The 144,179-nt window shown below is 42.1% G+C and overlaps 1 protein-coding gene and 1 long non-coding RNA gene across 10 annotated transcripts; both read right to left on the bottom strand.

Annotated features, from left to right (window-relative positions):
* Positions 1-25,489: 25,489 nt before the first annotated feature.
* On the bottom strand, positions 25,490-36,977 carry LOC109268428 (uncharacterized). The gene is made up of 2 exons (XR_002080658.2): positions 36,012-36,977; positions 25,490-30,468 (listed from the first exon to the last, which is right to left on the bottom strand). It is a non-coding gene; the product is annotated as an uncharacterized LOC109268428 (long non-coding RNA).
* A 41-nt stretch (positions 36,978-37,018) lies between these two features.
* TMEM260 (transmembrane protein 260) lies at positions 37,019-136,477 on the bottom strand. 9 transcript variants are annotated; one of them, XR_002080659.2, is made up of 19 exons: positions 136,177-136,471; positions 130,328-130,359; positions 129,453-129,604; positions 111,240-111,417; positions 109,580-109,693; positions 100,440-100,619; positions 98,750-98,790; positions 94,959-95,042; positions 93,654-93,768; positions 92,497-92,666; positions 89,684-89,855; positions 86,554-86,702; positions 79,020-79,196; positions 77,002-77,055; positions 75,375-75,465; positions 49,176-49,283; positions 47,264-47,429; positions 40,030-40,454; positions 37,019-37,231 (listed from the first exon to the last, which is right to left on the bottom strand). XR_002080659.2 is itself a non-coding variant. In XM_053889443.1 (16 exons), the coding sequence occupies exons 1-16, from the start codon at positions 136,334-136,336 to the stop codon at positions 64,940-64,942; spliced, it is 1,920 nt and encodes a 639-aa protein (XP_053745418.1). In that variant the 5' UTR covers positions 136,337-136,471; the 3' UTR covers positions 64,811-64,939. The 9 variants fall into 9 exon arrangements, 7 of the variants coding, with proteins under 7 accessions (XP_053745418.1, XP_019307257.2, XP_019307260.2 ...); XR_008417205.1 differs by having other exon boundaries at positions 37,019-37,228; XM_053889443.1 differs by lacking the exons at positions 37,019-37,231; positions 40,030-40,454; positions 47,264-47,429; positions 49,176-49,283 and adding an exon at positions 64,811-64,990.
* Positions 136,478-144,179: the final 7,702 nt, after the last annotated feature.

Genomic DNA, 144,179 nt, shown 5'->3' with positions numbered 1-144,179 from the left:
CACAAGCGCTGAAAGGGTACAGAATGCCCAGCCCTTTAAAAAAAAAGTCTGAATATGTGCTTTACCACCTCCCTTCTCATCCATACGGCCATCTCATTTCTAACAAAGCCACTGTTCTAGAACTGTTGAAGGAAAATCAAACAGCAGTTTGGGAAGCATTTTCATATATGTTCATACGCATTAGCATGTCGGCTCCTGGTTGGCAGAACCAGTATTTTGATTAGTTCCATTCTATCCAGGAGGACCCTGAAGTCCCCAGGGATTAGGGACATGCCCAAAGGACCCACAGACACAAGGAGTCTGAACTTAACCTGAAACCCATTTGATCATGTTACTCCTTTATGCTATTCTGAGGTCATAAAGCTCACTCATTTAAATATGTTAATTAGTTATTTCAATAAATGTTTATTAGTATCAACTATGTGTCAGCACCAGTTAAGATACTAACAATATAGCACCGAACAAAACACATAAGCTTCCTGCTGTCATGGAGCTGACATTCTAGTGGGTGAGATAAACGATAAACAAACACAAAAGATATGCCAGGTGATGATCTGCCGTGTAGTTTTTATTTTCCAAATCCTTTTCCTTTTGAGTGTGAAAAGGAGTTTTTATAGTTACTTTCGGACGATCATCAAGTAGGACTGTCTTGAGCAAACGTGGACATCTGTTCACCTTAGCTACGAGGAAAAATAAAGCTAATAAGGTCACAGAGTCCGGTGACACGTAAGCAAGAGCCGAGAAACCTAGATTCTTGGTTTGAATCATCCTTGGAGCTTGCAGCGCATTACCTTTGCTTAGTCACCCTGGTTGCTGGGGACCAGTTTTCTCCCACCCTGGAACCGTCATCGGCAATCAGCCACCTGTATCACCTGGGGGGATTCAAGGAGTTCTCTCCGCAAAGTAACGTCTCTCCATAGAGGAGTGATACACGGTCTAGAAACCTAGGTCCCACTCCCATCTTTTCCAGAAAGTAGCAGCATGTCCTCAGCACATTTATTCCTGTGGCTGAATTCCAGTCTTTCTACCCATCACCCTTTCACTCACCATTTACTAAACAACTGTATGTCCTCTCAACCGGGATGTGTTTCCCCATATTTGTAGAATGGGGATAGAAACACCTCCCCTACCTGCCTTGTCCATTTTCTAGGATTATAAATCACAGCTTAAAAAAAAAAAATTTTTTTTTAACGTTTTATTTATTTTTGAGAGAGAGAGAGCAAGATCAGGGGAGGCACAGAGAGAGAGAGGGAGACACAAAATCCAAAGCAGGCTCCAGGCTCTGAGCTGTCAGCACAGAGCCCGACGCAGGGCTCGAACCCAGGAACTGTGAGATCATGACCTGAGCGGAAGGCACTTAACTGACCGAGCCACCCAGGCGCCCCTCAATCACAGTTCTGAATGCTAAAGGATCCTGCGAGATACTCAGGGAAGCTTGGACTTCTCTGGGGAGTGGGGAAGAGTGAAAACAGTATTTCTTCAACATTACAGATGAGGTCAGAGGCCCTGGGTTCCACAGCCCGTGTGCAGGAGAGGGCACACACCTCCAGCTGGCAGTGCTGAGCTTTGCCAGCTATTCGCACAGCTTCCAAAACAGGGTTTCGCTGGAAGAATACTTTCACTGAAGTCATTTGTATTACACCCTTCTCCCAGACCTTAGGGTTGCTTTGCCTTTCCAAGTTGGAAAAGACTGACGTAGTCATCGATCCTCAAATGTAAACATCTCCGACAATCGAGGAAGATATTTTTGTCTTGCCTTGTTATGTCCACCGTTGCTTCTTTTTAAGTTTCTTTTTGAAATTTTATTATTTTATTTTATTTTATTTTATTTTATTTTAATTCTAGTATAGTTACCATACAGCGTTATAGTAGTTTCAGGTGAATCATGCAATGATTTAACCCTTCCATATGTTACCCCATCACAAGTGCCCTCCTTCAATCCCCATCACCTATTTCTGGTTGCTTCTTTCTGAAAACATGAACACCACGCAGGTTCCATCTTCTGGCACATCTACACTAAATTCCAAAGGCACCCGGATTACCACAAAGGAAATGCAAGAGCAGAAAGGCATTTTCACAGCAGGAAAGGGCTACACGTAAATGAACGTGTGACCAGGAGGTGAGTGTGTAGAGTGTGAGCGGGGTCTGCTCTCCGGGTTGAGTGAGGGTGAGCTCGCTGACCCAGCCTTCCCCTGAGGTCCTGTTTACCCAACAGGTTGATATTTTTCTCAGTTATTGGGAGGTGATAATGTGCTCCACATATGAAATTCATATCATTTGTGTTTGTCCTCCTTTGCCATTCGAAGGGTTGTGAGGGGCACCATTTTAAAATTAATTTGCTGGGTGTTCTGTCTATCTGTTAGGAACAGGAGGAAGCAAGCCTGGTCCGAGTATTTATCAGACACATGCCGCCCATCTGCCAGAGCTAGGTCGAGGAGGATTTGCTGTTAATCCTTCAGACCCATCTGTAGGGGGTTCAAAATGCTGACCAGGAAGCTAGACAAGATGAGGTTTATTTAATTAGAAAAACGGCTCTGGAGGTTACTGGAAATCACTCTGAAGAAGGAAGGGCTTTTGCTCACGTCACTCCTGCAGGGATGGGAATGGGCCGAAAGTGGGGAGAGCACAGAGATTGTTCTGTGTTGGGCTTGGGGTGGCTTGCTTTGTTTTTGAAATGGTGTGGCCCGGACAGGGGAGAAAGCTTCCTCCCTGTCGTGTCTGAGCCGGAACCAGCTTCAGCGTGGACAGTCGCACAGGAAGATCCCGTGTGGGACGCGATGCTGAGCGACGCAAGAGCAGCATTTGGTCTGCGAGTTTGGATACAGTTGAGAAAGGACTAAGGAGTCAGGCAGGACTAGGTGGGCGGCTGAATTCCTGGCACTTAGGCTAACCCTGCTAGAGGCTGAAAGCAGCTTGGGGCAAAAACTGTTACCTACACTTTAGTCTTCAAAATTCACTAGAAGGTTCTTGTAACTGAGGTTTATTGCCATTTGAGATGCATTTTTGAGGCAAGGGAAACGACAAAATTGCGTTTAAATTTTCCCCAATGGAAAAAAAATGACATCCGTTCAAAACAAAATAACCAGCAAGCGCACATTTCCTTTTTAGTATGAAAATATTATTAGCATAATTGGTTTCTGCAGGGCTGCCATTTGGGACAACTGGGCAGGGAAAATTGTGTGCCTTCCCCCCGCTTCTGATTGTTATTTCGTGGCAATATAAAACATGGCCATTTTCATCGAAGTGGGTCGAGATAAACGGTCCCCTCTCCGCTTAGGGCTTTTTGAAATGGTGTCCCTGTTGCTACCCAGATTCCTGGACACTGGTCTCCCAGGGAATCACATTTTTGAGGCTGAGTTTTTTTTTAAGGTTATCATCCAGGGACCAGAAACCAAAAGCTCACCTGGGGGTAGGTGTCCAATAAAAGCCACTGTTAGCTAGAAAGAACAAAACATTGATTTTAGCCATTGTCCACCAGAGGAGCATGAAGTTCTAGCCTATTCTCTGCACACCCTCTGCTTCTCCCGCACACTAGGGGAAGTGTGGTGTGCCCAGCGGAGTGGCCCGTCTTTGCAATTCACCTTCTACCTTCGAATTTCCCCGGGAATCCTTTTCTCTCCCACTTTGGGAACTCTGGCTGATAGGGGATGCCAGGAGTCCTGGGAACATTAGGAGGCAAATTCTCAGTTGTCCAAACGCAGCAACATAAAGATGACCAGAGCATGACCAGGAGGAAGGAGAGAGCCAAGCAATCCTTCTCCCCTAAACAGACCTGTCCAATGCATACTACACCTGCAGCATTTCAGCATTTTGATGTGGTGAACTGACCAGCAACTTCAGGGGAAAAACAGTCAATCAAGTTTGGGGAGTCATGTAGCCACTTAATTGCTCAAATTTCCCATTTCCTGCCATCTAACCAGTTATACTGGAATGTTTAAAAAAAAAAAAAAAGGCAGTAAAACTCAAAGGCTCTTCTGGTTGTTGACAATAAAATTAATTCTGCTGTAAAAGAGAAACTCTTTCCTCAGGTACAGGCTTTCTGCTTTCCCCGTTGAAATAGACTTCACTTCTTTTCATATCTGTAGGAAGGCATATTATATTGGTGTGTAAAAAAACTGAATGTTTTATCCCGAAGTATTGATGACTTATTGTATCGTTTAAGGAGGAACCCAAAATGTCTCTGAACAGCTGGCTGTGAGAAATATGATCTTCAATATCAGGTGAATACATGTTTGGAAACATGGCTTACGCTTAGTTTGTTAGATTGAATATCTCTCCTTTCATATAAGTTGAACAAAGTGAACTTGAGTGAGTGAAATATTTAGTATGGGCAATTCCTCACAGTAGCAGAGACTGTAGAAGATGGATTCGAATTTTTTTTTTCACCCAGAATTTCTCACTAATCTTCCTCTGCATAGATGTTTATTGAATATTGGGTAATTCTATGCATTCCTATTTTCTGGAGTTGTTTTAAACTTTCCCTATGATTGTAACTAGGTTGAAGGTATCACCAATAAGCTGAGAAGTATCAACTCAGCTATTTATCTTGGTGCTGGCCATACAGATCATGTAAATGATATTTTTTGGAGGCGGGGTGGGGTGCCTGGCTGGCTCAGTCAGTGGAGCATGAGACTCTTGATCTTGGGGTTGTGGGTTTGAGCCCCACATTGGGGATAGAGATTACTTAAAAATAAAATCTTTAAGGGGCACCTGGGTGCCTCAGTCGGTTAAGTGTCCAACTCTTGATTTTGGCTCAGGTCATGATCCCAGTGTCATGAGATCAAGCTCTGAGTTGGGCTCCGTGCTGAATGTGGAGCCTGCTTAAATCTCTCTCTCTCTCTCTCTCTCTCTCTCTCTCACTCCCTCTGTCCCTCTCCCTGACTCTCTCTAAAATAAAAAAGAAAAAATTAAAAAACTAAAAAGAAAGATTAAAAAAATAAAATCTTTAAAAATAAAAGATATTCTTTTTTAAAATGCCAAATCAATCATGAACCTTGCAAAGTCACAAAAATCACCATCTTACCACCAGAGAACACTTTCCATGAGGTGACTTTCCTTTTTGTTCCTGATCTTCAGGGCCTTCCACTGAGTTCTCTCGATCTCATGAAAGCCTAGAGCTTAAGGACAACACATTCTTTTTTTTCTTTTTTTAATGTTTATTTATTCTTGAGGGAGACAGAGTATGAGCAGGGGAGAGGCAGAGAGAGCGGGAGAGACAGAATCCAAAGCAGGCTCCAGACTCTGAGCTGTCAGCACAGAGTCTGATGCTGGGCTCAAACCCACAAATCGTGAGATCATGACCTGAGCCGAAGTCGGACCCTTAACCAACTGAACCACTCAGGCACCCCTTAAGGACAACACATTCTAACCAGCCTGGAGAAAATGGGAACTCTGGCCCACTGGGTGGGTGGGGCTTGTTGAGATGCAGTGAGGTCTGGCTGTCAGTGACTCTGCATTGGTAGGATGGTTCCTCTTGGCAATACTTTACTCGGACATTAACTAGTGAGCTTGGTGGCATCTGGAGGTTGCCAAAGTTTGAATTTAGACCAGGAGTACTCTTAATCTGGGCCCATGGTGGGCTTCAGAAGGCTCAGGGACTCCTAGGAATGTTAACCCTTGTGCATGCCTGCACATGTATATGTGTGTTTCTCAAGAGACGGATCATAGTTTCCATCAGATTCTCACAGCAGTCTCCAAAAATTAAAACAAATTTCAGTGCAAGAGGCAGTTCCCTGCACCATGCCCTCAGGTAAAGAACACTTGAGAAACCCAGGTGTGGTCTTCCCCCGCAAAGCCCAAGAGACCTTATTTTATCTGACTTCCAGGCCCTTATCACTGGTACCTGTATTCTCATATTTGCGTCTAAATAAGTTCTTTGTCTTCATTATCTTACCCCCTAAGACCTTTCTTTTACCAAGGTAATACCTTTGTATTTCCCCACCTTTGGCTATTTCTGATTCTTTCTGTTGATAATACACAAACTCTTTATTCACTGATCAATCATTCTGGAATCAGCCATTTGTATTCAAATTTAGATCTGCCACTTACTGACTGTGGGCCCTTGGGTAAATTAGCCTTCTTAAACCTCCTCTGAAAAGCCAAGATGATGATGGTAGGTAACCTCATAGGAGTATTGTGAGGGTTAAGTATGAGCATGACTGTGAAGTACCTGGTTCAATGCTGAGAATATTATGCCTTATCAATAACTGGTAAAAAAACAAAACAAAACAAAACAACCCTCATGCATTCTACAACTATTTAAGGACCACTGATGCCAGGCTAATTGTGCTACTTGAAATAATAGTGACTGAATAACAGATTGAGCACGTTGTTCTACTGGGCTTCTGGGCTTCCCAGTAAAAAAAACCTATGATCTGCAGCAGGATGCCACAAATTTGCAGCATTTGATGAACACTTCTTTAAAAAAAAAAAAAGAAATTTTTAATGTTTATTTATTTTTGAGACAGAGAGAGACAGAGCGCGAGCGGGGGAGGGGCAGAGAGAGAGGGAGACACAGAATCCGAGGCAGGCTCCAGGCTCTGAGCTGTCAGCACAGAGCCCGATGCGGGGCTCGAACCCACCAACCATGAGATCATGACCTGAGCCGAAGTCGGACGCTGAACCGACTGAGCCACCCAGGCGCCCCATGATGAACACTTCTTTGCCACTGTCCTGGCCTTCCTTCAACCGATAATCATAGTAGGACACCAGCCACAAAAATGGCAGCAGACACAGTGTTACTACATGGGGGGACCACGTAGTAAGCACTTTCCATGCATGGACTGGCTTAATCTTCACAGTATCCCTTTGAGATAGGAACTGTTAATCTCTTCATTTTGCAGGTGAGGAAATCAAGAGAGAGGAAAAATAACTGGTCCAAGTTCACACAGCCAGTAAGCGGTCGAGTCAGGTTTGAATCCAGCAATGTGGCTCCAGAGGTGGTGACCCGGCCTGTAGCATACCTAACAGTAGCCGAGTGAGAAGACTGAATAAGAATGTGCCCCCTCTCTCCTTTCGGCCATTCCTCCTTTAAAACCTGCTTCAAAACTCCTTTCCCCCATAGAGCCCTGCCTGACGTTATTTGTAGAATTTTGCAAGTCCTGACCCCTTGTTTGTACACCCCTGATTTATCCCCTTAATATGTCGTTTGCAAACGTTCAACTGTTTCTCTCCAGCTAGACTCAAATTCCTCAAGGACAATTCCTCAAGCAAATTCCTTGCTTACCCAGGGACTTTCTTGGTGTCTAGCTGAGGACTCTGCCCTTGGCAGATAAACATCTGTGGTGATACGCAGTTATTTGGAGACTCTGTTTTTCATTCGGTGAGTGTTTGTGAGCCAGGCCATCCCCAGCACTGGAGAAAGAGCAGTGGGAAAGGCTGGTGCTCAGGATGACTGTGACCTGCTGGGGAAAAGAAACACGGAGCAAGTGCTCCAAAGAAGGGCACACAGTTCTAGGATGGTCTACAGGAGATGCAATTCGACTTGGTCTAGGAGGTCAGGGAAGACTTCCTGGAGGAAGAGATGTTTTAGCTGAGACCTGAAGGATGGTAGTACTTACTCAGGTGAAGGAGCAGTGAGGAGTGCTGCCTGCAAAGGCTCTGTGGTTGGAGGGAGAAGCTGGGCGTGAGGAACGGGATGACCAGAGAGTAACCGGAGCCTGGCGTGAGTTGAGGTTGCAGTGGTCAGCAGGACCATGCAAACTGTGTCAGAGTTTGTGTTATGGAAAGTGCAAGAGAAACTACTGAAGGATTTTCAGCTGGGGGGGGAGATAATGGTACCTTGGACTCGGGCAGTGTGGTTAAAGGAGAGAAGTGAGCGTATTTGGCAGACGTTTGGAAGTGAGATGCAAAAGCTTTTGGGGATTGATTGTTTATGGGGAGTGGCAAGAACCATTTTTTTTAAAGGGAGACTTTTTTGTTTTTGAGTTTATTTATTTTGAGATAGAGCACAAGCAGTTGAGGGGCAGAGAGAGGGAGAGACAGAATCCCAAGCAGGCTTTGCGCCATCAGCACAGAGCCCAATGTGGGGCTCAAACTCATAAACTGTGATATCATGACCTGAACCGAAATCAAGAATCGGACACTTAACCTACTGAGCCACCCAGGTGCCCCTAGGAAGAACCATTTCTTTAAAAAAAGGCTTATTCATTTTTGAGGGAGAGCGTGTGAACGGGAGAGGGGCAGAGAGAGGGGAGGACAGAGGATCCGAAGCGAGCCTCATGCTGACAGCAGAGAGCCCTGTGCAGGGTTCAAAGTCAACAAACCTCAAGATCATATCCTGAGCCAAAGTCGGACGCTTAACCGGACTGAGCCATCCAGGTGCGCTGGGAAGAACCATTTTTCATTGAACGCTTTTATGTCCTGGCACCATTCTAAGAACTAATTCGTCTAATGTACACTGTAGCCCTGTGCAGTAAATGTATTATCTCCAATGCGTATATGGGAAAACTGAGGCACACGCCAGGTGCTTGGGGTCTAAGCCCTTCCTCTTGACCACTGTGCTTGAGTGCCCTCCATGTCTCAGTGGCTCCATGTATGAATGGAAACATCATTCAGTGAGATCTAAACAGTAGTAGAGGGCCTGCTGCAGGAGGCGGGCAGGGAAACTGGGGGTTTGGATTAGGACTTGTTGAATTTGAGTTCAAACGCATTGTAAACATCGAATTCATCTGACAGTCTTTCGCACCTTTTTCACCTGCTCCTCAGTCCCCAGATCCTTTTCTCAGATGTTACCTTCTCAACAAAGTTTACCCTACCCACTCTGTTTAAAATTATATCCTGCCCTATCTCCTTACACTGTGTCCCCACCTCCTATTTTCCACCCTTCAACATTTATCACCTGCTAATGTTTTACATATGTTACTTGTCAAATGTGTTGTTATTGTCTGTCTGTCCTTTGAGAATGTCAGCCGCTGCAGGGGAGAGAGCTTTGAAATTTGTCTAGAAGACTAAGGCTTATGTTTCTTTGTCAAAATCATGGAGATCATTTGTTGGAATAGGTCCATGAGCAACTTTGACTGATGTTACCTTAGTGGCTAATATTAAATTAGTTGATGAGGTCCATTTTGACACTTTGCCTTTTAGTTTTATGAGGAATGGCTACTGTCTCATGATAGGTAGTATTTGTTGAGCTTGTTAAGATGAAAAATTGGGCTTGTGTTTTCTCTTTTGCTCCCATTTTTCTTCCTTTATTCACATTGTATTGATGTGCTAACATCTTTAATATATTTAATACATTTAATATAAATAAGTAAAGCAAAGCTGGATCGGTGGTCTCTTCCTTTCTGCCCTGGTATCTGATGGATAAAATGAATGGTTCTCAGTTTAACCAAATATTGTCACGATTGGCACTTATTGGGGATTTTTGTCATGAACTGATGATGGTGATTCAATACCAGCCGGAGAATTTTAGTGGGATAGCAAAAGCACACGTTCATTATTCATTCTCCCAGATCCTCCAAGTTCTCTCACTATATTAAGTAAACCAGGAGAAAGTAAAATATTTAGCACTACGTTCTCGCAGCCCCTACTCCCCTTCTCCAAAGCCGCAATTAAACTATGGGCATTATGACCTTACAGTGAACAGGGTGGGTGCAACAGTTCTCTTTGAATATGTAAAGCCATAGTGGAGAGCATTATCCTGTTACCCAATATACTACATTCATGAAATCACATCATACATTTCTGCTGGAAATTAGTTCCTAGGAAAGAATTTCTCTTTAGTCAAGCGTGTGTGTGTGTGTGTGTGTGTGTGTGTGTGTGTGTTGTGTGTTGTGTGCACGTGCACAGGTTCGGTGAGGAAGGACATTCATGGAACCCAACATACTTTCCTCTTTGTTTTCGTTGCCTAGAGACTTAAAGCCCAAATCAATTTTCGGCAACACTAATTAACTCCTCTTACAGAGTTCCTGGAAGACCCATTTCCCTGCTTCCCCAGATGGTCTCCGTTCTGTTTCTATCTTTAATTGTTCCGTTTGATATGATGTTGCACACTGTAAGTCACCTGAAACCCTTTGTGGAAGATGTGAGACGCAATCTGAATTGTGGTCAGTTCTTCTGGTTTAGGCTCACATTTCTTGGAAGGGAATCGGAGAAATCTCTGGAAGCAATACTAACAGTGAAGGTAGACTTCTACTTTCCACTCTGGAAAATAAAGTGCTGAACACTTCCAATCCTTCACAACAGCCCTAACTTTCTGAATGTAGCTTTCTGCTCACAGCAAGCAAGTGCAAAGTCAGGGTTCTAACTGCAAGCTGCCACATTCGAATCCTGGGTACCGGAGGATAAGACGATGGTGTGTAGAGAGCCCCATGTTTTCCCAGGTGTACTAACTCAAGAAAGGGAGAACCCCAAGCTCCAGGCCCCTCCCTGGGGAGAGGACAGGGTGACATGAGCCCTGAGGCAAGGGCTCAACAAGGCACCCTCCACTGAACCCCTACTCTTGGTTCTCCCCTTCCATACCCTTATGAAAGGAAATAAAAAATAACCCTCCCTCCTCAAGTTAAGGAATAAAAGACCTCCCGATGACCCTTACCCCACAGGCTGGGGCCAGCATGGGGACTGTCCCCTAACCTCTCTCCAGCTTTGCTGGGTCCTAAGGAAGATAAGAGTTATCACGGAACTCTTAGGGGGTAGGGTTGGGATTTCCCTTTGAGATTCTCTACCCCATCTCCAAACGGTCTCCTTGTCCTCTGTGAATTACAAAAAGCAGATTTCCAGTAGAACCAGGCCCTGGGACCAGCCTCCATCCTCCTTGGGTCTCGACCTTCCTTCCCCCCCAAGCATCCCATCTCCCTACTTGGTTTGAATTTTCCCTTCACTGGATTTTAAATCTCAAACTCCAGTTCTCCCCCATCCCCCTTCATTTTTCTGTTTTTCTTTCTTTTTCCCTATATAGCATGGTATCATGTCGAGCCCACCATCCTGTACTTCAGCTATTAAGTTGTTGGCCATATTACACAGTGGATTTTGATTCGGATCAGTTAGAGCTAATAGCAATTTTCAGTAAAATATTAACCAAACACACACAAAAGTCACTCGTGTGGCTCCATCCTCCCCTTCAATAGGATTAATCGAGTTAGCTATTTACTCTCGCCACCACTCCAGTGTTTTCCCACCTTCCACTCCAAACAAGAAAATGACGCTAAATTCATTTAATACAAATTTATATTATTGTCTGAGGCATTTTAAGCAATGCTTAATTTAATTTCCTTGTTTGGAGTGTGGTATTGGAGAACAGGACCACAGTGTAATATAAAAATAGGATTCATGCATCCACCAGGCACCCGGCTATATTCTCCAGTGATTCACGAGAGCTCTGTTTACATTCAATTGCAATTCAAATGTGCCACATCATCTCTCTGTCCTGCAATTAAAAAAAAAAAAAAAAAAAAAAAAAAAGTCAGCCTCTGAAAGCAGATCATCCCGCTCCAGGCTGACAAAGTCCGAGGGCTTGACCTTCGGGCTGTGGTACAAGTCCTCTGATTTGATTAGACTTCTGACAGGTCAAATATCTTGACTGTTCACATCTCTTGGCCTAATAATCAGTTAGCTAGAATTCTAGTCCTTTATGCTCGGGGAGATGGAAATAACCTTTATTGAGCATCTATAATGTGCCAGGCATTAAAAAAAACCAACAGTGTCTCATTTTTAATCTCTTCGAAGTCCTGTGGGTAAATGGGGTTACCTACCTCCATTTTACATCTAAGAACAACGCGAGGAGAGAGGATATGTAATTTGTCCAAGGCCACATGGCCAGTAAGCGGACACTGTGTATACAGCCATATGCCCCCCAGTGCTGGCACTTTGCACTGTCTCCCAGGCCCAACTGCACAGGGTCACCCATTGTGGGGCAGAGTTTCTTAGCGAGGGGTTAGGAATGATGAGCTTCCGTCGGATCACTAATTCCCTGAAATGTTATATAAAATTTGTATGCTTGTGTACCTTTTGGAAGAGGACCCCCATAGCTTTTTTTTTTTTTTTTTTTTAATTCTGAAAGGCTACATGGTTTGAAAAATAAGTACCATTGCCTTGGGTTTTCCTTGAGGCCCAGTGACTGAGGGCTTGGGGGCAACCGATATACATGCTCCTCATTCTGCACTTGGATTTGCCCGGATACTTGAGGAACAATAATACATCAACAACCACCATTTGTTGAGGACCTACCATGAGCCAGCTGTCATCCATTGGAAGGGTTGGGGCAAGGCGGGGTAAGGGGACAGAGCATCCCTTTTAGAGACTTTCAATCCTACCTGGGTGGTAATAAGACCACAATGCCCTGCAGCTGCTGATTGAAGAAAATCTCCAGGCAGCTTAGATTTCTAATATGATGTTCTCTTCTTTGACCCCAGTGTTCCTGGCCCCTGACTGGAATAACCCCATCAAGCTTAATGGCTCTGTCACACACAGAGCAGGACAGTGGGAAGGAGAGAGGCAGGTGGGAGAATCAACAAGCTGGGCTTCCAGCTCCTTTTCTGCCATCAACTCCAAATGGCTTTAAGGAGAATACTCTTGTTACTATTAAAATACTCATCTCAGGGCACCTGGATGGCTCAGTTGGCTAAGCATCCTACTCTTGGTTTCGGCTAAGGTCATGATCTCATGGTTCATGGGCTTGAGCCCTGTGCTGGGTTCTGCAATGGTGGTGCAGAGCCTGCCTGGGATTCCCCTTCTCCTTCTCTCTCTTCCCCTCCCCTGCTTGTGTTCTTTCTCTCTCTCTCTCTCAAAATAAATAAATAAACCTAAAATAATGAAATTAATACCTACTTCCAACTCCACATCTTAAAAATCAACAAAACAAAACACAAAACAAACTTTAAAAATATGTGGGCATGAGTTAGGATGATCAAACTAATGAGATCCTAATTATTAAGATCAGGGAAGGCATCGGTAGGAGGTGACATTTGAAGATCTGAAAGGATTTCAATAGGCAGAAGACATTTTTGAAGCATGAAGAGCAGAGGGTTCTACAAAGGCATGGGAAGTCTGGGGTATACTTAGGTGATCAGCTGCTAAGGTCGCCTGGCTGGTAAGATTCCGCTGGGCCTACTGCTCCATTGGCACAAGGGCCAGATGGATTTACACGTCACCCCTCCTCAAGAGTCTGATTTATTTATTTATTTATTTATTTTAAAACTTTTTAATGTTTTATTTATTTTTGAGACAGAGAGAGAGCATGAACAGAGGAGGGGCAGAGAGAGAGGGAGACAGAGAATCCGAAGCCGGCTCCAGGCTCTGAGCTGTCAGCACAGAGCCCGATGCACGGCTCGAACTCACAAACTTTGAGATCGTGACCTGAGCCAAAGTCAGGCACTTAACCGACTGAGCCACCCAGGCGCCCCACAAGAGTCTGATTTAAAGACCTCAGATGAAGTTCGTGCTTTGAAACTTTTTAACCCCCCCCACCCCCACTGGAATTCTAATTTGTAGCCAAGGTGGGGGAACCACTGGGCTAGATGGTCTTCAGGTCCTCTCCAGCGCCTGAGAGATTTGTGCCCTTTCTTTCTTTCTTTCTTTTTTTTTTTAACATTTTATTTATTTTTGAGACAGGGAGAGACAGAGCATGAACAGGGGAGGGTCAGAGAGAGGGAGACACAGAATCTGAAACAGGCTCCAGGCTCCGAGCGGTCAGCACAGAGCCCGACGCGGGGCTCGAACTCACGGACCGTGAGATCATGACCTGAGCCGAAGTTGGCCGCTTAACTGACTGAGCCACCCAGGCGCCCCAGATTTGTGCCCTTTCTGATAAAGGTGACTTGGTTTGGAAACGTCGGGGGCTGGTTGTAATTGCTGAAAAGCTGATTTGAAGCCATTTGTCCTCAGGCAATGGGTCCCTGAATAACCCTGAAGGACTGCTGTAAGAGCAAGGCCCAAAGTCTAGATCCATCCATAACGTCGTCAATGAGTTAAGTGGGACTGGTAGGGACTGCCAGTGGGTAGTCCCACCCCATCCACATGGGGCAGCCTCTGTTTGACTGCCAACAGCTGCTGTTAAGTAGGGACATAGGCCTGGGTTTGTCAAATCTTGTGACCTTTCTTTTCTTTTTTTTTTTTTTTTTAATTTGAGAAAGAGAGAGAGTGAGAGTGAGTAGGGGAGAGACAGACAGAGAGGGGGACAGAGGATCCGAAGGTGGCTCTGCACTGACAGCAGTGAGCCCGATGTGGGGCTTGAACTCACAAACCTTGAGATCATGACCTGAGCTAAAGTTGGAGTCTCAACCGACTGAACCACCCAGGTGCCCCAGATCTTGTGACTTTTCTTTTTTTTTTTTTTTTTTTACTTTTTTTTTTCTTGGTTTTTTTTTTTTCTTTTTCTTGTGACTTTTCAAGAGAAGCCAGGAATCTGACAGGAGATCTTGATTTATGTTAGTAAAGAATTTATTATGTTAGTAAACAATTCAGATTTTGATAAAACACGACGGCAAGCCCGATTCAATCAGTAGGTCTTTGGTTTAATCACTCTGGTTTAGAGTTGTCATCATTAGAACTGGCTTTAAATTTTATTAAGCGATTGCTACTGGACAAATAATCTTTAGAGAGACAATGCTTTTGTTGACTTCATATATTTTGGGGTTTTTTTTTACTGTAATATTGGGCTGAGAAGACATTAAAAAGCTTCCATGTGCATTTATCAATTAATGATCAATATTGTTTTATCTATGCTCACCCCATCCCATATTATTTTGAAGCAAATCTCAGATATCATATTATCTCATCCATAAATATTTAAACATAACCACAATACAATTATCACACCTAAAAATTAACAAGTATTTCTGAACAATATCCAGTCAATGTTCAATTTCCAATCATCTCAAAATGTCGTAACTAAAAAAAAAAAAAAATCCAGTTTGTTTGAATCAGAATCCAAATAAAGGCCACACATGGCAGTTGGTTGATATGCTTATGTTTGCTTTTGATATTGTTTTTTGCATGTTGATTTTGCTGAATTGGCTATTATTAATGTGTTTGTGTGGAACCTTCCGCTAAAGGATTTGTAAAAATGTAATGAAGGTTTGCAAGGCCATGCTCTGTGATTATATTAGAAGTTAGTTTGATATAGTAAGTCTTACAAACAGCTAAATTCTGTCAAAGAAAAATCCATTTTTAATGCATGATTGAATATTGATAATTAATGGGAACTATGAGGAAGTCATATGCAAAGATTAATTACCAACTGAGCTCTGAGAACATTTTTCTTCCTTTGTAATCTCACCTCCTGAGAGAAATAGTCTATATTGGTCCTAGAGTGAATTGACAGATATGTCCAGAAAGAAAAGCCACAGACTTTAATCTTTATTGGTCATGCTTAATTGGATGTACTATTATTTTTTATTTGCAGAGACAATATTTTTCTGTTAATTCTTTTTGTAATGCTGGAATGGGAAGGTGGGGGTCCTGAGGCTTTCTCACCATACTGGATGTATGAGGTTAGGAGTATTGGGCTTCTGAATATTGAGCTGTGTTGGAAGTTGTTGGAACTCAACTCTTTACAATGGAAAATCTAATTGTCCCAACCACGGTCATCTTCTATAGGCCAGCTTTCGCCGTAGCGGTCACTGAAGTCTGACCAAAAGTGATGCCCTGGGCTTTCCTCTTCAAAAAGTAACTTGAGTAGAACTTACCCCTGAAATCCGAGTGCATTAAAAGGAGGGAAAATACTGTGAGCCCGTCAAGTAAAAAGCCAGACAGGCATGGCTGTTTGCCCCTAGCGGTGGGCATTCCATTTGTACAGCTACCTAGACTTCTGTTCAGTGGCGTCCACAGGCCAGTCTATGACTGGCAGCAGCTCAGATTCAGTTTACAAAGGTGGCTGGTGGCCGGTGGCTAATTACACGTTTGATGAACTTGTTGTTAAGACAATGCCGCATGTGTCCTCCCCCGGCTGCAAACTGCCAGGTTACTGGAGCGTTTCCTGTGTGGATACTAATTACGCCTAATTTGGTCCTGAGCTTTCCTCATTTGTCTTTCTGTCACAAAGTTTGTGGTTACAAATCGCTCATGTTGACTGGGAGTGAGGCTAAATTTCTGATGGTTCACACATGTAATAAAGCCATTCACACAACCAGCGGTGTTCAGCTGACTTTACAAAACACAGAACATCCATGGTTATTTACATCCCTGAGAAAAGTTTGCTCTCTCCAGGTACTTGTTTTCACAATGGACTAATCACCTGAAAAACAGACAGAGAGCTTCCAAATGTGACACCGTGTAGCAAGGACAGCCACACGCTACCTGAGAAGGGACAGACATTAAGTTCTTTGGGGGGTGTGCATTAGCCCCACACAGGTGGGGTGGAGGGTGACCTTGCTTCCCAGGGGGTGGGGGAGATGCCCCCCCCGTTGTTCTCTCCAGGGTCACCCCTGCCTGAGAGACCCTGGAGAAGAGGGACTCGCTTGTCTATAGAAAATGGCAGGCAGCCCCTTAGCAGCAACTTCCTGAGCCAGAAAGTTCTTCCAGGCTGGGAGCCCCACGACCAGCTGGGTTCCTGTCTCCGGCTGCTGGGCACACAGGCAAGAACTGAGGCCCTCAGGCCCTTAGGTTGGGGGCCTCTTGATCTTCTTCACATGTACCTGAAGGTTTTTGCCAGGAGCCTGATTAAGACCCCGACTCTCAAATATTTTTCTCCGACGACAACTCTAATATAGTATTTCCTCTTCCCAGAAAAGAGACTGTGAGCACCCCGCAGCAGGAGGAAGGCCCCGGTTCCAAGCCTGAGACTAAGGGTCCTGTGTGATGAAGAAGGGGAGGGACGGAGATGAGGAAGCGGCAGGCGAGGACAGAGGTGAAGACGGATGTCCTTGCCGGTGTGGCTGTGGGGATGGGGTGGGAGGGCGTGAAACAGACGGATTGAGGTGAAAGGGTCCCTCCAGAGCTGACCTGGCTGCAGGGAGCATGAGCAGTATTGGGCAGGTGCCGCAAGGCCTGATCCTGCCGAGGGAAGGAATAGGCAGTTGAGGACCGCCCCACATCCACTGCTCTGTCCTTGCCAGGTCTCCGAGCTGGGCCCCAGGTTGCCATCTTTCTCTGTCTTTAAGGAACTGTAAGTATCTGGGAGCTTAGCCATGGACTGGAGAACTCCCTTTGAGAAGGGCCTTTGGTGCTGTCTTCCCATCGGCTAAATCCCTAGATGTTTTCGCGAGATATGTTGAGTCAGTAATGTACAAACTCTTAAGTGGCTCTGAACTGATTTTATTTGGACTCGTGGGGTGGTCTGTTTCCCCAAGAGATGGAGGTGATCTTTGCTGCTCTATCAAAAAGCCTTCTGTGCGACCACAAAAGTCAGAAATCAGAGGGGTCTAAGGTTTCCCCAGCTGCCCTCGTTAGCATAACCAGGAAAAGACAGTTCCCTTGCTGCATAGAGGTAGCCCGTCTCTCAATAGGTGGTCACGATCCATACAAAGCAACTAGAGTCATCCACATTACACTAGAAATAAGAAAACTAATCCTGTTAACTAATAACCCGGATAAAGTCAACATCCCTGGCCGTAAAGATTAGCCAAGTGGCCACTCACAAGGTCGTGGAGGAAAGCTCAGACGGTCTTGTTTTCCCTTAAGAATGGCAAAGGCCAGGTGACATTAAGGTCTGTGATTGTCCCTCTCAGGTCTTTATCTGATTCCACTGAAATATGGATCATAACTAGATATAACATCAAGCAAGTTCAAGCCACAATGGCTCTTTGTATCAAGTGTTTTTCTCCAGGCTAATTTTGGTGAGGACTACCACTTATCTTGGAATTGGAATTGAATCAGCAAAGATCAACCTTGCTTTCTTTAAAAAGCACGATGCAAAGTTGCTGTGGTGTTTTCCTTTGGGTTTAATCCATCTTGAGATGGTGCAGGGGTGACTGGATGACCTCCCAAGGCTTTCTCTGTTTGTGGCCCTGCTAGATCCATTCTGTTTCCTCATCTGCTAGATGGGGAGAGAACAATCTCCTTTATACTGCAGAAAATGCATTGCGAGCCTGAATTTGACATTGCCTTTCAATTCCAGGATTTTCTGCCACTTCCTAACTGCTTGAGTGTGGACAGTACCCCAAAGTCTCTATGAGTTTGGTTTCTTCCTCCATGTAAAAGTCAATTCTTGCCTCACAGATGTGTTGTGCGGATCAAATGATAATGGGTAGAATAAAGCTCTTAGCAGGCGTGCCTGGGTGGCTCAGTCGGTTAAGTGTCCAACTTTGGCTCAGGTCATGATCTCATGGTTCTAGGTTCGAGCCCCGCGTCGGACCCTGTGCTGACAGCTCAGAGCCTGGTGCCTGCTTCAGATTCTGTGTGTGTGTGTCTCTCTCTCTGCCCCTCCCCTGCTTATGCTGTCTCTCAAAAATAAATAAACATTTAAAAAATTAACAAAAAATAAAAAGCTGTTAGCAGCCTGTAGCCCTCAAAACACAGCCACCAGAACTTTGTCAGTGACTGAGCCAGACGCAGTGCTCCAGCCCTGCTTCCCAGAAGGGATCCCTTGTTGAGACATTCAGATTCGTTCTGCCCACTGAGAAGCCTCCGGGGTGCCCTGGTTCCTTGTCCTCACTGAGGCAGAAGAGAGAATCCAACCCAATGCCCATAAAATTGGATGCTCCTCAAAAACACTGTTATTGTTCTCGCTCCACCCTCTCCAGCCCTGTTCCACATAAAAACTTCAGTTCCCAGGTTGTTTCAAGTTCTCCCGAGTGTCGGAGGCAAGGCCTGCAGCTTGCGGACCCTCTCGGCAAACAGGTTACTATTTTTCCTGGAAAGCCTGTCCTGGTGTGGAGCAGACTCAAAGCCCAAGGGGTGAAGGCAGGGGTATGAATGGATGGATGGCAGTGGGGTTGGCGGGACGATGGTCAGCCTGGGCACTCGTTTGCTGGATGGGCCCCCCCAGCCGATTCTCGGTTGCAGCTGCCTTGGGAGTACCTCCCACAGGCTGTCATCTTCAATAGCACACCCCATATGTTCATTGTCGCCTGGCTTTTCCATGAAAATGTGCTGCAGGCGGAAATCTGGCATGGTTGTCTCAAGCCAAGAAGAAGCTTTTATTTTTCCCTTTTGACAAAATTTTTAAATCATCGTCATTCAGTCGATTTGACCCAGGAAAGTTATCTCAAAGTAGAGCTCCACCCCAAAGTAGAGCCCCGCCCCACCCAATCTTCTGGGGGTGCAGGCGCCAGGAACAACTTCTCTAAGATGACCTCAGACTACCCTTCTGGGACGGAGCCTTTAGGAGCTCCGCCCACAGCCTGTCCCGAGCACACTGGTATTCTCTCCTTGGTGGCAAACATCATAACCTTCCTCTTGGCATCATTTTATTTTATTTATTCTGTGCCCAGAACTTCCCTGGGCTCTCATGAGAATCTTACAAGCAGAGAGAAAACAACCTCTGTATGGTGTAGACAGCATAAAAAAGGACCGGGGAGAATGAGGGATGTCTGAAGCCCTTAAATCTCATGCCAAATTGCTAAGAAGTTACCATTTTTGCTGGGAAAATTACAGACACGGAGAACCAAATAGAAAAATTTTTCTTCAGTGCAGAAAGGTAAAGTTTGCGTTTTTGTGTTTGATCAAAGGAAATTCCACTGCCAAACGAGAGCCCTTGAAAATGCCCTGTAGGCTACTTTCATTAGAAAGAAATTTATTGATAATTAAGAGCAAATTTTAGGAGAGCCTTTACTCTTAGGTTAAATTTTAATTAATCTTACTGTCCATTCATTGATTCATTCATCAGATATTATCGAGTGTCCTATATGCCAAGTTCTCACTGAGAAAATTTATATGGTTCTTTTCTGATGTTCTCCTTGGTAATCTTATAATTTTATATTTTGAGAGCATCTTACAAAATGCAGTTCTTATCATGAAAATTCATTCTCTGATGCTTAGAACTTTCCTTAGGAAGCTGAGATGCCAGAGAGAACCCATCACGCTGGAGCCTAGTTCGCATTGCTGAGATCAGAGTTGGAACTCTCTACCTTGACTCTCTTGGGACCGAAGTGGAAGACAGGTAGGGAAAACACTTTTCTTGTGTACCCATTATAGATCAGATGCTTCACAAAAATAATCTTATTTAATTTTAATTTTCACAACCGATAGGTAGATAAGATTTCCATTTTGTAGTTCAGAACACTGAGGCTGGGATGGCTGATGAAATTTGTACAGTCAATTAACTGTACAATTAATTTGCTAACCTTTACTGCCTTTCAGCCACATCACCCATTTCATGAGTCCATATTTATTGAGTGCCTATTGTTTACTAGGCGCAGTTCCAGGCACTAAGGATAAGTCACCGTCCTCATGGGGTTCCCAAGCCTGTGGTTGCAAAGACAGTAAACAAACTTGGTGAGATGCTTGGGGTGGCCACAGGGAGATGAAGAAAGAGGAAGCAAGTGAAGGGATGGGGAACGAGAGGCTGGGGCGACCCTGCCACGAACGAGCATCTCTGTGGCAGAGCACAGAGTCTCCAATCTGTTCCCGGATGAGAAGAAGGGAATGAGCACACACGTTGGCACCTGCAGTGAGTGGAAGGCTGCCCGTGAGGGTGGTGAGAAGGGAGGAGGAACAAGGAACTGAAGGAAAATTTGTAAAGAGGTGTTTTTCCTTGGGCTTTGGTCCATTTCTCTCTGTATGTCCTCTTTCAACTCTGTAATGACCACCTGGCCCAGTTAGTCTTTTCTCATCTGCACCCGTGAGCTTTGCTGTATACCCTGTACCTCCTGGGCGAGTCTGCTCTGAAGGTTGTAGATATCACCCCCTGTCCCACCCATCCCTCCCAGTCCCTTGGATGTCACCATTTCCTAGTGACCTTGACTTGTCTCCTTGATAGTGTACCCATTCTGTGTTTCAATCCTCCAGGGCCCATGAAGGAATGAGAGAGTTAATTTTTTTCTATACAGTTAGCTTATTTTGCATTTGCAATTACATTTTGATAAACTGCAAATATGCCTAATGTCGACGTGCCCCAGGACCTCTTCTTATCTTCACCTTCCCCTCCTTGGTGATCTCATCCAGTTTCAAGGCTTTAAAGACATCTCTATATAGATGACTCTTGAATTGACAACCATGCCCTCTGCCTGTCTGATTTTTCCACTGGGATGTCCAATAGACATCTCAAAATGAAGACTGTATGCCCAAGCCCCAGTTTCCATCTACAGTCTTCTCCGTGCAAGTATATGGTAACTTTATTGTCCCAGCTGCTCAGAACAGCAAATTGGGGCCATCCTTTACTCTTCCTTTGTCCTCACATCTGAAAAGGATTGGTTCTCCTTCAAATAGATCCAGAATTCAACCTTCCCTCAGCTACCACTCTAGCCTAAGCCACCATCCACCCTATCCTGCTTTGGCTGTTCCAATAAGCTTCCAATAAGTTCCAATTCTCCTTGTGATCTACTCTTAACAGCCAGAGTGATCTTGTTAAAAAAGCAAATCACATCATCTGGCTCCTCGGTTTATACCCTCCCACGGCTCCTACTTTACTGGAGGAGTCAAGCGGGAAACTGTTCTCTTCACCTCTGCTTCTCTGGATAAAACAGAAACAAGCCCTGCTTGCTCTAGGCCCCTTCTCTTGCGTTTTCCCTCCAGCTCCTGTGGGGGGGGGGGGGGGTGGGTGCAGGGGCTCCTAATGTTTACAAGGCCACACCCAGCTGCAAAGTTATCCTCACATGCTAATCAGTTGGTCATTTTAAATTTGGTCAAGGTTAGATTTGTTAAGAAAGGTCTTCCCCAGATCCTAGAACTCTCCTCACTAGCCCTGGAAGATAAGACCTTGTAGTGGCTTTATCTAAGGAGAGATTGTCCCCTTTGTCCCCACCCCCCGACCCCCACCGGTGGCTGTTCTGTCGCCACAGGGCAGGTCAGGGCCCACACCCACAGGAAATGCCTATTTGTTTCAAGTAACATTTAACTCAGCAGCTTTCTTCTACTTGGGCCTGCAACTCCTTTTTCTCCCTTTTTTTCCCCCTTTAAGAAAACTAAGTCCATTTTAATTTTATGGGCTTGACAGAACTAGGACAATAGGACAATGTTTCCTCGGATCAAAATTTTTTGTGAGAATTTTTTTGGCAGAATCAGTGTTTGCAAGAAGCAGATAAAACTTGACTGTTGGAGAACCTCGCCGTAGCAAGCAGCTGCCTGCCAGCAAATCTTCAGTTAACAACAGAGCTGGAGTCATTGTTAGCCAGGTAGGAGAGATGGGGGGTGGGGGGGCGGGGAGAGAAAGCCCTAGAGCTTCCTTGTTAGGCTCTAAATGAATTGGTTGTTTAGCAATTACCGTAAGACAGCAGATCTGGGTACATGAGCTCTCTAAAGATAACATCTCAACTTGGTTTGCCTTCCTTACACAACATGGGTGCATATGCATCAAGGAAGCCCCACAGCCCCGAGATATTTTATTCACCTCACACTCGGAGGAGTTCACTGACTGGAATTCAATAGAAACTGTTCTCTGTGTGAAAGTAATTTCAGAAAGTAATCTAGTTTATGGAAATGAAAGGCATCAAAACACAAAAAAACACTGTTTCTCTACAAGTGCTTTGCCTCAAATATTTGACATGGAAATTTGTATAATCCCTCTGGGGGCACGTGGGTTTCACCAGTGTTAACATCTTTTGAAATGAATTTCACAAATGTTTATTTGCCGTGCCAGGCTGACAAATAATTTAGAATATCGAGGCATCTGACCGGAATCAACCTTGATACGGATCTCAGATGATTGTGGAGGTTAAAAGGTGTGAATTGTAATTGGGCATTGGGGTGACATCACTTTCAAACACTGCCCCGGGGAGCAAAGGTGTCACTTAACTCCTCTGGGTCCCCAGGTCTCCCTGTCAGGTGATGCCCTTCAGTAATGACAATGGATCATCCGCTGACATGTTCTGTTTTATTTTTCACGTAGGAAACCAGTCTTTTTGCACCTGTCTGGAGGGAGGGCAGAGGAAGAAACTGAAGCAGTGGGCAGGCTCAGGTCTGATGTGGGCAAAATCAGAAATGGGGTGAAATGGGGTGGTCCTTAAGAAATGAGTAGGCACAAGATGAGCCCGAGGAAGACAGGGTTTGGGTTTGAAGAGACTCAGGGAAGAGCAAGAGAGAGGGAAGGTTATGTGTTCCATCGTCTGAACCTGGAATGCTCTTTTCTTCCTTTGGGAGAGCACTGGCTTGTCATTTTAGAGGATCTCCTGTGGTCCCATGAGAACCCTTTTTCCTCACGAAGGCCCTTCCTTGGAGCCATGGGTCCAAGGCTCTTTGGCCCAGCCTCCTTGCCTCACGGTTGACCTTCTCAGTCTCAATGATCACTAAATGCTGATGCCTGGACCCGGGCCAGAGCAGGGTCTGCTGGACCAGGGAGACCTCAAGCAGGGGTCTGCGGACCCTACAGAGTGGTGGACACCACAGGTGGGACAGCGAGCTTCTGGTTTTACAACACCTCCGTCCTGTGACCTCTCTTTCCAAGTGTGCCCTGACACCCAGCCTGCTGCCTGTAAGACACCTCCAGGGGGAGGCCCCATGAGCCCCTCAAACTCTGTGGCTTCCATGCAAGCCTGTTCCTCCTCTTCCTGAATTTCCATCTCTGTTGATGATACCAGTCATCAAGTCTAGAAACCTCAGCAAGGCCAGTGATTCGTACCTTCCCCTCTGCTCCTCCTCTATCCGGTCACTTGCTGAGTTCTGTTGACTCAGCCTCTAGTATTGCATTCTATCTACAGTACTATTCAACAGGGCACAGTGGATGAGACAGTCCTTCATTTTGTGGGACTGTCCTATGGACTGCAGGTCATTTAACATTTCTGACCCTGCCCACCAAATGCTAGCAGTGCCTGCCTGTCACTGTGGCAGAAACAGCCCTAGACATTCCCAAGTGTCCCCCAGGCTCAGTGTCATCCCAGTTGAGAAACACGGGAACTTCTCTTCTGTCACTACCTGGGATTCTGACAGTTTTGCTTTTCATCTGAGATGCTGGATGTGGGATGATCTAATTGGCCTCCTCACTCTTAATCTCTCCCTTCCCCAAGCCGTTTTGCACGAAGCCGTTGAATAATGTTTCTAAAGCGCAGCTCTGATCACATTACTCCCTGTTCAGATCATTTAGTGGCGCTCTATGCCTGTGAATGAAATCTAACGCCTGAGCCTTGAATTCAAAACTCTGAATTTCCAGACTCTAATTAAGGCCCAGTCGGCCTTAATATCCCTCTCTACTGCTTCCTTTTCCAGACCCTTATGTTCCCAAAGGAATGGTGAGCGACTAAATGCATATTTGACCAGAGCGCCAGTGTCTTTTTGCAAACACAGCCAACAGTGGAGGATTTGCAGGGCGGCCTGTTTAATGCCGCATCATAAACCACTAACAACTCAGTGACTTAAAACATCGACCAACTTTATTTTTATTGTAAGTCTTTGGATCAGGAGTCTGGGCAGGGTTCTGCTGGGTGATTTGTTTGTTCTAGTGGTATCAGCTGGGATACTTGGCGGGTTAGTGCCTGGTTTGAAGAACACAAGACGGCATCACTTGGCACGTCCTGGTACCTCAGTGTCGACATCTGGCAGGATGGACTCAGCTGGATCCCTCTCTTCCATGGAGTCCCACTCTCCAGAAAGGGAGTGGGATTTTTTTTTTCCATGGTGGCTCAAAGCTCTAGAGGAAGGAAGCAGAAACTGCAGTCCTCTTAAAGGCTGGACCCAGCATTGGCCGAGCAGTCATCGAGCCTGCCCGGACTCAAAGGGTGGGGTGCCCGGAGGGCCAGGGGTGCAGACAACCTGGCGGGAGAAGTCTTGAGGATTTGCAGCTCACTCTAATCCTTCACGACAGGGTCGATTAAACTGTACGGGTATAACAGCACAGATGTCAATCTGTGGCTTCCACTTTTACGATTCTGTAAATTTCTTTCGGACACTGTTGTCAGCCTAGCCCTGAAGCGGAACACATCCGCCCTTCTGTCCCTATTTAACCTCTGTCCTCTGGCGAGGCTCCCTGATTCTGGCCTACTCTCATCTTTGGCTTTGGAAAACCTTTCATCAGTGAGGCGTCATGGCCTCGCCCAGGACCACCGCTGGACAGCAGGGTCCAGAGCAGCTCTGCCCGGTAGAAATATAACGTAAGCCACTTGAATTACTTTACGTTTCTCTTTTTTTTTTTAATGTTTATTTTTATTTCTGAGAGAGAGAGAGAGAGAGATGGAGCATGAACAGGGGAGAGGCAAAGAGAGAGAGGGGGACACCGAATCCAAAGCAGGCTCCAGGTTCTGAGCGGTCAGCACAGAGCCGGACGCGGGGCTCGAACTCGTGAACGGAGAGATCATGACCTGAGTGGAAGTTGGATGCCCAACCGACTGAGCCACCCAGGCATCCCTAATTACTTTACATTTCTTACTAGCCACATTACAAAGTAAAAAGAGAGGTGCCTGGTGGGCTTAGTCGGGAGAATGTGACTCTTGATGTCTTGGGTTACCCCGAGTTGGGTGTAGAGATTACTTAAAAATAAAATCTTAAAAATAAATAAATAAACAAATAAATCGTAATAAGAAACAGGTTAAATCAATCATACATTTTATTGAGGTCCCTGGGTGACTCGGTTGGTTAAGCGTCCAACTCTTGTTTTTAGCTCAGGTCATGATCTCACGGCTGGTGAGCTCGAGCCCCAAGTTGGGCTCCACGCTGCCAGGGCAGAGCCTGCTTGGGCTTCTCTCTCCTTCCGTCTCTCTGTGTCCCTCCTTCCCCAAAATAAATAAATAAAACTTAAAAAAAGTAGAATACAATTTATTTGCCCTGTTATATGAAGAAGTGATCATTTCAACATGTAATCACTAAATAATAAAATTATTGAGATATTTTACATTCTTTTTTCATATGGTGTCTTCCAGTGGGTATACACATACAGACCATCCTGATTCAGTCTGGTTCAGTCCTGCCTCGTCTCGAGTGCTCAACAGCTACAGGTGGCTGGTGGCTACCACAGTGGACAGCACTGGTCTAAAGCTCTGTCACTCTGATTTGTCCCCTCCTCATCCTGTTAGGGAAAAATCTGTTATATGATGGCAGACGGGACTGATAAGGGAATTTCAGTCCCTGCCTAAAGACCTCCCTTCCGGTTCTTCCCACCCTGCTTGCCTCAGGCGCCAAATTACTACTCTTGAGGGATGCAGAAGTAACAGACTATAAATTGTCCCCTCTGTTGATGCTCTGGGCTCAGACCTCCGGAGAATGATCTCCTCTGAGCCTGCCAGTGTAAAATAAACCTCCTGCCTTCCAAGATCTCCGAGTGCCGCTTGGTTCTTCTGCCGGGTGATCCAGACCAGTTTCCGTAACAATCCTACCAAAAAAATAACAACAAAAACCCCTACCCTACAAGTGGACTCATGCTAGAATAAACACTCAGGCATCCTTAAAGGGGACAAGCCACCCAAAGGGTCCAGATGAAGGAAAATTCTCCACTGACATCTAGGTGGGAGTGGGATAGACTGAGGGCTGTTATACCTTTTTCTGCAAGCTGCAGACCCATCACCTTCTCAGTGGTTGTCTTTCCAAGCCAGATCCTCAGTCTCTCTATCTTAAGCAAAGCACTCTACATAAAAATTCAGATTTGCTAAGGAGCTAAGTGGCTATTCAATTTAAATAAGAGTCTGCTTTACCAAAGGATTCACTTCAGAATTGCTTAAGCTAGAGCATTTCTCTCGTGTATTCCAAATACATCCATTTAATTTTAAAAGATTTAATCACATTTCACCGACATCTATTGAATGAAATAAATTATCCCTACACATGAAGGCTTCCTGAAAGTTGATTTTGGGGATGAGCAGGAGCAGAGAGGAAATACTCTAGAATGTGAGGGCTGTAACTTTGAGCTCACAGAATCTTGTCCACAGTTGGCACGTGCATGCACCTGGGCCGACCCTCCTCATGGGAGACAGCATGATGGCCTGCTTTGGAGATAGTCCAGTGTGGCCCCAGGCACCTTGTCTACCCCGCTGTCTAGGCAGCTGCTAACCAATAGACCTGCGGCAGCAGTGAGGTGAAATCTGCTATCTTTGTTCTTACATAACACCAAGGGCAGCTGTGGGATTACCTGCTGGACCTCTCCTCTGGTAAATTTCTACTCTGAAATTTACCTGGGCCCCCATTCAGGGTTGATTGGTCTACAGTGGGCACCTCACTTAATCCAGGAGACCACGAGAGCAAGTCAGCGAGTCTCTCTGGTGGCTGAAGCTATGGCACAGAAAACTCAGGTGCCTGGGCTCTGCTTTTCCACCAGGCTGGGGGATGACCCCTCATTTGTTCAACTCTCCTTTGGTTTCCACGACACCACGGTAACCATCTGTTATCTTTCTGAGGAATGAGTGTGACTTGACTTCTCTCATTTGTGAGCCTGAAGTCATAACTGATACATAGGGCCAACTTCATGGGTCTGAGACCTGGGCCTTCACACGAGGCCTGTCCTTACAAAGGCACTGTGCTTGGTTTAATGTTCTGCTGTCGCCATCTTGAAATCCTTAATTTTTGAATAGGGGGCCGTGCATTTTTACCTTGTATTGAGCCCCACAAATTGTGTAGCAGGTCTTAAGAATATACCTTTGTTTCATAAGACGAGGTAATTGAGACTGCAATGAGGTCAGTAATTCATCTAAAGTCACAGACCTGGGTACAGCATCCACGTTCAGTCCGGTGGCGTCCAAGTTGGGACCGAGAAACTGACATAAACAGGTGATGAGGGGGAGAGGGAAATAATTTTTATTTCTGTCACTTTTTCCATGACGCAGAAGCTCCCTAACCCCAAATCTTAATGACCAGTTTTGCTTCTCAGTTTCCCACAAATAAGCAGGAGAAAGGGTAGGTAGAAAAAGGCTGGCTGGTGTCACAGACCAATTGTTCTGAGAGAAGGAAACATTTGCCATGTTGCCAAAGCCGACCTCATTTCCCAATTTCCCAAAGACCCAATTTCCCCAGCTGCTTTGTTGACATAGCAACAGTGAATTCTGAAAGGGTTGTTATAATATTAATATGTATTTCATGGTGGGCTTGCCCTGTGTTCTTCGCTAACCTTGTGAGCCAGGCCTGAAAAGAGGGGCTGTTGGCATCTGGCCACTGAAAATAAGAAACCTGAGGCCCAATTCTCTGAGTGGGGTGAGAAGTAAGTGAGGAGCAGGTGTCTCCCTCAGCGCATTCAGACAACTGGAGGAAAGGTGGGGTACCCCAGCCCCCAGGCTCCTCAGCCTTCCCGAGTGGAGGTGCTGACTCTGGAGATATTTTAAGTTAAAGCTGCACCTTGGGATACATTTCCTTCCTCCTACTACTCAGGGTGTTAAATGTAGCACCTGTGAGCCATTGTGTAGAAAATCAATTATACCTTGGGCCCAGTGATAAGAATTCATCCCCCCCTGAGCTCAATTTTCAAAAGGCTTCAAAAGGCCTCCCACCTCTTTCCTTTTTTCCAATGCAAATGAGCAACACTCAGGAAATTTGCATGCCAAATTCCAACTAGGGTTTCAAGCGAGTAAATGGTCATATTTATTAGTAATAGCGGTAGTAGATGAGTACGAGCTATTTAATAAGCGTATGTTCAATGCGTAGCATTTTGGTAGCACTTCACAGTTTTCAAAGCTTCCTCCCTCCCTGTACATCATCTATTTGATTCTTAAACAAGCAAACAAACCTAAGCGCCCCATGATGAGGGGTAGAGGGGGATTTAGTATCCTCATTTCTGAAGAAAAGAAGGCAGGAGAAAGATTTTTATCTCGCCTAATGTCACACGGCTGATTCATGACTATCAGAGTTGGGGTGAGAAGTTGAGGGTGACTCCAGCTGCCACTGTGTCACCGCTGTACCATTGCTGCATGGTATTTCAGAAGGGACAGATGGACAAAAGGGAAGTTGTACCAAGTGACTGCAGGAAAGTGCAATTAGTAACAGCTAAGATGTACTAAAGACTTACTCTGCGTCTGTCATGGATATTAACTCATTTGATTATTTCAATGAAACTTTTTAGTTTGAGATGATTGTAGATTCACATGTCATTGTCGGAAATAAGAGAGAGCCTGGGCATCCTTTATCCAGTTTCTCCCAGCAGTAATATCTTACAAGAGCAATGTCAGGACCAGGATACTGACAGTGATACAGTCAAGATACACAGTATTTCCATCACCCCTGGGTCCCTCGTGTTGTCCTTCTATAGCACACCTACTTCCCTCTCACCCCCTCTCCTCCGTAACCCCTAGCAGCCGCTAGTCTGTTCTCCATTTCTATACATTTGTCATTAATATGAATGGAATTATGCAGCACAGAATCTTTTGTGGGTTTTTTTCCCCCCACTCAGCATAATTTTATGGAGATTCATCCAGATTGTTTCATGTGTCAGTAGTTCATGCTCCTTTAGTGCTGAGGACCATCCCGTGGTATGGATGTGCCATTTTTTTACCCACTCACCTGGTAAAGGATATCTGGGTTGTTTCCTTTTGGCTGTTAAAAATAAAGCTTCTGTAAACATTCCTGTACAGGTTTGTGTGTGAATGTAAGTCTTCATCTCTCTGGGATAAATGCCCAGGGGTAATTATTGGGTTGTATGATTGTTGCACGTTTAATTTCTTAAGCAATTGCCAGACTGTTTTACATTCCCACGACGAATGCACGAGCGATCTCGTTTTTCCACGTCCTCACCCACATTTGGTTTGTCACTATTTTTTATGTTAGTCTTTCTGCTAGGTGTGTACCCATGTTTCATTGTAGTTTTATTTTACATTTCCCTAATGATGTTGACCGTATTTTCATGTGCTTCTTACAGTTTCTACCTACTTTTGGATGAAATGTCTCTTCACAGCTTTTGCTCATTTTCCATTGGATTTTTTTTTTTACTCTTGAGTTTTGAGTTTTTGAGTTTTATATATTGTAGATTACTAGTCTTTATTAGTACACAACTCGAGATATTTTTTCCCAGTCTGTAGCTTTGCTTTTCATTGTGTTAACGGGTTTTTTTTGTTTTGCTTTTGCAGAGCAAACTTTTCAACGTTGAGAAAGTCCAGTTTATCTATTTTTCCTTCTATGGGTCATGCTTTTGGCGTCAGCTGTAAGAACTCCTTGCTAGCCCTAGATCCTCAAGCTTTTTTTCCTTATGTTTGTTTCTAAAAGTTTTATAGCTTTCCATTTTCCATTTAAGGCCAAAATCTGTTTCGAGTGTATTTTTGTATATGATGCAAGACGAAGGGAGGTCTTCCCCCACCGCCCGGGGCCCCACACCCAAAGGATGTCCAATTGCTTCAGCACCGGAAACTTGAAAAAGCCATTTTCCTCTGTTCAGTTTCTTTCGCAACCTTGTCAAAATTCCATTGGGCGTATCTGCGTGAGTCTGTTTCTCGGTTCTCTGTTCTGTCTTGTTTGCTTTTTAACAACCTCTTGCAATAGATGCTACTGTTACGTCCACTTCACAGATGAATAAACTGAGGTGCAGAGAGTGGAGGCAAGTTTTCTATCATCCGATATTTGCCACGGTAAGTGGCAAGCAATGAACACTAGCAAACACTTCTGCATATGAAGAGAGACAACTCTATTAAAAACAGGCTCAGTTACGTTAAAAGTTACCCTATAAGGAGTCAAATCAGAAAAAAGTGTCCGTGCTTCCTTTGGAGATATCCTCATCCAGCTTATCAGAAAAGCACCAACAAACAAAATAACTAATTGTAGACAAAATAAAGTGCCTGCAGACTGGATTTATCATTCTATTAGGCTCAATAAACGTCACTTTGTTTTCCCTAACAAGCTAAGGAGAACTGTTATTTGTTCCATAAAGTAACGATCAGGTGAAGAAAAAAACAATGTCAATGGGGGGCCCTTTACCTATTGATAGATTGCAGTGATGTGAAACCTGGTGCTGTGTCGTGATTACTTGGGATACTTTAGAAAAATCCAGATTCTAGCACCACATACTACAGCTATTCAAGCAGAATCTCCAAACTTGAGCTGCTTCTATGTATATATTTATTTACATATTTATATTTATCCATTTATTTACCTTTTTTTCCCCTGTTTGTGCAAGGTTTTAAAATTCTCTAAGGAATTTATTTATTTACTCTAAAGTTTATTTATTTATTTTGAGAGAGAGCAAGTGGGGAAGGGGCAGAGAGAGAGAATTCCAAGCAGGCTCTGCACTGAGCCTGATGTAGGACTTGAACTCACGAACTGCAAGATCATGACCTGAGATGAAGCCTGATGCTCAACCGATGACTGAGGGCTGCCCCTCTCTAAACAATTTTAATGCAGCTGGTCACTGGATGGGCAAGAGGGTTAAAAGAAGTTTTCAAAAATGAGGCTGACACTACCTTTTAGAGTAGGCGAGTCCCATTTTGAGAAATTGAGGGGACACGAAAAACCCTTTACAGTGTCCTAGGTTTGGTTTTATAGGAAAAAAGAGCTTCCAAAAGTTGCCCACCCACTTGTTTCTTATATCCAGGACTGGGTGTGATCACTAGCCATGTAACTGAGTTTTAATTAATAGAGATCGCTCAGCAGCGTTGAAAAGCATATTTTATGGGCTCTCAAATATTCAGTTGTGAAGTCCAAATCAACCCTGATGTAAAAAAATCTGTATCTCCCAATTTGAACTGTTTAAGCAGATGGGACTTTTCAGGTAGAGGGTGGTGATGTGTTCAGGTGAGATTCTAACACAGGTTACTGGAATTGTCATTCTTTTCTCTTATAATCAAATAAAAAAATTGAGTAATCAACACATGGTCAACCCAGAACGACCTGCTCTCTGATTTCTGTGTCATTTGCCAAGAGTCTCAAAGGTTTATATTTGTTGTCTTCTTAATATTCAAACCACCTGGGGTAGATTTATGGTTCAGTCCCCAACATCCATCCTGTTTTAGATCAGCCTAATCTTGCAACACTGCTCATCACTCTCCCACCCCCTTGCAAGCTATTCATCAGTACTGAGCACAGTGACAGAGACTTTCCAGCACCCTCCCTATTTGGTTCTACAGTCCATCCCTAAGGCATAGGAAGATCACGCTTCTCCATCCACTTGCAAATGGATGGGGCCATATAACTAACGGGCCATGAACCAACGTGACAAGTATCATTCCAGGGTTCAACATTAGATTGTTGCACAAGGCCTTCCACCACTCTCTTCCTCTGACACAGCAACTGTGAAAGAATGTTTGGACATGCAGGTACCACAAGATTTCTGAGCCAACCCAAGGAGATCACCATCCTGGAAAGTCTCTGGACTCACGGCAGACTTTGCATGAAGCAAAAAGTAAACGTTTGCTGTGTGAAACCAGAGAGATTTGGGGGTCCTCCTTCCCTCTCAGCCTCCTTTTCTTCCTTATTCCCTTCCTTCCTTCCTTCCTTCCTTCCTTCCTTCCTTCCTTCCTTCCTTTCTTCTTTCCTTCCTCTCTTTCTTTTTGAGAAAGGCAGGCTGCCACATGCAGCACCTCATTTGGAGGTATCTGGAATCTCAGAAGCTTGACTGACCCCACCTTCTACAACTGGACCTCTAGAGCTTGTTTGGAGGTTCTAGCGGAGGAGTTATCCGAACACCATTGACTGAAGAAATATCCTCCTCTACTGGGGAAGGTTGTCCTCTCACACAGGTGAGCGGGCAGCTTTGGGAGGGACACACATGGAGCCATAAGGGAGGAAGGCAACACCCACCTAGGCAGCCAGATCAGCCAAATCAACCTTGGCCATCAATGGGGTGACAGATGTCACAGCCAGCTCGTCCTCATATCCTGGGGATTATTTCTTACTGGAGCATAATTTAGCTCAAGCTAAGACCCTCTTCTAGATATGAGCTACAAGATAAAATCAGATGGGGTGGGGGAGCGTTGGGAAATGTTTCTTTTCTCCTAAAAGGAACCACTAGACGAGGTAGTCTCTCTTTTTCCTCTGGATTATGGGGTCTGGGTGTGAAGCTTGGGACTGACTGCTACAACTTTCTCACTCCCAAAGGTGAAGCCAACACTTAACATGGTGGAGCAAAGAAAACTTGGGTCCTTGATGACATCTTTGAGCTGCTGACTCAACCAGCCCGGGAAATGTACCTCTTTTCTTTCTGTTATGTGAGAGAATAAATTTCTTATTGTTCAAGTTGGTTTGATCTGGAGTTTCTGTTACTTGCAACCAAAAGCATCCTAACTGATAAGTCATGGCTGATCGCAAGACAATATTAAACTTACTTAAGTCTGCTACAACTACTACTTTTGTTGCAGACATTGCTGAGAGCTTAATTTCTCATTTAAAAGGGAAACTAAATTTAAAATAAGATCATGTACAAACTTGCGATTATTTCAAATGTTTTATAGTAAGTAAGGCTTTAAGACTCCACTTAAGCTACTGAGAGAATCTGCCTTCCAGCTGCAGGAACAAAGGTGCTGAGCCTTCCTGGCTACAGAGGGGTGTGTGATCACTCTCACTACATTCTCCCACAGAGGTCCTGCCTCCCCTCCTGCCGGGTTCAGCATCACCGCAAGTGGAATATACAGGTCGCAGAGAAAAATCATCACAGTTGCACAGGAAGTGCAGAGAGAGGGTAACGGAATTTGAACAGAGCTTGCTGGCACCCTGAGATGCCTTGCAAGATGAGTTTCTCTTCTTGGTGCCAAGATGGCTTGGTCTTTTATTATAGGGATCCAGGTAAAATATGGGGATTATGTGCCTTGTCACCCCAGCTCTGAGTGATCCTAAAAACTCATAGAAGACCTAAAGTTTTTGCTATGACTGCCTTATCCCCTGGAGGAATCTCTGAAGGGAAGTCTATGCAGATCCAAATTCTATCTAAAAGATCACCCAGGAAGGCAGAAAAAAGGGATCAAGTTGGGGTCAGTTCTCAGTGGCTACAAAACAAGAGGCTCCAGAATGATGACAGGGGGAGAGTCACAGGAATGACAAAAGCATTCCTTGTGTGTGTGCGCATGAGCATTTTTCCCCCTGAAATGTCCCTTAATTCTGTTAGATCATTTTATATTATATCGCGTTTGTATTTAGGGGGATGTAGATGTGGTTTAGGTAGAGTGAATAATTAACTATGATAAGTGTTAGGGAACAACCATGGTTCTCTTGCATTCACTCATTCATTTATTCTTCCATCTATCAAGAATGTTTATTAAGGGAGCCTGAGTGGCTCAGTTGGTTAAGCATCCAACTCTTGATTTTGGTCAGGTCATGATCTCCTGGTTTGTGAGTTCGAGCCCCACATTGGGCTGTGTGGTGTGGAGCCTGCTTGGGATTCTTTCTCTCCCATCTCTCTCTCTCTGCTCCTATCCCGCTTGCTCTCTCTTTCAAAATAAATAAATAAATAAATCTAAAAAAGAAGAAAGAAGGAAAGAAAGAAGAAAGAAAGAAAGAAAGAAAGAAAGAAAGAAAGAAAGAAAGAAAAAGAAAGAAAGGAAGAATATGTTTATTAAGCACCAACTTCATGCCAGATTTGGTGCTGGGCACATGGAGACAGAGGAGATGCCATCCCTGAATTCGGTGTGTTGGGAGACAAACATAAGCAGGCCATGACAATTGAACATGACAAAAGCCATAAGCGATTATGCCTAGATAACTATGGGAGGGGAGAGGAGGAGCACTGTCTCTCAACAAATACCCCACAGCCCAGAGATTCTACCTGTGGACATGTATTGTCTTAGATTGAGAGGGTCTTAAGAAGTCCTCTGTTAGAAAGGATGTTTTGCCTTGGGTTCTCTCCAAACAGAAGGCCTGAGATGAGGGCCTATGTGCAGGTAGTTTATTTTGAGAAGTAAACCCCAGGATCTAGAGTGGGGGGACCAGGAAACAAAACAAGGAGGAAGGGAAAGGCAATCCAGGGGTGCATTTGGGAACTGGCTACCACTGTGGTCACATGGGTCAGTCCCTCAGGCGGAGCTTCTGAGGAACACGGGAGAGGGGAGAGGGAGAGTGAAAGACACGGGAGAGGGGAGTTTTACCCATGGGCTCTTGTCTCCATTGGTCAAAGTTGGAGTGTTGACTCCAGCACACCTCCAGGTCTGTGCGTGTATGTGTGTGCGTGCCCACGCGGACATGCATGTGTGTGGGCATGGCTGGGCTGGCTCCCACTGGCGGTGGGGTGGGGGAAGCCCTGAGGCAGGAGGAAAGGGGCTGCCAGGCTACATCCGGGTACAGGTGTTGCCACAATAACAGCTGGAACTAAAAGGTGGCCTGAGTCCACATGGGAAAGGGCACCAAATCTGTCTGGCATAAAGGAAATGTTATCTGTGGGGAAGAAGTCACTATTACTTACGTTAGGCCAGTGCCAATGGCTGAATGCATATATTCAATTCTAAGGAAGCTTTCCTGGAGCTTTCTACTAGGGTACCAGGTTGCTCGTTCAGGGTCCGCCAAAAAAATGGAACAGGGGACAGGTAAAGCTTGATAAGTCAGTGGAAGGAGAACAGTTTGGGAGCAGTGAGTGGTGGTAGGGAGGGGAGACCCATGAGGCTGCTCAGGTCCCAGCTGCCCGAGAAAAGCATAGCCAGAAGCCTGGGGTCCCCCGTGGAAAGCAGGAGAAGGTGCCCCAAGCACATCTCTCCAATCACTCAGCACTCCCTCTAAGAAGAGTTCAGATGAAGACACCTAAAGAGAGGAGGGCACTGGGGGTTTCAAGAAGAGGTAGGCTGACAAGTTTTAGAGAGGGCTGAGAAGCCCGAATCCTTAGCATACTTTCTGAACTAACACCATGTTGCAAAACCAGGCCATTACACATGCTTGAAACGTAAGACATGTTTCCCCAGAAGGCGAGGCCAGTTTCTCTAAAGGTTGGTCGCGATGAATAGCCTTCTCATTGCTTCACCAAACTTGGGTTTCATTGGAATTGAGTTACTCCATTGCTGCTTCGAACATACAATACTCCTCAGCTGGGAGCCAACACATCACCTCTGTGGCCATAACTGCACTATAATGGAATAACTGTCAGAACCACTAGGCATCAGTTTTGATTCCTCTTTCCTTGCTGGTGTTGGAAAACACCTTAGATGTGTTTAAAAATAAATGCCCTCGTGTTTTATCTCAGAAGGCTAAACATAGCCTGGAATTTCTCCAGCAACCTGGGCCCCCACATACCCCACCTGGTTTGTTTTTTGCACGTGGAAACCTATAGTTTCAATGATCCATACACATGGCTGTAATTCCCAAACCAGGAGATGCTAAAAGAGAGAAAATTATCCACAAATAAGCAACCAGAGTTTCAAATCTCCTACACTGTAGATATGTTTATTAATTAGAGCTACTGTTTCTCAAACGCTTGCTTTGGGCCAGGCCCGTACGACTTGCACTCATCACATTTGGCTTTCCCAACGACAGCATGAAGTAGGGTTAGTTTCCTATCAAGGAAATTCGATAAAGTAACTTGCCCAAGATCACACAGTTTGAAGGGGAAGAGCTAGAACTCACACTTGGGTCTGAATCTGAAGCCCAGGTTTTGGATACTGAGTTGGGAAAAACTGATTTTTATAAACAAGAATAAAAATATGACCATGAAAACACATTCTCTCCAAAGGGATAGAGTCGAGACGTTTCTTATGGTTTGTCATAACTGCTCCAGGTTAGAGATGTTACCCTTTCTCCTCCCTGGTTATTCTTCTACAAAACTAGGCCACCCAGCCACTCCCTTTGCCAGCCAATTGGCATACACACTCCTGCTAATTGTGCCAAGTTATTTAGGCTCTTTTGGAGGCAGAGGGAGTGGTAGGGCGAGTTGGCCATAAAACATCTTCCTTCCATGAGGAATATTCCTCTCTGGGGCTGAAGACTATTCTTGGCTACTCAGAGCTGAGACATAGTAAGGTCCCTGAGCTGAGAGACTTTTCCTTCCTTTTTGACTCTAAGGGATGTTTACTTGCATCCCATGGTGCTGAAAGGAGAGTGCACTGGGTAGATGGGCTGTCGATTTTGACTCTCCTCTAGGGTTAGGCTCTGGGATGATTGATTTGCCTCTCTTTATTACAAAGACTTCCTCTTTCACACACAAGGATGCCTACTGAACCCTTCAGAGGCCACTTGTCAAGTAAAATGAGGCACTTGAAAACAACTGAATGAACCACCTCCCTCTATTTTCAAATTTAAATCAATTCTTTCATTTTGCCCTTGCTCGGGGTGGGTGACTTAAGCGTTTTAAACGCACACCTTTTCTCCACTGTGCCCTCTTATCTGCTTTTGGTGCCTTTCACCTCCTTCTTGTGAAGCAGAATCAATATTCTGTTATTCTCTGTCATTTGGATGCTACTTTGGGCAAACGGTAGGGTTTTTGTTGCTGTCGTTGTTAGTTCAAATAACATCAGGAACTCTGCTGTCCACACAAAATCAACAACAACGAGAAACCAGAAGTGGATTACTACCGAAATCCTTTTTGTTCTAAATTGTAATCAACTATATTGGATGCGAGGTTTGTCCATTTTAAAAATTTAATAATGGGTTTTGGGCCTCCTGGTTCTATAAAAAGGGCATTTATAAATATTAATATGGAATGCCACGGAAAGAACAATACATAACAATAATGAGAATCACAAAATCCCATCACATTTGACACTGTCATATCACCAGCTTAAGGATTAGCAGGTTAACCTTAGAGTTAAAAATATTGCTTCATGATTAAAAAAAAAAAATCTCAGCATTAAAAAAGCTCCTTGTTGCATTATACATTCTTTTTGCCTTCCTTATTTTTCTTCAGGTTATGGGATCACTGCTTCGATTAACATTTTTGGGGAGAGTGGGCTTAGGGGAAGGTGGTGGGTTGAGTTATCTGCATTCTTTCTTGCCCACATCGTGCTCAGCTGGCTTTTGTATAATTCTAACCCCTGACACTGCTTGAGTCAAAGGCCTGGCGACTAATACCCCCATTTTAGTGGTTTTTTTTTTTTTTTTTTTTTTTTTATCCACCCAAAGCACCATTTTAAATGATAAAGTTACCCAAGGTGTCAGTTTTCACCAGTATTTCTAAATACATCTAGTAAAAATGCAGCAATTTCATAGAAAATCCAAGCTATTGAGATCTAATCGCGGCTTAAGCTGTGGCTTTATTCAAATCTGGATCACCAATATGGCTTAAGATGTAAATGAAGTGCAGAGAGAAATAAAGCAAGAAAATCTGCGATGGCCTTTCTCTCTGCTATTTGATGCCCAGCCCTTATCAGTCAATTACTGCTGCTAAACTTCAGTGACAGCCTTGGTGTAACAGCCCCAGTAGCTGCTGTCCTCCTTCAGCCCGAGCCGAACAAAACACACTTTCAGTAGCCTTAATATGAAACGGAAAAAAGGTCAAAATAGACGGGCTTTGCCAAACAAATCCCGAAGATCCATTCTAATTTCCACCCATGGATCTTTTAAGTCGTCCTGGATGCTCTTTATGATACGTTGATCCACACTTAGTTTCATTAAAACTTTGTGACTTGGTATTTTTCAACCTGATAGCTTCACTAAACTAGTTCTCAGAGTGTTCGCTAAGCCGCTATGCATAAAACTACTTTGCTGCCATGGTGGCTTCTAATATCACCTAAATGCAGGCAGCGGCCGTTCTGGAAATGAACCTGATCTACATACATTCCATCTGAGCTTGGGAATTACTTTGCTTTTGCTTTTACTGGATGTCTTAGAAGGAAGAGGTGCTGGCCTCTACAGCCCCCACCCTAAGCTCTCCTGAAACTGAATGCTAAATTATCTACCACCCCCTATTTGTTCTGGAAGCAATCTACACAGAACACGACTTTTATCTGCTAAGGTTTCCAACTGGGATTAACAGATGCTAAAACATTTGGGGAGGAGGGAGAGAAGGAGGGGCCCAGAGAAGAGAAAAGAATGAAAATTAAGGTCTCTTCCAACAATGGCATGGCAAATGCAGACTAAGCTTAAGAAGCAAGGGGTTTCTCAGAGGGGTGCACCATGAACCTGGCTTCACTGGCATGAATTTTAAAATGGTGAAAGGAAAAGAAAGCACACTCTGGGCTCTCGGCCACCTTGGGCATCCCTCCTGATTAGTGCCACCTCGGCTTCCCTCTGCACTCTGACATCTGACGGAAGCCCTCATTCTTTATCAATTGCTGTGGTCACTTACACGTCACTGCAGTCAACAGAACTATTGGCAAAGGGTTTTGAAAGAGGAGGAGATCATTTTTCTAGGGGAAAAAGGGATTAAACATAAAATAAATAAATCAGCCAGGTAGGATAACAGATTCCTGGCTCCAGGGGAACGTGTAGTTATCCTGTGTTCAGGTAACACGGTGTCCCCCAAAGTTCCACCCACGACAACAAGAGGGCAGCCTTGCTCAGCGGCCACTTGTTGGCATAAGGGGGGGGGGGGTGGGGAAGCCAGTCCTCACTTGAGTTGACCTTGTCTTCTTCCCTCAGCTTTGTCTCAGGCTGTGGAAGGCATGGGCTAAGATTTGACATCGGGCCTGCATTTTCATTTTGTACATTGTCAGCCTTTGCAACGAAATCAACTTGGGTTGGAAACCTGACTCTCTGGGCAGCTAGTCTCTCTGACTCTCGACTGCTTCATCTCTAAATGGAGACGGTAACAGAGCCCTCTGCTAGAGTAGATCAGATGAGATGATTTGTGTAAAGCACCTAGCCTGGTGGCCGGCACCTGCTTGATGCTTCGTAACTGACAGGTTATGTCATGAAAGTTGTTATTGTCCTGTGATACCTCTGCACATATGGACAACTGGGCCGAGCATGACTGTCCGTGGGGCCCTACTGAAGAAAACAAACACATCCTGAGGCATAAACTTCACTTTGCTACTGTTGTTGAAAGCCGCTCAAGATAACCACACTGCTTCTGGATGCCCACCCCTCCCCTCCCGCCCCTGTTACGGGGGAGCTGAGGATATGTAATTCTACACCCCACCCCCTCCCTACCCCATCGCCAGATGGTGGTGGGAGAAGGATATGACAACCACAGGCAGGCTTCCATCCCCAGGAATACCGGGACAAAGTGAAAAGGCCTTTAGGGGAACTCTTAGAGCACAGCATTGTGGGCTCTGCGAGGGGACCCTAGCACTGCCTGCTTCTCCTGTTTGCTCTCTCCCTGGGGCATTTTCCAAGATGGCCACGGCTGATCTGCTTACAAGACCCCAGCCGACCCAACCTTACCGAGAATGCTCAGTTCTGCTTTCTTTGTTGCGAATCTATAACCTCTGGGAACCTGGTTCTGAAAAGTGAAGCCTTGTGAAGAAAGACTGATGGATGCAAAGCCAGAGGAGTGGAGGATGAATCAGCCACGGGGTGTGTTTCCTACAATCCGGAAGAATCGAGTTTGGAGGCATGGCTTCAGGCTTCCAGAAAAGTGTGCGATCACCTTTACTGATGCGTGAGGAATGAGTCAGTCACCTCCTTATCGATGGCATCAAAAAGTTTCTGAGGACCTGGGGTGCTGGTAGAGGCATCCTTCGAAGAGGAGTAGGTGGAAAGAGCACTGGACAGAGGGATCACGGACCCCTGTCCTTGCTCTGCCACAGAATCATTGGTTTCACCTCTCCCAACAGTAGTGTCCACATCTTGAAAACAAGGGATTATCTCTGAAGGGTAAGATTACATAGAGAGCTTTCACTCCTCACTCTGAACACCACTACTCATTTAAAAAAAAAAAATAAAAAAAAATTAAAAAAAATATATATATACACACACACACACACACATATACACATACTTTTACAACATAAACTTTTTTTTAAGAAAATGAGGCTTGAACTCAACGACCCGGAGATCAAGAGTCACATGCTCTTCCAAATGAGCCAGCCAGGCACCCCTACAATATAAACTTCCCATTGAAAATGAAACTAAAGTAAAAGGCGAGGCCTAGATGTCCTCTGAGGGTTAAATGGTACGTATGGATTGCAGAGTAAAGACACAGTCTGGGACAGCTGAGGGAGACGTCTCTGAACTCTTCTCATGCTTGGGCAAGATAGAGTCTGGAATATTACCACCAAGGTCATCTGGTAAAACTGGGCCTATAAAACCCAGTTCCGACTGAGACCCACTTCTCACAAGTTGGATAATCGTTTGACCAACTCCGCCCCTCCCTTCAGTCTGCTGTTCCTTGCAAACACTCCATGGCACCATGAACTGAGATTTGGGAGGGAAGGGGAACGATAGGGCTGTAGCTGCCCTACAGTCTCTCTTGGCTTGGAAAATGGCCTCCATTGCTCAAGCTGAGTTTACAGGATGATCGTTCAAGGTGAGGGTTTGTTTGCACTTTGCCAAGAGTGACCCTGCTTCCCACAAGCTTCAGTCTATATACAGAGGCCATGGGTCTAACACCCTGTGATGGGCCTTTTCTGGCCCAGGGTAATCTTCCTGGGTCCCCCTGCCCTTCTCCCCTCTTCATGCTCATGCCCTTTCACTAAAAGACCACCTAATGGCTTAGACCAGTCCTTCTGCACATCAAACCTGGCTGCATAACAGAAGCACCTGGGTAGTGACTTAATAACATAGATTCCTGAGTCCCACCCCAGGAGGCTCTGGGTCAGTAGGTCTGAGTGGAACCCAGCCATCTGCATTTATTATGAAGTATTCCAGGTATTCTGATATCACCAGGCCAGTATACTGGTTTCTTTACCATTACCAGATGGTTTCTTTAGGGCTTCCCAGGTGCACTGGTCTGGGCCTGAAAACACAGTCACCCGTGGACAAACCATCTGGACAGGTGAGCCTAAAGACTAATCCCAACCTGCCAACACACCGCACACAGGTGGGTATTGGTGATGGGAACTCCACTCGGGCCACCGATGTTTTGACTATACAGAGTACCTCTCCCCTTCCCCTCCCCAGTGCGCTGCTCCCCCTCTCTTTTCCCCTCCGCCCAAGGGCAAGTTAACGCATGCACGGATGGAACAGACCTCTGAAAACAAGCTCTGCACGAAGCACCCTTGGCTTTGAAGAATCCAGTCCAATTTGCCACCAGTATCTAGGCTGGCTTTTGATTATGTTGATGATGAAGACTGTAAACAAAACCGCCTTTCTCTACTAATTAATTCCCTTCGAAGAACTCTAAAGATCTTTAATTACACAGTTTGAAAAGCAGCGGTTCCCGGATCGGGTTGATGGGCCTGTGCACTCCTCTCTCTGCCCACCTGAACGAAGTATTTTCTTGTTTTCTCTGCTTCCCACACCTAGGATGGGCTGGCAGTAAATCCTGTCAACTAAACGCCTGACAAAAGTGCTCTGATGTCAAGTATAAAGAATGCCACCTACAGCTTAATGTCTGAAAAAAAACCCCAAGGGCTGCAAACAATGAAGGTTTTTGTCTTCTTAATGCCCAGTATGCAATCGAGTGGAAATGCTACTTCCATCCGCAATTTACAAATGAAATTAAAGTTGTTGAAAGACACAGGGTAAACCAGAAGCCTTTGTTTCTTTGCAGAACAGGAAAAATTTAAACCACTAAATGTTTTAGCAGATTTACTAAATTTCCAATTAAATCATGAAATCTATTATTGCAGAGCTCGGAGAGGGCAGTGTGCCTTTGCGCATGCGCGCTTCCTCTCTCTTTCCCCCCACCCCTCCACCCCTCCGCCACCCCCGCCAACACTCACATATGATATCAGCAAACCAAACTCTGTCCCCCATAAACAGCCTCATTCTGTTCTACCTGCGGGGAATCTGGGGTGCAGAGAGAGGCACACAAGCTTGAGGGGGCCTGAGGCCGGCTGGGCAGTGGTTTTGGGGCACGATCTAGGCCAGTTTGCCCCAAGTGAGCGTTTCAGGGCCCCCAGCTGGTGGAGGCAGTCTGGCTGGAACAGGAAGGCACCAGGAGCTCATTCGTGGGGAGGGAGTCAGATCTGCTATACAAGAGCACCCTCTGCCAGTTGGCACGGAGGGCTGGCTGGAGAGGCCTGTGGCCCAGAGGTAGGCGAAAGGGCACAGGACCCTGAGCGAACAAAGCCAGCAGGGCTGGGGACCAGGCAGGAGAGAGATTCTATCTTCCAAACTAGACAGAACAACTCACCTCTGGAACAATAGCTAGTGCAGGCAGGGTGGATGCTGATTTTCCAAGGGCTCTCCACGTTAATCCGCCCCACCAAATCCAGCCGCTAGGAGCCTGAATGGTCCTCCAGACACCCATTCAGTAGAAAATGACGGGTGATTTTTGCCCTTGTCTCCCGAGATCTCTGGTGAGCACCGCTGCTCTGGCTGACATGTGTTTGTAAAGATAAAGCACTAGGCTACTTTGGGGGCCCTCCCAGGCTATTACAAAGAGCAAGTGGTGCCAACTCGGGCTCTGCATGGCTTTTTAGAATTGAGCTGTTAATTTTTTTTTTTTATACACACCTCTCTTTGAAAAGGATTTGAAGCAACTTACAATAAAGGCAAACACAATAAGTTCATTCAACTAAAATTAGAAAAGCAAAGCTTTTTTTCCATAGAAAGGAGAAAGAAGCAAGCATTGACTGTCAACTGTAATAGAGTTACTGTGATTTAGCTTCAGATTAGGTACTGAGCTTCCTGGCAGCCAGGGCAAAAAAAGGATACCCAATTAGATAATCCATACAACCTACTGGAACGAAGGAGGTATGCCTTTTTTTTCTGGCATTAAGTCTATTTTAGGAGACTTTGTATAGGAACTCTAAAAGCATCATAGCGTGTGTTTGATAATCTTTTCATACAGTAAATGCACAGGCAATTCTGATACAGCTATTTCTTGCTATAATCTTTGGCACTTGTCAGAGGCCTTACGACTCAATCACGACTCAATAATGATAAATCTCGGTGGGAGGAAACAGAGTGGAAATGGGGAGTAGCTAGACAAATGTCATTCAAATTTTGGCTCCTGAGTATTTCATGCACTTACTGATTCACTTGATATTTCTTAAAAACCTACTAAATGTCACGTTCCAATGTGGGGGACAGAGCAATAAACAAGCAGGCAAGGTCTTACTCCCAGGGTATGACCTAACCTTTCAGTTAGGTATAACTAACAAAAAACTCAGTATCCTCAGAGGGGCGGATGGATAGCAGGCAAGCTTCCTTTAGCTTAGTTGCTGAATAAGGGCAGTTGTAACAGCTGGGATGCTTTCAGATGTAACTGTCAGAAATCCCACCTCAAACTGCCTTAAACAATGAAGAGAGGTGGTTTCCTTGATTTGGCAGCTCAGCGATGCTCTCTCTATGCTACACTGTCTTCACTGTTGGCTCCATCTTTGGGCTGATAGCAATATGGCTATTCAAGTTCTGGGAGCCACAGAGATAGGACAACCTTCAGAACAAGTCAGGAGACTATTTCTTCTCGGGACTTTTGCTTAGGATGGAGGACATTTTTTCCAGCCCCCGTACCCACCCCATTCAGCAGACTCTCTCTTTTGTCTCATTGGCCAGAGTTGGCCCATGTGCCCATTTCTGACCCAGTCCTGGTGAGGCAGGTGAGGTCACCCTTAGACCAATCAGGCCACCCCTGGAGTTTGGGCTAGGGTTGGCTTTCCTTGTAGTACTTGGTCAGGTGGGAAAGCAGGATACTTGAACAAAATTGGGATTGTTTGGGGCAGGAAAAGAGGCAGGGGATAAATGGATGCTGAGGCAGGTAGTTAACATTGCCATTTTGGTCTTTCAATGTTACTTCCCTGGCATATCAAGATTAGTGTAGGTGAATAGTAAACAAGGCTGTTGGAAGGTCTGTCTGCTTGGCTTCCTTCAGAAAAGAAGATCCTTACTATTTACCTTATTTCTTGAGTTGGACTAACCATTCCCCATATCTTCTGCCACTTCCTCAGTTTAGGTCTTTATTCCACTCATACACATTAAAAAAAAAAAAAAAATCCTCCTAACTGGTTTTCCTACCTTCATTTTACTCAAATCGAATCTGTCTTCCATACTCTTGGAACAATCTTCTTAAACATAAATGTATGATATCACTCTCCTCCTTAGCAAATTCTTTCACTTTCTATCATGTACAATATAATGTTAACACTCTTTGCACTAGCACACAAAATTGAACTATTTAGGTAGACATTTAACAAATATACACAAGATCTATAAGAAAGAAACTAAAACCACTCTGGTACAAGAAATCAAATACAATTTGATTTTTCAATAGAGAGCTATCCCATGCTCATGGATAGGAAGACTCAATATTGTTAAGTTGTCAGTTCTTCCCAACTTCATCTATAGACTTAATGCAATCCCAATCAAAATCCCAGCAAGTGATTTTGTGAATACTAACAGATTTATTATAAAGTTTATATGAAAGGCAAAAGACCCAGAAGAGCCAACACAGTATTGAAGAATGAAGTTGGAGGACTAATACTACCTGACTTCCACATTTACCATAAAGCTATAGTAGATTGAGATGGGGTGGTATTGGCATGAGGCTAGGCAAATAAATCAATGGAACAGAATGGACCCACAGAAATAGACTCATACAAATATAGTCAACTGATCTTTGACAAAGGAGCAGAAGCAAAACACAGGACAGTCTTTTCAATAAATGGTGCTGGAACAAATAGATATCCACGTGCAAAAAAAGAAAGAATGGATCTAGACACAGCTTTATGTCATTCACAAAAATTAACTGAAAATAGATCACTGTCCTAAGTGTAAAATGCAAAACTATGGAACTTTTAGAAGATAACATAGGAGACAATCTAGGTGACCTTGGGTTGGGTGATGACTTTTTAAAAAAAATTTTTTAATGTTTATTTATTTTGGAGACAGAGAGACAGAGAGTGAGTGGGGGAGGGGCAGAGAGAGAGGCTTCAGGCTCTGAACCATCAGCACAGAACCCGATGTGGGGCTCGAACCCACGAATTGCGAGATCATGACCTGAGCTGAAGTCGGACGCTCAACGGACTGAGCCACTCAGGCGCCCCTGGGTGATGACTTTTTAGATACAACACCAAAAGTGTGATTATGAAAGAAAAAATTAATAAGTTAAACTTCATTAAAGTTAAAACTTCTCCACAAAACACATTGTTAAATAGACTGGGATAAATTTGCAAAATACATATCTGGTAAAGGATTTGTATCCAAAATACATAAAAAAACACTTAAAACTCAACAATAGAAAAACATCTAGTTTGCCTAAAAAATGGGCATAAGTTCTAAACAGACACCTCACCAAAGAAGGTGTGCAGATGGCCAACACACATATGAAAAGATGATCAACATCATATGCCATCACAGAATAAACAAGCTACCACTGGGGCACCTGGGTGGTTCAGTCCGTTAAGCATCTGACTTCGGCTCAGGTCATGATCTTGTGGTTTGCGGGTTTGAGCCCCGCATCGGGCTCTCTGCTGACAGCTCAGAGCCTGGAGCCTATTTCAGATTCTGTTTCTGCCTCTCTCTCTGCCCCTCCTCTGCTCACGCTCTGTCTCTCTCCCCCCACCTCTCTCAAAAATAAACGTTAAAAAAAATAATAAAACATAAAAAACGAGCTACCGTACACACCTATTAGAATAGCTAACCACTGACAACATGAAATGCTGGCAAGAATGTGGAGCAACAGAAACTCTCATTCATTACTGGTGAGAATGCAAACTGGTATAGCCGCTTTGGAGGACAGTTTGGCAATTTCTTACAAAGCTAAACAAAGTTTTGCTACATAATTCAGCACCTGGGCTCCTTGATACTTGCCCATGCGAATAGTCCCATGTGAGTAGTGTGCTCATTCTACAGGGTAGGAAGTGATGCTCCGGGAAATTCAGGAATTTGGGTAAGGTTGCTAGAAAATGGCGGAGTTGCTATTCAAACTTGGGTCTTTCGAAGAACAGAATTCATAACATCTGCTGCTGGCTTCATCAGAGCCCAGAAAGTAGCCTGATAGGGAGTTCGTTTCAGAATGGAGGCTGGTCTGCCTGAAAAGCCAAGCTGAAGTCTACTAGGGTCTGTCCATAAAGAGAAGGATTGAAAAGATTCTCCAACCCCATGAATAAACGGAGGCACTGGACCGCTGGACCCAGTCTCCTCAAAACCTTAGTGTGGCAGGGGAGGGCGTTGTTAGTTTTCGCACTATTGCATTGTCTCTGCCTAGTATAGTGTCTGGCCCACAACAGGTGCCCTTTAAATACCTGCTGACCAAATAAAATTAATAATATTTTCTTTTATTTTTTTTAAATGTATATTTTTGAGAGAGAGAGAGAGAGAGGGAGAGAGCATGCGGGGACACACACACACACACACACACACACACACACACACACACACACGTGCAAGCGGGGGAGGGGCACAGGGGGGCGAGCAGAGAATCTGAAGCAGTCTCTGTGCTGAGCCCGCTGTGGGACTGGAACTCCCAAACAGCGAGATTATGACCTGAGCCGAAGTCAGACACTCAACCAACTGAGCCACCCAGGGGCCCCAATAATATTTTATTTTCTAATATTTATTAAGTACTTACCTTTTTAAAGACACTTTTACCTGCACTGTATCTGATGTGCGCATTAGCCCCAAGGATAGTGTTGAACGGAATTCACAGCTCTCATGCTATGATGAAGGAGTCGGGACCAGAATCCCAGTCTCCTCATGCCCATGATGGGGCACATTCCCTGTGTCTCAGAGCCACCCTTGAAGAAGCAAAGGCTCAGTGAGTAGAAAAGGCCAAGGGACGGAGGCTAACATTTACTAAGCACTTGTTATTGTATTATGTAATTTAACATTCACACAATCCTGTAGAGGTAGTTATCAATATTTCCACTTTAGAGATGAGAAAACGGAGGCTCATTGGAAGTCATCACTTGCCTAAGGTCACAAAATTAATAGGTGCCAAAGTCTGGATTCAAATTCTACTGGGCTCCAAACCTCATCCATTTTCGTTATATGGTGCCAAGATACCTCCCAGTTTTCTAAATTAGGAAACTTTGAAAGAGTTGCATAAAATAAGTGCATTATTTTGGACCGGAAACTGGCTCTCTGCTATTTAAATAAGAATGAGGTAGTGGTATTGCCTGTGGCTCAGTGGGTTCAGTTGAGGGTTGCTGATCTGATGCAGCAGTCGGCAAAGGGAGGGGCCAATTCACCGCCCGCTCAGGCTTTGTGCTGCTCAGCTTACACCTGTGGCTTTGAACCCACTTCTGGAAGCCGGCCTTTCAAGAGGAACACTGCCTTTTAACCCCACGGCCCCAGAGGTCACCACGATGATGGGTGGTATGAACCTGCAGAGACTACATTTTTGGGCGAGGGGTGTGAAGAGATTAGTTGTGTCTAACCCGGAGAAGACTGGGGGAGGCCATGAGTTTGGTAAAACATGGAAAGTACTATCAGAAGAGGAGTAATGGATTCACCCAATGTGCTCATGACCAACATATAAGGAAGCAAACTTCAGTTTAGAGAGAAAAGAGTGCTTCCGAATTAGGGAGAAAGTGAAGATCAATTCTTTTTTTTTTTTTTTTAGGAAGGAAAGAGCTTGACATATTTTTTAAATGTTTATTATCTATTTTTAAGAGAGAGAGAGAGAGAGCACATGTGGGGGAGGGGCAGAGAAAGAGGGAGACAGGGGATCCAGAGCAGGCTCTGCGCTGACAGCAGAAAGCCCAATGTGGGGCTAGAACTCACAAACCGTCATCAGTTCTAAGTTAACAGGGCCTCAGAGGCTACTGCACGCCCCGCCTGGCAGGGGAGGGGTAAAGAGGGCCTTGCAGCCCTACAGCAGCTGGGGAGTCTCTGTTCAGTACCCTGGGAGGTGGTTAGGACAGAGAATCCAGGGGCTGTCTGCGAATGGGGAAGTGCTACGCCATCTCCAAGACCCCCCTTCAGGTCTGGGCTGAGACATCCTAAAGGGGGAAGCGGGCTGTAGGAGGGCACAGGGCTCTCACTATACATTTAGCACCTGGTTGTCATCAAGGGGGCCAGATACTACCTCGGGTGGCCCTGAGAACAGACGTAAAGGGGAGGCCCTTCCACTCCCCATATGTTTCTCTGCCCTCATGCAGCCCCTAACCTCCCCTATTAAAGTTCAGATTCCTGAGGGTGGAACAGAAGAGCCTTCAGTAGATGGCCTCAACCTACCATTCCACGTTTTCTCCCTGTTACTCAGCCCTCACTCCTATTTGTGAGGTACACAGACCTACTAATTCCCCAAACACACCACATTCCTTCAAGTCTCCATGCCTTTGCCCATGCTGTTCTCCCTGCTTGAGACACCATAACCTTTCTCAGGCTTGGTGAGCCCCTTATCATCCGGATCTTGCCCTCCTCTGGAAAGCCTTCCATTTCCTTTAAATCTGTGACGGTGCTCTCACACAGACTCCATGGCAGCCCAGGCTCGCCCCAAGGGTAGCATTTCTCGCATCGCAATTGACCCGTTGACCCACCTGTTTCTAGTCCTCAGCTGGAAACTCCTCGGGGCAAGACTGCCAGGTTTCCACTCAGCGCTCAGCCATAACGGGTCAACCCCACGTTAGTTGTGTGACAAGTGGGTGCTGAAAGAAAACACCGTTTGTTCAGTAAATACGTAAACAAAATATTCATAATTCAAGTCACTGTATTTAAGTTTAATTGTAGGAGTTCAGAAACGGGTTTGGGAAGAAGACATGGAAGCTTCACCGGGGTGGGGGGTGGGGGGGTACGTTAGGTAAGTGATGAAGCGGTTGAGAAAGGGAGGGTTGAGGAGAAGGAGTAGAATTAGACTCCAGAGTGGAGAGTCCATCCTGGAGAGAAATGGGAACACCCTGCACACATTGGGTTTGGAGCCCCTGGATACCTGGCTGAGGACTTTGGGCTTCATCTTACTGGCAGGGCTTGGAAAGAGGAGGGACATCATGACAATGTCATGTGAGGAGGCTGAGTCTGGTGTCTTGCAGGATCACTCGGAGGTGGGGAGGCTGGTTGGGAGCTACAGCAAATCGTACCACATACAGCTTGGATGAGGTGAGGATAATCAAGATGGTGACGCTAGCGTCCTCTGGTAGGCTGCATTATTGCCTCCATTCTTCACCTGCTCCCCACCCCCATAGGAGAAATACCCATTCCCAGCCTTGCCGTGGCCTCATGAGGGCAGAGCGTCCCCGCCTCCCCTCTTGACTTGGAGCTTGGCCAAGTGACTTGCTTTCACCTGTGGGATGTTAGCAAATGGGATGTCAGCAAAGGCCAGAAACGTGCTTGTGGGTTGGGCTTTCTCTGTTGGCTTCTGCCATTGCCACGAGAGGAACACACTCTGCTGGGCCCAGAGAAATGAGATACTTTGAACGGCCCGGAACCGAGGCCAGCTGTACCCAACCTAGACAGGCCGAACTCCAATCTAATTACAGATGTGTAAGCAAGAACCTCATCCTTGCTGTCGTGAGCTGCCGCTCATCTCCAGGCCACCCCTCCTCCACTTTCTTTACCTGTTCTCCCTGCCACGTCAGGCACCGCAGTCTCTCAGCTGTGTCCACAAAGTTCTCTCTGCTAGCTCCTTCTCCTCAGCCCTGAAGCCGGCCCTGTTCTGTCCAATCATTACATTGACGCCTGGCCCTCCTCCAGGAATCGGCCTGTTTCTCCTTCTCAGCCTGATTTCCTGGAGACCTGTTCGTACCAGCTGCTCAACCCCCCTGCCCCACCCCTCCACACTGAAACTGGGTGGGTGCCTCTACCCTCTCGTGAAGCTGCTGTCCTTGGACTGCTTCCTCTCAGTCGTACTTGACCATGGACCACTTCCTCTCTGCCGGGCTCGCCCGCCTTGGTCGTCTGATGCCACACGGACTGCTGCCTCCCAGTCTCCTTCCAGGGCACCACTTTCTCTGCTTTTCTTTTATGTTCCCTGGGGCTCCTCTTCTTCTGCTACTCTCCGCCCTGCAAGTGGGAGATCACAGGCACTCCGGAGGCGGCTTCGTGCGCCCTCTATCTGTCCGTGGCCTCCAATCCTCATCTTCAGCCCAGAACTCACTCCTGAGCGCCAGACTCGTGAATCCAGATTCCTAATGGAATCTCATTCCTTTATTCAACAAACATCTGACTGAAGACTCCTATCTGCCAGACACTGTTGTAGGTGCTGGACAGTAGTGAAAAAAAACCCGACAAAAAGCCCTGCCCTCATGGAGCATCTATTTTACTAGAGTAGGGGAAGTCAGACAATAAATAAAGAAGCAAAATAAATACTATGTTAGAGCCACTGGAAGGCGATGAACAGAGGAGGTATGCCATCTGCCCATGTTTTTAAAGACTCACCCTGGGGCGACTGGGTGACTCAGTCGGTTGAGTGTCTGACTCATGATTTCAGCTCAGGTCATGATCCCAGGTCATGGGATCAAGCCCACAGCGGCCTCTGCACTGAGTGTGGAGCCTGCTTAAGATCCTCTCCCTCTCTCTCTCTCTCTCCCTCTGCCTCTCTTCCCCACTCACATGCTCTCTCTCTAAACTTTAAAAAAATTTTTTTAAAAATAGAGGCTCACCCTGGCTGCTGTATTACAAATAAACAGGGGTGGGTGGGGGTTGGGCAGGCAGAAATGGGGATACTAGTTGGTTTCTATTTTTGAGTGCCCTTAGAGGCACCTCAGACTCAAAACTCCAAAACTGAACTCATTATTTTCCCCAAGCTTGCTCTTTCCCTGTGTTCTGCAGACCAGTGAAGGGCACCCGAATCCCTGACTCCAGCCAAAACCTGGAATCCCTGCCCCTTCCCCTCTTATCCAGCCAGTCACCAATCCAGTCCATTCTACAGTCTAAATATACCTCATTCATTCTTTCATTCATTGTTTCACTCATTCACCGAATATTACTGAACACAGAGCTGGTTTCAGACCAGTATTAGAGAGGTGAACGAACAGATACGATCCCTGCCCTCTTGCCCCTTAGAATTTAATGTGGGAAAGAGACGATAAAAACAAAAATGAGCCAATAAATATATGACTGCCTCTCATGGCAAGGGCTATAGAGAAAATGAGTTAGTTTCAACAAAGAAAAAAATTGAGAGAACTAGTTTCAATAAAGAAAAAAGCCAGCCCTATGCCTAGTGCTGCCATAGCAAATGACCACAAACTGGGTGGCTGAAAACAAGAGAACAGTATTCTTACAGTTCTGGAGGCCAGAAGTCAGAAATCAAGATATCAGCTGGGCCATGCTCCCTCTGAAGTCTCTAGAGAAGAATTTTCCCTCATCTCCTCCTAGCTGCTGTGGTTGTTGGCACAATTTCTGCCTCCCATCTTCTCATCGCCTTCTTTCCTCTGTGTCTATCTTTGTGTGACTTCTCCTCTTCTTATAAGGATACCAGTCATTGGATTTAGTCATTGGACGCCTTAATCCAGTATGATGTCATCTTAGTCACATTTACAGAGACCCTATTTCCAAACAAGGTCACATTCTGAGGTTCTGGGTGGACATGATCATTTGGGAGCCACTCTTCCGCCCGGTACAAATGGCAAGATGTTTTTCAGGCAGATGGAGCTGTTTTCACACAGGCCCTCAGGTAGGAAAGGGCTTGGACCATTTGGGGCCAGGCAGGCTGAAATGTGAAAGGACTCAGAGGAGGGAGCTTGGAGAGAGAGACAGAGCCGGATCATGGAAGGAGGAGAGAGAGAGACAGAGACAGAGAGAGAATGAGACACCAGTGATGCAGAAGAGAAGATGCTTAAAGGAGCAGAATCCTTGAGAAGGTGGCCAGCCCAGGATTTCAGGCTGTCATGGGTGTTGGCTTGTGATGGGAGGAGGCCTCGGGAGTGGAGAAGGGGAAGATGGGCACAGACGCAGGTGGGTGTGATGGTGAGGGGCAGAGAAATCCTTTCTAATGGCTTCTATTTTCTCAGCGACATAGGAGACAGCTAAGAGGTGAGGGAAGGGGGCCGGAGGTGAGAGGAGAGAAAGCAGCTGGTTGTGTTGACTGTAAGAGACCAAGCTTCCGAGGATTGTTGGCAGGCTTGCGGTTCTCCAGGGTATGCCCGTTTCCTTCATGCCCACCGCCACCCAGCTCAGGCCACACCAGCACCTCGCTGTGACCGCAGTCACCTGCAGTCCTCTTCCTCCGGCCCTGCCTCTGCTCCCAGGCGATTCCCTCCAGTGCCACCGCCCTCATCACTCTAAATTCACAGGGCATCACGCCCCAGTTGGAAACACTTCCCACAGTGTCCCCTTGCCTTCAAGATACAATCCAAACTCTTTAATGTGGCTCTTAAGACCCCTTACGAGCTGGTCCATTTTGGCCCACAGCTTCATTTCTTGCCACGTCTGCCTCCAATTCTGCACCTCCACCGTCTGCGTCCCTTAAATGTGCCATTCCCTCTCTCCCCTCCAAGGCTTCCTACTCGCCATTTCCTGCTTCCTGCGGTAGTCTCCCTCCCGACGTGCTGGCCCCCTCCCCTCATCTGTCCGGCTAATTCTCCTCCCATCCCCGAAGCCTGGCCTCCTCCCCAGGCAGCCCTCCCTGGCATCCTCCCACGTACAGGTGAGGGGGCTAAGTGTTCTACATAATCCTCTATGCCACCCTTACTATAATGCAATTGTTTCTTTACTTATCTTTGGCCCTCACGAAGTTATAAACCCCCTAACGTACTATATCTATGTTTTTCATATTACCTGACATATAGTAGATACTTCAGAAAAACCTGTTAGAAGCACCTGGGTGGCTCAGTCGGTTGAGGGTCCAACTTCGGCTCAGGTCATGATCTCATGGTTGGTGAGTTCGAGCCCCACAGCGGGCTGGCTGCTGTCAGTGCAGAGCCTGCCTCAGATCCTCTGTCTCCCTCTCTTGGCCCCTCGCCAGCTTGCACTCTCTCAGAAATAAATAAACATTTAAAAAACCTGGTTAAATAAGTAAATTAATGGAATCATTAAAACAGTTTATGTCTACGCTGAAGGTCACAAGTAACTCAAAGCTTCAGAGCAGTTGATCTTGCTTCCCCTCCAGGCACAACGCAATTGCACTTTATTTACTTATTTTTTATTTGTTTTTATTTTTTTAATGCTTCTTTATTTATTTTGAGAGAGAAAGCACAGGCAGGGAAGGGGCAGAGACAGGGAGAGACAGAGAATCTTACGCAGGCACCACACCCAGCGCGGAGCTTGACATGGGGCTTGGCTCGATCCTACGACCCTGGGATCATGACCTGAGCTGAAATCAAGAATCAGTCACTTTTCTTTTTTTTCCCCCTTCTCCTCCCCCATGGTCTTCTGTTAAGTTTCTCAGGATCCACATAGGAGTGAAAACATATGGTATCTGTCTTTCTCTGTGTGGCTTATTTCACTTAGCATCACACTCTCCAGTTCCATCCACATTGCTACAAAGGGCCATGGTTCATTCTTTCTCACTGCCACATAGTACTCCATTGTGTATATAAACCACAATTTCTTTATCCATTCATCAGTTGATGGACATTTAGGCTCCTTCCATAATTTGGCTATTGTTGACAGTGCTGCTATAAACATTGGGGTACAAGTGCCCCTATGCATCAGCACTCCTGTATCCTTCGGGTAAATTCCCAGCAGGGCTATTGCTGGGCCATAGGGTAGATATATTTTTAATTTTTTGAGGAACCTCCACACTGTTTTCCAGAGTGGCTGCACCAGTTTGCATTCCCACCAACAGTGCAAGAGGGTTCCCGTTTCTCCACATCCTCTCCAGCATCTATAGTCTCCTGATTTGTTCATTTTGGCCACTCTGACTGGCATGAGAGAGGGAAGGAGGCAAACCATAAGAGACTCTTAAAAACTGAGAATAAACTGAAGGTTGATGAGGCGGTGGGAGGGAGGGGAAAGTGGGTGATGGGCATGGAGGAGGGCACCTGTTGGGATGAGCACTGGGTGTTGTATGGAAACCAATTTGACAATAAATTTCATATTAAAAAAAAAGAATCAGTCACTTAACTGACTGAGCCACCCAGGCACCCCTTTTTTGATTTTAGAGAGAGAGTGTGTGCATGAGCAGGGGTAGGGAGAGAGAGAGAAAGAGGGAAAGAGAGAGAGAGAGAGAGAGAGGGAGGGAGGGAGGGAGGGAGGGAGGGAGGGAGGGAGGGAGGGAGGGAGAAAGAATCTCAAGCAGGCTCCATACTTCAGCGTGGAGCCTAATGCAGGGCTCAATCCTATGACCCTGGGATCATGACCTGAGGCAAAATCCAGAGTTTGATACTCAACAGACTGGCTCACCCAGGCGCCCCTGCACTTTATATTGGTGACATCAGGGAACCACACTCTGTGCGGCCATTCAGACTCAGCTGACTGTTCAGGCTCTAATTCTCAGGTGGACTTGTGACCGTCCATCTCAAATTGCATGAAGCTTTGTGAGGTTTTCCCGGGTCTTTCTGGTCTTATCTACTTCCTGTCTCTTCTGCAACCCTTGGTCTCTTTCATTCCATTGCAGGTTATGCTTTTCTTTATAAGTGGCCTTCCAGCTTCTGAAAGCCTTGGGATTGTGTATCTATTGTAGTTTCTTGGTCACTTGATTTTGAGTTCCCAGAAATTCTTTTTTTTTAAGCTGTTCCTTTCCTGTACGTTGTCCCAGTTCTGACACTCGAGGGGCGCTTCCTACTCTGCTTTCCAGCAGCGTCCCAAGGATGGACTTCCACTCACACCCATGTTGTCCTAACATGGCTTCTCAAGTGACAATGCCGAGTGGACGATGCTCTGGGGTCTGTTTTGTGCTTCTTGCCTATGGGCAGGCCGTCTGATCTTTCTCGAAGTATGTTGATTCTATTGCTCCTGTGTGCAGACCCAATTCCTGCAGGTGGCCGTGACTTTACATCTTTAACCCATTCCATTAATGATGTGGCTGTTCCTTCTCTTACTTCTAGTCTTCACAGCAGGAAACTTCCCACCAGCTTCCATGTCATTAGTGGGTAAAATCAGCTGCCTCTTGCCCTTCCGCTCCGTGTTCTAGTTATGTACTGATTACCATCGCAGAAAGTAGACACAACACATTGATCTTTGCTAATTCCTCTATTACTAGGACAGAGGAAATAAAATAATTCCCACCCTCCCCTGCCCTTTTTGTGTTAACCTCAGTACCTATAAATTCTTACTGGAAAAATCCTGCATTACTGATTTGTCCATTTCTGAATGCACATTATTTTTATTGAAGAAAAGAAGCTATTTGTTCTTGTGTGTAGTTTGTAAATAAGCTTCTTCAAATAAAAGTACGCTTTCACCTCTGTACTTGTCGGGACTGTAGCAAATCCAATGTATTAACGTTCAACACTTACTCCAACTACCTTCTAGAATGCCTTCTGTACTGTAGAAATGCAGTGAGAATGCAGTTGTCATTTCCCAGAGGCCCTTGCAGCTAGAGTTCCAGATGTGAGCACAGCTCAGCCATTCAGATGCACTCCATGGGATTTGGGAGGCAGGAGGAAGAGATAGCCCTCGTTTCTGCACTTCGCTGGCAAGCACAGTCAGGCACATTTAGCTCCCCTGTGTCTGATCACTAGCTTTGCAAGTGTCGAAAGCAGTGGTGGGATGGCCACTTGCTGGCATGATTTCCAGAGGGCACTTGGGTGGTTCTGGCTGTAGCAGGGGCAAGGACCTCCTGACCATGGTGGCTTCCTGAAGATGACAGTGATGTTAAGGTTCTGGAGTGGAAGGCAAGAGCCGTAGCTTCCAATTTTAACAGAGAGCTTCCTTGTTATAGAAGGGTATAGCTCTGATGGTGGTCAGGTTCTGCAGAGCAGTGCTGAGGTCATTCTGGAAGGTTAAACTTGGAACCTGTCTCCTCAGTCCTTCCTGTGATCCTGAGAGCCATTTAGTGCCTTGTAACAGTCCCTTTCTAGTTTCCCTAGCTGGCACAGGTTCTGTCCTTTGTAACAGGAGCCTGACTGATATACCACAGGAGTACTTATTTGCAATATTAAATATAGTTTCTGATTAGAAAGATCTGAAGGCAGGAGAAGCAGCTGAGAGGGAAGATTTAGGCATTTATTAACAGCTGCAACTATATAGGAGCCAAATCAGGACACTTGCCATTTTGGGCACGCATGCGACTTTCTGCGACAGCAACACCTATAGGATCTGGGGGCGTGGGTGTGAGGCAGAGCCCTGGAGACCCTAAGTCTCACATTAACTTGAACCTATCCTAAAACTCAGCCCTAAATCCATAAGCCTGCAGGTCAGATTCTTCTGCCACAGCCTTTTCAATGACGAATGTCCCCTCCCCATTCTCTCCCTGTTGTCTCTCTTTCCTTGCCTCCTCTCCTGCAAGAGTCCTTCACCACCATCTATTCCCACAACATACATGCGTGGGAGACACCCAGACACCAGGGGGAGGAGTCCATTTGTAAAGAAACCTTGTGATACAAACAACACACAGAAGTTTCAAGGGAGACATGTGAACAAGGTCTGCAGTCGAGCACATACCTGGGAGAAAGCGCTATTACCCCTATGTGAAAAGCACAAAAAGGGGGCGTCTGGGTGGCTCAGTCAGTTGGGCGTCCAACTCTTGATTTTGGCTTAGGTCGTGATCTCACTGCTCCTGAGTTCGAGCCCTGCTTAGGGCTCTGCGCTAATAGCACAGAGCCTGCTTGGGATTCTCTGTCCGCACCTCCCCCCCATCACCCCCCGCCCACTCTCTTAACACTAAAGAAATTAAACATTAAAAACAAAAGCACAAGAAGGGGAAAGTGGTTCACATGGCATGGGGAGAGGCTGTCCACAAGAACGGGTCTAGGAAAGGGCAAGTCTCTTCTCTTCTGTAAGTGTCGGCTCTATTTCACTACAAGTTTCGTATCAGGCAATACTTGCTCAAGGTGCACAACTTACAGCTCAAAATGACACAGCGTGTCTCCTGACACCCTTGAACCCGCGCTCCTGGCTCCCCACCCAGAGGCTACCTCTCTGGCGAGTGCCTTCCCCAGCGCATTTTCCCCGTGGGGTGCCTCTGCTCCGGGGGTTGCGTGGAGGCCTCCGAACTGGTGGGGAAGCGCTCCAGAGGGGGACGAGGTGTCTGCGGTGGGGGGCGGGGGGTCCCGACAACCAGGATTCCAGACCCCCCCCCCCCCCCCGCCCCGGCAGTGCCTGGCCACGGGTCAGATCATGCACGTGGGCAGGACACCAGTGGCTGCCCAGTCCCGGTCACCCCTCAGGAGACGGCTGATTTGCGGGCAGGAGGTGGGCGCACGCCTTTCCTTTCCTTTACCTTATCCAAATAGGTAACGCCGTTGCCTGTTAGTTTCATTACGCTGTGCTCCGCCCTCTCCCCCCAGCTTTCCCTTCAGGTTACAGGGCTTGTGGCAGGTGTCTGTTTATGTATGTCATGTTGTTGTTCTTTGGGGTCCAAATACGTGCATCTGAGGCCGAAGACTGTTTGTTTTGTAACCTAAGTGGGCCTGCCAAACAACCCTCTGCCTCGGTCGTGGAAAGTCGCCCTATTCGGCATTTACACACGACAAATTGTGCCAGTTATCGCAGGTATTGAGAATGGGACAGAAGAAGAGACAGGGAACCTGAGTAATCCTTTGGCAAGTCTGAGTGTGACACAAGATTCTGTTCCTTCTTAGCCATTCTGTGCCTCGTTCCTGATAATTTTGGGGTCTGCTCTGTCTCTTGCTATGAGAATTAGCATCAGCAGCTTTCAGAATGACTTACCAGTTAACCCCTCCAGAAATCTTAAGACATTATTCTTTTCTTCTCCAAATTTCCCATCCCTAAGCCTTCTAATTCTCCTTCAAATTTCCATCTGTAAAGTTAATACAATCCAATAAGAAAATAATGTGCTCTTGAGACGTTGACATGCTCAGAGCCATTTTATCCTGCCCTAAAGCCTGGAAAGTTTGAATTTTCCTTAGGATAAAAAAGTAAGAAATAATAGAATAATTCACTGTACTGTAACAATTAAATCCAGCAATTTAACATTGCGCATTGGTAAATATAATGCTCGTAACAACCAAAAGTCTCCCATGTATTGACAGACAAAAACAAAGTTATAAATCTAAACCTCCTATTCCGAACCACATTCCTAAATGTAAATAAGCATCCAAGCATGTTGCTACATATCTTTACAGAAGCAATTACAAACAAGCCTTATCAGTCGCTAAGTCACCAATGCACACAACGCTTATCTGCTATGCCCTCTACTGGATAGAGTACACAAGACAAGTCGCATTATTTCCAATTAATTTTTGGCATGATCACCCTGCATCTGCTTTAGGAATGCAAGGCGTGAAATTTATAGTAGCAGGTTTAATATTCCAACCAGCCAAAATTATTTCGCTACAAGGACTTACCTTTGGTGGAATATTTGGGGTTGGATTTTTTTTTTTTAAATACATAGATTGCTTCTCCCCGTCTTGCAACCCACTGTCCAAACTCTCAAGCTGTCACCAAACTCAGTACGTGGCAGGAATAATTTCATGCTGAGTAAAATGTGTTTAATTTCACATCCTGTAAGAATAATTACTTAGCATAATGCCACTTAAAATGTATTTCTATCTGCAAATGCTAATGAAGCTACAAAAACCTGAATCATCTTCGGAAAGAATTAGGGTATTAAGGGGGCTTCTCCTTCACTCCCTCTTCTCCTGTAGTGACTGCCTGAAGAGAGAAACCAGGACCACAGGAATAATCCGAGACTAGATCCTGCTGTCTTTAAACTGGGTGTGAGTCCAGTGGCTTGCAGGGAATTTAATCCCACAGACCTCTGCTGAGCCTCCCTAAGATGCTGGAAATAGAGCCAAAGGCTCCCTGGAGATACCCAGTCCTCACCCAGGTCCCACTGGATAGGCACCAGCAGGTAGCTGAGGCCCAGTGCCAACAAGGACCACCTACCCTGATGGCAGGGCTGGGGGCAGGCCTGTGGCCTGTGGCCTTTGGCCTTAAGGAACTTGTCTCTTGATCATTGGTGTGGCCAAGTAGTGTAGACCACTGTTCTAACTACTGCTCATCTTGAGGCTGAAAGCGGTCAACAAAGAACGACAAGGAGCAAGAGGAAATAGGAGTACTTTGCCTTTAAAGAAGTTAAAAAAAGAAAAACAAACAACCTTTTTATTTTGAAATAATTTTAGGATTACAGAAAAGTTGCAAAACTAGTTCAGGGAGCTTGGGGCGCCTGGGTGGCTCAGTCGGTTAGGCAGCTGACTCTTGACTTCGGTTCAGGTCATGATCTCACAGTTCGTGAGTTTGAGCCCCAAGTCGGGATCCTCTGTCTCTCCTTCTCTCTCTGTCCCTCCCCTGCTGGTGCGCGCGCTCTCTCTCTCAAAATAAATAAACTTAAAAAAAATAGTGCAGAAAGCTCTTCAATACCCTTCACCCAGCTTCACCTAATAGAAGATCTTACTGACCACAGTACAATGATCAAGACCTAGAAACTGTTAGTACAATGCTGTTAACTACACTACAGACTTCAATGTGAATTTCACCGATGTTTCCACTAATATCTTTCTTCAGTTCTAGGACACGAGCCAGGATCCCACATTGCCTTTAGTTGTCATATCTCCTCAGTCTCCTTTAATCTGAGACACTCTGTCCTTCCTTGCCTTTCATGACTTTGATACTTTTGAAGAGTATTCGTGGAGTGTCCCTCAGTCTGGTTTTGTGTGATGTTTTCTCACAGTGAAACTGTGGTCACACATCCTGGGCGAGAGTACGACAGAAGTGCTGATTCCTTCTCACTGCTCTGTAGAAGTGGGACCTGCTCCCTTCCTGCAGGGAAGTTCAAGGAGGCAGTGTGTGGAGGGCCTCAAGGAGTCGGTGCGCCTCTAGAACCTGAGTGGTGGGTCTCAGGAGAGTTAGGCACCGAGCCTAAGAGCACCTGACAGGCTTCTCTTACCCGCCTCTTCCTTTCTCTGTTACTATGAATGGTGACGGGAGACGTGAGAACATTTCCTTGCTATAGGAAGGCAGCACCAGTGTTTTTAAGTAATCTCTACGCCCAGTGTGGGCCTTGAACTCACAACCCTGAGATCAAGAGTCGAATGCTCTACTGACTGAGCCAGCCAGACGCCCCAGCACTAGTGTTCATTTAATCCGGTGCCGATGAGATCTGCAGAAGGACAAGGGGCAGCCAGGGAAGGCAGAGTATGGTGGGTGGTGGTGGGAAAAGGTGGTGTGGGAAGAGGACCACATGGCGGTGGGTCCAGTGCCTCCTTTTGTGGACTCAGCAGGGCTCTAGATAACCTGAGAATGAGATGCAGACATCTCTGTGGGTGGGAACTTGTTCATTTGTATGGAGGGAGTGGTGGTAAAGTTTCCAATCAGCATTTGTAACAGTGAAAAAACAGGTTTGATATCCTCAGCGGGGGCTAAAGAGTAGTAGTGGTGGCAAAAAAGGACCTTTGGGCAGATTTTTAAGACTCGCACTTTGGCTTTCTCCCCCTCTGGAAATGGAGGCTCCACAGGGGACAGGCCCTTGTCTGTCTGGTCCCCCTCTCCCTCTGAAAACCCAGTACACGGGCCTGGCACCTTGTAGGAACTCAAAAAATGTTTTTCCTTTCTGTTAAGTATTTATTTGTTTATTTACTTTGAGAGAGAATGCATGAATGGGGTAGGGGCAGAAAGAGAGGGAGAAAGAATTCCAAACAGGCTCTGAGCTGATAGCACAGAGCCTGACGTGGGGCTTGAACTTATGGACTGCAAGGTCGTGACCTCAGCTGAGATCAAGAGTTGAATGCTTCACCGACTGAGCCACCCAGGCACCCCCAAAATGTTTTTTTTATTAAATGAATTCATTCATTTATTCATTCATTCATTCATTCGAAGGAGAGAGAGAGCAGTGTGAGCCAGGGAGAGGGGCAGAGAGAGTAAATCTTAAGCAGGCTCCACACTCAGCCAGGAGCCCAACTTGGGGCTCAATCCCATGACCCTGGGATCATGACCTGAGGCAAAATCAAGAGTTGGATGCCTAACTGACTGTGTCACCCAGGCGCCCCAAATGAATTAAAAAAAAAAAAAAATAAGCGAGTTAATGTAGTACTCAGGCACTCCAGTCATCCCCACTGGGAAATCTATGACTTTGTCCCAAGCATGGTTTTGAAAGCCTAGCACAGGTCCTGAGATGAGGACTCCAAGCTTTCTGCCCCATGTCAGTCCTCTAAGTGCTGTGAGAAGGTGTGTTGGGAGGAGACTACTCTTTGAGAGGTCTCTGGGACTGACAGACTCCACACTGTTTGGGGGAAGGTAGAAACAGATCAAATGTATAGATGGCAACATCTAAGTTTGGAGACAGAAGGCAAATGGTAGTAGTTGAAGCTTCCTTCCTGGTGGACCATGCTCTGGGGAAGCCAGTAGGAAGAGGGAAGGACCATTGTGGCACTGGGCTCACACGGGATGGATCACACTTGTGTGTGTGCACACACATGTTCACATTGAGACATTTCCCTTATCGATGAGACTGATTTCATTTCTTCATCTGCTCAGTGTTTCTTGGTTACTTTCTTTTAATTTCCAGTCTTCCATAGAAGTTAAATAGCACATTATTTATAATTATCGTTGCAATTGAAATTGAATTGTCTATTTCATGCTTTCCAGATGCATATTTAGGGAGGACTTTTTAAAAAATTTCTTTTTAATGTTTATTCTTGAGAGCGAGGCAGAGCATGAGCGGGGGAGGGGCAGAGAGAGAGAGAGAGAGAGAGATACAGAATCCGAAGCAGGCTCCAGGCTCTGAGCTGTCAGCACAGAGCCCGATGGGGGCTCGAACTCACGAACTGCAAGATCATGACCTGAGCTGAAGTTGGATGCTTAACCGACTGAGGTGCCCAGTGCCCCTAGCGAGGACTTTTTCAAACATACAAGAGAGAAGCAAAGCAGAAGGAGGCTCGTTACTCATTTTACTCAGGTGTATAAAATGGATGAGAGCTGGTGTTACCGGCATGTTAATGAAAGCAACTGGCATTGTGAATAGTTGCTACGTGCCAGGTACTCTTCAAAGCACTTTATACATATCGACCCACTTCATCCTTGCAGACATATCATCAGGTGAATCTGTTATATCACCCACTGTACAGGGTGTATATACCCACTGTATATACCCAGGTTATATCCCCACTGTATGGAAAGGGAAATTAAGGCACAGAGACACTTGCTCCAAGCCATCCAGCTAATGAATGGCAGAGCTGGGAGTCCAGCTCTGAACATGGTACTGTCCAGTGCTTCTAGTGCAACCCAGAAAAGGCCTGTGCTTTCTGGAACAGCCTGTAACCTGGGAAAGTGAATGGAAGACTTGGGAAAGACTCCGTTTCTACTCTCTGCTCTTTCAGGGACAAAATGAGCCCAGCAGGCACACATCCTTACGTGTGCTTCTTCGTGCAGGCAGTCAGGACCCGAGCCGCCCTTCCCTCACTGGAAGGCCATGGGGTGTTCCTGCAGGAGACTAAGTGCGGTTACGGGGACCTTCAGGGATGAGACGAGGGTCTTTGTGAAGGTATTTATCTAATCCTGTGACAATCCTGCACTCTAATAAAAAAGGAAGATAGAATCTCCATCTTTACCAAAATTTCATGAAATTGCTTTAAAGCAAAGTTCTGGTTTTGTTTGATTCTTGTATAGGTCACACATTTTGCTTTTTTCACAAGTTACCTTGTATTAGCTCATAGTATTCGACAGATTTAGGTTCTGTGGATCAACTCACTGTTCAGAACGCACATGCAAAAGGAGAAAAGTAAGGTCACATAAATGTTAACCCTGTGAAATAGGTCGCCTTTGTCAAACGCCCAGGGGGCACGCAGCGTGGTTCGGGTGGTCTCTGTCTCATGGGTTATACCAAACTTCCTCGCCTCCCAAAGAGGAAGGCCAAACTACTTTCAACTCTCACAACTCAGTGTGGGAAATTTAGGTGATTTCAGATCACTGAAGCCATTCAGTGGATACTAATTGGAATTAGTTGTTTTGTCAACAACAGTCATAGTTATTGATATGACTATTATTATTGTTTATAGAGTTTTACAAATCATATATAGTCAAGAGCCAAATTTGGAAGAAATCACCATTACCTAAACACTGAATTGGTAACGTTCACAATTAGAAAACGAAACCGTTAGGTCTTCAAAGAGGAATCTGCCTTTCTGGACACTTAAAAATATTTAATAGAGTGGCTGAACCAAACAGGATAATCATGGACACTGGCTCCCGATGGCCTTGGTTTCTAGGGAGAAGAGTCTAATTCGCAATCAGTGAACATTCCAGGGGAGCTGGGACATATTTCCTTCTGTAACACACAGAAATACTATTATGTTTTGAATCCTGCTTCGGAGGGGTAAGGAATATATAGATTAATGCGACATTTTTTCAATTGGAGTTTCCAGTAGCTGATTCAGCTGGAAGGTAATTTATGCTAACAACTTCCAAGATTTTAAAGCGACTTTTTCTTAACACACGAAAACCTTTTCATTTCGGTGTATGTTCCTAAGTCCAGAATGGGTAAGGAAATCCTCTGCCAGAGACCAGGGATACAACTGACTCTGTCTAAAACGGAAGGGGAAGAAAAGAAATTACATCCCAGAGGTCTGGAGAAGGGGAAGAAAGGAACTCAGTGGATGGCTTTTAAACCGTGTCCTACAACACAGTTCTTGGTTTTACATACCATTTGCCTCTAGAAAAGTTTATCGTAATTTTAATAGGGCCACATCATTTGGGGACTTTAATGTGACACACAGTTGACAGCGGAATGCAGCGGTTTTAGTGGACTGTGATGGAAAAAGGGGAAAGTACACCAGATTGAGCGCAAAAGCTCATGTTCTCGTCCCAGCACTGCCATGACCTAGCTGTGTGATATAAAGCAAGTCTCTTAGTGCAGGCGTCACTTTTCTCATTCATTAAACTAGATTACTTGTGCTAGTTATACTAGATGATCCCTTATTAGCTTTTTTGGCATTAACGGTCAATAAAGTTGGGTAAATTCTCCACGGCCAGCGGCTCTCCAATTTATTCTTTACTGTGATCCACAACGAGAAGTACCTTTTCTATTATGACCCAGTTCACATACATGTATAGATTTATATATAAAGGTCTTACACACACACGCACACGGATATATAGTATGATATATGTGTTATACGTGTAACCACATACACATGTATAGGAAATGAAACTGAAAGTTTCATCAAAGAATACCCTTGTCCCCTCAGATGCATCTTGATATTTGTATTCTATTTCATGAAGAAAGAGATGGTCAATTTCCACTAACTTGACTTCATGACCCAGGATGACAATCACCATGACTAGGCACAGTCCTGCACTGTGTGGAACAGCCTCAAGGCGAATGCAAGGTGACCGCATAGGCTAGTGGTGAGAATGCTGACCACTGAAAGGAAAATATAAAAACAGTGTAGATACCAGTCCACATATTGAAGGAATGTATTCTAATTTTAGTAAAAAAAGTTGTGACACACTAAATAAAAACAACCACTAGGTACAAGTACTCTCCCATCAGTGAACTTTCCCATTTTTTTAAGTAATTAAAAAAAAATTTTTTTATGTTTATTTTTGAGAGGGTGGGGGAGGGGCAGAGAGAGGGAGACACATTCCGAAGCAGGCTCCAGGCTCTGAGCTGTCAGCACAGAGCCCGACGCGGGGCTCGAACTCACAGACTGTGAGATCATGACCTGAGCCGAAGTTGGACGCTTAACCGACTGAGCCACCCCAGGCACCCCTTAGGTATTTTTTTTTAAGTTTACTTATTTATTTCTTTTGAGAGAGAGCAAGTACATGCGGGGGAGGGCTGAGAGAGAGAGAGAGAGAGAGAGAGTCAGAGAGAGAGAGAGATTGAGAGAGGACCCCAAGCAGGCTCCACACTAACAGCGCAGAGCCCGATGTGGAGCTCAAACTCACGAACCGTGAGATCATGACCTGAGCCGAAAACAAGAGTGTGACGCTTAACCGACTGAGCCACCCAGAGCGCCCTGAACTTTCTTGTTTTTAAGTGATGCATAATTGAACTTTCGGTTTTCAATCTTTTTTTTTCCCCAATTATTTATTTTTTTATTTGAGAGAGAGAGAGAGAAAAAGAGAGCGAGCTCAAGCAGGGGAGAGGGGCAGAGGGAAGAGTGAGAGAGAATCCCAAGCAGGCTCCCCACTGTCAGCAAGGAGCCCAGCACGGGGCTCAATCTCAACAACAGCGAGATCATGACCTGAGCTGAATCAAGGCAGCTTAACTGACTGAGCCACCCAAACACCCCTTCATTCTTTTATAGACAAAACTTCTTGAAACTTTCTCTCACCTGTTAGACTGGTTAACTCTTAAATCAAAGGAAACCTAGAGCTTTGGTCAATGAATCATCTTCCATTTATAAACAATTCCTTTTAGCGTTTTCCATAGCTTTTGCTAGAGTATTTTAAAAGAGCCCTTGTTTCTTATATATTAACTTTTAAAAGCACTGTTAATAATAATACAATAATATAATGCTTCCCTTCTATTTTCGGAACCTATTTTGAGGGAAGATACCATAAGAAGATTCCAGTCCTTGTGTCTTTTACCCTGTCTTCACATCCTAGATCACCCTCTGTTGGAGTTTTTGAGTTCACGTCTTGGCATGCCAGAGTATCCTTGGGATTTCTGTCACGATGCTCATGAATCTAGGGTACCAGGTGACACCTGTAGGTCCCATCACACCATAAGCCAATGATGAGAAAACTGGGTCTCATTTCCCAAGCAGCGTTCCCCTTTTGGCTTTAATCGCTCACACTTTCCCATACAAGCAACCCCCACAGGTATTAAGGGTATTTTCAGTGGTTCGACTGCCTAGGGAATATTTCATTTAGGTGAGAAAAATCTCAAAATGTCTTCTTTTTTAGAAGGTTACATGCAAAATAACCCCTTGTAAGGTAACACTTCTAAACACAAGATGATCATGGTGTGCATATTTTTAAAAACAGGATATAATGTCCATTTATTAGTTTAAAATCTGTACATAATACAAAAATAACTGATTGATATAAAGATTACACTGCATCTCTTGTACTTCTTTCGCCCGATAACTACTTACACAGATTTACAACAAATTATAAACAACTGAAATTATGAAAGGGTTAAATCTCAGATTTCGATTTCTATTGATTGTTACAATGTTATTTAACGCTATCCTCCCCTAATGGCAAGTAAGTACAGGACTGGAGAATACCGGGCCGCTCCAGAAGCTGGATCACTGGGATGGACACCATCCTCTGTGTTCCATCCATCTTGTGAAACTTTCTCAACCTTATCAACTCAACTTTTCTAACATCATCACAGTACCTATGTTATTGAAAATTAACCCCAACCATTCATGCTTTGGATCTGCACAAAAGATCCAGATAACTCCACGTATAGGTCAGTAATTGTAGGCTTCCTGTTTATAGTTTTAGCACCTCTACCCATCTCTCCCCCTGACGTTTTTCTTTTTGCAATAGGACATAAGCTAACCTTCCCAGTACATATAATTTCCACCAGATATACATTACATTGTTGAAGAGCAATCAGAATTTTTTTCAGAAAAATCCCTTTCTCAAGATATATTCCTATTAGTTTGCTTTCCTATATCCAGGTAAGCACATTGTGTTATTCCTGAGGCTTTTTTTTTTATACCATCCTATGCTGATCCAAATCAAACAGACCTTTAGAGGGTACTGACAATGACGTCTTCATTAAATATGATCGCTGCTAAAGCTTTAGCTCCGTGTTTGCTCTGTAATGCTGTGCCAAGATACGGCCTTTAGATGTTCCCAGAATCCCTGGAAACGTGACTTATTTGTTTGTGAGCACAAGCTTTAGAGTGATTTTTGCAGCCACAACAAAATATGAGGATGAATCTTTCACTGGGCTGGAAATTTTGTCTTTACCCAACCATTGGGCTTGGAGCCACTTAGAAGAAGAGGACTACTCTACATTGGTGCAACTGTAAAACATACCAGCATTAAAACAGAGCAAAAGGATTTGCTCTAACAGCGAATTTTCATTTCTTCTGAATATTAAAAGTATTAACATTTCTAAATTCCAATGGCTATTGGTGGGAACTGTAAGGAAGGCCTCACATTGTAACTTTCAAAATACAAATTTAAAAAGCCGGTCTTCATATCCTAGCCTGATGACTTAAAGAAATCAGCAGGGTATCAAAAAATAACCCTAACACTCAAAATGGGCTTTGTTTAGGTATCATAAAGGCTAAGTCAACATAGTGGTTCTACCCTAGGAAGATGGCCAGAGATAACATTTCACAATTTCTACTAGAAGATCTCAAGAAAGCATACTAGTAATTGATGTCCTTCCAGTTTGGCTTTATTTTGAGTAATAGGACAAAAGCACTTTAAAAAAAAAAAAAATGAGACCTCTGAAGAAAGCAAAGGAAAGAGGAAAGTCGAAAGTAAGAACCAAGCACAGCTCCCATCAGTGGGAGTGCGGCTGGGGGGCTTTGTCAGAGGGCTCGGAGCCACAGTCCCCTTCCCTGCTTGCCTCCCGTGTGCGCCAGCCTCCGCGCCAGGCAGGAGGGCACTGCATCGCGGGGAGAGGCAGACAGTTTTGTCGGCTCCCACTTGCTCTTCAGGCCAAAGTCCGGGCAGAAGTTGGCCTTATGGGGTTCCTGTCGCCCTGCCAACCCGTGGCACTCCAGGGACATTGCTAGGAGAATCCTGGCCAAATCCTGCATGAGAAGTCACCTCCTTCACATTGTCTTCCATGTCGGGGGGTTAGACAAAAGAGACCCCTTCTGTCAGGTTTTATGGTGTTTGTGCACCAGCCGGGGAAAAGTATGAGAGAGAAAAAGAAAGCAACTTGTTTAACCTCGCACAAGAGAAAGGAGAGAATTCTTCAAAATAGTTGATCTGGGAATGAAGCCCAACCTCCCCAAATCTCAGTTCAGTTTGCTATTTTTTCATTTACTGTTGGTTTTTAACAATTTAAATAATTATCACCCTATCTACTTGGGGCCATCATATCATTGCTTTCTCAAAGAGAGAGTGGTCCAAAGCCATTGTTGCCCAAGTACCGTCCAGAACAAATCTATGCACCATTTGACAACAGTCAGCACACAAAGCATATTCAGACGTATATATGTAGCACCACAGTACAGACACAAATAAGCCCATCTTCTCGAAGAGACTTTTATTTGCCGTTCTTAAGGCCATGAACAGGAAATACTACTTTGAATGAGGTTCTTCTGACGCCATGTGTATATAGACGCCCAAATGCATTTTCACATCCACCTGTATAGAGATGTTCAGAAACAAACACGATCATCTCACACATGCACGCGATCTCTTTGCTGAACCAATAAAAACAATGCACGTCCAGGAAATGTTTATTCGAATTTTACTGTACCTTTCGTAAGCAAAGTGGAAACCATAATCTCACATGATTTCTTTCAAATGGATAAACTTAGACAATTTATCAATGCCTCCTTAAATTTTTACACCACACTGAACTCCAACAGGTTTTTGTTTTAAGGTAAACCAGGTTTTCGGTTCTTCCCCGTGGAGAAGTTACTTTCAAGTCAGTGAAAGTTCTTGGCCCATGATTAAAAGTCTTTGCCAATTAGCACTCAACAACTCCAATTCATTTTTTTCTGGTTCAAGATGAGTAGGAGCCTAATAAGGCTGTGATAAAAGGGCAAAAGGCACTGAGAGCCAAAAGCGGATTAATGAGCTCCTCCGTTTATTTGTCTTCCTAACAGCTGAACTGTTACAACTATTGACACTCTTCAAAAGGTTCCGCTCTGAACCCTGTCCAGGCACTGCAGGCTCCAATGGACATCTTCAAATCCAGAGAATGGAGGGGCAAGAGCTTCCCCTGTGTGATGCCAAAACCAACAAAGCCCCATGGATCAGGTAATGAAACTTCAGCTTTTCCCCCTTTGAGATTTATTTACTGGCAGCTGACAAGGGGCAAATTCAGCTCGAATTGTGCAGTCAAGGCCCTGTCAAGCTTTGAGAGGCACCCTTGTCTTGAAGCACCTTCATGACTGGCATTTCACTCAAAAGCCCTCGGCGCTGGTCCTTAACAGCTTATGACATCACAAAGGACACTCCAGACAGATGCCTACATGGCATCCTGCAGCATTTTAAAAGAGAATTAGTGGTTTTAATTATGGTCGTAGTATGAAAGGGAACCATGCAAGCTCCACAGGAGACCTTTGATCAGACCCTTTTGCTAGTACAATGCCACGGAACTGTGACTATTCCTGGTAAGGGGCCTTTTCTTGCTGAATGACTCACCAGTGATCTTTGAATGCAGACAAGCTTCTAGCCCTCCCTCTTCATTAGTGAGCATTTCTATACAGGGGCCTATATAGCGCTTGGAGTCTAGGAGCTATACAATTGGGGGGAAAAGAATCCCTACAGATTCTGGCCTCTACTTAGGAAGTGCTGAAGGACTCGGAGTGACTTTATTCATTAAAACAGGTTGCTATTAATTAACTGTCATAATAAAATAAAGAACTATTATTTGCATTTCTTACTATGTTCTCTTTAGTAATATGTATAAAAGATGCTTGTAACAGAAATGAATTTATTGAACAACTTCCCCCATCCCCCCCACCGCCCCCCAATCCCCGCCTTTTTTTTTTTTTTTTTTTTGCATTTTGGCCGCAGGAGCTTACTAATTATTGGGCCCGGATTTATGAATCCAAATAGAAGTAAAACATAAATATAAAATTAAGCAAGGAACTACAAGATTCTTTTTATTTGCCACTTTATGCAACTGAGAGAAAGCAAACAACAGCTTAGCTTTATTTTTTAATGATTTCAGAGAATCATCAAAGACAATAAAACCCCAACTTTTTTCAAAATATCACTGGGTTGGTGTTTAGCTTGAAGTGTGAGATTATGTAATAACCAGAGCTACTCAAAAAAAAAAAAAGTATTTTAACTTGAAGAAGAGCAAGATTCACTCTTAAAAAAAAATCGCTTTTTGGGAAACAGAAAATGTGTCTTTGGTCTGGTATGAATGTTTCAAGAATTTAACCTCAGAACGGATCCCAGTAAAAGGGCCCTTAAAAAGATCCACAATCGATATTTAAAGTATATGAAAATAACCCATTCTCTTCTAGCATCCAATCAAGCACAGTCATTAGGTGAAAGACGGAGGAAGTAGGAAGGTTTTTCTGAAAGATTCTCACTGAAATGCTAATTTGGTAACACTGGATAAACAGAATTTGCATAGGGAGCACATGGCAGTAAGGAGCACAGTGTACTGAACAGTATACTGCCTCTGAACAGTATACTGCCCTACCACGTTGCTGATATCTGGGAGCTGACTCGGTCTTCGAGTTTTGTGTACAATTTCTTTTCTTGGAGGAAAAACTTTTGGACTTGGGAATTTTGGAAGCGGGAGGATGAGCAGGTTTTTCACATTCTGCTGCCTCAGACATTTTTCTTATTCCTCAGACTCTGCAGTTCTTTTCTCAGGTGCTTTAGAGCAACTAAAATATCAGGCAGCTGTGGATCATTCCTTGCTTTCTGAGTGTAGAGACGGAAATGTCTGATGGTTTCCGATAACAAGACTTCAGGGTCTGAGTCTCCTGCCCGAAGGCGTAACATCCGCTCACAGGCGATGGCATAGTTCTTGTGCCAGTTCACCGGGTGCTCCTTTCGTAAATAGACAATCTCCTTATAGAGCTGAAAAACGGCAAAAATGTTGGTATTCCATTGTTATCCCTTGACTTTTTTTTTCAAAAACCAGAAAACACAGAGGAATTAATAACACAAGGAAAAAAAAATCCAGGCGGACGATAGTCAAAATCTAATCATTGCTAGGCCATGCAGAAAATGCAAGAATGTTACTGTAATTATGACAGTGGCAGGAGGCAAATGTACTTCATCTAAAACTGCTTCTGGGGTTTTCGGATGTGCAGAGGGAACCTAAGACACACGGTGTCAGGACATAATGCTCTTCCTCCAGAAAGATGTTCTGGGAAAGGGATTTAGTTCTAATTCATGGAAAGCTATTTACTCAACAGGCAGAAAGGTTGAAACTCTAAATTTAGCTGTTAGAGGAAAAAAAATAGCTTTCTTTAGAAAACTGCATGGAAAAAGAACTTGAAGGAATTTAAATTTTGACCCTCATTTTCACATAGATTTCTCTCTACATTAAAAACAACAGTAATAACAATAGCAACAATAAAACAGCTCAAACAAATCCGTCATCGAATAGGCTGGGCGTAACAGAATTTAAGAGATGTCCTCACGGCGAGATGCTCTTTGGAGCACCCTATAATTATAATTTTAATAGTTAACACTTTGCCCACAGGAATCAGGAATTTTGTTTTTCCAACATCAGAGATAGCATTAATCGGACAGAGCTGGAATCTTTGGTATTGAGTTTTCCAGGGAAAAACATCAAAATTCAACAAATGAAAGACACAAATCTGCACAACGGAATATTAGACTTGCTTATTGGGAAATTTCACAGCCTTCCTGAGGACTGTCAGATTGGACTCGGATGTACAGGAACTTGAGGTCAGCAGCAGACTCAACGCGCAGAACAAGCAATGATGCTTTTCTACAGGCACAAGGGCTTTTGCAGTTAGAACTGTATTCATCACATCATTCAGCTGAAAGGAACCCAACAGGTTATCTACTGGCCCGACTTCTACTCCAGGGCAGATAAATGCATATGTCATCTTGGTATTTACTAACCTTTAGTCTCCAAGCTGGCCTTTTTTTTTTTTTTTTTAAGTTTATTATTTTGAGAGGGAGAGAGAGTGAGAGTGAGGGAGGGGCAGAGAGAGGGAGAGAGAGAAGCCTAAAGTCTCCGTGCCGTCAGTGCAAAGCCTGGCTCATAGCTCAAACTCACCAACCGTGAGGTTATGACCTGAGCTGGTATCAAGTCAGATGCTTAACGGACTGAGCCACCCAGATGCCCCCAAGCTGGCTTTTAAAGCAGTTGGCCCATGCGCTTCTTTCACTCCATAACAAAGGAAACAGTCACCTCGCACTTGCATGTACGTGGAAACTGTGACGCTATCTTCCACTCTTCCATTCTCTTGGTCAGTTATCCAATGTTTCCCTGTCTTTCCTCAGGTTTTTTTTTTTTTTTTTTTTTTTTTCTCTGTCTGCTGCTTCTTTTTCCAAGCCTTGCTGCCAGGCACAAAGCAGGCACCCAGGAACTGTTCAGAAAACGGTTCGGCTTTCAGAATCCCACCTGGGTTCTGGAGTTCAACACAGAGGCCAGCCCTTCAGTGAGCATTTCCCCAACGGCTCAAGAGGATGAGAGGCTCGCTCATGACCTCCCTGTTACAGTCATTAGATAACAGAATGAACATACCACCCGTCTCTCGAACGCTTTGTTACCGACACATCATCAACTTCTACCAGGTGGCCCGTTAAGCCACGTGTGCTGCATCTTAAGAAGCCGGTCATTTCTCATCACATGGAATTACGTTTCCTCCTCTATGTGAATGTTACCGTGACATTAGTCTTAGCAGACTGTATTCTATTTAGTGGGGACACCAACTTATCGAATGCATTCCTAAAGCTAATGGGGATAGTCCCTGCTCCCCCACTACACCTGAACTTAATGTCTCCTGAACTGAAAGTTCTGCATCAGCTATTGAGTGGAATACTATAAATCATGACAAAAATGTCTTACACCTAACAAGAACGTTCTTGAAATACCGGTACTGGGGGGGGTGGGTTTGTGTTGACCCATCAAGTATTTGACTTCATTTGTCTTGCAAACAAAGTCACATATCTGGAGGCATATGCAAAGAAGACACCCACGGACTTGTGTCCACTGGAAAGAGTAAAGCTTCCAGGTCCAAAGGGACAATGAATCCGTGAATTAGCTTCAGTGGCGCCCTAGCAACGGTGGCCATGGAACAGGTCACTGATGAGAATATGAAGTATCAGTAAGTCTCAGGGATTTCTCCCAACTAAATACTATTTGTTTTTCAAGGAATCACAGGGTATGAGAGATGAACAGGATATGACATGACCAGGGCGTGAGAGATAATTAATAAAGCTTAAAGCCCACTTCTATTTTTAGAAAAAATCGAGGCCTGGAATGCTTAACTGACTTACGGTTGACAATTAGTGGTGGAGTAGGCCTTGAACCTGGATCTTCCAAACGCCAGACAGAACTCCAGCTTGCTGCCTCCTGCAATCGATCCCTTGCTGTCCTCGAGTGGGCACCTCGGAGGGTTCTGCCTTTGTCCCTATCGACTGTCCTTCCTCGCCCACTCTCCCACTACCCTGCCCACAGTCTGTCTGGCTAGCTCGTCTGAGCTTTCAAGATGACACTCCAGTGACATCTCCGAAGACTTCCCCCTCCTTCCTCACCACCCCTCGCCAGGGGGGTGTACTCACGTACAGTGTGCTGTTCCCACAGCACCTCTGCAAGACTGAATGTAACCGAGGACTCTACCTTCTGTCTCCCTCTCTAGCCTGCTACCTCTTTGGTAGCAGGGACAATACTTGGCCATCTCCAACACAATATTTGGCACAGACTGGGCGATCAATAAGCGCTCTGTGAGTAAATGAATAAATGAACAATGAACCCACGATCACAAAATTTAGGAGTAAAATGAGTCCTACGGATTGGACGCTGTGTGATTTTGACTTAGCTCTAAACCACTGCCCTGGTGAGTAGACCCACAGCACCTAGAGGCTGCAGAAACACCTCAGGTGCTCACGTATATGGCTCCCGGGCTCTGGTCTCACTGGCCCATGCCAGGACATCTGTTTCCTACATAGTAGGCTCCAAGATGATCTCTGAAGGTGTCTGAGGAACCCAGGGCTATAAGTCACAGAAAAGAAGGGGCTCATTAAAACGGAGCAACAGCAAGCCTGTGCTCCACCCTCTCTTTTCCCGTCAGTGAGGACCGCCTGCACAAGAGTCTGTGTGTGGCCGGGCCATCTGAAGGTTGGGCTGGCTTCAGTCAGAAGACAGGGCCACAGTCAGAAGACAGAGCCTCTTGCCAAGACCCTTTATCTTTCTCATGAAATCCCACCCAGCCAGGAACCTATCCTTTCGAGTGCAGCCAGGGTCATGACTTTTGTCTAGAGGGCAAACCTGTCAGAACTTGTCTGGTGGTGACTGTTTCCTGTTCCAATGGCTTCCTATTAGTTTTCTCTGCTGTTGTAACAAATCAGCACAGACATAATGGCTTAAGACAGTATACATTTATTATCTTACCCTTCTGGAGGTCAAAATGCATAAAATCGAGGATTTTGTAAAAGCAGCAGCGCTGTGTTCTTCGAGGAGGCTCTAGAATCTGTTTCTTTGCCCTTGGTGGCTTGCAGAGGCTGCCTGCACTCCCTACCTTGTGGCCCCTTCCTCCCATCTTCCAGGCCAGCCACGTAGTGTCTTCGAATCTTTTCCTCTGACCTCTGCTTGCATCATCACGTCTCCTTCTCTCTGACCCTCCTGCCTCCTTCTTAAAAGGGCCATGTGATTATGCTGGGTCCACCTGGATAATCCAGGATAATCTCCCCACCTCAAGATCCTTAACTTAATCACATGAGCAAAGTCCCCTTTGTCACATAAGGCCGTATATTCACAGGTTTCAGAGATTAAGACATGGACATCATTTGCCAACCACACCGTTTACTTTAGACATTATTTGTGATGTACGAGTAGTTTTCCATTTATACTGCTTTATAAAAGCCAAATAAAACTAGAAACAAAAAAGTAAAAACTCTACTGGGATACACACTCCCTCCGTTCTAATCCCCACCACCTTCCTCCCAAATATATTTATATATATAAAAATGGAACTTACGTTATATGCGTGAGTGTAGAGTTGAGCCTTCACATTTGGAGGTACGTTTGCTGTTTCTGCCAGGTTAAAGATGAAGAACGGGGTTTTCATCCTGGGAGTGCGGGGGTGGGTGGGAATCTTCATTAAAACCATGATGTCAAATTTCACACGTACAGCTACATCGACCAGATTTTTCCACTGATAAGGAACACACCAAACCCTTTACTGCATGGTTTGTACCTCTCCCATATTCACAGAAGTTTATTCTGAACCAACAGCAACTCCTTCTTTCCCCACTGCCAACACGCTGCATCCGCACTGCTTGCCAAAGCTTTTAGAAAAAAAGCTTAAATTCATCATCGCTATTATACATCATTTCATTCTTCCTCCAGATGCACATTACTGTCATGCAGGAGCAGCCAGGAAGGGGGAGACTTGCTGAGTTTGTCAGCACACCCCTGAAGGGACCCATCGCCACGGCTCAGGCCACGTGTGACTAGTTCTTCAAAGGTAGCTGGACTCTTTGACTACATGCACTCATCCAAACTGTATTCAGCACGCCAGTTAAATCAATACCTGCCTGAATAATGACTTGCTTCCTTCTTTTAGGTGATTTCTCCCCCAGCTTTCCTACATTCAGTCACAGTAAAGCGTTGTACAAACATACGGTGCGGTGCATCTTTGATCAGTTCTTCAAAGCAAGTATTTGTCCCTATAGCTAAGCTGATAACTTGAATTATGCTGTTTTCTGGCTTTTCAAAAAACACTATTGCATAAACCACAGTACATCTATTTTTGTAATTGCTATTTTGGAGCGGTATTTCTGGACACTTTTTTTAAAAGCTCTTTAAACTTATGTAAATCCTTTATATCATAACTCAATCCTCGGTGTGGAGCACAGTCCCGGGCTCAGATTGGGCACCCTTCCTTTGCTGAAGGAAGTACTTCCTATGTACTTGGTATCACCCTCTGTATACCATTTAGGACTTTCATATTAATATCCAGGCCAAAGTCTGTTAGCGTTAGAGATTTTTGAATGTTTCAAAATAATGGCAGTCAACAGCATCACCACAACGTGTTCCATACAGGCACAACAGGAAAGTATAGCATCTAGGACGTTGATATTCAAATCTGCTCCCTTAGACTGTGAGCCCCTCGAGGGCAGGAAATGTGTTGTATTCATATGTGTAGCTTCCAAGCCTGGCATGGTGTCTGGCCTCTGGGAAGTATTCAGCAGGTGCTTAATTAAATTAGCACATTCCACATGGATCCAGGGCAGTATTAACTGACTCTCAACAATTACACTCGCTTTGGTTTACTCGAGGCGGAGAGCACCGGAGCACAGTGCTGTGCCTGAGTCAGGGAGATGTGAGTTTCATACTCCCATCACTTGCAGCAATCTGGCATTGGCCAGTAACCTCTCTACCTCCAGTGTGTTTCTTTTATAAGATGGGGATAAAAGTAACTTCTTCATAGGTTGTCGTGAGGATGAAATGGGATAATTAATGTACAATGATTAGCACAACGCCTCAAACAAAAGGACTGCTCATAAATGTTATTTTTATCATACCACTGACCCCCTACCCTACTGGCTGCTTCCCCACCATATGAAAAACAGACCACAAACACGTAAGTGTAGGATAGTCACCTTGCTTGCCACATCTCTTCGTTGGCCACAGATTCCCAAGAAGATGGGTCAAACCTGCAGTTACAAGAAAGCAGTGAGAGTTTTCTGCAAGCTACATTTATTGCTACAGGCAGGTATGGAATCCTTGTTTTATAATCTTACAAGGCAATAAAATAGGTTGGATCTTGAAGTACTGATAGGGATGGAAATAATAAACTTATCCTAGAAAAGTCTGATCCTTAGGAATTTGAAATTTTGGTAAATGTATTCTTAATCTGCATAATGAGCCCCGGTGCCTCATGGGAGCAAACGAAGGATTAGTGGGAAGAGGCTGGAGGCATCTGAGGAACCAGCTGTTCCCAAGAACTGCACGATGGGCAACAGGGCAGAGGCGAGGCCTCGGTCACTCTATGGACACAGCTAAGAGCCAAATAGCTGTGAAGCTAGGGGATAAGCTTGAGAGAGGGGACTCCTGGCTTTGATAAAAATCACTGCTGGAGCCAGGACGCTGCTCAAAGAACAATGGCTAAACCATCTGCTGGATTTTGACTTCTCTTAATTAAATTTCTTATTATGTGTCTATTTTGATGGAATGGAAATAACGAGTGGTGTCCTGTATTTGTACTATGGTCACTGTTTGCAGAAAAGGTTATTTTCTTTCTTTTTTTTAAAGTAAGCTCTATGCCTAAGGTGGGGCCCGAACACACAACCCCAAGATCAAGAACAGCACACTCTACTGATTGAGCCAGCCAGGTGCCCAGAATAGATTATTTTCTAACTCACAATGGTCATGGAGTGCTTTTTTTTTAATATACATATGTAAGTTTATTTATTTATTTTGAGAGAGAGTGAGCAAGTAAGAGCGGGGGGAAGGTCAGAGAGGGGGAGAGGGAGAGACTCCCATGCAGGCTCCCAATTGTCAGCATGAAGCCCACCATGGGGCTCGAACTCATGAACCATGAGATCATGACCTGAGCTGAAATCAAGAGTTGGACACTTAACTGACTGAGCCACCCAGGCGCCCCTATGGAGTGCTTTGATATAAACCTACTTATCATCTCTGGTTGGTGCACTGTGGACTGTTTGCACATATTGATTCAAAAAACCTTTGTAGCATTTTTCATATGATCTCGCCTGTCCTTGAATTATAAGCAATAATTTTTTTTTAATGTTTATTTAGTTTTGAGACAGAGAGAGACAGAGCATGAACGGGGGAGGGTCAGAGAGAGAGGAAGACACAGAATCCAAAGCAGGCTCCAGGGTTTGAGCTGTCAGCACAGAGCCCGACGCGGGGCTCGAACTCACAGACCGTGAGATCATGACCTGAGCTGAAGTCGGACGCTTAACTGACTGAGCCACCCAGGCGCCCCTATAAGCAATAATTATCTAATCTTTAAGTAATTCATAACTTAAGAAATAGGCAAGAGAAGCACATTTCTAGAGATGGTGACTCAATTTCCATATGGGTGAGAGTCAGCTCTATACAGATGCTTCAAGGAAGACTGATCACACCCACAAACAGCATAACCAGGATTAATGACAAACAACATAACCAGGATAATGACTTTTTCCTAATGAGTAGGAAAAAGTTACTCAAGGGCCAGTCTCCCCTATAGACAAGTTATGTGCTACTCCTGAAGAGAAGAAAATATGGCAAGTTCATGCACATAAAACTCTCACGGGAAACAGAGTACCTTCTAAAGCTCTACTGCAGTTGATGGATCTCTTCCACCTTTAGGGTGCGAGACAGAGGATGGTGGACAATATGGCGTCACAAGAGCTAGAAGCGGAAGGTGCAGGGCACCAACCTGTTGTGGTGCCCACTCAACCGCAGCCCCCCCTTCCCCTCCCATCTCCCTACTGTTCTTCAAACATGAGAACAAGAAATACATGTTCTCTGTTACAATTCATGTGGGCAGTAAATAATACTAATAACTAATTAAAAAAAAATCAAAACTATTCATAGGCATCTCAAAATTTAGTTTTTTAAGCACACAAAACTGCCATACTCTGATGAAAAACAGAACTGCTGTTCCTACCTTCCATATTCTTCGGTCCAGTTATAGATATTTCTTGTGAGTTTAATCCATTCCTCAGGGTTGAATACAATCTCTGAAGGAACTAATTTGTCACAAGAACCCCAAGGCCAAAGTGAATAGTTCTTTTTCCAGGTTGGGTCACCTTCATGAATTCCTATGCAAACAAATGTTTTTTTCCTATTGAAAACAGAAAAGAAAATATTTTTAACTCAAAGTTCTAAATGTTAATAAATACAACTCATAAAGGGTCATTTTTGACTCCTTGAACCTTGGTTAGCAATAAACAATTGGTAAACCTTTCGGTTTATTTAAATCTTTCCCAAATAGACCGTTTAGAATTTATATTAGTGCAAAAAAAGCTGTTTGGGGAGAGCTGGGAAGAAGTTAACAGACATAAATAATAAAACCTACCTGCTCAAAACATAAGAAATCATTTGGGGACAAGCATTATTATAATGAAAGAAAGCTTCTGTGGTCCTGTTTCACATGTAAACTTAAATATTATTTGACACCTTTCTTTTTTCATTTTACAGGTGGAAATATAAGTCTTCATTTGTTTCCCTGCTTAGAAGTGGTTTCTCCTTCCTCAAATTCCCATTGCACTTTCTTCTTCTCTTTTATTGTTACTGTATTGTACTTATTGTTTGCATTCACAAATCTCCCCAAGTAGCCCAGAAGCATCCTGAGGATAGGCTCTCTATCTCTGAATTAACTCTAAACCACACATAGCAGGATGCTTAGCTAATCCACAATATTTGCTGACTAAAATCAGTTAGATTGAATAAACTATAAAAAGCTTCAAATCCTGCAAAAATTAGGAATAGAAACGATTTAAAAAGGTTGGTTTAAACTCACTATAATCGAATAGTTCTGTTCCGATTTGTGGTGTGTGACTGGGTAGCTATTATGAAATAGGAAAAAAGACGTATATTAGAAGAAATTACTTGAAAGTAATAAAAGACGCCATCAACTTTGAAACAAGATACTTCCGGCTTAGATTTTAGGTTTTTTCCCACCATCTCTGACCTCTGTGATTTGGAGGAAATTACTTAACTACCTGTGTCTAGTCTCCTCAGCTGTGAAATGGGCAAACCCTCTCAGAAGCTGTTTAAGATTAAGTGGGGATCTGATACCAAAGTGCGGTTTTAAAACAGAATAAGAGTTCCGGTTTTGGGGAAGATGGAGGAAGCACGCTCTACTCTGTCTCCCCCACTGCATACTAGACTTCTTGGACAGCACGCCTGGAATCTGAGGACTCTGAAGAGTAAATGGCAGAAACAAGCACGGGGAAAGACACCGGAATTCTGAGTTCTACCAAACCTGTGGGGAGTTTACCATTTCCCCGCTGCTGATATTGCCTAGCCTGGACTTAAGGGAAGCCTAATGCCAAGTGAGGACAAAAAGAGCTCCAAGAAAAGCCCCTGTTTTCAAGCCCAAGAAGGAGGAAAGGGAAGGTTGGGGAGAGTAGAGGAAATCCCCTGGATCTCCCCTCCTCTCCTTCCCCAGGCACCAGGAAGTACTGTGCCAGCAACAGAGGCAACAGCCCAGTGACGGCAGGGGCAACCAGCAGGTTCCTACAGTTCTGAAGGAAAGGAACACCTCTCTAAACAGAGGAGCTGTGGCTGCAAGAGCCAGGAGCAAATCCTCACTGCTCTTTACCTCTGTGCGGCCTCTGGCAGCCTGGCTCCAGACACAGACACAGTCACAGGATTTGCGTGGCAGGTGAGGGAAATTAAAGCTCCAGCTTTCTGGCCAGACAACCAGGAAAGAAGGCTCCAAAGAAGGAAAAGGGCAAGAGTGAAGACAGAAAGGAGGGAGGTCAAGAGAGCAATCCCATGAAGTTGTGTAGGAACTCCTGGCATATCTCTGAGCTCAGCATGCATGGATCTGACCCTAAATAGACTCTGAGAAATGAGTCACTGGACAGATGGCCACCCAAGTCCCAGACTGAGTAATGGGCAGCACACAGGGATTGATTCAGATCGCACTGCAAATGCTTTGAAAACAGAACCAATATTGGAACTACAGGACACAGAAGGCAGGTCAGAATTTGCAGCCTGAGATTTACCTGGCTGACAGCCTGCTACACCAACAAACAAACAAATCAACATTCTCGTTAGGATTTAAATAAGGCCCAAATATCCAAAATGTCCAGGATATAATCCAAAAATGATTTGGCTTATAAAGAAGCAGGAAAATCTCAATTCACAAGGGAAAATATAATCAATAGATGTGAATTCCAAAATGGTACAGATGTTAGAATTGCCAAAGACTTTAAAATATCTATTATAACAATGCCCCAAGAAGTAAAGGCAAATACTCTTGAAATGAATAGAAAAATAGAAAATCTCAACAAAGAAACAGAAGATATAAAAAGGAACCAAGTAGAAATTACAGACCTGAAAAATATGATGGAAATTAAAAATTCAGTAGATGGGCTTAATGTAAGTCTGGAGAGAGAGAGAGAGGGAGGAAGAGAGAGAGAGAAGCAGACAGTAAACTGAATGGTGACAGATCAAGAGAAATGAGACGATTTAAACCACAAGCAAAAAGACTGAAAAAAAAAAAAAAAAAAAAGTACAGTCTCATGCACCTGTGGGACAGTACCAAAAGGTCTAATGTTCATGTCATCAGAATCCCAGGTGGAGAAGAGAAAAAATGTGAAGCAGAAAAAGTATTTAAAGAAATAATGTCAAAAAAGCTCCCAATTTTTGTGAAAGACACAATCTTACAGATTTAAACAGCTCAGCGAACCCCAAACAGATTAGACTTAAAGAAATCCATGCTCAGATACACCATAACCAAACTGCTAAAAACCAAAGACACAATCTTGAAGGCAGCCACAGAAAAACGACACATTTCACACAGAGAACAATGAGGATGATATCCTGGGATCAAAAGAAGGGCAACGGATATGATAAATACCTTAAATTATTTTTTCTCTTAAATTAAAAAATATATGTATGACAGGTGAAAACAAAAATTATCAAGTATCTGGTATAATTAATATATATGATAACACAAAAGTAAGGAGGTTAAAGAGACTTATATGGCAATAAGTTTTCTATATGCCACTCGAAGTAGCAAAATATTAATCCTAAGTAGACTGTGAAAAGTTAAGTATGTATACTGTGATACTCAAGATCAACTGTTAAAAAAAAATTTACCAAGAGACATAGCAAACAACTCAATAATTTGAAATGGAATACTAAAAAAATCAAAATTTCCAAAATATGACAGGAAAAGGGAAGCAGTGGACTGAGAAACAGAGGGAACAAACTGAGAGCAAATAATGAAATGGTAGACATACATCTAAATATGTCAATATTTTCATGAAATGCAAATGGTCTAAATACACCAATGAAAAGATAGACATTGTCAGAATGGAAAATAAAACAAGACCCAGATATATGCTGTCTACAAGAAACCCACTTTAACTATGATATGGGTGGTTAAGAACAAAAGAATAAAAAAGATATAACATGAAAACACTACTCAAATTAAAACCCAATCAGGGGCGCCTGGGTGGCGCAGTCGGTTAAGCGTCCGACTTCAGCCAGGTCACGATCTCGCGGTCCGTGAGTTCGAGCCCCGCGTCGGGCTCTGGGCTGATGGCTCGGAGCCTGGAGCCTGTTTCCGATTCTGTGTCTCCCTCTCTCTCTGCCCCTCCCCGTTCATGCTCTGTCTCTCTCTGTCCCAAAAATAAAAAAAAAAAAAAAAAACGTTGAAAAAAAAAAAATTAAAAAAAAAAAAAATTAAAACCCAATCAAAAACCCAGAAGAGTTTTTTCTTTTGTAGATACAAAGATGAAAATGCCATTTAATGAAGAAAGGATGTTTTCAACAAATATTAGGACAACTTGACATTTATACACAAAAACAAAACAACAACAAAGAATCCCCAAGAACCTTGTCTTAATCCCTTGCTCCCTTACAAAAAGTAACTCAAAGTGGATCACTGATATGAAATGTAAAAGATAAAACTATTAAACTCCTAGAAGAAAGCACGCAAAAATCTTTGTGACCTGCCACTGGGCAAAGAGTTCTTGGATACGACACCAAAGAGTATGATCCATAAAAGAAAAAAAATGATAATTGGATGTCATCAAAATAAAGAATTTATGTGCAAAAGCCACTTCAAAAAAGAATAAAAGTCAAGCTACAAAATTTATGAATCACGTATTTGCTGAAGATTTGTACCTACCATACAGAAAGAATTCTTAAAACTCAATAGTTAAGAAAACAAACAATCCAGGCACCTGGGTGGCTCAGTTGGTTAAGAAAACAAACAATCCAATCATCCCACTCATGCTCACACACAAACCTGTACATGAATGTTTACAGCAGCTCAGTCCCCAACCTGACAACCCAAATGTCCTTCTACAGGTGAACTGATAAACAAACAGGAACATCTATAGAATGGAATACTACTCAGCGAACGAAAAGGAACTGTTCTCTATCCTGATTGTTGTGGGGGTTATCCATGTATCCCACATGGATCTGCTCTGTATCCTAATTGTTGTGGGAGTTATATAAATGTATACATGTGTTAAAATTCATAGAACTATACATAAAAAAATATCACTGCATCTTAAAAATAAAATAGTAAGTGTTCAATAATATTAGCTTTGTTCCTTTTAAAAAGTGCCCATTTAGAAAGCTTTCGTGTGATGCTGATGGCTCAATGCTTTGGGGAAAAAAATCTCTATCAAGTGCCTTACAATTGTTCATGTACTTTGACTTAGTAATTTCACTTCTGAGAATCTATTCTAAGAATTCAAACTTCTATCCCCTCCAAAGAAAACTATATACACAAAGTCATTTGTTGTAGTATATAATTTTATGATAGTTAAACATTAAGATATTCTATTAACTATCTACTCATAGTTCCTTTCCCCTCTTATTATTAAAATATAGTACATGTACCTACTAAGAATAGTTTGTAAAAACATTAAAAAATGGTTTTATGATATTCAATGGAAAGACAGGATTCTTCCACATTATGCTTTCAACTTTGTAAAATTTTTGATTTATTTGTATATGTGTAATAGAACCATATTTTTTCTAGTTAAAAAATTTTTTTCTTGGGGTGCTTGGGTGACTCAGTCAGTTGGGCGTCCGACTTCAGCTCAGGTCATGACCTCACAGTTTGCGAGTTCGAGCACCACGTCGGATTCTATTCTATTCTATAATGAACAAGGCTAACAATAAACTAAAAATTTTATTTAAAACATTTTTTTTAATGTTTATTTATTTTTGACAGAGAGAGAGAGAGAGACAGAGCATGAGCAGGGGAGGGGCAGAGAGAGACAGGGAGACACAGAATCCGAAGCAGGCTCCAGGCTCTGAGCTGTCAGCACAGAGCCCAACGCGGGGTCGAAGTCACAGACTGCGAGATCATGACCTGAGCCGAAGTCGGATGCTCAACTGACTGAGCCACCCAGACGCCCCCAAAATTTTATTTTAAAAACTGATACCAATAAGCAATATTTATCTTGAGGCCTTGGTTAATCAAAAATATTAACAAAAATTTATGGGCCAGAAAGTTTATCACCATGCTATATTATAATAGTCAAAGTCTTCTAGACTTCACAAAAATGTCCAAAAATAGAGTATTTGTTATCATGCATCTACATGAGAATATTAAACAGTCAAGAAATGATGGTAATAAAAGCATTTTTCTGAGTACATGGGGAAATGCTTATGATATGGTATTAGGTGAAAAAACTGAACAGAAAACTATTATCTCAGCTAGTATTGTAGCAGTCTGTGAGAGTGTATATGTGTTTGTAGAAGTAAATAATTGATGTTAAAAATGAATGAAATTCCGAAAAGCTTACCAAGATGTTATCAGTGGATATCTTAAAGACAGATAGTATTGATCTTCTTTATATTTATTTGCCTGTATTTTTTAGAATTTCCACATGGAGCATAGAGTATTTCTGTAACAGGGACATGCCTCATTCATGCCAATGGCCAATGGGGTAATGCCTTTCACAATCTGGGCCTCCCCGTGCCTCCCCACTCATCTCTTCACCTAGCCCTTTAAGCCCGTGCCCCAAGCTTACTGGACCACTCCCAGTTTCCCCAGGGCTCAGCAGGCCCTTCCCATGACTTTGCACATGGACTTCCCTTGAATTGGCCTTCTCCTACCCACTTGGCAAATTCCTACTTAGTCTTTAAATCTCCAACATTTTGTCCATACTGACACTTCCATGCTTACCAGATGACAATGTAATTTATCTGCTTCATATTTACAGCACCACCTGAAACCCTCTCCAAAAGACTGCAACAGCAGGGGTCATGCCCACGCATCTGTAGCTTGTATAGTTGTTGGGTCATTTTGGACAGTCAATTATTTATTAAATAAATGCTGAATGAATGCCTCCAGGCAGAATTAATTGCTTCTTCACCCATGCTCCCAGTTAAATCATCCTCAGTAAACACATATTGAACATTGACTGGGTCTCACACTTCACAAAGCTCAGCTAGCATAGTAGAGAGCTTACCCCATTATATTACAGCCAGTTATACTCATATCTATGTGTATATACAACAAGATTGTGGTCTACTTAAACTTGGAACTGAGTCTCACTTTACTGCCAAGGCCTAACATAGGCTGGAGCATAGTAGATTCAATAATGTTTGTGGGGTTGAATTAAATAAAATTAACCAAAAAAATGTCCATTTAGGGATGTTAATGGCTCTTAATATCTTATTCAAAAATAGAACAATTAAAATTACTCTCACAGAACATTTATACTCATTACTTATCACTTCATTAGCCACAGTAAACTTCAGGTTCTGAACACCAAAAGTACCATGTTAATCAAATTCTTAGTAAGGGATAATTTAACTTGGGAATTTAGAAAGAATTTCTTAAATCCCCTTTGTAAGAGAATAGAAATTATGAAATACGTTTTCTTTTTCACACTCTGGACAATCTCAAGCATTTCATGGATAGGAAAAATGTTCAACACTCTACCACTGAAGGAGTTATTTATTCTTGACCTTAACTATGAATAATTTTACGTTCTTAAGTCTAGAATTCACAGTTCTCATATGTTATCTCAGCCAGCATAACTGTAGGTGTTTTTCTTATTTACAAAAATGCCTTATCCTTTATTAGAAAAATCCTTAAGCTATTTTTATATAGTGATTATTCCTGGAAAAAATTTGCTTTACACTTAAAAGGGGGCCATGGTGTTGATCGGGGGGAACTATAATTGCTTGAGATCCACCTGCAATGATTTCAAGTAGACAGGCACATCTCCAATTTCTCTGAATTATACTAAGATCTTATTTGCTATTCTTGTTAATCTGTCCTTATTTTTCCTTTACCCAGAACAATAACATTTATTTCTGCCTGGCCTCATTTATGCACAGATATTCAATTTAATTACAAAGATAATCTCACCGGTGACAGGGAAATAGGTGTAGAAAATTGGTCTTTTGGATGAGGCACAGCTGCTACATAAACAATTTTAGAAAAGCTTAAGATTTTAGAAAAGCTATTATATGAAAAGAATGCTTACTGTTTATTTATTTCAAGAAAATGATAAAGATTAAATGTGACCATTCCACTAGGTAACATTCCTTCCACAGGATTCCACCGGTTTCCAGGAAAGCTGACACCTGGTAAGTGCTTTGCCATCTTGGGTAAATACCACTCATAAGTCATCATCTATCAGAAAAATAATAAGTGATGTCATATTTTTGATATACTTCTTAAAAAAGAATCAAGTTGACCAAGTACAATGAAAAAGTTCTAAAATGTGGATATTATACTCATTAAATATTAACATGATTGAAAAATATGAACAAGCACAACCGAGGTATTTGCCACTGACTACTCCTCTAAATGACTTTAACCTTGGATTTCATTTCTTAAGCTGCGCCTACTATTGGTAACCTAAGCACTTAGTTTGATCTTACCTGCATGCACTTGACGGACGCACTGGCCAGAATGACCTTCCCCCGTCTCACACCTAGAGAATGTGTGCCCAACTTGCAGACCAAGCTTAAGTATCACTTCATCCATGATGCCCTCCCCAGGTTCCACCGCAGAATGATAGGCTCCTATAGCACCTTGTACCTACCTCTGTCACAGCTCTTACACTACTCACTAGACTGTGAGCTTCTCGAGGGAAGGGACTGTATGTTTTCATCTTTGTGCCTCTGCACCTAGCACAGTGCCTGGCATTGAATGGTTCTCAGATTATGTTTGCTGAAGTTGGAAGGTCTTTGGTGGCCAGGCTAGACAACCTGGGCAAGATACAGAGATGTGTCATTACTCGACTCTTTTGTTCATCCATTTACTCCAGAAACAAGTACTGCCCACCTACAATGAAGAAGATAAAATCCCTGCCCTTGAGAAGCTCAACGTATGACAATCTAGACCTCAAAGAGAAAAATTATCTGAATGTATCAGTATGTCCAAATTGTACATTCTCACATGGCCTTTTGATTAAAATAAATCATCAATATCAGGAAAAATCATTATTTCTTAATTCTATACTTAGTATATCCTTATCTATACTTTCATATGTACAGATTTACTTTTTTTTTTTTAAAGAAAAGACTCCCATTTACACCTTCAAAGCTTTGTTATCGTTTAGATATCACCTTTTGAGCAATTATGCTTATGTGTTACTTGCTTTATATAAGTAATTTAACTAGAGATGACAAATTAATTTTAATCTAGGTGTACATTGTAAATACTCAAACATACTTATTGAATTAGATTTTATGACCCAATAGTTTCAGTTCTTAGGGATATTAACATTAATTCAACACCTTCTATATGGTACAACCTTAACATTTCTCATTTAATTCTCATAGTAACCTTATTGCATAGTAATCACATTAGACACTGCTGGGTGCCTACTCAACAGCTAATACCCTCTTCTTCCTCACTGACACAAGCCTGACTTTGACCTGGTAGTCCAGGGCAGCTCCATCCTTGGGTCTAGTCTTTCCCTTCTGCCAGCAAGGAGTTTAGGAATTAGCATATGACCCAATACTGATTAGAGGGCGGCCCTCGGGGTGGTCTGCTAGGGGCTTCTGGGGCACATGTTACTCTCAACAGAGAGGGAAAGAGAGATAGGAGGTTGGTGGGGGGCAGGGGACGGGGGAGAGAGAGAGAAAGAGAAAGAGGAGGAGAGGAGAGAGGAGGAGAGGCACTTTGCTTCCTTTTAGGATGTGATGCTTGGAACTGGACATTCATCAGTTCAAGATGGATGTAGAAAAGTGGGCCTGGAACACTGACATCACTTGAACTGCTTGTATTATCCATCTTAAAACCTCCTATCTTCAGACTACTTCTTACGGGAGATTAAACACTCTATGGTTTAAGCTACTCTTAGGTATTTTGTTTCTTGCATTCAAAAGCATCCTAACTTAAATGATGATCATTTCCATTTTATAGATCAGGAGACAGAAGCTCTGAGAGGAAAAATCATTAGCCCCATGTCACACATCCTGGAAGTGACAGAATGAGGACTTGAATTTAGGTCTAATTAACTTTGAAATCCACGCTTTTCAACGATAGTGACTGCCGTCCTACACAGTATTTTAAAATCATGGTGGGATACCACATTATCAACTAATAACCTCGCTTTTGTCAGAAGCTAGGTTGAAGATCAAATTAATCAATTTGTGTACCTGATATAAAAGCAAACTGCTTACAAAAAAATGTGTAATTTGCAAGTTTCCCCATATTTGCAAATCTGTTTATCCAGTTTTCTCCAAAAAATTCCAATTATTCATTAATTCAACAAAATTTATTAAGTATTGTGCCTACTAATTTGCTCAATAAAACTAATCATAGTATTAAGATTAGTATAAAGATTAGGAATTCTCTTTCCCTGATGACTGCTCTAAAAACACCAGAGATAGATTTGTTCCCTTTTAGGTATTTATGGTTTAAATTAGAAATCTTATAGTTTAAATATATTTATTCAGTTCCAGAAGATTGTTTTAATAGACCTGGAAATTTTCACAAGTCCTCTCCAAACGTATTTTTGTCACAAGACCAACAAAGCTTACTCAAAATTCTATAGCAGAATTGGGGTTAATAATTTCTACTTAGAATGAAATGTTTACTTACCTGCAGTATAACTTATTTTATATTCAACCTAAAATATTTTAACCTCTGGACCAGTGGGCAGTGTTAATTTGAATGGCTGTGTTGTCCAAATATATTATTTGATTCTACCATAAAAACATTAATTCTTAAAACATTCAGTTTAGAAAAGTTTTTTTAAATATTTATTTACTTTTGAGAGAGAGAGACAGAGACAGAGTGTGAGCAGGAGATGGGCAGAGAGAGAGGGAGACAGAATCCAAAGCAGGCTCCAGGCTCTGAGCTGTCAGCACAGAGCCTGATGTGGGGCTCAAACTCACAAGCGGTGAGATCATGATCTGAGCCAAAGTTGGACACTTAACCGACTGAGCCACCCAGGCGCCCCCAAACATTCTGTTTAGATGAGAAGGAACCAATTCATATGGCTTATACATTAGTTAAAATAAAAGAATATGATGTATATTCTATCTAAGAGTTTTCATGAAAACTGTACCCATCCACTGTTAAAAAATAGTTTAAAAAATATTTGCTTTAAAGCGATTACTGTTACTATATTCTAAGTATATTTTTCACATACTTACTTCCTGATCCACTAGTGAAATATCTGGCCTCAGTCCCTCGCAATAATGCATGTAACGGAGAGAATTCCCTGGCAAATCTCCTCTGAGTAAGATAATTGCATCATGAGGCATAGAGGCTAGAAGGTTCTTTGCAAATTTATCAATAACATAGTTGGTCCTTTGGTCACAAATGCTAAACAAAAGAATAAAGAAACATTAAAATAGCAACATATGGCTACAGTTTGAACAAGACTGAATTTATTTTCTGCACCATTCTTTTCCCATTACGCACTCTACATGTACTGTTTCAAAGTATTCTAATTTATATCTTTTAAGAAGATAAATATATTTGAAAAAAGAACACTATCATCTGAAAGAAAACTGATTGTGCAATTAAACAAAAATCAGTGGACTGCTTTGCTTCTGGAATTTATCATTTCTATAAAAAGGGAATCGGTTAGTGCTTAGAAATCAGTCCTTTTTTCCCCCCTAAAACCACACCCAATTTCACTAAAAAGAAGTAAGTCTTCTGATTTCACTTGGAATTCAAGGTAATGTCATGTCAACTTCATTTAGACCAAAGGACTTTTCAGAAATTGAAAGGAAATCTACCAATTTCTGGCATAACTTCGTATGACATTGGTCTGACTCTCTTGCATGCAAGGTTGATCCTTTTCACCACTTCCCCCGCACCATAGGCTCTTCTCTCCTTTCTAGACTGAGAACTAACTCATTAGGGAATGACACCAACAAGAAGGAAGGGAAGGAACCGCTGGTTGAGTTGTTTACTTCTCTCCAGGCATTTTTTGCTATTGCCAACAACAGCGGTACAACTCTTTTCAGTGATGGAGTGGACTTTCTAACTTCAAAGAAAACTGGCATGAATTCTAAGAGCTTCCCATGAAAAAAGAAATAGACTACAAGAGAGTAAACGCATCAAAACACGGAACAAGCAATGTCCTTCCTGTTATTATCAGGTCTGTTACATTTAATGGTTTGGAGACACACAGTCTAAAGTTGAATCACTGGGCTAGCGTCACAAAGCAAATGAACACTGCTAGGAACAAAATATTAACCCTTGCCTTTGAAACTGCTGCAACTGCTTCCTGCCAGGATTCCCTACTTCGCAGGGTGATGCCTCACATTTTGCCACCTAGTGAAGTTGCCATCTATTCCATTCCCCTGGGACAAAAACAAGAATCAAAACAAAATAACCCAGCCTTGTACAAGCATCCCTGATGTCGAACCTGGATTGCCCTAAAGACCCGAGTCAGGAGGAGATTGGGATAAAACAAACATGGGAAACATGTGGGCTTTGCAGACCCTTGTTAAGCTAGCTATGGAGTTGTGCCTGGGACACACGTCCCCTTCCCACCAGACCTCCTGTGAAGCAGCCTTCCCAACACTGGCTCTACCCTGGTATTATAAAGAACATCAGTTTTTAAAGTTAAGTTGAAAGGGGACATTTAACCTTTTAATCATTATTTTTTAAAGGCTTTAAGTATATATGCATGTATATATGTATGTATGTATTTATGAGAGAGCAGGCACATGAGTAGCAGAGGGAGAGGGAGAAAGAATCTTATGCAGGCACCACGCTACCCCCCCCCAGCACAGAATCCCACGCAGGGCTCGATCTCACAACCTGAGCCAAAATCAAGAGTTGTACCTGAGCCACCAGGTGCCCCAGAAATTTAACCTTTTAAAATACCAATCAGTGTGCCTGGGTGGCTCAGTCGGTTAAGTGTCCGACTTCAGCTCAGGTCATGATCTCGTGGTTCGTGGGTTTGAGCCCCATGTCAGGCTCTGTGCAGACAGCTCAGAGCCTGGAGACTGCTTCAGATTCTGTGTCTCCCTCTCTCTCAGGCCTCCCCAGCTCATGCTCTGTCTCTGTCTCTCTCTCAGAAATAAACATTAATAAAAAAACTTTTTTCAATACCAATCAAATCTCACTATCATAAAACTCCAGTGGACTCTTTCCACCTCTGTAACGTTTACTCAACGCTGATGGAAATAAATGAACTATCATCTAAAACTTGGACATCTCTTATGTTAGACTGAGGTTTTCATTGGCATGGTTATCAAACAGATTTTTAAAAGTACATATAATACTAATGCATAAGAATGAAGAAACTTTTAGAACTTCAATGATTTCAAAATAATTAATATTCACTGCTATGGAGTGAACTAGAAAAGGGCCAGGTGTTACTCAAAAGATGCAATCTTTGAAGGATAAAGGGAATTATTTCAGGGCATACAAAGAGGCCCAAATGCCTTTACTCTCCATCCAAGTGGTATTTAAAAAAAAAATTTTTTTTAAACGTTTATTTATTTTTGAGACAGAGAGAGACAGAGCATGAACAGGGGAGGGGCAGAGAGAGAGGGAGACACAGAATCGGAAGCAGGCTCCAGGCTCCAAGCCATCAACCCAGAGCCCGACGCAGGGCTCGAACCCACGGACTGCGAGATCGTGACCTGAGCCGAAGTCGGCCGCTTAACCGACTGAGCCACCCAGGCGCCCCCCAAGTGGTATTTTAGATCATGGACACATCACGGACGCATCCTCCAGATCCTACAAAGTCTCTCTAGGGCTCCTTGGGGGGGAGGAAAATATACAACTGGTTGGTATGTGCCACCCAAAGCCTTGCTGGCAACGCCCTGAAACTACGCATGAGTCAGGCTGAGATTCTGTTCAGGCAGAAGCACCGCATCCAGACCAAGCCGTCTCACTCTGAAAACCAGTGGAGGTTACAGGTGCAACAAAGTCCAAGGATCTAAACATCCAAACATCTCTTGTTTGGGTGAGACTTTTCATAAAATCAAGCATGTGTTACCTGAAATTAGAATATATTTGGTACATTATAAAAAGCGTTGCTGAAAGCCACTCCAGACACTGAAGCCCACTGGTGCTCAGCACTCGGTTGCTCTCAGAAACTAGCGCAGCCAAACCGACGCCGGCGAGCACGGCCACCACAGCGTTGCTCTGCATCCAGAATCTTTCCACCTGTGCAAGAGACACAAGAGCAGCACGTCCGGCTGGCTGCTTTATGCAACCAATCAGGCACCTGTCGACTTAAAAAAATACACCGCGTGTGCCTAGCTGCTTAGGCCTGCTGTCACGCAGGTCTTGTTAACTGACTCTCCCCAATCCGACTCCACGTCCCTCTAGCTTTCAATTTTCAAATATTTCCCCTTTCCCGTTTGACACACGAATCTCCCTTTTTGGATCCACACATTCTTTTCAATCCCGTGGCCTGCGCCTTGAACTCCTGCCACTTGTAAGGTGGAGGGGGTGGAGAAATGCTTTTGCTTTGCTCCTGGTGTCTCCTCCCACGTGGGGAAGCGCCACCAATGTAACACCCCTCACTTCTTTCCCGAGGGGTGCAGGCACTGAGCTGACAGGGGGTGGGGGGAGTCTGGGAGCTGAGGGTGGGTCCGCATAGCCCTCCCCTTTCCTCTTTCTCTTGGAAGTGATCTGCCTACAGGATGCACCTGTCCAGGGGCAGACTCTGTCCCTGTGGCGCCAGTGGGGTGGGTGTGGGGTGGGGAGGGTCTTGCCCTGGACAGTGCTGCCTGTGACTAGTAGGTGGGTCTGTCCATTCCAGGAAGTGCTATGAGGACGCCCCCTTGCCCGCAGACATAAACCACACTCTCCAATCTCAGAGTGATCAGTGATAAAGGTGATTCACCCTGGTTTATCTCATTTCTCAGTTGATTCAGGATTCAGATGATCAAATAGGGTATTGTTTATTAGGCCTCTCGAACACACACACACACACACACTGCATTGGTTTCCGCCATTAGAGAAGAGCTATCTACATTTATAATTTCTACTACAAAGAGAATACGCTAATAATTTTTGATCTATAATAAATTATACACAATTTTAACTATTCTAAGATAAGTCACTCTTCTACAAGATTCGTGAAGACAAGATTGTACATTCCTAATCACCTTTTGGGTCAAAGGGCCATATCCAAGTCAAACTTACCACACCCATGAAAAGTGGTTTTGAAATATCTAAATTCGCCCTCCAAGCGAAGAACAATGAATAAATGCAAAACATTCCAGTAAAAAGCCATACTAATGATGGGTTCTGTCTGTCCCTATAAAAAAATTTAAATATGTCCAAAATTATTTATGTGCATGAATATTAATGACAATATCACATAGGTTTAAACTACAGGAAAAAAAAATTAGATCCATAAAACTTTCCATTTTTAACTAGGGACAAAGAAAGATCTCAGTTGAAAGAAATCTGAGTGGGAACATATAACCAAAACATAGCCATTCACTACACACTGTAATACATATCACAGACGACTTCACTTGGAACTATACAGCAACAGATAGAAAGTTAAGATTTGCAGAAGAAATACAGGTTATTAATCTTGTTAAATTTGAGATGCAATTAAACATATGCAAAACAAAGGAATAATGTCATGCATCAAAATAAGAAGATTTTACAATGACAAACCTCAATATTGGTGAGGACGTAATACTGTGAAAGCATGTGTTATTATAATCTTCAAGAAAAGATACTTTGATAATATATACGAAGAGCCTTAAAAATAATCACACTCATTGACCTAGCAATTTGACATGTAAGTGTAAATCTTTAGAAAAACCAGAAATGTGGATAAAGGTTAATCCATAAAAATGCTTTAATATTACTTGTAGCAGAAAGAGTGGAAGCAATCTGAAAATTCTCAAATAGTTAAAAGTTAATTCTCCCAGGTCACAGAATGGAGTTTTACACAGACGTTTAAATGATTTTAAGTGTTTTTATGATACGGGAAAATGTTCACAATATAACGTTAAGTGCCAAGGAAACACAACTACAAATGTATGTACATGTATAAATTTACATAAAACACTTAGACTAGAAAGCAAATGAACAAAAAATTAATGGAGTGTTGCATTTTTCAGGTTTTCTTTTATCATCAGAGGTTACTTTTTTCTTCAGAGGAATTCAAATTATGGCTTACTTCTTTTGCAATGCAACAATAAGTGGCTATGGGCAGAGTACGGGATCAAACCAGAAGTTTAAGACATCAAATGACTTGCTTACTTAGATTGTAATGTAATGAATGCTCAATCTTCCAAAATCATTAATTTATAATCAGGAAAAAAAAAAAACTAGCAAGAAAGCAATACAAATTTGCTGTAACAGAAGTGTCAGAGTCATTTATATTTAATATAAAATAATACTTGCAATGTTCTACAATGACATATTAAAATATGAATGGAATTAGTGAATATGGGGAAGAGAACAGGGAAAAATTATATTACTCACTTTCTTGCTAAAGATATATTTGCCCAAACTGCGAGGGCTTGAATGTTGAATGAGAGTTGGGTCCTCATACTTGTTACTTGAGAACTGTAAAAGACAATCTAACTTATTGTTGGTAAAAACAAACTTGGTTAGTTCCAAATAAAACATTATTTGTAAGACACACCTGATAATGCACTGAATACTTTTAAGGGCTGGAGTCAGATTTTAAAATTACTTTGTCTTCTCATTTTAAATTTGGGAGAAAAGGTAGCACAAGAAAGAGTTAAACAGTTCTTTTTTTAAATTTATTTTTTAACGTTTATTTTTGAGAGAGAGAGACAGACAGAATGTGAGCAGGGGAGGGACAGAGAGAGAGGGAGACAAAGAATCCAAAGCAGACTCCAGGTCTGAGCCGGCAGCACAGAGCTCAACGTGGGGCTTGAACTCACGAACTGCAAGATCATGACCTGAGCTGAAGTCTGATGCTTAATCACTGAGCCACCCAGGCACCCCAAGGGTTAAATAGTTCCAAGATGTTTTCCAATTGTGACATTGGGTTAGCAATTTTATATTTGGCTTAGGATCAGAGCAAGTAATTCTTCTGTATTTGTAATATTGGTATGGTGTATCGATATCATAAACCAATTTGTATCCTCTGATTGGTTTGGTAAGAAGTCATCAGAAATGGGTTTTGGAACTTCTGTCAGCATTGTACACATGGCCTCCTGTGATTTCCTAATTGAAAACAAAATTAATTCAAATAATTTTCTGGAGAGCCAATCATAAAAAAGGAAACAAGAACAAGAGAGGTGATCTCCCTTAAAAGGCTTCCTTGTTTTCTATATTATGTGGTTCAAAAATGTTGAAGCCATCTCTGAGAAATGTATTCTTTTTCCTATAATTAAACTAAATTCTTCCATTAACTAATAAGGATTTTCCAACTGCTTTCTGAGTTCTAAAACAGCTCTAGCAGTCTCCACTTTTCAAAAAAGAAACGACTCTATACACCATCTCAAAGAACTTTCTTCTCCCTACCGGCAATTTTGCTGGAGAAAATGCGATGCCATAATTATGGAAACCACACAATGTGTCTTTTACTAATGGAGACTCATCTACTATGAGAAGATATTCTTACCCATTTTCAAATACACTTGAAAAATTGATTCCAGCATGCGGCCCATTTCAAACCATTCTTCAAAAGGAATGAAGTCAGTCTCAAAATTAATTCTTGGAGATCTGTTGCTTAAGTGTTAGCTCTAAAACATGGTCACTGCCTAGGGTTAGATTCAATAATTTCCTTGTACAGGATTGCAATTTAGAGATATGCATGGGGAAAGAATTTAATTTGCTTGACTGGAAAAGGATAGATGATTAGGTCCCATCATTTTGAAGGATTTTCTAGTAGGTTAATTATGAGTTGCTTCTCTCAACACTCCTGTCCACCTGAAACAATTAAAGGCTAGAAATTCTCTCCCTCAGTCAGAGAGTGCTAGGATTAAGCCTCCATGCTACATTATGATTTGGTTTGAACAAATAGCGTGGGTGTGAGTGGTCATTACTGTTGTCATGTCTTTTTTCTGGGCATATTTAACTGCTATTCCTTCGCTATAAAGGAAGCTTTTGTGTTCCCCAATAGATGACTTTTATGTGCACCTAATAAAAGTTAGATGTAAAGTCCAGCATTACTCTTTTTTTTTTTTTTTTTTTAATGTTTCTTTATTTTTGGGAAAGAGAGAGGGAGGAGAGGGGCACAGAGAGAGAGGGAGAGAATCCGAAAGGCTCCGAGCTGTCGGCACAGAGCCCAACGCAGGGCTCAAATCACAAACTATGAGATTATGACCTGAGCCGAAGTCTAATGCTCAACGAACTGAGCCACCCAGGCGCCTTCACAAAGGTGCCTTACTCTTGAGAGTTCTTTGGAGTTCAGGTGGGATTTGTGAAGGTAAAATATACTAGCAATCTTCAGTGTGATAACAACCCTGTGAGGTGGGTAAAAGAGAGCAGCAGTGAGTCTTCTGGCATGGAGCAAAGCAGAATAAAATGAAAGTCCACGGCCACTGGTAAAGCTGTCTTTATAACTGAGCTTCTGGCGACCTTTTCTCCAAACGAAAAAGAAAAAGGACCCACAAAGGTTCAGTCAGACATAAAAAAAAATATTCAAAATTAGTTGTGAGAACCAACAAAAGGTTACATAAGAATAATCGGTACCAGGAAAGTGTTTTCAAATTACAGTATAAAATGAAAACCAGCAGGCTAATAAAACAGTATGCATATTACGATGCCATTTTTAAAAACAAAAACAGAAGAAATATTGGAAGGACACAGACAAAAATGTTACTGGATTAGCAACAGTGGTTATCTCTGTATGTTGGAATTATAATAATTTTAATTTTCTTATTTTTGCTTACCTGGATTTTCTAAACTTCTTATAATGATTATGCATCATATTTTGGGAGTAGGGAAAAGGGTCATTTAAAAAGAAAGGAAGGATGGCAGGAAGCAAACAAGCTAGCAAGTTAACAAGACAGAAACTGTGAGAACCTATGAACTGCCTTGTATACAGAGTTGAAATATTCTCCCCATATTTTAAAAATGGTTTTCAGATTGGGGCGCCTGGGTGGCTCAGTCGGTTGAGCGGCCAACTTCGGCTCAGGTCATGATCTTGTGGTCCATGAGTTCAAGCCCCACGTCGGGCTCTGTGCTGACAGCTCGGAGCCTGGAGCCTTTTCAGATTCTGTGTCTCCCTCTCTCTCTGACCCTCCCCTGTTCATGCTCTGTCTCTGTCTCAAAAATAAATAAATGTTAAAAAAAAAAAAAAAAAAAAAATGGTTTTCAAATAGTCCTGGGAATCCCACATTAATAATTACTCAGGAGATCACCTGTGATAGAAGACTATTTGCCATAATTTTATATTGAAAATATTATAAAAATAGTAAAGGATTGGTATGGATATTTTTCAAGTTGTCTTAATCTGTGTGTTTAAAGCAAATATTAACCCATTTTTCAAAGAACCCTAGTGGGTAATGCAGATGAAATTTATTTGCTTAACCTGGCTCTAAAAAAGGCTGGATATTAAAAATATTTAAGTCCAAAATAGAGCTTAAGGACAGCCTAAAGAAAAAGTCTTAAGAGACATCAAGTAAATAAAGCTCTCAAGAATTAAAGAACATAGCTCAATTCTAAATAAAAATAAAATAATCAAATTGCTAAATACAATGTTATAAAATATCTCTGAAAAAAAAGCATATATAAAACCAGAACAAAGAATAAATTATGTATAAAGAAACAGTGCATTGGATAATTTCGTATCCAAATGAAAGTTGAAACATTTTAGTTGCGGTAGGTTCTATGTAGTCTCTTAATAACTGCTGTATTTATTACTCACTTCAATCTTTACCTTATTGAAGGAAATGCTAGAATGTTTGACAGTATACACACACAACTGTTACCTGTACAGGCTAAAGCTACTTCTCAGACATACTGCTTCACAAAGAGATAAACCCAGAAAACCCAAAATTCACTTAAAGGAATGAATAGAGAATTTACTTAAAATCAGTTTCAGGGGCACCTGGGTGGCTCAGTCAGCTAAGCATCTGACTCTCGATTTTGGCTCACATCATGATCTCAGGGTTTGTGAGATCGACCCCAAATGGGGCTCTGCGTTGACAGCCAGAGCCTGCTTGGGATTCTCTCTCTCCCTCTCTCTCTCTGCCCCTCCCCTGCATATGCACGCTCTCCCTCTCTCTCTCTCAAAAATAAATAAATAAACTTAAAAACAAAACAAAACACAGTTTCAAATATTTCATACTCACAGCAAAATTTCAGACATACTGGATCCTATTTCAGATTTGGCCTAAACATAAAAGAGAAAAATTTACTTGTGCAAGCATTAAACTGAAGCTTTGTTAGGCTATTGTATTTTAACTACCTTGATTTAAAATATGCGTGTTTTAAATAGACAAAGCAACATCTCTCTTTATTCAGTCTTTACTTCACAGCCTTGCTGAGTTTTTGCAGAGAAGTCAATGAAAACTAAACACTTTCTTTAGGAAGAATTAATGCAGAAATAATGATTGGCTAAAAATCAGTTAAAATATTTCCAGCAGGAATGATTAACACATTAATGAATTAACAGACTTTACACTTTTGTTACGGAGTCTCTTTAAGGCACTTTGATTAGAGCTCATTATCACATGTTAGTCTATAATTTCACAATTACATGTGAATTATACAAATTTCAAATCTGGAATGGCCCTCAAGCAATATTGTAATGGAATAACCAATATAAGTAAGCCAGAGTATAAATTTAAAGTATCAAACTTTCTAAGTCAAGAAGTAATTAATAATTATCCTTTCATTAACCTATTTTATTATGAAATATCTCCTCCATACAAATAACATATATAATGTGTATTTAAGGGATAAACAGTTTTTTTTTTTAAAGTCTATAGAGCCACCATTCACTTAAGAAACAGAACTGCACCAATACCATAGGGTATCTCACAAAGCACTCATCAGCCTCACTTTTCTTACCCCCCAGTGGTAACTATTACCTTGAATTTGGTGTTAATTATTCCCCTACTTTCTAATAATATATAGTTCTACTTCTTTTGTATGTCTCCTTGAGTAATAGACTGTTTAGTTTTTGTATGGTTTAGAATTTTCTATTAATGGTGTCAAATAACATGTAGTGTTCGGAGATTTGCCTTCGTAGAAGGCACAAAAAACACAAACCATGAAAGAAAAATCCGAGACAACTGTCTCTCTTAAAAACAAAAAAAACATGAGTTTGTCCTCCTATTCTTCAGATAACCTTTACCATAACCACAGTGTTTTGCCCTGATTTATGTTTTAGGGACAGTAGGGCCTTTTGAACTTTTATAATGCTATTTTAGTGAAATTATACTTTGTAAAGTATTTACACATAGGTTTTACAGTAAATAGTACCACGAACACTATTTGTCAAATGTGAAAAAAGGAAGTGTTTTGGTCAAGGTAGATTAAAAATTTTGAGGTTTTTTTTTTCTTTAATCTTTCCAAATATTTTTAAATCACAGACTGAGGGACCAAAGTGATACCCGATGCTAAGAATGAAGTGTTTCAAGTGCTGGCGGCAGAATCTTTTTAACTTTGTCATACCGAGAAATATATTCGGGATATACGACATTATGATGTCATGTTTTGGGATTCCAATTTTTTTCTAATGTCTGTTAAAGACCATATTCCAAGGAGCAAGTCTGTTATGTAAATAACTGAAATGAAAATTCTCTGTACTGTCATTGATAAATATTGTTTTTTTCAGTCAAAGCCCAGGCAGAACACTGAAGTTTTGTCATTTACTTCCTTAAAAGTGTTTTACTTATTTTTAAGAGTTTATCTTATTTTTTAAGTAATCTGTACACCCTACATGGGACTTGAACTTACAACCCGGAGATCAAGAGTCGCATGCTCTACCAGCTGAGCCAGCCCAGTGCCCCAAAAGGGTTTTAAATATAAATTTACCAGACTGAATGTTCCATATTCTTCCCTGAGAAAATGCGTCAAAAATCCTAGCAATGTTGTCTGGTCTCCCCAGGTCCAACGGGCTTGATTGAGGTAGGACGAGACAGGAAGGTAGACATAGGGCAACAAGCCAGCACCGAAGCACAGACTCAGCTTCAACAAAGAGCCCAGGGAGAGTTCCTGCATCAGAGCACATTGGGTTGTATAACAACGTTTATTTTAGTCCCTTCATCCCGGAACTTCCAGAACACAGCGAGGAAAACACCAAAATGTTTACTCAGAGCTGATCTCTCAATTTATAGTTAAGTTACCCCAGAATCCTATGTTAAACCTTCTGAGTCCTGTGGATTACTAGAGAATTGCATCAGCCTGAATTCCTTTGCATGGCAGGTGAAGCAAATAATATTAGTGAAGACTCCCGAGTATCATGTGGATTGCATCTTTTATATTTAAAACCATGTCATGACATGTATTATTCTAATACCAATTCACTTCACCACCATCATCGGGAGTAGGCTTCAACTATATTCTCTCTTGTGATTACACACTGATGATATGATTCTCTCTACAAGGGTTTTGGATATTTCGTGGAAATATTGGGCACAAATGAAGCTAGCTTTTAAATTACCTCCCAGCTCATCCAAATGCTTTCTCCTCAGTTTACATATAGGAAGGAGTACTGATGGAAATTTGTCGTATGTAACAATGCTGTTACGTTCGTATGAGAATGTATTTTTTCATCTGCACATTTCTAAAATAAAGGACAGTACTGACAAAGTCTCATAAAGATTATATCCAAAAGAATTCTGATATGCTAAAGATTCAAAGAGTGGTTGCTTTAGTAATTGGGAAAGGGAGTCTCTTACAAATATCATAATTGGAAATTGCCAACTTTTCCTTTACAAAAAAGGAAAATTCATATGTGACAATGAATACAAGAACCAAGGTTCACAGTCACCAGAAGTAGAACAGGCAGTTGACTTATATTAACATTTTCAAATAAACACTCTTAATTGAAAATGGAGTGTTTTTATTATAGTACTGATTTCATTAGATATTTCTAAAGAGGTAATGAGATGCACAAAAATGATGCATGAAAAGAGTGTAAGAAATAGCTAATCGGATAACATGTCTTTGCTATTCTTAAAAGTAATTTTAAATAAAGCAAATGTTTATATTTTGACAGTTCCTACATGTTATAAAGTTTGATTTAAAGTGGCACGATGCACAATTTTCCTTTTGTGGGGGAAATACACAGGGAGACAATTACATGAGAGCGTTTTCAGAGAGCACTGGAGAGTGGCTCAGAGTTCTAGCTGCACAGACATTAGAATCATCTGCAGAGCTTTTTGAAAATATTAATGCCTGGGCTTCACCCCAGACCAATTCAAACAGAATTATTTTAGGGTGGGATCAGCATAAATACACACACACACACACACACACACACACACACGCTCTCTCTCTCTCTCTCTCTCTCTCTCTCTATATATATATATATATACACATGGATGTATACATGCATATACATATATGTACACACATATACACACTTTTTAAAAGCTTCCTAGGTAATCTGAGTAGCGAGGGTTGCAACCAACTGACTCAGGACTTCGTACTCTGCCTCAAATCACCTGACCAGTGAGATCCAAGTACCCTGTCACTTTACTGGTAGACCTTATTCTAGCCTCTGCTATTTAACTAGTGAAAATGAAATGCCCTTTGAAGAGTCATACTTCCCAAAATGTCATCATGCATCAGTAGCTGACCTAAGTATAGGAAAAACAGGCTCTCAGACAAGGCTCCCACCTTATCAACTCTGAGTCCTGCATGTTTCATAGAAAGAATATGGCTCTTCTTTCAATTAACTAACACAAGACATTTCCTTTTTTTGTTATTATATTTATTTATTTTTGAAAGTGAGACACAGAGCGTGGGTGGGGGAGAGGCAGAGAGAGAGGGAGACACAGAATCCGAAGCAGGCTCCAGGCTCCGAGCTGTCAGCACAGAGCCCAACGTGGGGCTCGAACCCACAAATGGTGAGATCATGACCTGAGCTGAAGTCGGATGCCTAAGCCACCCAGGCGCCTGAAGACATTTACTTTTTAAGTTCCTGACTGTCAATGCACTGCTCTGGTATCTGAAAGCGCCTTCTCTGATGTCAGAAGCCTATCTACGAGTAAGGCCACCAAGATGGCAACATAGATCATTCCTGACTTCAGTCTTCCTCACAAAAACACCAGCTAGCAACTATCCATAGACAAGACATCATTGTGAAGAATCCCAGGATTTAGGGGTGAGGCTGAAGCGCACTGTGCACCACAAGGACTAAGAAGGGCCGTGTTAGGAAGAAGGAGGAGCACTCTGACTACATCACCCCACCCCTAGGCCAGCACCGCACTGCACTGGCAGAGCATCCCTGGGGCTAGTTTTTCCAGTGGGAAAAGACAGTCCCAGATGGACATCCAGCTCCCCCAACATGCAGGACACTTCCCAGGAGGCTCATTCAGTTCTCACCTCATGAGGACCATGGTGGGGGAAAGGGGTTGGCTGGGCTCAACCACTGGGATCACACAGACAGGAGACGGGGAGCAGGGTTTTCAGCAACCAGTGCTCAGATTTGGCAGATGGTGTCCCTCCTGGCAGCGGTGCCCAAACAGAGATCCCAGCCAGGGTTCACCCACCTGCAGGGCTGTGCCAGTAGCTGATCCCACCCTAAAATAATTCTGGTTTAATTGATCCGGGGTCTACTTTAACATAACAAAGTCCGCATATGACAAGTTCATAGCTAACATCATACTCAATGGTGAAAGAAGGAAAGATTTTCCTCTAAGATCAGGAATAAGACAAGGGCACCCACTCTTACCAACTCCTGTTAAACACAGTCCTGGAAGTACTACAGAGTATTCAGGCAAGAAAAAGAAAGAAAAGGCATCCAAATCAGAAAGGAAGAAGGAAAACTGTCTCTGTTTGCAGACGACATGATCTTATATAGAGAAAATCCTGAAGACGCCACCAAAAATCTGTTAGACTAATAAATGAATTCAGTAAGGTTGCAGGATACAAAATTAATGCATAACATTAGTTGTGTTTCTATAGACTAAAAATAAATTGCCTGAAAAAAAAGAAAATTATCTCATTTACAATAGCATCAAAACCAATAAAATATCTAGCAATAAATTTAACCAAGGAGGTGAAAAATCGATACACTAAAAACTAGAAGGCATTGATGAAAGATATTGAAGAGGGCACAAATAAATGGAAAAATATCCCTTGTTCACAGATTGGAAGAATTAAAAATTTTTAAGTGTCCATAATACAAAAAGCCGTCTATAGATTCAATGAAATCCCTGTCAAGATTCCAATGGCATTTTTAACAGAAATAGAAAAATGAACCCTGGGGCGCCTGGGTGGCTCAGTCGGTTAAGCGGCCGACTTCAGCTCAGGTCATGATCTCGCGGTCCGTGAGTTCAAGCCCCGCTTCGGGCTCTGTGCTGACAGCTCAGAGCCTGGAGCCTGTTTCAGATTCTGTGTCTCCCTCTCTCTGACCCTCCCCCGTTCATGCTCTGTCTCTCTCTGTCTCAAAAATAAATAAACGTTATTTTATTTATAACGCCACCCAGGCGCCCCTCATTTGTTAATCTTAAAATGTCTGCTGTAGGCGCAGAAGCCTGGTAGAACTCTCTCTGGGGACAGAGACGCTGGAGGGTACCATTTCTGGCGTTCTTTCTTGACCCTGTTATTGCCAGTGAGTGCGTCCCACTCCTGTGTGCCACTCCATCGTGGCTCTACCAAAGCCAGCCAGTGTGCACAGACCACACAGGGGATGCCCCTTCAGTGCGTGGATCTGGTGATCAAGGGGGATTGCATTTAGGAGTCCTATGGGTCTGAAACCATTGGAAAGACGGTTCTTAACAAGCTACCATCCCCAAGGGGCTGCACCGACAACAGACTAAAACACACCCTTAGCCTTCCTGTGAAAAAACTTCAGCCGGAGGGGTGGGGAAGATTCAGATTTACCACACATCTAAAGGCTCTCAGGGAACGCTGGCTGAAGGATACCACCTTTGAGCTCTCACCTGGCCTCACTACAGCTTGCTGGCATCTCCCAGAAAGAAGCTCATATACTCGCCTAGAGCCCCGAATTTGCATCAGTTCCTAAGGGGAGGCCTCCAGATTGCTTGGTCTGGAGGCCAGCAAGGCCTATGATTACAGTCCCACAGGACCATATATATATATATTTGCATACATTAAAGATGCTAATTGAAGTTCTAGTTTCCAATCAGCCTGAAACTAGGTGCTGAGATCCCTCCGTCTGGAACACTCACAGGCCTTGACACAATAACTGGAACCTACCAAGGAAAACCCAGGCTGCTCAGACAATCACAAAGGTTTGAGAGACAACTAGAGCAAGGTTAAACAATGAGGTACATCCCCTACACGATGCGACTCCTGCAAGACTAGGAGAGGCAGCCATTTTGCCTAGTATAAAGAATCAACCTCAGAGAGTCAAGTAAAATGAGGAGACAGAGGAATACATTTCAAATGAAAGAACAAGATAAAACCCTGGGGAAAAAAATCTTAATCAAACAGAGATAAGTAACTTGCCTGACAAAGAGTTAAAAGTACCGGTCATACAGATGCTCACCAAACTTGGGAGAAGAATGGACGTACACAGTGAGAAGTTCAACAAAGACATAAACATAAGGCAGTGCCAAAGTCACAAAACCAAAGAATACAATAACTGAACTGAAAGATACACTATAGGAGTTCGAGAGCAGGCTGGATGAAGCAGATAGAATCAGTGAGCTGAAATAGGGGGAGTGGCACTCACCCAAACCAAGCAGCAACAAGAAAAAAGTTGTAAAAGTGAATATAGCTTAAGAGATTCACAGGACAACATCAAGTAGAAAATCATGTGTGTTATAGGGGTCCCAGAAGGAGAAGAGAGAAAGGGGCAAAAAGCTTATTTGAAGAAATAATTGCTGAGAACTTCCCTTACCTGGGAAAGGAAAGAGACATCTGGATCCAAGAAGCCCAGAGACTTCCAAAGAAGATGATCCCAAAGAGACCCACACCAACACACATTATAATTAAAATGCCAAAAGTTAAGGAAGGAAAGAAGGAAGGAAGGAAGGAAGGAAGGAAGGAAGGAAGGAAGGAAGGAAGGAAAGAAGGAAGGAAGGTGGGGAGGAAGGAAGGGAAAAGAAAAAAGAAAATTATAGGCCATATCAGATATCCCTGATGAACATCAATGCAAAAATCCTCAACAAAATATTAGTAAACTCAATTTGACAATACATTTAAAGGATCATATACCGTGATCAAGTGGGATTTATTCCAGGGATGCAAGGATGATTCAACATCTGCACATCAATCAACATGGTACACCACATTAATGGAGTGAAAGATAAAAATCATATGATCATCTCAACAGATGCAGAAAAACCACTTATAAAATTCATTTACCATAAAAACTCCCAACAAAGTAGGTATATGGTCACTGAAAGGCCATACGTGACAAGCCCACAGCTAACATCATACTCAACAGCGAGAAGCTAAAAGCTTTCCCACTATTATCAGGAATAAGACAAGGATGCCCACTCTTAACATTCTTAATCAACATAGTATTGGAAGTCCTAGCCAGTGCAATTAGGCAGGAAAAAATATAAAAAGCATACAATTGGAAAGGAAAAAGTAAAACTGTCACTATTTGTAAATGACATGATTTTATATAATGAAAACCCTAAGGACTCCACCAAAAAGCTGTCAGAACTACTAACCGAATTCAGTAGAGTTGCAGGGTAAAAAATCAATATAAAAAAGTCTGTTGCTTTCTTTTTATACAGTAACGATGAACTATCAGGAAGAGAAATTAAGAAACCAATTCTGTTTACAATTGCATCAAAAAAGAATAAAATACCTACAAATAATTTTTTAAATAAATTTATTTATTTATTTATTTATTTATTTATTTATTTATTTATTTATTTATTTATTTAGAGAGTGAGCAGGCAAGAGGAAGAGAGAAAGAGAATCTTAAGCAGGCTCCATGCTGAGCATGGAGCCTGATGTGGGCTCGATCCCACAACCCTGGGATCATGACCTGAGCGGAAATCAAGAGTCGGACACTCAACCAAATGAGTCACCCAGGCGCCCCTACCTACAAATAAATTTAACTAAGGAGGTGAAAGACCCATACACTGAAAACAATAAGACACTGATTAAAGACACTAAAGAAGACACAAATAAATGGGAAGACATTCTATGTTCATGGATTGGAAGAGTTAGGACTGTTAAAACATGCAAAGCAGTCTACAGATTCAATGCAATCTCTAACAAAATTCCAAAGTCATTTTTCACAGAAATAGAACAATCCACTTGTATGAAATCACAAAAGATCCCAAATAGCCAAAGCCATCTTGAAAAAAAACAACAAAGCTGCAGGCTTTTCAAACTATGCTATAAAGCTACAGTATTTAAAACAGTATGGCACTGGGGTAAAAACAGACACAGATCAATGGAACAGAATACAGAGCCCAGAAATAAACCCAGGCACACATGGTTAATTAATTTATGACAGAGAGGCAAAAATACACAAGGGGAAAAGACCAGTCTTTTCAAAAAATGGTGTTAGGAAAACCAGACAGTCACATGCAAAAGAATAAAACTGGATCACTATCTTACACCACAGACAAAATTAACTCAAAATGGATTAAAGACTTGATTGAAAGACCTGAAACTACAAAATTCCTAAGAGAAAACATATACACACACATACATAATATGGAGTATTATTCAGCCACAAAAAAGAAGGAAATTCTGCCATTTGCAACAACATGGATAAAACTTGACAGTATTATGCTAAATGAAATAAGTCAGACTGAGAAAGGCAAATACTGAATGACCTAACCTATATGTGGGATCTTAAAAAACTGAACTCCCGGAAACACAGAGTAGATTGGTGATCACTAGAGGTGGGGTTTAGGGATTGAGGGAAGTGAGTGAATGTGGTCAAAGTGTGCAAATAGTTATGAAATGAGAAAGTTATAAAATGAGTAAGTCTGGGGGATGGTCATTATAGTATTGTACTGTACATCTGAAAGATGCTATGAGAATAGATCTTAAGAGTTCTCAACACATACGCACACACAATTTTAACTACATGAGGTGATGGATGTGTTAAGAACCGCATTGTGGTAACCTCATATATCAAATCATCATCCTATATACCTTAAACTTACACAATATTATATGTCAATTGTATCTCAATAAGCTGGAAAAAGAAAAAGGAAAAAAATGAAGACTGGAAAAATAAAAAAGACGCCGGCTAAGATCACGGACAGCAGGGTGTGAGGGCACCCCCATCTGTGTATCTGTCAATCTGCAAGGAAAATATTTGTGCCTCCTCAGGTTTGTACTCTATCGAAAAGTCTTCACTGAATTATATATATATTTTTTTAATTTTTTTTTTAACGTTTATTTATTTTTGAGACAGAGAAAGACAGAGCATGAACGGGGGAGGGTCAGAGAGAGGGAGACACAGAATCTGAAACAGGCTCCAGGCTCTGAGCTGTCAGCACAGAGCCCGACGCGGGGCTCGAACTCACGGACCGCGAGATCATGACCTGAGCCGAAGTCGGCCACTTAACCAACTGAGCCACCCAGGCGCCCCTGAATTATATTTTTTATGTTACATCTCCAACTTTAAAAATCAAGGGTTTATATAATAAAAGACCAGATAAAGAACTTTCTGGGGGCGCCTGGGTGGCGCAGTCGGTTAGGCGTCCGACTTCAGCCAGGTCACGATCTCGCGGTCCGTGAGTTCGAGCCCCGCGTCAGGCTCTGGGCTGATGGCTCGGAGCCTGGAGCCTGTTTCCGATTCTGTGTCTCCCTCTCTCTCTGCCCCTCCCCCGTTCATGCTCTGTCTCTCTCTGTCCCAAAAATAAATAAAAAACGTTGAAAAAAAAAATTAAAAAAAAAAAAAAAAAAAAAAGAACTTTCTGTATATTCTATAATACCACTATTAGACACTGCCTGCTACGCTAATATTCCTTACATAATGGACGTGATTGACTTCACAGAATCCAGTTCCAAGAAAAAGTTGATCTCTCCTGTCAATTATTATGTTCCGTTTTTATCTATTTTTGATTGCATAAGAATTTTATAACCTCCATGTTATCCTTTTTGCTTTGTTGCCAGAAGCTAAGGACAAAATATGTTCAAGTACAGTAAATACAATTACCTAAAGTTTTGGAACAATTTCCCTATTTCTGTATAATAATTTTATTAAACATGTATTTTCTAATATAATTCTGACTATAGCAACAAACAATGAAATGATAAATAAATGCAGCTGACAAATAAACAATAATTAACAAACCAATAAACAATAAGTAAAATGACTCCTGTGTTGGCTTTGTATTTAGATTGTTTCCACCTCTGGGAGGAAGACTGACAGAATAAAGGGCTTCTGTCTTTCCAAAAACTCACACCAAACTCAGCTCCCTGCCTTCTTACGTACATCTCCTAATGCCTTACAGAGTATAGTAATTTTCTCATGTTGCTTTATACCGCTATTTAAATTAATAATAATTTTTCCTTTGAGAGAAAGGAAAAGCTGAAATAAATTATCTTGAATTCTACAGAAATCTCTGCTGAGAAAACAGGATTGTTATTAACCAGAGATTTTATTTTTTGGGTCACAATAGGAGTGGCAGTGTCTTGTTTTGTTGGGCGCTGCATCCCTAACACCTAGGGTAGCATCTGGCGGCGAGCAGGGGCTTGACAAACAGCTGGATGAATGAATAAACTATTATGAATACACTATCCTTTGTCTTAGAACATATAATAAAACAATCAAGGAAATCTGTTACTAGTGTTGTAACTCCTATTTTTATCAAGGTGCTGTTCAGAATCACTAAGAAAATGATGAAACAGGCGAGATGCCACTGCAATCAATACTGCATTTTTGTAAATCCTATTTTTTTTCCAGTCAATGTTGTTAGAGCCCAAGGTCACTTACACATTATAGAAAACTAAAAAAAAATTTAAAGCTACACATTTTCTGATGCCATAAGTGTTATATCGGGCCTTAATAAAATATTATGAATTTTCATTAAAAACACTCAAAAACCTACCTTCTCTTTTAAAAGTCGGAAGAGAATCCATGGTATTATGCACAAAATATAGAGTACTATTGTGTGCTGATTACATAAGCTAAGGCCACAGCAGAAAGCACCAATTTTAGCTACCTGAAAAAAAAAAAATCTAAGTTAAAAATTTATCTAAAACTCGTAAGTAAGTACAATGGTAAAAAACTATTCTTTATATTAAAACCAAGCACTTGTACCATAGGTCAGGCTGAAGTCAACCTCTTAGACACAAGCAGTCACACTTCAACAGACACTAATATTTATCACCATTATTTTTTATAATATTGCCCATTCTCGTCCAATCACTGCAGTTTGACCTTACATGACTGCCTTCAAATTAAGTTTCCGAAAGTTCTGTGTGATGACTAGATAAGTCCTAACAATAATAGGATACTGTGTCATTGAAGTAAAACCTGTAACTAAAGCTCAGTCATTCTTTCCGTTTCATTTTTTCTCCTATTAAATAAAGTATAATAGGGACGCCTGGGTGACTCAGTTGGTTAAGTGGCCGACTCTGATTTCAGCTCAGGTCATGATCTCATGGTTTGGGAGTTTGGGAGTTTGGAGTTTGTGAGCTGCGCTCACAGCTTGGAGCCTGCTTCGGATCCTCTGTCTCCCTCTCTCTGCCTCTCCCTCTCTCTCAAAAATAAATAAATGTCAAAAAAAATTTTAATAATAAGTAAAATAAAGTATAACACTTTTTTATTTAGAAACCAAGTCATGGGTGCTGTTTTTGCTTTTTTTGAACATGTGCAATTTTCATAATCAGAAAAAGTTATTTTGAACAAAAAGTAAACTCTAAAGCATCACAGAACTGTTTATGGAAACCCTAGATAAACCAGGGTATTCTTCTGTTCATATATTCTTTAGCAACAAAAAGTTGCCTATACTAAGATGGTTTGGTACTTTCCAATGTGTAGACTGTAAGCTCCTAGAAGACCGGGTTCCTTCACATTTCAAATGATTCTGATATTAGCATTTGCCTTACAATTTATTGTAACCTCTTCTGAACTACTTTGTTTATACATTTGATACTCTTCTTATAGTTAAAAAATAGTACAATATTTTGGGGTTTTTTTGAGGGAGAGAGAATCTTAAGCAGGTTTCTCGCCCAGCATGGAGCCTGATGCGGGGCTTGATCTCATGACTGTGAGATCATGGCCTGAACTGAAATCAAGAGTCGGATGCTTAACTGACTAAGCCACCCAGGTGCACCCCGCCCCAACAGTACAAATTGGATCTTTTTGGCAATTAGAGAGTCAGTCAATGTACCATATTGGCATATAACCTAAGGTGGTCAGTCTGGAGCTTGGCCTCTTACGACCACACGTGCGCACATGCACACACACGTGACGGTGGGGCTAACCACCAAGCCTATCTCTCCCATAGGACTCGGAGGGGGTTCCAATCCTCTCATTCTCCAGAAAGCTTCTGAACTCTGAGAGGAAAAAAAGTCCCATGTTGTATAAAGGCTATCACGGGTCACCGTAAAAGCACTCAGAATATTTTCTCTCTCGACATGCCTAGATTACCTTGACAGTAATCAGATCAGATACACAGCGCCCAAACCAAAGTTAAAAGGAAATATAGCAACTGCCTAAAAATTAAAACAAAAAGTGATTTCACTTTGATCAAAATAGGTTACCTTTGATCTTTCTTTGGCGGTTGCTGCCTCCTCAAAATGTACAGTAAGAGCCATAAGCAGCCCCACAAACAGATTGTTTAAGCTGAAAACCTCTGCTGCAATGGACCAGTGCCATGTTAGACGAGAGAATGAAAACACCCCCGCAGCAAGGATTCCTCCAGCATGGGAGCCAGAAAGCCTGCAAATACAGATAACATGAAATCTTCTTTCCCAACAAAAAGAACCGACTTTATTTTCCTTTTTAGAAACTGTAGCGGCAGAAATTATGACAGTCACCCAGCCCTATCCCAACACATTATATGGTTAATACATTACTTTCATGTAATAATTTCTTCCCACACGTTTTAATTAGCAAGTCCATATATTAACTTATCAACAAATGAGGGAACGAGCCGGCTGGGTCTCCCATGCACTGAATGAGGTTTAGTTCTCAGATGGAACCTCTAGGATTCGAGCCAGTGCAGAAAGCCTGAAGTGATAGTAGCTGGAGAGATAACAAGTAGTAGCTGGAGAGATACTGAGTCACTTTTCTTGCTATAGCTGCAAAGAAGGATGGTCTGGTTAACACGGAGCTATGCTGAATTGTAAAAATTAATGAAATGGCAGAAGATCTATTCAGGAACACCCTTTCCCACTTCTTGTGGCATGTACGGACCTAGGCACCTTCCACACGACCACACTAGAGTGTATCCCTCAACATATGGCAAAGACATCTTCGTCACAATATTTGGTGATTTTAAGATCTTGAAAGTTAAGGTCTTAGTTTCTAGTGATTTCTTCTCAACACAAAGTTGAAGTTGAAAACGGGGTATCTTCTTTTAAAGACAGGGATGGGAATGTGAACTTCATTAACACAAAGAGAACCAAATGCTACACTTGGAAACAAATTTCTCAGCCCCAATGCCAACGAGAGGCAGACATCTCAAATAGATCAGGAAGCTGGATCTCAATCCAGAGATCTGATTTGAGACTGGCAACGTGATGGAATATGTTAGCACAGCAATGTCCTATTTCACTAGAAGTCTAAAATGATGAAAGAGCTGTTACCAAATATCTCTAACACGTGTTGCGATTCAGTAAGCATTACCATGTCTAATAGTTACAATATTATATAGCCCTAAGTCATCGCTTTTAAACTATATTGTTTTGTGTAAAAAGTGGAGTAATTTTGTGAAGTAGTTGTGGCTTTTAATCAAGCATTTTAGAAAAAAAGTTAAAATACAATTTTGATATCACTGAACCTGTTTTTGAGGTCCTCTTTGCAATTTATTTCTTTTCTTTCCCTTATAAAGGTCACCAGTTTCCTATTTCTTTCAGGGTTCCCCATTCTTCCAATGACCCTGATTCAACACATTAAAGCATTTCTTCCTTCCAAATTACATTCCAAATTCCTTTCAACTTGTCCTCATACTACCCTAGACTCAATTATTTTAATAGTTTCCTAAGTTGTCTTCTGTTTTCCAATCAATTCTGCAATATAACATCATATTAAACTTCTTAAAACATGCTCTTTATGACTACCTAGCCCCCCAATTTAAGGACTCTTCGTTGCCTGTAGGAAACGAGCCAGGCTGGAATCCACGCTCCCAGAGAATAGTACCTAGCCGCTAATTACCAGCATTATTATCTCTACCAACCAGTTAGGCTCCTCAAAATTCCCTAATAAGACATGCTTATTTCCAGTGCCATACATCTGCTCATGCTGTACCCACGAACTGAATGTCGTCTCAGCTTCTATTTATTCAACCTCTACTCTTTTCTCAAATTTCTCTTCAATTCCCAGGTTTCTAGCTCATCTTGGAATATTTATGGCATGTTAACTGCCTACAATAATTATTCTGACATTATTTTTGAGATGTGAACCGGAGTTAAACTTCATTTATATTGGAAGTCTTTAGCTCCAAGCACAGAAAGGAAACTCAGTGAATGAGAGAATGAATTAATCTTAAAGAATGGTAACATTTTTAAAGGAATTTCCATGTTTCATCTGTCAATATTATTTTGGAAAGTCAGCATAAGATATAAGATTCCTTCCTCTACTTAAAACATAAATTCAGGGTGCCTGGGTGGCTCACTTGGTTAAGCGTCCTATTTTGGCTCAGGTCATGATCTCATGGTTTGTGAGTTCAAGCCCCGCATCAGGCACTGTGCTGACAGCTCAGAGCCTGGAACCTGCTTCAGATTCTGTGTCTCCCTCTCTCTGCCCCTCCCCGCTCACGCTCTGTCTCTCTCTGTCAAAAAAATGAATAAGCATTAAAAAAAAACTTAAAAAAAACCACACACACAAATTAGCTTCCTTGGAAAACTGGCTGATTCCAGGTCTGTGGTAGCTCAAGTATAAAATGAATCTGAACTATCTTGTGCCAGAACGTAAGGAAGTGTTCAAAAGGGGACATGACAAAAGGACAAGGAGTCAGCTTAAAGGGGCCAAATCAGGGATAATTTAAATATCAATAATTATAGTAATAGATTGCAACCCAACGAATAAATAACCTATAGTGATATAAACAAATAAACAGGAGAAGAGAAAGTCCATAGAAAGTCAACAACTAATAACTGTATAAGAAATGATGGAATTTGGCAGTGATCACCATCAGAATAATGGATACCAAAATTAGTGGGTAAAAGTTTTGCAGTAACAGAAATATGTACATAACTCGAAAGGTGTCTGTCTAGAAATAGATTAACTACAAAAGGAAAAATGCTAACGTTACAGTGGCAAACCAGGCAGACACAATCTTAACCACATGATCAAAGTTAATGCCCAGAAATGGGACAAACATCATATACTTCCTGATCTAGTCCCATCAAAAGAATAGAGCATCATTTCTATGGTAATCTTGCCAAAATGTATTACCTGAAGCTACAGACAAATTCAAATTGAAGAACATTCTATAAAATAACTGGCCAATATATACCCCCGAAAATGTCAAGGTCTTGAAAGACAAAAACAAAAAGCAAAAAAAAAAACAAAAAACAAAAAACAACATAGGTCCATATGAAGACTAAAGGGATACAACAACAGAATAAAAGTATGATCTTGAATTTTCTTCTGTGAAATAGGATATTATTGGAATAATTGGCAAAATCTGAATCACCTCTATAGATAACAGTGTTGTATCAGTGATAATTTCCTGATTTTAAGAAATGCACTGTGGATATGTAGGAAAATGTGCTTGTTTTTAAGAAACACCCCTTGAAGTATTTAAGGGTAAAAGGGTACCATCTATGCAGCTTACTCTTAAATGGTTAAAAACAAAACAATACACACATATGGCTTGTGGCTAATGATATTGAGCATCTTTTCAAGTGCTTATTGGCTATCTGTATGTCTTCCTTGGAGATGTTTATTCAGACCCATTGCCCATTTAAAAATTAGGTTGTCCTTTGTATTATTGTACAGTTCTTCTCAACTTCCTTTTGATACATTTCTTTTCTGTGAAACACAGCCAGAGTCCATTGCTTGCATCCAAGAGCCCTGACTGAAACACGCTGCCTTCCCTCTTTGTTATTTCCATTACGTTTTCAAGGGAAACTATGTGAGCAAATTCTGAAAATAAATGCTGAAGATGCCATAGCTTTGTGAAAAGCAGAAGAGACAGCAGTATGTCTAAGAACAGAATGCATGCATACATACATAAGATATGAAGAATACAAAACATTTTGGAGGCCTCATCATTTTACTATGTGATTTGCGGTTTTCCTAGCAATGTATATAAGCTAAGCTTATACAAATTTCATTGATTTCAGCAGCCTTTTGTAAACAGTGAATATCCATTAAAACACACGTATTTCAACAAACTGCCTTTAAATCTGCTTTATGCTAAGATTCAGAATCAATCACCATTTTCTCGACCATGTAACATGTATAAATGAGTGGGTTAAAAAAACAGAGACATGGCACAAGAACAGACACTCAGATCAATGGAACAGAATAGAGAACCCAGAAATGGACCCATAAATGTATGGTCAACTAATCTTTGACAAAGCAGGAAAGAATATCCAATGGAATAAAGACAGTCTCTTCAGCAAGTGTTGCTGGGAAAATTGGATAGTGACATGCAGAAGAATGAACCTGGACCACTTTCTTACACCAAACAAAAAAATAAACTTAAAATGGATGAAAGACCTAAATGTACGACAGGAAGCCATCAAAATCCTCAAGGAGAAAGCAGGCAAAAACCTCTTTGATCTTGGCTGCAGCAACTTCTTACTCAAAACATCTCCAGAGGCAAGGGAAACAAAAGCAAAAATGAACTATTGGGACCTCATCAAAATAAAAAGCTTCTGCACAGCGAAGGAAACAACCAGCAAAACTAAAAGGCAAACCGACAGAATGGAAGAAGATATTTGCAAATGATGTATCAGATACAGGGTTAGTATCCAAAATCTATAAAGAACTTATCAAACTCAACACCCAAAAAACAAATAATCCAGTGAAGAAATGGGCAGAAGACATGAATAGACACTTCTCCAAAGAAGGCATCCAGATGGCCAACCAACACATGAAAAAATGCTCCACATCACTCATCATCAGAGAAATACAAATCAAAACCACAATGAGATACCACCTCACACCTGTCAGAATGGCTAACATTGACAATTCAGGCAACAACAGATATTGGCGAGGATGCAGAGAAAGCGGATCTCTTTTGCATTGTTGGTGGGAATGCAAGCTGGTGCAGCCACTCTGGAAAACAGTATGGAGGTTCCTCAAAAAATTAAAAATAGAACTACCCTATGACCCAGCAATTGCACTACTAGGTATTTATCCACGAGATACAGGTGTGCTGTTTCGAAGGGACACATGCACCCCCATGTTTATAGCAGCACTATCAACAATAGCCAAAGTATGGAAAGAGCCCAAATGTCCATCGATGGATGAATGGATAAAGAAGATGTGGAATATGTATACAATGGAGTATTACTCGGCAATCAAAAAGAATGAAATCTTGCCATTTGCAACTACGTGGATGGAACTAGAGGGCATTATGCTAAGTGAAATTAGTCAGAGAAAGACAAATATCATATGACTTCACTCATATGAGTACTTTAAGATACAGAACAGATGAACATAAGGAAGGGAAACAAAAACAATATTAAAACAAGAGAGGGACAAAAGATAAGAGACTCTTAAATATGGAGAACAAACAGAGGGTTGCTGGAGGGGTTGTGGGAGGGGGGATGGGCTAAATGGGTAAGGGGCACTAAGGAATCTACTCCTGAAATCATTCTTGCACTATATGCTCACTAATTTGGATGTAAATTTTAAAAAATTAAATAAAAAAAATATAAATAAATAAAGGAGAATCCCCCCCACCCCCCAAAAAGAAAAATTAAAAAGGAGACAATTCAAAACATCTGTTGGGGGGCACCTCCACAAGTCGAGGAGGGACACATACAAGGATTTGCAAGTTGCAATAAATGCTCAGGGAGGCCGCAGAGACGGTGGGTGTGGAGTGGCAGGATCCATGGGCGTGGCTGTGGAAAGGTCTGAAGCAACCTGAGCTGGCCTGGAAAGGCTGGATAGAGACAGGGTTAGTGGCTTTACTATGTGGGTAGGACAGAAGGGCAGGAGGGAAGGGAGTCTGTACTGAACCATGGGGCCTAGACTGGGTAGGGAAGGAAGCAAAGCAGCAGAAGGCTGATGAAGGCAATAAAAAGGATGAGCAAAGGGCTCTAGGTCTCAGTTAAATGGAAGACAAGTGTAGAGGCATCAAGGAAATGAGTGAACTGAAAGCTGAAGTCACTCCAGGTAGTGGAAAGTCAGCTGGGGAAGGGGACATCGAACTGGTAAAGGGTGGAACAGCCTGTTAAACAAGAACTCGATTCTATTATTGAAAGCAGGGGATGGGAAATCCCATGCTAACAAGGACATGTGATGCCCCACATCGGCACACTGCAAGCTGAGTCTGGGTTCTGCTGACAAGTCAAAGGATGATGTCTGCAATGGGAAGCATGAGGACTTTCTGAAGACTCTGGCGGTCTTCAGTTCGCTCACTGACTGTGCACAGCCAGGCAATCTCGGTATATTGTCCAAGGCATATTTCATTATCTGAGCTTGCTTCGTTTCACCCGAATGGACAGAGCTAACTGACTAGAGAGCAAGTTGAAGTCAACGGTGATTTCACGAAGACATTTCAGGATCATTTTCAGGATCATTAGCTTCCTGTTGTCCACATCCGTAGCCTCTATTCTCTGTTCTCACCTTAGCATTCTCTTGAAATAGCACCCAGTTATCCAACTGCTAAATACAACAGGCCCCCAGGACCTCTCTGCTGTACTGATCCCAGACCCAGACCCACTCTACTGAGTTGACCCGGGCTCTGCCTCCCTCTGATGTTGCTTCTGTGTTTTCTCTGAATGGCTCCCCTTCATCCGTTATGTCCTTCAAAGCTGATGTTTCCAAGATCTCATTCTCAGCCAACTCTTCTCACGCGTACATACTCCACATGGGTGGCCTTATCCACTCGCTGTCTTGACTTCGGCTACCGACTGCAAACTGAAGTAACCAAATCTGTCTCTAGTACTGCCTCCCCCTTAGTTGCAAACTGACGTGTCTCCAACTGACTGCTGTACACCTCACAACAAAGCCACTCCAGCTCTGGGTGTCCCACAGAACCTGAATATCAACATGTGCAAAGTCAATTTCTCATCCTCTTCCCTAAATGATTCCTGCTCCTGTATTCTGTCTTAGTGGTTTTCAGTATCTACCTAGTTTAGTTAGCTAAGAAACCTAAAGTCGTTGTCAAAGCTCCTGTCCCTATCTCCACGTCGAACATACCATTTCCTGCCAGTTTTACTTCATCAACGTTTTAAAAACTCATTCGCCTCTCCGTCCATACTGCTACTGCCCTATCTCAGCTGTTAGGCTCACATCAACTCGACAGCTTTGCGTGTTGTGTGCCTCCAGCCCTCAGCTCACCATTGCCACCAGAACGAAGGATCCAAAACATACTTGCTCTTGCATTCTGCCTCCAACCCTGTAATGACTCCTCTTTGATTATAAAACATTTTACAATGTCCTCATTACAACAGGCAAGACCTTTCGTGATCTGGTCTCAGCCTACGTGCAGCTTCATTTTTTGACATAACCCATCTCATAGTTTGTGTTCTAGCAACACTAGGTGAGTTTTAAGTTCCAGTACTTACAGGCTGTTTCTACTCCATCTCTGGGTTTCTTTGCCAATGAGCAGTGCTGCTAGGTACATTTTTCCAGCCAGTTTTTCCTAAAGTACTTTCACTAAGACTAGGGTAGTTTGCTCCTTCTCCAGATTCTGTTAAGTCAAATGTATTAAGTGGGTACTGAATAGACATGTTTTTCTGTATTTCCAAAACTGTACAATCCTGAGGAATAGAAATTTTTAACCGCAACCTAATCAAAACACAGTTAAGGAAGCCAGATATGGGGAACTTGAAATCCTCTAAATAATGTATTACAAAGCCAACAGAATTATTTTTGGACTACTGAAACCACTGTATGGCCATTTCAGCATATCTGTATATTTTAAAAATTAAAAGCATATCTCACTTTACATATGTGTGCTTGTCCCTAAAAAAGCCTTTTGATTTTTGGGAAACTAAAGGTTTTTTCACCTATGTGTTTCAGACATTCTTTATCTTTAGGTTTTGATGCTCTCTGAATAACAATGGTTTCTAATTATCTCAACATAAGTCCAAGTATTTCTAAATAAAGCTTTTATAAAGTTACATATGCCACTATTTAGAAGTTGATCTTTTTTTTTTTTCATTGCAAAAAAACTGAAAGGAAAAATGTTTTGGTATCGGGGTAAATTTTGTTTACCAATCATGTTGTCTTTCATTGTTGTGCTTTACTATTATAAAAGTGCTACCTTAGTAACAAATGAAATTGAGGGAAATATTAAAGGATTCATGTTTGCTTCTGTTACATTAACTTTTATTATACTAGTTTTTGTTACATTAGTAACAAAATTTTATTTTTAAAAAATAAAGCAATGTCCATATGGATGTATCTTACAGAAACTAGGGAATAATCCATTTTTCCACCCCGTACTTTAATTCAAGTGTTTCAATATTCTCTTGGCAAGAGTATAGAAATCATAATTTTACCTAAAAGAATTTTATATTACTTTGTTCCTTGTCTAAAGTGAATATTTCAAAGGAGATAAGAAAGTAGAGATTTACAGTTACTCACATTGCCTTTCACATACTAATGTATAAATAAAGTCCCTTAAATTTTCTCACGTTTTTCAGAAATTTCAAACACAATAGGTTTTCACCTTATGTCTTATTGAGCCAAATATCAATGAACCATCCATATCAATAAGCCACTGCAAGTCTAAGATAGAAGACATTAAATGTGCAAAAGATTTACTTAAGTGATGATGCAAAAATCACACTGATGAATACGTCTGAAGGTGAATCTTGTTTAAGCAAACAAGATGACTGAGCAAACCCTTTTATTATCTGTTTATGTATGAATCTTTAAAAAGGTATTTTTGAGGGCGCCTGGGTGGCTCAGTCGGTTAAGCATCCGACTTCAGCTCAGGTCGTGATCTCATAGTTTGGTTCAAGCTCTGCGTTGGGCTCTGTGTTGACAGCTCAGAGCCTGGAGCCTGCTTTGGATTCTGTGTCTTCTCTCTCTGCCCCTCATGTTCTGCCTCTTAAGAATGAATAAACATTTAAAAAATTAAAAAAAAATAAAATAAATAAAAAAGTATTGTTGTATGAGCGTACAGAATACCTACAGCCTCCAACTAAGCCATCATCTATTCTGATTCCTGGGGTCTTTGTTATTTTATGAGCCTGGACAAAGATGATCCCTCTGAACGAAGGGTGCCCAGAGTAAATGATTAGGCAAGTCAGCTGTAATCTCTTTTGGGGAATAACCATTTTTTATCTATTTATTTATTCATTAAGAACAATTTTTTTTAGACAGGGGGAGAGAGAACACGTTGGAGAGAGGGGCAGAGGGAGAGAGAAAAAGAGAATCTTAGCTCCCTGCTCAGCATGGAGCCCCAACGCGGGGCTGGATCCCACGACCCCAGGATCGACCTGGGCTGAAACCAAGAGTCCAATGCTCAACTGACTGGGCCACCCAGGCACCCCTTGGGGAATAATTCTAACCAGAACACATATTCCGCAATTTTTTTTTTCCCTCAAAAGGCTACAATATATATTTATAGTTTGGGGTGGGAGGGCAGAATTAAATTATGTAAGTAGAAGGAAACACTATTCATACACATTATGGAATACAATACTGTTAAGTGAATTGGTAGTCTAAACTTCTGGCTAAGTAATCTTTCTTTCAAAAATATACAGAAGGAGGGCTGCCTGAGTGGCTCAGTCAGCCGAAGTGTAGGACTCCTGATTTTGGCTCAGGTCATGATCCAGGATCATGGGATTGAGCCCCGCCATGGCTCAGTGCTGAGCACAGATAGAGCCTGCTTGGGATTCTCTCCCTCTCTCCCTCTCTCATCTCCCCCACTCATCCCCTCTCTCTCTCTCTAAAAGAAAAAAAAAAAAAAAAAAAAGAAAAAAAATATATGGAAGAAATTTCCAATCTGACATTATTACTTAAGCATGAGATTTAAGTACAATTGTTGTTCTGGGTCCACAAAATGAGCTGTTTGGTATCAATCCATAAAGTCAAATGTACAGATGGACTATAAATAGACGTAAATCCAAAATAAGGTAAAACAACTGTCATCTACCCATAGACGTAGTCTGAGGATTTTTTTTTTTCAAATTAAAATGACATAATTAAAAACACCATTGTGTTTTCACTCAGCAATCCCAGAGTCCTACTTTCCATTTTCATTTTATTCTTTTGAATAAATATGCTTAACCATTTTTTTACAAAGCAACTAAGGAGTTAGTAAATTTATTTATATATACTTAATGCGTTAAAATGGCATCTTAAAATGAGCTCACTAAAAAGAGGCACATTTATCTACTGACATTGATGAAACTGCTTCAACAAAAAAGAAAAAGAGAAGTTCAAATGAGGTGGTGAATAAAATAAGAAGTCTCTTCACCAGAGCTCAAGAATAAATTGCAAAACAGTCTAAACTATTTTCCATTTTAATTTAAGGACACCTTATAATATGAGAAAAAATGTTTTCCATTCTCATTTTGATTCTCACAGAGCCTCATAGAAGGAGGTCAGAAAACACATTTCTTCAACTGAAATACATATTTTTAGAATCTAACCTGACTTATAGAAAGATAACATGTTATGAAGCTGTATGAAGAAATGATCGCATCCTTAAAACACCATTACTGTGATCATTTTAATAACACAACCGCTATATTGTAAAAGATGGTCACATGTCAGTACTAACAATCAAAATCCAAGTTGTCACACTTTGAGAGAGGGATGCTGAATTTAAGGGCTCATACTAATAGAGTAAAGCAATGATATAGATGATTCAAAACATCCAATAATCTAAAAGTCACTGAAGTATGTTTTCTTTTATATAAACACATTTTTATGTTACATGTAAAACATATTTTCCAGTATATTTGCAGTAAATAAATCTTCCAAATTGCTTTGTGCTCGGGTTAACACTAAATGTCATGCAGTTCACATTCTAGTAAAGTACAGTGGTTAGTCAATAAAGAAAGATGTGCCAAGAGTATGATAGACAGTATGGGAAGGGTGGTCAAGTATTTAAAATTTCATCCAGATAATGCAAATAACAAGAATTCTCCACTGGGGTACGGAATATGGGGTAAGGATTAAGATCGTCCTAACAAATGTGAAGCTCAGAATTCTATGGTTAATACACAAGTGCCTTCTTTTTGGTCCACAAAATCCATGAGACCTAGATAAGATTCCTAGGAAAGGTACTGATTGTGCAGGAGTTTTCTCACTGATGGAATACTCTTCATCTGTTGACACAATGGATAAATCAGGAGGTTACAATTTACACCATTGACACAGGTTTGCTATTGATGATAAGGTATATTTTTCTTTCTACTACGTGGTATTTGATTTTCATGTGTAGTCACATGTTTGTCTAACCCACAATCAAAAGGCAAATAACAGAAACCTGAGATTCTTTCAGAACACACATTTGACGTGCCTCATAAAATTCATGAATGTATTTGTCTTCAGTGTTACTTGCATGCAAAGGACCCAACATGGAAGGTACCCGACGCTCCCTTCTACGCTGCAAACTCCTGCTTGAAGTAAGCAGGACCGAGCAGGCAGGCCACAGTGCAGCATTCGAGAATTACTGTTAAGTATTTACTATTAGCGTCAACTCTTACTGACAACTAAAAACATGTAATGGCTTACAGGGAAGAAGTAAGGTAAAGCAGGACACAACGAACAGCACATCTACCACCCTACCCTCCCAAGTTCTTATCCTTCTTGTTCACAAAAACTATATAAATGTTACTTCTGGCTCAATCACATAATCAACACTTATCTAGGTATCTCTTCAGTGCACCTGGAAAAAGGTCAAACTGGGAAGCCAGCTACTGCTGAACCTCTCTTTCCATGGTCGTTCACTCACCCCCAGTTATAACAAATACACACTGAGCATCTCATATGCTCCAATACTCTGTGGGCAAATTACAGTCAGTGGCCAGTTTGGACCTGATTAACATAAACCAATCATTGAGGGCAGGGTATATTAAAGTTACATCATGAAAGATAATTAATTAAAAAAGTAAAGTTACATGTTGGAAGCCACCACCACTGCCTCTAAAAAAATGTAAAATACTTCCACCTTTAATAACTTGGCAAACAATCCCTTTTTCCACATTTTATAAAAATTTACTTTCACTCCAGATAAAATCCTACCAAGGTTTGTTCCATTTCATGAGATTCAATCAAAAGGAAAACTGGTTCTAGCCTGAATTTTCAGTTACATAAGTATCAACTACTAAAAGTATGCTAAAAGGAAAAGTATGAAGTATTATTCCTGATTTTAAGCCACTAAATAACATTGGGGGAAAAACTGTAAAGTCCTCAAAAACACCCAACTGAAATGGAAGGAGTAAGATTATGAATATCTTCCATAAAGTATAATCACACAATTCCCATTAAAATTCAGATTTATGCATTAACCACTAAATAATAAAGTTACTCAAGGTTTAGAACAATTCCTTTTATTATAGCTCATCAACTTACACCTAAATGTCTGAAGGAAAAAACACTGAACTGGGCTTTCTAGGAATCACCATCGTACGCTTCACTTTTTACTAAGTTTTCATGGTATGCCAAATAATTTGCACAGTGGGAGGCACGATTTCTTGAAAGCAACCAACTTCAAAATAACCCCCAAATTACAAATTTTCATCACATTTTGTCTGAAATGTTTAAAAACACAGAAGACCCCCAAACAGCCTATTACCCAAGCTTGATGGCATATTTTGTGTTCAGTAGCAAACCCGGATGGTTAAAAAGTGTACTCCAGCCGATTGTTCTCAGAGCCCTTGGCCATGACACGGCATCACGCTAAGTCCCTTTAAACCCAAAACTTAGAAGATGCTGCATACTTTTTTAAACAATTAAGATACGAAACGTGTACGAAGGAAACTTAAAAGATCCAAATAACTCAACTCAGCAGAATGAGCGTATTAAACTGTTTTCACCAGCAACACTAACCAACTCAATAAACAATAGAGATTTAATGTTAAGTAGTTTCATTATGCAAAGTTATGAAGCATATCTTAATACTTCCATTCCTTCAGACTGCTTTGTTTTTATGGCTTTGAGAAGTAGCAAATCTATATGAGTTATGATCTATAATTTTATTTGTAATTTTAAGAAATATATGCATTTATGATTACAGCCCTAATGACTGATGACTAGTTCCAGTGGCAAAATCTCGGCAGGAAACAGATTTAGCAATTTGAATGTTTTATAAGTTTTTGTAATTGAGGAAACTTTTCATAATCTGACATTTGTTAAAACCACTTATTAGAAATTATGCAGCACAGTAGCTGTGGAAATATGAGCTAGCTTCACAATTATAAAGTCAGCCTATGTAGCCCTTTCCTATTGTATATAGTGGCATAAACCCCACAGCGGCCTATCAGCTAACTGGCAGGCAGGGGGCTGCTCTATTCAAAGTGAGAGATACAAGCTGCAGGGCAAAAACCTGGCAGCTCCCATCTGACCCCACAATCCCCTACTGGTGACAGCTCCAAGCTCCATGGCAAATTAGGCCTTCTCATATTACAATTGGAGAAGACAGATTCCATTAGCAGTATCTGAAATTGAGTGGAGAGCTGCACTGTTATCAGACTTGACTCATAAGCACTGCTATTAATCAGAGCTATGATAGCATTTATATATTTCAAGCTATCTGCTGCCGCTGTGATATTCTGCTACAAAGGGTTGATGGGACTTAGGAAAGTGAACAATAGAGCTTTCTGGGAAAAGCAGAGTAAATCAAGAAAGTCTATGACTTCCGCACATTCTGAAGGGATTGTGGTTTACATAAATTTTCTCCCAATTGGAGATTGAGCTCTTCCTCATCTTACACATGGGATTTAGTTGTCACTCAATGGTAACAGCTGTGAAAAGGTGAAGCGGCCCACCGCTCAGAATATTGCCTTCGCTTTTAAAGCAATTAACCCATGAACAGGAGGATACCTGGTGATATCAAAGGGATTAGGCCAGCCAGTGCATTATTAACATTTCCTTGAACTAATTCTAACTCTGACTAGCTGTCAGAAAAGACTCTACAGTCTTAAAAAAGAGTTTTTGCCCTGCTTTTTTTCCCCTTCAAAATGAAGTGCTGCTATTTGAGCCTAATATGTCCCTCTACTTATAAGAAAATGCAAATGAACCAAGCTCTTAATATGCTTAACCAGTCTGAGTCAATGCAATTTTAATACAAGTATGAGAGAAATATATGATCAATTAACCAGGGATCAAGACAGATATTCTCCTGAATGGAAATTAATGCTCCAGTACTTTCCATTCTTCTTCAACTACAAAAACTTGGGGCCTATTTGTTACTTATGCATAGTTACCTCTGAAATTAGGAAGAGCTTCACATTATTCTCTATGGCAATAATCTAAAATACTCTCTGAGCTGGAAAATCCAAATGTCCCTTAAGCAGGAGATTCTACATTCTCTAAGGTATGGCATTTTAATTTTCTATTCTTTATTGAATGGAGTCTTAGCTGAAGCTGCAAGAGTCGCAGACACAGGGCTCAGAATCAAGTATTCCTCTTCTAAAAGTTTAAGCAAATTAATTTTTAGCAGCAGCATAATGTTTAGAATTATATTGCTTATACAAAACAAGATACCCCACAAATAAAATACTGGCACAAAACAACCTGCCGGAAGATATTTAAATATCACTGAAACTGGTTAAGTTCTTTGCAGCAAGTAGGCAGAGTTTCAATATACCTTTAATTATTATTTGTACTCATATTCTAGCTAACGTGGTTGACATCAAGAGACCTGATTTCTTACTGTACAGTGTTAACAGTGTTAGAAAGTTTTCTTTATGCAAGTGTCCTAAAACAGTAGTTCCTAGAAAAAAAAATTGAAAACCTGTTTAATGGTTAGCGACTTTGTCTTAATTCCTTTAAAATAAGCACTGAATTTTGATTATAAAAACTAAAATAGTTTTACTTTCGAGCCACGTTAGTCCTCAACAAATACTGTTGAATGAATTCTTCTATAGTTCCACTTGGTCCATAATAGTTTGGAAAGGATATGCTGACTCTCAAACCTATCGAGAATATATTTCCTGCCCTGTAACTCCCAAAATAAACGATACAAGATAACACCCTCATCTGAGATCATAGGCAATTTAAATCTTCCCTGAGGTAAAGAATTTTTAACAATGCTATCAACATACTCCATCTTCTTTTAGTGATACCAGAACATATGAGACGTAAGCATGTTGACGTTTAGTGACCGTGATTTCAGCGCTCCTTCCTTATTAAGTACATAGGACCGAGTGTGATACTTCTTAGGAAGTAAGTTTGAAATTCAAGTAGTAAGCAATGCTAAGGCATGTTCATATTCATGATTTACAAGACCTATAACTTCTTAAATTTTGTATTAATAGGATTTGTGAATTTCGAATATGACACTTTAAATATTGTGCCATTAAACTTAAAAATCATTTGCTTTAATGGCCTTAAAAGAGAAAATCCCAGTTCCTACGAATCACTGACTGCGTTTCGTAGTCTTAAAAACACAGATGTACATATTAATAAAATGAATACTATTTCATATAAATGAAATGCATTAAACTCTCTTAACATAATGAATGCTTAAAAATACCCCTGAAGGGGACAATACATAAATAAATACATACAGAAACAACTGCCATGATCTTACTATTTTTAATTCAATAAACTACAATGACACATACAGCTTTCCACGTGCTGTTTTCCTCATATGCTTTCTACATTAAGGCAAAGCACACAGACATGAGTTCTTGCCAACCATTAGGAAAGATTGACAAAAAATGCAGTGTTAATGACATCTTATGGCTTTTAAAAGCAAGAGAAAGACGCAAGGAAAGCAAAAATTACATCGTAATTGGAAACAACGAATAAATTGTTCTTTCAACCTAAGTCATGTTTACTGAAAAAAACGCAGCTTTTTACATCAACACATTTAAACAGAAATTTGCTTTTAAAATGCAATCTTTGTTTAAAAGGTACAGAAGGTCTTTATGTCCACCCCAAGAGCTAAATATAGTGAATGCTATGTGAACAATTACCTGAGAAAATCTAAACCTGTTAAAAGAATTAATTTACTGCACACCAGTCAGCACTAATCCTACATGTACAGTAATGTTCTCTTAAGTGATGGGGGAAAGAAAGAATAAAACTGTTTCCTGGATCAAAACCCTTCAATATTCAACAACGAAACGGAATGATGATTTGGCCTGTAAATGAATTAAGTAGTAAAATGTCCCCTCAACAAATTCTGATAAAAGGAGTCAACCTGTAAAGGAATACATTTACTATATGCTGATACTGGGGAAAAAAGCTGTCACTGTAATGGCTGTACAAAAACTGTGTCCTGCTGTTGGGTTTATATTCACAGAAGAAAGGTTTTAAAGGTTAAGTTCAGGTCATACAACAAATGAAATTGTAACAAGCCAGCTGACATTGTATAATGTCTTCTTCCACTCAATCAATAGGCTACTGTTAGTCCTATTACCATAGAGATGGCTTGCTCTTTCCTGAAGGGTGTCTATTGTTTGACAAAACAGATTTGCCACTTGAACTAGGTTGTTCCCAAAGGACGTGTACCTTGTCAATTATTTGTATTCAAAATAATGAAGTATTTTCATATTAAAATGTATGTAAGAGATAATATCGTTAGATCCCTTTTCTGAAAGAAAGCAACTTTCCCAAGTACAGTATTACTAAAACATTACTAAAACCACTCAAATATCCAGTTTAGTCATATTAAGAGTTTTTGATTTAAAGCATCTGTCAGCAAATATACAAATTTATCATTAAGACTGTATTATAAGAAAAGGGTCACAGGTTAAGTGTGCTAATCTAAAACCCATTATAATCAAGCATAATAATAAAAGGTATTTTAAAATGTGGACAACTCAAAGGAAAATTATTGTCCAAAGCTATTTGGATTCAGTAAAGATAAAGACTTCTATGTACGATTTTTACAGCGGTTTTCATGGGGAATGGCATCACCAATGAATATAGTGAACAGCATGAAAAAGTTTTAGAAACCAAATCACTTTATTTGCATAAGAGCTTTTTATAGCCACATAGCATTTAAATACACATGTTACAGAAATACCTTCTAAAATACAGGTAAAGAATTAAAAATAAAATAAAATAAATAAAATACAGATGAACTAACAAAATAAATACAACTATTAATTTTCTTTATGTGCTTTTGTCTTAAATGTCTTATGAAAATTATTAATTTGTACACTCAATACAGTACAAGTAAGTTCTGTATTTCAACCTAGATATTTAAAAATTAAAAAGATCAGTTTTTTTTGTCTGAATAGAAATAATGACAGATTCTTAATTATAAAAGACTCAGGAGAAAGAATTCTAAAGAAGATTATTCTAATCATTTAGAAAAAGAAAGTATTCGTAATACTAATCAATTCAAGCAGAGATGTTATTTTCAACACTTCATACTTAAAGAATTGGCTATCACTGAAAACCTGTAAGACTGAAATAAAAATGAATTAAATAATATAGATAAAAATTTAGTAAATGATCAACAGTCACGACATTTGAATCTGAAATCTTTCCACAAATAAATTTAAAGGTAAGCTTTAGAGTCATAATTATGTTAACTTTTACCTTTCTGTAAATAATGAAAAAGGAAACTTAGGAAGAATTTAGCCAAAGGGCAATATTATGACTAATGCAAATAAAAACATTAGTCTCCAAAAATGGCATTTGAAATTGTCTATTCAAATTACACTATATTTACAGACAAAAATTTATTGTTATATTAAAAACTACAGTAGTTTTTGAAAGAAGCATTTTAATTTGTCTCTCCCTTTGCAGGAAGTATCATTGTATTTTTTACTATAATCTCCTTAGGCATAGGTTAGACTGAGTTAAGAATGAAGAAGACAGGAACAGCAAAGACAAATAAGTTTACCAACACCCTAAACTAATGACCCATTTTTTAAAACAAGGTAGCCTTTCAAACTAAGAAAGCCTTCCATCCATGAAGTAAGTGGGGTCTAATTTGCCTCCCTTTCCTACCGCTATAATGGAACAAAGTGAAACCTTACTAAATCCTTATCCCAAATTTATTTCCTTAGTTAACAGCCTCATTTCAAAACGTAGACAACATGTGCGTATTTAGAATACAACATAATTAGGTAGTAGCTCTGGCCCTGACAGGCAGCTGCCCATCAGCAACACTGTGAGTAATTAAATGATATTTACCATTTACCAAAAGATGAACGTCATATTGTTGAATTAAACTGGCCCATCTGCATCTTCATAAAATGACAAACCTTATTAGTTCTGCCTAACCAGAGAACTGCGATAATGAACTTGTGACACCTTTACTCCATTGTACGAAGCACAACCAACTGTGTCATCATCTGAGGGGTCAAATGCATATGAAATTACCGGAAATTAAGAAAGTGAAATCACATGAGTGATTAGGAAAACCATTCAAGCAACAAAAGCTTTTTTTTTTTTTTTTTTTAACGTAAGCACTTAGACCATAAGACAGCTACATCTCCAATTAGCCAAGATTAACTTTAACTGATCAACTACTTTACCTGAAAACGGTGAAAAACAGTAATGCTGCAGCTACTGCTCCAAATAAGCCACACAGAAGATTGACTCGGTAGGCAACTGAACCGAAAGGAAATAGTCTAATTGCCAGTTTAGCCACCAGAGTGAACAAAGGATAGCCAGGAGGATGGGCAACCTATGGAAAAATCAGCAGGTTAGGAGGTTTTCACCCACTGAAGAGTCACACTGGCTTTAATTGGACAGGAGCCTTTTTCTCGGGCAAGTAGCGAGATTAAGAGGCAATGACTCAATGTTTGAATGGTGGTTTTCTATTGTAATCCTTTTGTGCCAATACAAATAAATATTTTCTTTCGTGGATTTGGCAGTGTCTACCACATGGTGTGTCACCTACAGAAAGGGTGACATATTTCATTGTCAGTTCTTAAGCAGTCTGTTCTCTGGGTTCACAGTGCATTAGGGTCATTTAAAAGGCTATTGAGAAAAAAGCAGGTTCTGAAATACCGTATTGGTTAGAAAGTTGAAAGACCACACTGCTATCGGATTACCACCACGCTGACAGTCCTAAGGTCTTGCCTAAAGGGATCATGCACCATAATAAAGTTTATTAAATAATAAACTTATTAAAACTGTTAACCCGATTTATTTTATTCTCCATAGCTTATACAAAATTTGGGGTGATAATAAGCCAGCTACTGTATATATAGTAAAGGCTTTGCTTTATAATTTAGTTTAATTGGATTTAAAACTTAAAGTAAATTGTCACGTACTGTACTTATAAGTTACTAAAAACTGGGGTTTGAAAATAAATTAATCTACTTTACTCCATGCTTAATTAAACTTTCTTAATTCCTAAAACTGTTAATGAGAGCATTGATTAAACAATAAAACTAATACTTACTCCAAGCTCATGTGCGGCTGTGATCAGTTCCCCTGTGAAAAAATAATGTAAAACCAATAATTACTATTAGAAAATGACACTCCTCCAAAGTTTTCAAAATCCAAATGCTTGCACTGGGGTTTTGCATTAATTTGACTGGATAAAACTGTAAATCTGTAGAGATTTAACAGCATGAAACAGTCTAAGGATATTTTCTCCCTTAGGTCTTACTGAACAAATGATCTTTGATAGCTTTTAATAACTGGTCAGTGGAAATATAGGTGAATTCCCGTTTCTAAAAAGTGCCTATTGTCCTTCCTAAAAGTTGTACACACTTACAAATATATAAAATCTCTTGTGAAATGATAGTGTAATATGCTGTATTGTCCAAGATTTTAGTATTAAAATGTCTACAAAGATGCAACTTTATGATACATAACATGTGCAGACATCTGAGGCTTGGACACTCCATTACATGTACCATTCTGCCCTAAACTGGCGTTTGAATACCTTCTCTACATTAATTACGTTGGAGATCTTTAAATGACTGCTAAATACTTCTTGCTCCAGGTTATTTTGGGAAGTTCCGACTACCATAATACATTTCTTCAAACCACTAAATCATTATATTACTTATAGCCCTTTGTAATTCTTCGCCATCAGTGATTATTTCTAAAATTACGATGCAGTCATTCAATGCCTATTTGTTAATATTTTAAGTATCCAGAGCACAGGGACTGTAATACATACAGTACAATGTAAGAAATCAATGTTGATGATTTATGAGTTACTATTATCTATTAAGAAATCTATTAATGGCCATTTTCTACCCTTCGATGGATGTTAATTTGAATACTCTTAATTTCTACTGTCCCAGCTACGATGTAGATCTTCACCCTCTGGCCTGGACTACAGCAAAAGCTTTGACAGTTTTCTACTTCAATTCATCTTCATACTGAAATCACTTATCACCATACCACCCCCCAAAAAATGTTGGACTAGATCACTATTCCAAAATTTCTCAGTTGCTGCTCTCATTTTACTAAATGAAGTTCAGATTCCTCAGCACAACAGGCTAGCCCTCTATGGCTTCGAGGGCCCTTTACAAGGCTTACATCCTACGAAACCTATGCTCGCCTCAGTCAAATCTTACTACTCACCGTTCCTCTGGAATGGTTCTCTTTTGCACCTCTTATCACTCATTTCCTCACCCAGTATTCTCTCCTAAATCCTTCAAGGCCTAATTCAATTGCCACCTTCTCAGTGACACCTTTCCTTATACATATCCTTCCCCAGCCTCCCCCATCAAGATTAATCACCTCTTCCTCCTCCATAGAACCTGCTCTAAGCTCTCTACGCAGCACTTAGATTGCCTGATATTCCGGTTAGTTGTTTTCATTTCTGTCGTTCCTATGAAGTTGAAAATATTACCTTAGCCACTTCAGGAGTCTGTCAAGACACCACCACCTCTCCCTCCTCTGGTCACACAAAGAAACTAATTCAAGCCCTGCACACAGAGGTTGACAATAAGACGAATCATATTGTCACCCTTGCTACTAAGATGCCCTTAGTAGCATCCAAGGGCCAGTGAATGGTTGCATCATGGAAGCCCCATAAAGGCACCCAGAGATACTAGACACTGCTCACCTAAGTCAATGACGTAGGGACATCTTTTAATTCTGGAGATATTTAAGAGCACCTTGGAAACCAAAGGCATTTTTTGTATCTTAAAGACTTTTTAAAGAAATTGTTTACGGCCTAAAAACATTTAAAGTAACCATTCCCTTTAGAACAACCATCAAGAATATTGGATAATTTTACTCCAGAATGGATTAGCATGTCTTCAGTCCCAAACTGTTTTCATCAGCTTTTGATATTTCTATAGTTATGATGAAACACAGTTACATTCAAATTTTCAAAGTCACTATTCTCCATGTAAAATACCTTTAGAATTACATTTAACACGAAGAAAAATAGCCTACTTTCTCTAACTTCTTTTTACCATTAAAAAGTCATAATGCTGTTATTTTTTTTTTTTTCTTGAAGTTAATTTATTTTGAGATACCCATGCACGTGAGGGAGGGGCAGAGAGAGAGAGGGAGAGAGAATCCCAAGCAGGTTCTGCACGGATAGCACAGAGGCAGATGTGGAGCTTCAATTCATGAACTGGGAGATCATGACCCAAGCCAAAGTCAAGAGTTGGGACACTTAACCAACTGAATCACCCAGGAGTCCTATAATGCTGTTATTCTTTGCTGGAGTTCTGTTGGCATAAAAATCAGGAATGTGACAAACTTCCATCACCAACTCTTATCAAATGTTAAACTGGTATCTACATAGAAACCATAGCTATTATTAAATTATTAAAGCCTATAAATGTATCCTTGGAAAAAGCTAAAGGGAGACGTTACTCTTAAAGTTGAATATGATTAAGAGGAAAGAGAATGTGACTTGGGGGGGAGGGGGCGGGTGAAGGAAGAACCTCCTGAATACTTGCTTTCTCCCAAACCTTTACCCTAGGGCTTCCTCAAATTTAAGTCCTACTACAACTTGCACCAGAATGCTTTTTTAAAATGAAGATTCCTTGACCAAACCTACCTACATTAAGACCCTCTGGCATTGGGGCCCAAGTTTCCTAGGCAATTCTGAGGTGCATTCAAGTTTGAGAATTACAGCTTTTCTAAGACACAAACGGGTGGCAAGCTCAGAACTGTTAGCAGATGCTTAACGTTTACAAAAACTAGCTCCCTCTGTATTATACTTTTTGTATTAATTACAGTTAATTTTCATCTATCAAGTCTATTAAAGACAGCATCCTTAAAATATATAAACACATAAATAAGCTGATTTATTTTTCCCAAGAATAACAAGAGAAGTGATGGCTAGATTCCCACACTCTCCTCCAAAGGATGAGTATTTCCTGCCCATAAATCAACTATGTGTATCAAGTAGTACAAAAAATAATTTTGGCAAGGCCACACAATGTGATAGATTTATGGAGTATAAGACTTATCAGGAAGAAAAATACATACTTTATATTGGTTTTGAGATGTGTTCCATTTATTGATAAAAAATATATTTCATAAACAGAAACATTCAAGGAGGACAGTACTTCCATCATATAAACAAAATTGTCAAAGACATGATTATACAAATTCACTGGCAATACCTGGAAAAGTTTATTTATCATTTCCAACAATGAACCCCAAAATATTAGAAGCAACCACTATTTAGCATCAAATTAAATCAGAACACCTAAAAAGTCTGGTAACTCAATCTGAATAAATAACTTTATTCTACTGGGGAAAATGTAAAAGACAATATTAATAAAGATACCAATCACAGATTTTAAATATCAGTATATATGTAATGACGGGTTTAACTACGAACTTAGAGCAGAAGTTAAGAGAGCATGTTCTAAGTCAATCTACTGGAGTTCTTTCCTCTACTGCCCCTACTTTCTAGCTGTGTGATTCTGGACACAGGTTGGCCTCAGTTTTGTCAGCTATCAAAGAAAGATATTGGTAGTGCCTACCTCATAGGGATAGTAACTGAATTAAAATGACAATCCATGTAAAGCACTTGGAACAGTGCCTGGCATACAGTAAGAGCTCAGTAAGTGTTTGTTTTTATTCATCCCCTCAATACTGCAGGCTCAAAGAACCGTGGTAACCTGCAATGTTTTTTTTCTTTTTTTTTAAGGTACAGAACTACTCAATCTTTGAGTAATGCTCTCCATTGTCAAAACTCACTTGCACTGCTGGTGGGAATGCAAACTGGTAGAGCCACTCAGGAAAACAGTATGGAGGTTCCTCAAAAAACTAAAAATAGAACTACCCTACAACCCAGCAATGGCACTACCAGGTATTTATCCAAAGGATACAAAAATGCTAATTCAAAGGGGCACATGCACCCCAAAGTTTATAGCAGCATTATCGACACTAGCCAAATCACGGAAAGGGCCCAATGTCCATCTACTGATGAATGGATAAGGAAGATGTGATACACACACGCGCACACACAATGGAATACTACTCAGCGATGAAAAAGAATGAAACCTTGCCCTTTGCAACAACGTGGATGGAACTAGAGTGTATTATGCTAAGTGAAATAAATCAGAGAAAGACAAATACCATGTGATTTCACTCATATGAGGAATTTAAGAAACAAAATATGTGAACGAAGGGGAAGGGAAGCAAAAATAAGATAAGAAAAAAAAAGAGAGGGATACAAACCATAGGAGACAAATACAGAGAACAAACTGAGGGTTGCTGGTGGGGGGTTTGACTAAATGGCTGATGGGCATTAAGGAGGGCACTTGTTGGGATGAGCACTGGGTGTCATATGTAAGTGATGAATCACTAACTTCTATTCCTGCCATCATTATTATGTTAATTAACTGGGATTTAAATTTTAAAAATAAAAAAAACTCTCACACCTTAAAAAAAACCACCTCTCACAACTATAGTTATTTCTATTATTTAATGTAAACCTTGGATACTGCTCCTATTTGTTCAACAGGACTTGAAAGAAAGATTAAAGGTAATGATTTGTAAAAAAAAAAAAAAAAAAAAAAAAAAAAAAAAAAAAGTATCTTCAATGTGGCAGACAGCCCTGAAGACGGCCCCCAGTGATCCCCAACTCCTGGGGTTCTCACTATATAATCCTCTCCCCCTTGAGTGTGGGTTGGATTTATCGACTAACTTCCAGGAATAAAATAGGGCAGTCCTGCATCAATCACTTCCAAGACTAGGTTTACAAAACGACCGACGTGTCCGACGAAGGTGCCATCTTTCTGGTCACAAGAGTCGGCTTCCCAAGAGACCCACTTGGCAAAGAACTGGATTGAGGTTACAAGCGGTTCCTCTCCCCAAGATGACCCTCGAGAAGACGACAGCTCCCGTCCACACCATGACAACAACCCCGTCCTGAGTAAGAGCACCCAGCTAAACTGCCCCCGGATTCCTGATCCACAGAAAATGTGAGATCATAAACATTTGTTTTAAGCTACTAAATTTGGGGCTATCTTGTCAGGCATCAAAAGATAACTAGTACACTCCATGTTTTCGACCTATAGATTCACTACCTGAAGTTACAACACCATTCTGACAAAATTAGGAATTACTGGATGGTCATTTAATTTGGCTACAAGACAAAAACAAAAACGGAACCTGGGTCTTGTTCCTCATCCCAAATATAAGACAATCCTATAACAAACACAATTGCTCGTGTCATTTAAATGGTCCCTGCTTTTCTTTTTAATAAATCAGCTTGTTTTAAGCCACACCTAGCTTCCACTTTTTCAAGTGTTCGCCCTCAAATTTCCTGCATGGCCGGTTCCTTTTCAACACCCAGGTTTCAACTACAATATGCTGCTCAGAGGCCTTTCCTGGCTAGCCTTTCTGGTGGAGCCCCACTCTCCATCCCGTCTCCCTCCACTCATCACTACTCAACTTATCACTGTTTATGCAGTAGTTGGTGTACGGTCTCGACCTGCACTGGAATATTCTCCACGATACTTGGTCACCACCACTGTTACTCCTTTTGTCTGGAACACGGTAAGGACTCAGTAAGTAGTATTTGGGGGGGGGGGGGGGGGCGCTGAAAAGGAATGGACAACGAAAACTCGGGTCCCGAAAAATGGAACCCGGGCAAGCGGAGAAGTCGCTGAGTCCCACCGGGTGAAACCAACAAGCCCCTTCTCCAAAGCCTGAGAACTACAGAACCCGGTTACAGGAATGGAATCACAAGCCGGTTCTGGGACGCAAAACGTTGCACTGGGCCAGGGGGGGGATGGGGAGGGGGGCGATGAAGGGCGCGAGCCGACCGACGAGGGAGAGGGGCAGGAGGGCGGCCCTGAGATACTTTACCCGAGTCTCCCCCCGGCACCGAGGGGGGCAGCGTGAGGGTGAACACGGCGGCCACGGCGGCGAACACGGCCAGGCCGCCGCGGAGGCCCCCGGAGCGCCGCGGCCCCACCCGGGCTGCCCGCCCCCCGGCCGGGCCCCTGCCGTCGTCATGGAGACCCATGGGCCCGTGGGGCCCGGGGAAGGAGGCCGCGACGGGCCCAAGGACTCGGGTGGCCCGGAGTTTCCCCGGCGAGAGACGAGCGCAGCCCGCGCGGCGGCTTCCGGGTCGGGCCCCGGGCCGGCCGGAGCGCACCTTCCTCGGCCCGGCAGCGGGGGGGGTGGGGGGGTGGGAGAGAGAACGCGGCCGGCCTGGCGCGAGCGGCTCGGGGGTTTTGCGGGAGCGCGCCAGGCGGTGGGAATCCGCGGGGTTATTTGGTGCTTTACCGACGCCCACCACAAGCACGAGCCTACTCTCGAGAAAGCAAGCCGGGGCGTGGGGCTGCCGTGTCCACGGCCTCCCCCCGCTCACGCTGACTTGGTCGGGTCTGACGGAGACGGAGCAGGGTCGCAAACCGGGCGGCGCCGGGACCGCCTCTGCCCCCGCTGGTGTGGGGGTGGAACTACACGCCGGGGCCGTGATCGCCAGCCTCAGCCTTCAACTGGGCGGGAACCAGGGGAGGGGTGCGTACGGTGGGCGCCACGAGGGCCAATACGGACGTCGGTCGCGTGTTGGCGGCGATGAATTCCGAGCCCGTGTGCGAATTGTTGAATCGCTGAGTTAGTTTCAGAGAGATTAAAATAAGCTAGTTGGTCTTTTTTTTTTTTTTTTCTTATACAGCATGAGGAAAACTCAACGATGAGTTGAGAAACTTGAGTTTCTGCGTTAATCCCAATAACTCCTATCCTGCTAAAGTTGCCTCCTACTTTAACGAAGAGGGGTATTTTGGTGGAGTTTGACCACAGCATGGCAAATGAAATGGAGACACGGTGCTTCACGATTAGCTGCACTGCAAAAAAAAAAAAAAAAAAAAAAAAAAAAAAAGAACGGGGACTATTGAACAACCCACATAGCACGGCTCTTAGTGAGATTTTTAAGCTTACATTTTGCATTATTATAGCAATTATTCTGGAGTGGGAGGAGGGGAGGGCATCCTCTGTGGAATGCATCTCAAAGTACGCCAAAGGTTAGCGACGATCTAAAACGTGTCACGGGTAACCTGCCAGGAACACAGCGTCTGGACTGTAGAGTAACATACACCTACATAAATTGGCAATTGTACCAGCAATACCTTAGTCTTTCTCACGTACTTACATAATGCTTTCTCAGCCATGTTGGGGGTTGCTGGAGGGCAGGGGCCCTGTGATAGGCAGCTCCTAAAATAGCTCCCAGGGATCCCCGGCTGCTGGTATTCACTCCCTCGTGCAACCCTGTCCCTTGTGTGGGGGCCAGATCTATCAGCAGAAAAAGGCAAGAAGTGATGGACGAGCCTTTGCAGATTTGGTTACAAAAGTCTGACCTCCGTCTATCTGACACAGGTTGCTTTCTGCTTCTTTTCTGAAAGAGCATGCCAACGATTAATACTGACCGAACCAGGCATGTCCATTTCATATTTTGCTCGTGAGCTTTATAAAGAGATACATTTTATCACGGCACATTACTTTCAAAAGGGCCTAATTCTTTGCCCATGTTTGGGAAGGAGAGATCCGTGCTGGAAGGAGTTCTCAAGCAGGGATGAGAAGGATGAATCAGTTCACAGAGGCACAGTGTAGTGAGGACAAGGTTAAGGTCAAGCATTAGCCCACGTCTTCAATTATTTAGCCTAATAATTAGCAGGAGAGGAGGAGAGAACAGTGGCAGAGGGTAACCTGTCCCGAGAAGCTAAGGAAGAAATGATGTCCGTGAAGGATATGTGGTCAGGTAATCACAGAGAGGTGAAGGATGCTGAAGAGGACCACATCTAGGTTTTATGGGGCTTGAGGACATACAATTTGGAGAAATCTAAGCAAAGGAATACAAAACCGCAGATACGAAATTAGGTACAGGCATCGGAAGGAGCCTGTGCTAGTGACAGGTGGTGAAACTTAAGTTTTGTTAGCTTCACAGTTAATCTCTTATGAGGATGAGGTACAGCTAGTTCTCCGTCTGTACCTGACCCTGCTTTCAGGAAGAGTGCTGCTGACTCTTGCCTCCCCCGCCCCCTCCAGCACTTTCTCCTCCAGGCTTCCCTGATAGCACACTGCTTTGGCTCTCCTTTTACCACTGGCCTCTCCTCCCCTGGCTCGGCTTCTGTCAGACCTCCAAATACTAGAGTGTGCCAGGGCTTAGCTGTAGACTTCTTTTCTCTCTTTCTGCCTTCTTTCCCAAAATAATTGTATTGAAATGTTAAGTAGTGACTTCAAATTATTAGCCTAAACTATAGGCTAATAAATCCCAAAACTACATACCACCCACCTTTCCTTTAATCTACTGCTTATTAAAAAAAAAAAAATAGCTGCACTGTGGTTTCTGTATATATCTAAACATTTCAAACCTGGCAGACTTTGCTTTTCTTATTTGCCTAAAATGGTGCCTGGCACAAAATAGTACTTAACAAATATTTGTGTAATGGATGGAGAAATGAACAATGATGGGCCACTGGTGTATCCATTAGGGATTGCATTTAGCTGCTGATAACAGAGACTCTGATACAGTGTCTTAAACATGCAAACATCTATTTTCTTATATAGAGGTCTGAAGGAAGTCAGTCCAACATTCATTTGGCAACTCTCTCGGGTCATTAAGGGAAAAATTGAGGTCCTTATATCTCTCTGCTACATCCTACTCAACATATGTCCTCAAAGTCATCTCTTGACCCATGATGGATGCTAATGCTCCAGACATTTCATCTGTATTTCAGGAAGAAAGAGAAAATATGGCAAGAGATGGCAATACCCCATCCTTTTAAAGAATGTTATGGAAATGCCATTCCACAATTATCCTACATCTCATTGGCCACAGCTGAGTAACAGGCCACTCCTAGGGCCAAAGGCAGTTGAGTAATGTACCTTTTCGCCTAGATGGCTTTTCAGGATTCTACTGCCAAGGAAGAAAGGGGAGAATGGATATTGGAAAGCAACTAGCAGGTCCTGCTATAGTTGGATTTGGTGAATTGGAAGTATTTGAACTTTGAAAGTTCAAGGGGTCAGTTTCAGTAGAGTAGTAGGTATGAAAATCAGGCCGTAGGGGGTAAGATATGAGGAAATGGAAGAAGAGAAAATAGAATACATTTGTAAGAAGTTTGACAGTGAAGGGAAAGAGAGAAGTAATATCCGAATTCATAGGGATTGAAATGTCAAATGAGTTTTGTGTAATCCAAGGGAGTATTTGGAGAGAGATAGTGATGAAGAAAAGATGTACAGGAGGCAGAAGGAGATGGAACCAAGGACGAAAGAAGAGAATGGATGAAGACAGAAAATATTAGAGTTAGGAGGGAAATTAAGAGAACACATGACAATTGAGCTCGATCCTTGGGGGAGACTAGTAAAATATATAAGGAACCCATACCTATGATGTATGCTCTGGTTCACTCCACAAAGAGTTAGAGACAGCTACTATAATAAATAGTGTAAATGAGAAAAACATGTGTACCACTTAAGACTCAGCCAGAGAAACAAAAGTAGTAGGTGATATATGAGTGTTAGAGATATATTGCAAGAAATGATCTCACATGATTATGGAGGCTGGCTAGGCAAGTATGAAATCCCCAGAGCAGAAAGGGCAGGCTGGGAAGGAAATCCCTTTCCCAGAAAGGGTAGGCTGGAAGCCTTGGGCATGGGGATGGGAGTTGAGCGGGGAGGGAGGTGGTGGATGCTGCTGTCCACAGGTGGAATTTCTTCATCAGGGAATCCTCAGCTCTGCTCTTAAGGACTTTCAACTGATTGAATCGTGTCTACCCAGATTATTTAGGATAATCTCCCTGTCTTAAAGTCAACTGATCACAGACTTTAATCATAGCCACAAAATACCTTCACAAGAACACCTAGATTAGTGTTTGATTGAAACACTGAAGAATGCAGCCAGGCCAAACTGACTCATCCAAAGAACATCACAGTATACATAATGCAAATTCAAGGACAGGGAACATGTGAGTTAGAACATCAGACTGAAGGAAAGTAAATGCATGGATGTGTGGGCCTATGGTATACCACATTTGCCTCTGGGAGCTGTGAAAGCAAAACAAAAGGGAAATAAGATCATTCGTGTCCCCGGGGAAAGCAAAGTCTTCCTGGCACTTAGGGCCAGCATCTAGCCTCTATTGACACCTAAGGGAGAGGCTCGTCCATACAGTTGAGCAGACGTGGGCTTTCCAGCTCCCCATTACGTCTCCATTGAAAACTTCCCTAGCTGGACGGGGAGTAGGAACATCTTATTGATACCAGGATGAAGGCTCTGGCTCCTTCCTCGACCTTCTCCGACATCACCCTGGTGGGTGTTTTGGGGCACCTGGAGAGGGTAGAAGTTTAGGTCCCCACTCAGCCTTCGCTAGAATGGTCAGGGGCCGGGGCCACAGTTTTTTCTTTGGCTTTTGGCTACAGCAGAGATGTCACTTTCTAAATGTATCTGTCCTGACCCCTTCCCTGTCTTTGGACCAGAGAGAGCAGGATTTTGTTGGGGCCTTTTTTGTTCTGTGCCCATTGCTGTCCCAGGTTGCCTGCTTTTCTAGCATCCAATCAGGGTCCACAAGGCAAAAAGAAAACCCAGGGAATCCGCTACCATGGATTCAACTTTTGAGGCTCCTATCTGGTCTGCCTTCTTCTTTCTACCGTTCAGTCTTTTTTTTTTTTTTTTTTTAATGTTTATTTATTTTGAGAGAGAGAGTGAATATGAGCAGGGGAGGGGCAGAGAGAGGGAGAGAGAGAATCCCAAGCAGGCTCCATGCTGTCAGTGCACAGCCTGATATGGGGTTCCATCTCAGGAACTGTGGGATCATGACCTGAACCCAAATCGAGTCGAACGCCTAACCGGCTGAGCCACGCGGGTGTGCCATTTCAGTCTTCTTATCTTTGTCTTACATATAATGTTTAGTTGTACTTAGCAGGAGAAATAGGGAAAAGCGTGTCTACTCCCATCTTGCTGGAAGCAGGAGTCACTCCCCTTTGTTGTATTCTTTCTGAATATTTATAGCAGCCTCATAGACATTAATGCACTGAAATCCTCCTTCAAAAATTGTCATTTAGAAGTCATGATCTCTGGGGCACCTGGCTGGCTCAGTCAGTGAAATATGTGACTCTTGAACTCAGTCAGGGTTGTGAGTTCAAACCCCATGTTTGCTGTAGAGATTACTTAAAAATAAAATCTTAAAAAAAAAAAAAGTCATTATCCCAAATAAGCCCCACTTAAAATAAAGTCAAATGTGTCTTAATCTTTTAATACCCATGAAATTTTAGATTCAGAACCTTAGATTAGAAATTAGATACCTGGAAAACCACCCAATACATCATATACAATAGGACAGTATAGGAAGGCACAAATGTCTCTGTAAAGGGCCTTAGAAAAATAATTTTAAACACTGAAATGTACTAGTAGCCACACATATTTGAAATAAAAACAAAAAAGCCATTTTCAATCTTTCCAATTGTTGAAGATATTTAGTATCTATAGAGCATTAGTGATAAAGTAACTTGGTACATTTTAGAGGGCAACTGAGCTACATGTGTCAAAAATCTGTACAAAATTCATATAATTTGACCTAGAATTGCCAGTGAATGTCCCAAAATGTGTTCAACTTCATTAGTAAACAGAGAAATGCAAAATAAAACCACAGTGGGATTTTTGCTACCTACCAGGGTAGCAAAAACAAAAATCTGACTGCATCTAATGCCAGCAACTGTGTAGAACAATGGACATGCTAACAGGAATGTGAATTGGTACAACCACCTTGGAGGACACACGTTTTTCTAGTAAAGACAAAGATATGCAGAGCTTGTATCCTAGCAATCCCATGCCACACTTGTACCTAGAGAAGCCAGAGACAGATACGAAAAACGTTCTTAGCATTATTGTTCATAAAAGCCCCAAAATAGGAACAATCCCAAACACCCCTCAACAATGGCATAGAGAAATAAATCCTGGTATATTTATACCATAAGATGCTATACATTAAAGAGAATGAACAAACTACAGTTAACCACCATGAAAAGTATGGGTGCCTCTCATAAAAAGCACTGAAAGAGACAATTATAAAATGCTACAGATACAATGTTTCTAGCTATTTAAAGTTGAAAGATAGTGAAACTAAACAAAATTGTTTGGCGATCTACCTGTAAAGCTTTCAACTATAAAGGAAATAAAAAATCATTGTCACCAATGTTGGGATAATGGTAGTTACCTCTGGGGGGTTGGTGGGGGTCGTGACTGGGGGGTACATATGGGCTTTACTGTCTGTCAGTGCTTCTGTTCTAGGCTTGAATAGTGGCTTCCTGGGTATTTTCTTTACTTAATTTTTTTAAAGTTTATTTATTTATTTTGAGAGAGAGGGAGCACAAGCAGGGGAAGGGCAGAGAGAGGGAAAAAGAGAATCCCAAGCAGCATCTGTGCTGTGAGCAGGAAGCCCAATGGAGGGCTCGAACTCATGAACTGTCAGATGGTGACCTGAGCTGAGATCAAGAGTCAAACGCTTAAATGACTGAGCCACCCAGGCGCCCTAGGCATCTTCTTTATAATTATTCTTTAAATTGTTTACAAATGTTTTACACACTCTCCGATAGGTGATACATCTCACAATGAAAAAACAGGAAGGAAGGGAGATTGTGGAGCAGTTACCTAGCAGACAGTTTTGTAATGAATGCAACCAGAATATTACTCTCAGTTGGCATGTGGTAACTCATGACTTTTCCTGCATCTTTTTAGTTGTGTGTAATATAAGGGATTCCACGGAGGTGTTTTATACTCAAGGAAAATAGATTTCAGCATGAAAGTAAATTTTCTTTCAAAATCCCTTCTGGTAGTCTAATGTAATGGCATAGTAAACTCTCTCTTGAAACCAATTTACTTTTGAACATAAATTTTGTGAATTATGCTCCAGACCTTGGGCAAAAATAAATACTGGGTTTTATAGCGTGATGTCTATCAGTGTTCTTCAAACTTCCAATGAACCAACTTCTTTAAACAAAACTCTAAGAATGTCACTAAAAAAAGAATGTTATTTAAAGGAAAAAAGGCAGCAGTTAGATAAGGAGGCGAGGATTGTAGCAATGAACCAAATCCTCATTCTGTCTGTCTATGCTCACTCATCAAGAGATAATGTCTTAAACTGATAAATCAACAGGTAGCTTTGCAGGCCTATTATTTAGGGAAGTAGTCATGAGAAGGACCAAAACCAGAAAAGGTTAAAAGTGATTGCCTCTGAAAAAGGAGTCTTGTGGGAGGGGAAGAAGCAGGATGTGAGATATTTCTTTCATTAGAAGTTGTCCTGTATATTATATATTTTGCTTTCATTACAAGTTGCACTGTTCTTTTTCTCTTCTTTTCTTTTTCTAATGTTTATTTTTGAGAGAGAGAAAGACAGAGCACAAGCTGGGCAGGGGCAGAGAGAGGGAGACACAGAATCCAAAGCAGGCTCCAACCTCTGAGCTGTCAGAGCCTGACGTGGGGCTTGAACTCATGAATCACGCGATCACAACCTCAGCTGAAGTCGGTGCTTAACCCACTGAGCCACCCAGGCGCCCCATAAGTTGCACTGTTCTATTATACATTTTGCCATGTACATTGTATTACTTTGATAAAGAAAAAGAAAGTATTTGTAAAAATGAGAATGATAAAAAAGCCAAAACCACAGCTGTTCGGAATTGCAGATTATATGCATATGAAGAGCCTGAAACATAGGAGCCATATAAATGTTTGCCCTAAATCGGTTGTTTCCTGTTTCAGTTACATTTTTACAAGTCTCGCATTTAGCCATTCTACTTTGATTTGTAAATATAATTTCATCCAGATTTGAGAAATTAATTGTTCATAAAGTATTTTGAAAATCTGTGTTCCAGTT

Source organism: Panthera pardus, unplaced genomic scaffold (assembly GCF_024362965.1).
Source record: "Panthera pardus isolate Hobbes unplaced genomic scaffold, ASM2436296v1 HiC_scaffold_24, whole genome shotgun sequence".
Lineage (NCBI taxonomy): Eukaryota > Metazoa > Chordata > Mammalia > Carnivora > Felidae > Panthera > Panthera pardus.
This window is presented reverse-complemented; position numbering and strand designations above follow the sequence as displayed.

Bases quoted from the DNA above. Each gene is read 5' to 3' on its own strand.
- TMEM260 (XM_019451710.2), bottom strand. From the start codon at position 136,336: ATGGGTCTCCATGACGACGGCAGGGGCCCGGCCGGGGGGCGGGCAGCC. The intron at 100,620-109,579 runs GTAGGTTTTTGA...GCTCTGATGCAG, and splicing joins TCCGACTTTTAAAAGAGAAG to GAACTCTCCCTGGGCTCTTT. The intron at 75,466-77,001 runs GTGACTATCCTA...CCGCACTCCCAG, and splicing joins GAAGAGATGTGGCAAGCAAG to GATGAAAACCCCGTTCTTCA.